This window comes from Callithrix jacchus, chromosome 4 (assembly GCF_049354715.1).
Source record: "Callithrix jacchus isolate 240 chromosome 4, calJac240_pri, whole genome shotgun sequence".
Lineage (NCBI taxonomy): Eukaryota > Metazoa > Chordata > Mammalia > Primates > Cebidae > Callithrix > Callithrix jacchus.
This window is the reverse complement of record NC_133505.1, coordinates 2,011,204-2,139,854: the sequence shown is the minus strand read 5'-3', so window position 1 is coordinate 2,139,854 and position 128,651 is coordinate 2,011,204. Positions and strand designations below refer to the sequence as shown.

Below are 128,651 nucleotides of genomic sequence, written 5' to 3'. Positions count from 1 at the left end.
AGGAGTTCAAGACCAGCCTAGGAAACATGGTAAAAACCCATCTCCACACACACAGAAATAAAAATTAGCCACACATAATCGTGCGTACCTGTAATCCCAGCTACTTGGGAGGCTGAGGCAGGGATCACTTGAACCCGGGAGGCGGAGGTTGCACTGAGCTGAGATCACACCGCTGCACTCCAGCATGCGCAACAGAGCCAGACCCCATCTTGAAAAAAGAGAAAAGGAAGGAAAGAAATTAACAAAAGCCATCCAAATTAGAAAAGAAAACTAAAATTATCTGTTTAGAGATGACATGATCTTACATATGGAAACCCTGAAGACCTTTCCACACACACAAAAAAACTGTTACAACTTATAAACAATTTTAGAAAAGTAGCAGGGTATAAAATGAACGCACAAAAGTCAGTTGCATTTCTACAAACTAACAATGATCAACCTGAATAGAAAATTAAGAAAACAATCCCATTTACTATAGCACCAAAAATAATAAAATATTTAGGCATAAACTGAACCAAGAAGGTAAAAGACTTGTACAGGAAAAACTACAAACATTGCTGACAGAAATCCGAGAAGATTCAAATAAATGGAAAGGCATCCTGCGGATGAGGAGTGGAAGACTTTAATACTGCGAATACCTGCAGTGCTCATTCATGGCAGGAATGGTGCACTTACCTCCCTAAGGGAAGTCTAGTAAGTAAACATAGACCAGAGGAGACGATTAGGGACATACTGAGATGGAGAAAGAAGTGTTTTCGGATTCATTACTGTTTGCAAGCTATAATGAGGCAAAAATCATACCAGAAAGAATATGTAAAAGTAGAAATTCTTTTTTTTTTTTTTTTTTTTTTTTGAGACGGAGTTTCGCTCTTGTTACCCAGGCTGGAGTGCAATGGCGCGATCTCGGCTCACCGCAACCTCCGCCTCCTGGGTTCAGGCAATTCTCCTGCCTCAGCCTCCCGAGTAGCTGGGATTACAGGCACGCGCCACCAAGCACAGCTAATTTTTTGTATTTTTAGTACAGACGGGGTTTCACCATGTTGACCAGGATGGTCTCGATCTCTTGACCTCGTGATCCACCCGCATCGGCCTCCCAAAGTGCTGGAATTACAGGCGTGAGCCACAGCCCCCTGGCCCAAAAGTAGAAATGGCTCCACCTGTAGTCCAGCTACTCAGGAGGCTACAGTGGAAGGGTCCCCTGAGCCCAGGACTTGGAGGCTGCCGTGAGCTAAGATCACACCGCGCTCCAACCTGAGCAATAGCGTGAGGCCACTTCTCTTCAAACAAACATACAGCAAAACAGTAACATAAAATGCAAAAGGGCGGAAAGGTCTGGTGAAGTCAAACAGGCGTATATTTAAGAGTAGGTGAAGAAGGCTGACATGATCGAATTATCTATTGATATTGGTGCACTGATGAGCCCTTCTTGATCCCTTTATCAGAGGAAAATACAAAATTATGCCATGTGTTGACTGATACTTCCCCCCAGGGAACTCTGATTTTTTGATTGTTCATATCTTTAAAATTTCATCAAGGTATCAGTGCTGTTTCTCAATTAAAAATAAAATAAAACAAGTTCACGGTATACTTTTGTACTGGAGACGCCATAACTTCTCAATTTTCTGTAGTGGGAACAATCCCTTTGCCAACATCTCCCCGGATGACTGGACTAACAGAGTTACGCCTAGATCGACCTCAGGGGTCTGATCTGCGGAATCAGTCATTAGGCCATTTCATCACTGTGTGAACATCTTAGAGAGTATTGAACACAAACCTAGATGGTGGAGCCTACTCCACACCGACTGCTCGTAGGCTGCAAACCACCACAGCATGTTGCTTTATGAATACTGTAGGGCAGTGAAACACGCAGATAAGTATTTGTGTATTTAAACACAGAAAAGGTACGGTAAAACTACAGTGTTACAGTCTTACAAAACCACATTGTACATGTGGTCAGCTGTTGATGGAAAGGCCTTTGTGTGAAGCACAACTGTAGTTCCAATTTGAGCATGCTGAATGTGGGTGAAGATTTAACAGTTAATCTGTATACAAGTGTACAATGTGACTTCAGGTTGTTCATATACACACACTATTATACGCTATTATAAGGTATTTTAAACTGCCATGAGCACTACAATAAAACACGCGAACAGATTGATTTATCAGAGGAAAATAACTCAGTTGTGAATATTAAAGCCCATTCCAAAGTTAGAACTTTTGAAGCTAGAGCAAACGCCCTAGACAACTACTATAGGTATCGTAAAAACCGTTTCTCTGTGTTTAAAAAACCCAGATGGGTATATTCAAAAACAAGAATCTACCATACAGAAAGATATTGACCATCTCAAAACTCTCAGAAGGCAAAGGACCTTGGTCTTCCCAAAACAGCCATTGGGTGGCGCCTCGGTCGTTCTCCAGAACTTGGATGTGCTGAGCACGTGAAAGCACCCATAAATGACGAACAAATTCACTCCAAATTTTCAAAATTATTGTTAGAAAATTTTCCTCAAGAAGCTCTATGGGTGCCTGAATCTTCTTTGTGTTGAGCAAAACCCTACAAAAAACGACAGCAATAGCAAGCCTTCCGTTTTCCTCCTCAAGTACCATTTGGGCATTTACAAATGGATTTTATTCCTTTGTCCGAAATTTTTAAAAATTGCACATGTTTCAACAATATCTTCAAAAGTAAAACTGTAATTTTTGGCCAGACTGCAGCTTTCTCTTGTAAAAGATTAATACTTTAAGTTAGTGCTGTCAAATAGGGCGTTTTACAATGATGAAAATGTTCTGTATCTGTGCCATCCAGTTGGTGGGTATGACATGCCACGTGTGGCTACTGAGCATTTGAAGGAGGAACAGTACAGCAGCTCTGTTATCAAAACATAATCACAAGTATCATTCGAAGCTTGCAGATTTTGTTTTCCTACCTGGGAAATACATAATGTTCAGCACTGTCAATGGACACAGAAATCCAATTCAGTAGTGAAATTCTTAAGATTCTCCCATTAAGACATACACTTTTTGTTCTTATTCTCAAAATCTGAGAAAGCAGCACAAATTTATGGTCTTCTTTAAAGCAATCTTTGAAAACACCATTACCAAAGAGATCTGACCTAACCAATTCCATCTCTCTTCTAACCTCCAAGCTGTCCTTGCTCATTCCTTCATTCCTTGCAGGCTGACCTAACTTTGGGAGGAACTTAGCTGATAGTTTAGCTTTGAAACAAAGACAATAGCAGCCCTTTCCAAAAGAAACCTCCTTCCTGCCTGCAGGACTAGACTGCTTCTGCAGGACTAACAAATCAGCCACAAGATTAGAAAACTCGGCTTAGGAGTCCTGCAGCTGGAGGCGGCAAGACTCTAAACCTCCCCAGATCGCTCCTGGGGATAGCATCACTATTGTAAAACCTAAGATCAGTACTTGAGATATTTGCAGACCCCTCACTCTGCGGACCGACTGGCACCACCCATCGCGATAAACCGGCTCATCTGGCCTTGTGGCCTCTTCCAGGAACTGAGTCAAGGCAGGAGTACAGCTTCCACTTCCTGTGATTTCATCTCTGACCCAAGCAATCAACATTCCCAACTCACTGGTCCCCTGCCTGCCAAATTATCCTTAAAAACGCCAGTCCACTTGCGGAGGCTGATTTCAGTAACAGTAAAACGGCTTTTCCCCGCACAGCCGGCCTGCCTGCCGCTGTCTTGATAAACGCTCCTGTCTCGGCAGCGGGCAAGCTAAACCCATTAGGTGGTTACACATTTTCACATTTTTAGATCTTTCCTTAAACTAAAACTTTACCGTCAGTCCTAAGGTAATATGATTATGCCATAAAACCTTCCTACATAACGCTGCTGTGGAGATGTGTAAGGTGTCTCCTGCGCAGGAGGCGGTGGGCAGCCGTGGGCCCAGCCGGAATGGCGTGATCCTGAAGCCCCACTTCTCCCAGGACTGGCAGCGGCGCGTGGCCACGTGGTCCACCCAGCCGGCGCGGAAGATCCGCAGACTCAAGGCCCCCGCGAGCCAAAGGCGCGGCTGCATCGCCCCGTGCCCGCGTCGAGACCCCTCCGGCCGCTCACGTGGTGCCCCCCTGTGAAGTATCAAACCAAGGTGTGTGCCCCCCGCGGCTGCAGCCTGGAGGAGCCCAGGGTGACGGACATTCACAAGAACTTGGCCGGGACCACTGGCATCTCTAGATTGTGGCCCCGAGAAGGCAGAACAAATCCACCGAGGCCCTGCAGGCCAGTGTGCCGCGGCTGAAGGAGTACTTCTCCAAACGCACCCTCTTCCCCAGGAAGCCCTCGGCCCCCAAGAAGGGAGACAGTTCTGCTGAAGAACTGAAACTGGTCACCCAGCTGACAGGACCGGCCGTGCCCATCCGGAATTTCTGTAAGAAGGAGAAAGCCCTGCCGGGCGCGGTGGCTTTGGGAAGCCGAGGCGAGTGGATCAATTCCAGTCAGGAGTTCAAGACCAGACTGGCCAACATGGTGAAATCCCATGTCTACTAAAAAAATACAAAAACTAGCTGGGCATGGTGGCTCGCGCCTGTAATCCCAGCTACTTGGGAGGCTGAGGTAGGAGAATTGCTTGAACCGGACCTGGGAGGCGGAGGTTGGAGTGAGCTGAGATCCCGCCACTACACTCCAGCCTGAGCTACAGAGCGAGATTCCATCTCAAAAAAAAAAAAAAAAAAAAAAAGTCTGGGCGTGCCGGCTCACGCCTGTAATCCCAGCACTTTGGGAGGCCGAGGTGGGTGGATCATGAGGTCAAGAGATCGAGACCATCCTGGTCAACATGGTGAAACCCCGTCTCTACTGAAAATACAAAAATTAGCTGGGCATGGTGGTGCGAGCCTGTAATCCCAGCTACTCGGGAGGCTGAGGCAGGAGAATTGCCTGAACCCAGGAGGTGGAGGTTGTGGTGAGCCGAGATCGCGCCATTGCACTCCAGCCTGGGTAACAAGAGCGAAACTCCGTCTCAAAAAAAAAAAAAAAAAGGAGGAGGAGAAAGCCCGAGTCAGCACTGAGAAGTAGAGGCCTTTCGAAGCTCTCCCGTCTCCGCAGGGCCAGTGCCAACACCTGGCTCTTTGGCATATGGGCAAAAAGAGCCAAGGAAGCTGCAAAACAGGATGTTGAAAGAAAAATGATAAAGCCCGCTTGGGGTCTTGTAACAGATAAATTTAAATAGAAATCTATAAAGTTTAGACTGATTCTTCCTCTGACACTCTACCTTGTTACACTCTAACAAGGTATTTTGGAAGAGACAGCATGAAAGATTAACCTTAGATCAGCACTGGAAAGGACCATTGTGGGTTTGTCGAGCACAAACATACCCTCGCACTGACCGCACACGCCCAGTATCACAGTGAACGCTGGGCAATGGCTGCTTATGCCCTGGGGCCTTTCCTGGCAGTAAATGTCCCTTTAGGCATGGAGTCCATACTCTGCTTACCTGGGCTCCCAGAATTCGCTATGGAAAGAACCCTGATCCTCCATTCTGCACAGGTCTCTTTGCTGATCCATCCTTTTGAGGGCAGGCCATACCATTAATACTTGTGCCTCCAGGCCTGAGAGGCGGCACAGGAGAGGCTCTTTGCCAGGAGTTTGTATGAAGCTTGTATGATTTTGTTACAGTCGGTAGCACAGGTGTGAGCAGGGCGGGAGGGGGCTCCGCACACACACACGCCAGAAGTAAAAGGTCAGGCGGTTGTTAACGATTTCGCTGAAGTACTAATTGGTCACAGCTGGTGCCAGAGAAAGGCCGTTTCTTAATAGATAGAAAACACCTGAAACTGGGAGCCAGTCACTGCCCACTAAGATCTCAGCAATGGGGAGAAGTAACAGAAGATCCAGGAAGTATGCCAGCGTTTACCACGCCAGCTCAAGACGTCACGCCATACCCTGGGTCCTTCAAGTTGCCTGCTTGGCCCTCTTCCAATGTACTTTCCTTCCTTTCATTACCGCTCTCAATCTTTTTAATAAACGTTCACTCCTGCTGTAAGGCTTGCCTCCCGCCCTCCTTCTGCCTTATGCCCCTCAATGGAATTCTTTCTTTCTCCTGAAGAGGCAAGAATTAAGATTGCTTCAGACTCCTTCCAGGTAACCGCCGGTGAAGAAGGAGACCCAGGCATCTGAGATCAACTTCCACTTTGTCCATCACACTGAATTTCAATAGAAGAAAAGGCTGACAGACTGGCGCCTCCCGTTTCACCTTCCTGTAGGTGGCAGGCTTGGTCTTGGGGAAACTCTCCCGAAGGTATTTTTTTACCTTCACTTTTCACTTGTGAGTCCTAAAACTGTAGACCGGAACCCTTTCATATGTGATTCCGAAACTGTGAACAGAGACCTTTTCACATGTGAGTCCTAAAACTGTAAACCGGAACCTTTTCATATGTGATTTCTGGAGCTGTAAGCCAAAACCTTTTCACATGTGAGTCCTAAAATCCGGGTCAGTTTTTCTGTCCTCTGGGTCTGTCCCTTGATCAAGGAAGAGCTCAGGAAAGCAGGGGTCTAAAGAAAATACCTGTGGTTTCGCGTTGGTTTTCGGTCTTTTTCTTTCTTGCTTGCTCTTAGATAATACTGGGAAATGTAACCAATGTGATTGGGCTTGTTAACTTGGTGACTTGCTTGTTTTTCCGCTTTTGGAATTCTGAGGCAGTCTGTGCTTCCCTGGCCTGTTTCATCTGGTCATTTGTCTCTTGACCCAGCCACCCAGGGTGGTGTCAAAGCCTTAGGGCATAAATGCATCAATATTAAAAGCAAAAGAGAGTTTGTTTTCCTAGGTTTCCATGTGAATTAGAAGAACTGATAGAGAATGGAAGTGCCACAAAAACAAAAAAACGAAACAAAACTGAGGCGCGTCCTAGATATGGTGAAAGGGTGGACGTAGTCTTGCAAACAACCCAGGAAGAGGGAGGGGAAAAAAAGAGTGGAGGTGCCGGGGATTGAACCCGGGGCCTCGTGCATGCTAAGCACGCGCTCTACCACTGAGCTACACCCCCTCGTACTGTGACTTGGCCAAAATATTTCTATGGCCTGTCAGGATTTCCGGTCGTACCAAGAAGCATATGCGGTGAAACTGCATTTTGAATTCCCTATCCTGGATATTGTCTCCTGGCAACGCTGAGACAAGGACAATGAATGTCGGAAGTTCCCGCTGGGCCCGGGCTCTCCCACCGCAGCTCAGCCCCGTGCCCGGCCATCCCCGGGAAAGGTCTGCGATGGGGCCGTCTCAGCTCTGAACGGTTGCCGGGAAACCGCGAGCATAACGCAGCAAGAGAAAAAGAAACCCCTGAACGCCGCCGCGGGAACGCAGGTCCACGCGGGGAGAAGACAGGCGGGGAATCGCAGAGGCTCGCGCCGGTCCGAGTCTCCGCTCCCGAAGGTTCCCACGCCCAGCCTCGGGGCGCAGAAGCTGCGCGCGCTGCGTTTCGCGGGCTCCGAGAGTCCCGAGCTGCGCTCTGGGAGGAGAAGGAGCGAGAAGGGCGCCCCAGCGCTCGCGGTGCCACTTCCCGGGGGCCCTCCACGGCGTGGAAGGTGTGAGGAGCGAGGCGACCTGTGGCTGCAGACACCTCCGCGCTCCTGGACGGGCCTCAGACCTCTCCACTCCCGGCACAACCGCCAGGCGCTTCCCGCCAAACCTTGCTGCGACAGACAATCCACAAATGAGCTTCTGGAGCAAATCCTCCACCTTTTCTGTTTCTTCTGATTCGCTCCCACCGTTAACGGACCTGATTCTCCTTGGAAACATGAAAAACCACATCTAGCCCACGTTAGGTACCTCCCCAGCTCCAGGCCTGGCCCTCGCGGCCAGTCGCAGCCAGCTGGACCGCGCGCCTAGGGATGGACACACAGGGAAATGGCTATGGGACACCTGCAATGCATGAGCCACGCGCGGCCCTGTCATCCAGAGGTTAAAAACACTTAGACGCCTTTTGACTGAGTTCAGGTCACACTACTCCCAAAATACGGCACTTCGCATTTGAGAAAACAGCGGAAGCAGAAACGTCTCTTTCTCCGGACCCTTGTTCCGTGAAGCGGGCCATGAAAGCTAGCTGATCTTTTCATTAAAGTGGATGATAGGACTGTCATTTCAGAGCCAGCTCTTCCCTATACCTGGAGGAAAGAAATGAAGACAGCGACATGCCAAGGAGAATCTGAAGAATCAGGCTTTGCTAAGTTCACCCCAGTTAGGGTTAGGGTTAGGGTTAGGGTTAGATCACAACCCCTTGTTCAATTATGCTTCTAAAGGACCATCTGCTTCATCCTCAAACCTAAGCATAAAAATATAGGAAGTCCTCACTTACTGTCGATTGGTTCTTGGAAACTATTACCTTAAGCAAAACAAAATCAATTTTACCATAGACTAGACTAATTGATACAAACAAGAGTTAAGTTTGCCAGGCGCGGTGGCTCACGCCTAAATCCCAGCACTTTGGGAGGCCGAGGCGAGTGGATCACGAGGTCAAGAGATCGAAACCATCCTGGTCAACAAGGTGAAACCCCGTCTCTACTAAAAATACAAAAATTAGTTGGGCATGGTAGTGCGTGCCTGTAGTCCCAGCTACTCAGGAGGCTGAGGCAGGAGAATTGCTTGAACCCAGGAGGCGGAGGTTTCGGTGAGCTGAGATTTGCACTCCAGCCTGGGTAACAAGAGCAAAACTCCGTCTCAAAAAAAAAAAAAAAAAAAAGACTCCAAACACTTCTAATATTAAATATTGAAAGAAATGAGCTATACATATAGTTAAGATTAATAACAAATAATATAATTATTTACCCTATTTTTTGGTGAATCAGTGACTCAGTTCTAGTGGTGATGGGTTATATCAAGCAATAATGTTTGCAAAACAACAAATGTAGGGAGCAATTCCTACCACCACACCGTTCAAAAACAAGAATACAGCAGCCGAGTGCTTTAGCACCATATCACTGACTGTCATGCATTTGTAGGATCATGGTGTACTTCCTGAATTTTGATTTTACAGCAAGTTGTATTCATTCATGCATTTTTCAACCTGCTTACTGCGGTTCAAGGTCCTGGGTGGCTGAAGCCTAATTCCACTGCTCAGAGTGTTAGGTGGGAACTCACCCTGGACAGGTGGCCATTCCATCATAGTGCTGATTCTCACTCACCCAACACACACACACACACACACACACACAGACTCTCACACACACATATGCGTTCCCTCCCCTCCCCACCTCAGACTGACTATGCAGATATGCCAAGGAACCTAATGTGAACATTTTTGATGTGTGGAAGGAAACCCACACAGACAGCAGCCTCCAGGAGAATTAGATATTTTTTCTCATCAACGTTATAACAAAATGATGTTAAATGAAACGTTATTCACGGATCTGGTGTACACAGATTTTCCTGTTTCTTTAGGTCTTCGTTTCCTGAGGCACCTGTGTCACATAAAATTTAGTTTAATAGATGTGTATGCTTTTCTCCTGTTAATCTGTCTTCTGTTATGAGGACTCAGCCAAGAACCTAGCACTGGGTGGGAAAACAGGTTTTTCTCCCCTAGACCTTCCTGTATGTGCTTTGGGGACAACACTGCAGGAGTCCCCAAAGGTGAACTTTTACCTGGGGGAATTGAATAAATACACACATTCCCAGGCCTTACCCAAGAGACTGAGATGCTGAGTGCTTTCAGAGTCTCCAGAAAAGGGTGCAGGAATCTTCATGGGGTAACAGATGTCACAGCCAGATCGTCCTCACATCCATGCAATCTTGTGTTATTTAATCTTTCCCAGTTGAATTTTATAATCAGGCAAGGGTGAGAACCACTGGGCCTGAAAATCGAGCCACAGCAACAGAAACTGAAACTAGGATTTAGGGAAAGTTAACAAGGGGAGGAGAAAGATTAGAAAGACTGAAAGAAAAACTTGGGACTATAACATTCCCTGCAAACTGGGATGGTCCTGGAAGAGCAAAGACAGTCCAGCTTTAATAAGCAGGTGAGCTTAGCAGCACTTAAATACAGTGTGCTCCTGGGCGCAGCAAGACAGCTCTAGAGAGCCATGCCACCTCCTCTCTTTAAACTGTTTTTAAGTTAATTTTCTGGATTTTTGCCTTCTGTGTTCAAGCAATGAGACTGTTTTTCTTGGTAGGTTCTCAGATGCTCTCTGAGATGTTTGCATTCTTAAGGACACCTGCTCCTCTGCTGGACATCCTGGCCTTGGTTGACCACTGGGCCTTCAGGATTTAGGTACTAGACGTACACTCTTTTTTTTTTTTTGAGGCGGAGTTCTGCTCTTGTTACCCAGGCTGGAGTGCAATGGCGCGATCTCGGCTCACCGCAACCTCTGCCTCCTGGGTTCAGGCAATTCTTCTGGCTCAGCCTCCTGAGTAGCTGGGACTACAGGCGCGCACCACCATGCCCAGCTAAGTTTTGTATCTTCAGTAGAGACGGGGTTTTACCTTATTGACCAGGATGGTCTCGATATCTTGACCTCATGATCCACCCGCCTCGGCCTCCCAAAGTGCTGGGATTACAGTCTTAAGTAACCTGGTGGAGGATGTGCCACACTGCAATCCACATGTTCCCCAGCTCTCACATTCTTTCTGCCAATCCTGTACGGGAGTCCCTGAGTAGGGTGCAAGGAAAGAACGATATGCGACTATAACGTACAGCCGTGGCTTGTGCATACACACCACATCTGCTGTGTACGTGGCAGCGCAGAAAGCAGAGGCTAACTGCAGTTATAATGTCTATAAGCAAAACGTACTTGCCATGCCTAGGGAAGCTGTGTAACCAATTTGAGAATGAGTAAAAGAAACCTAATTAGGTTGTATCATGGATCTGAGTTGACAAATGGTTTAACGTACCTGTGACATGACTCTCTTCATCAGGGAAATAGGCGCAACAGGTGGCACCTTGAAAGGCACATTTTGGGTCTTTGACACGTTGGTGATTGAGCCTCGAGGTGGAGGCTGTGCCTAGTGAGCCCGGGTTGCATCATCTGTGCTGTTGTAGGAGTCACTCCAGTTCTGTCAGGAGAAAGGCAGAGGATTTCAAGGTGTATCGTCATTATCTGACAGGGAGAGGCATCTGATGGTCGTTGACTGCTTCTGGAGTTGCGGCTCAGTCTAGAAAGACATTACCAGCTGCCGTGAGTGGCAGGAACAACCTTTGAGCACCAACACTGGTGTTTAGCAGAAAACCTATGGCCATATTCACGCCCTGTAACGTTATTATCAGCATCAACACTGGTGTTTAGCAGGAAACCTACGGGCATACTCACGCCCTGTAACATTACTATCATTGTGTTTTCTCCCACTGGCACTGTTAGGGATGCCACGGTGGGCTTCAGGCCAGAGTAACAAAGCCACACATGGCTTCAGTTCCCAGGAGCAGCCTAATAGCCAACTGATAAGTTCCCAGCCTTGCGCATGCTCTCCACACTATAATTACTCCAGCAGATATGGGTGCTGCCGTATGTTGATATAGTAAGTCTTTCGGAACTCCACCAAGGAGCACAGCTGACAGCACTGCCTCCACGGCAGTTATCATGGCACCCTCCAGTACGGAGGTGCATTCCAGCTCAGCTTCAGGTCCGTGTAGCCATCGCTGCTTGGCAGATCCACTGGTGTGCTCAGGAGCCTGTCTCACCGTCTGCCTCAGGAGCAAGGCTCAGTGTCTCAGAGGTAACTCTGAGACTTTGTGGAACGTGTCTTACAGGCCTTGCCAACCATTTATAAGGAGTGATGCCATGTGTGCTAGTGGGTAACTCCTTTAAAATCCATATGGCTTTAGGAAGATTCTTTGGGCACTTAAATAGCCATCCGGAAACTCTGCACACATCTGGGTCTTTAACGGCCTTTCTTTCTGTAGCAGTCTGATTTTTAAAACCTTCTTTTATCCCCATCCCCTTTTTTCTCTGTTTCAAGAGTTTCATTGTCTACATTTTAGTAAGAACTGGCTGTAGTGTGTAAGAAAAGTAAACTCTCCAAGTGGCTTTGAATTAGCGAGTTTTATTTCAACACCAGTAGCTTAATAATGGCATATTCAAAATAAGCAGAAACCAAAAAATAAGAGGGAAATAGAGAGCTTTAGGAGAGTCTACTACTTAACTCTGTCGTCGCGGTTTAACCATTAGAGATCTGAATTTCTTTGTTGTAATTTGCCCATCAGTTTAAAAATGTGCACAAGGAAGACCATAATCGGTAACCAGCTGGAGTCCTAGAAAAGATGGCATGCCTTCAAACTTCTGCAGCGTTTCTCCCCTTTCTCCCTTTCCTGCTCTAAGGATTTCTCAGGGGCCAGCCTTATTGCAACAAAGGCACATTTGCTATGCTGGTCCTACTTTCCTATCTTAGCTTCTTTTTTTTTTTTTTTGAGACGGAGTTCCGCTCTTGTTACCCAGGCTGGAGTGCAATGGCGCAATCTCAGCTCACCGCAACCTCCGCCTCCTGGGTTCAGGCAATTCTCCTGCCTCAGTCTCCTGAGTAGCTGGGACTGCAGGCACGTGCCACCATGCCCAGCTAATTTTTGTATCTTTAGTAGAGACTGGGTTTCACCATGTCGACCAGGATGGTCTCGATCTCTTGACCTCGTGATCCACTCTTAGCTTCTTGCAATATGCGCTTAGTCCTCACCACGTCTTCTGAGCATGCAGTCCGCAAAGGTTGAGGGGTCCGGCAATTCCCTCCCACCCGCGTGTTGCCCGCCGCCGGGATTCCCCCTGCAGATGCCCTTTCCTGACTCACCGTTTGCTCCCTCGGACTCTGTTCACGATGCCACCTGCTACGAGCCAAACTTGGGACTGTAGCATCCCTCTAAATTGGAAAGGAGCCAAGAGACCAAAGCGCAACTCGAAGTCTAGCTTGACAGTAGATGAGGTTATTAGGACTTGCACACAGGGTGCTCCTGGATAGCAGCAGGACAGCTCTAGAGGGTCATGCTGCCTCCTGTCTTTAAACTGCTTATTTATTTATTTTTTTGACCAAGTCTCACTCTGTCTCCGAGGCTGGAGTATAGTGCTGCCATCTTGGCTCACTGCAACCTCCACCTCCTAGTTCAGGTGATTCTCGTGCCTCAGCCCCCCAAATACCTGGGATTACAGGCACGTGCCACCCCGTCCTGCTAATTTTTGTATTTTTAGTAGAGATGGGATTTCGCCATGTTGGCCAGGCTGGTCAAACTCCTGGGCTCAAGTGATCCACCCACCTTGGCCTCTCAGAGTGCTGGGATTACAAGCGTGTGTCACCGCACCCAGGCTCTAAACTGCTGTTAAGTGTTAAATTTATTTTCTGGCTGTTTATCTACAGTGTTTGAGTGATGAGACTGTTTTTCTTAGTAGATTTGCAGATACTCTCCCAGATGTTTGGGTTCTCAGGTACACGTGCTCCTTATCTGGGCACCATGGCCGTGGCTCACCACCTGGCTTTCAGGATTCAGGCAGTGGCTATACATCCTTAAGTAATCTGGTGGGAGACCCATCACACTTCAGAAAGAAGAGGAAACCAGTGAGCAGCAGACAGAAGAAGTGAGAGGCAGTGTGCTGGGGAGTGGATGCTTAGAATTTGGATGGTCAGATATGGATGTGTCCCAGATCCCTGCTGCATCTGTGCTTCCTCCAGGTACTACAGAAGAACGAAGGCTCCTGGCCAGGAGCAGTGGCTCATGACTATAATCCCAGCACTTTGGGAGGCCAAGGTGGTGGATCATGAGGTCAGGAGATAGAGACCATCCTGGCCAACATGGTGAAACTGTCTCTACTAAAAGTACAAAAAAAGTAGCTGGGCCTGGTGGTGTGTGCTTGTAGTCCCAGCTACTCCACAGGCTGAGGCAGGAGAATCGCTTGAACCCAGGAGGCGGAGATTGCTGTGAGCTGAGATTGCACCACTGCACTCCAGCCTGGGCAGCAGAGCAAGACTCCATCTCAAAAAAATAAATAAATAAGATAAAAGGCCGGGTGCAGTGGCTCATGCCTGTAATCCCAGCACTTTGGGAGGCCGAGGTGGGTGGATCACGAGGTCAAGAGATCGAGACCATCCTGGTCAACAAGGTGAAACCCTGTCTCTACTAAAATACAAAAATTAGCTGGGCATGGTGGTGCGCGCCTGTAGTCCCAGCTACTTGGGAGGCTGAGGCAGAAGAATTGCTTGAACCCAGGAGGCGGAGGTTGCGGTGAGCCGAGATCGCACCATTGCACTCCAGTCTGGGTAACCACAGCGAAACTCCATCTCAAAAAAAAAAAAGGCCCCTTCCTCTAAAGAAGTGAGGAGACAGAAGGTGCCAATCATTCAAGTTCAGTTGCTCACAAAGCTTAGGTAACTCAGAACCATTTGGATGGCCTGTTGAAACATATTTTGGGAACATCCATTGGGAATTTCCGATTTAGTGGGCCTGGGGTAGGGCCCATGAATTTGCAGTTCTAACAGGTTTCCAGATTATACTGACGGTGATCCATGGACCAAATTTCAGAACCTCTCGTAAGAGACCTGGCTTGTCTTGCCTGAGACTTTTGTGACCCACTGAGTCTCTGGATGGGCTCAGCATGTGCTCAGGTGTATCTCCTAAATGGTGTGTTAGAAGTTGGTTAGTCACATGCAGCTGCTCTTGGAAACTGTCACAAGCCAGCCGTCTCATGTGGTCGTCAGGGTGCCGTGTTAGTGCTCACAGAAGAGGCAACGCTGCTCAGGCCTGGGCAGCTCCAGTTGTAATAGGAAACACCAGCTTAGCTTGCTGGCCTGTTTTGCCTGCTCATTTTTAGCATGCCTAGTTGAGAATTCAAAACAACAGCAAAAAGAATGGAAAGGTTATCTTCACAGACAGACACAGCCAAATGTGTATACTTCACAACATTCTCAACACCAGCGAAGTTTCTGAGTTTAGGCATCTGAGGAGACTTTTGCTCCCAAGATCTGAAGTTCATGTTCTGATCCTTGTGCCCCCAAACCTGCAGCGTTCGCGCCAAAGGCTTGAGACAGCTAGCGTGACTCGCCCCATTTTGGCTGCTGGACCTATCTGCTCTCCCCTGCCGCTCTCAAGGCCTGTTGAGTTGAGGCAAGGGTCGCGGGCTGAGCCACTGAGGTAAAAACAAGATACAGAGCAAAGGCCTGCGGTTTACGAGGGCATTGTGCTGACTGCTTTCATATCCCCCTTTAATCCCTGTGTAAGCAACGGACTTGCTGCAATTGAGATGCCTGAGAGGGGCAAGGACCCCTGCCCATATTTTCTCAGGAGCTGAGCCTTTGCTCTACCTCCTGATGGAAAACATAATTAACAAGCCACCATGAGGACACCATTGTTTGATTGCACTGTGTACTCTTAAAAAAACATATATTAACCTTTAAACTGCTTTGTGAGCTATTACCACAAGGCCCTTCAAACTGCTTTGTGAGCCCTTATCACAAGCCCCTGATAACTATTTTTACGTGGTTTCTGTTCCCTTTTCTGCTGAGCTAAAGTAAATGTAACAAGAAAAAAGGTATAAAAGCTGTAACCCACAAAAATAAAGCTGCTGCCTGACTTAGGGTCACGCAGACCTCCAGATTCCGCTTTCCTTTATTCTTTTTTCTTTTTTTTTGAGACGGAGTTTCTCTCTTGTTACCCAGGCTGGAGTGCAATGGCTCGATCTCGGCTCACCGCAACCTCCGCCTCCTGGGTTCAGGCAATTCTCCTGCCTCAGCCTCCTGAGTAGCTGGGATTATAGGCACGCGCCACCATGCCCAGATAATTTTTTTATTTTTAGTAGAGACGTGGCTTCACCTTGTTGACCAGGATGGTCTCGATCTCTTCACCTCATGATCCACCCGCCTCGGCCTCCCAAAGTGCGGCAATTATAGGCGTGAGATTTTATTTTAAGTCACAGAGATCTCAAACCGTAATGTCGTCACTATCCAGGATCTAAACCTTTGAGCTCTCTGCGGCCTCTCTGGAGGCAGGATTAGGACCATGAGTCATGGTATCGGCCACATCTGTCCTTGTGCAGTTTCAGAAGAGGTCCCAAGTCCCAGGTGACCTTATTCCCATTCATTAAAAAGGTGAGCCGCATATTTTCTTTCAACAACTGTCCCAAGTCTGAAGATGAAGATGAGAAAATATCTTCCAGTAGCTCAATTTTTTTCCATTTCAATACTTTCAATATATCCAGTTTCAATAATTGCATATAACTTCAGATACTGTGCTTTGATTGAAAGTGTTCACCAAACTCTTAAAGTGGGGAGGGGGAGTTCAATTTACAGGAGTTCCCTGTATGTTTATTGCATTAAACACATTTAGAATGTGTCTTGTACAGGTTCCAATTTCCAATTATTTGAAAGCATTGAGAACCTCACGACTGAAATCTGAGCAGAGAATCTGCCGTGTAAATACAGACTTACAGCTGGGATCATATTGCTCATCTTTTTGTTGTTTGCTTTATTCTCAACACTGTAATCTGAACATCTTCCCAGGTCATTAAAAATTATTTTAGCAAAGAGAATCCTCTTCAGTTTCGACATGTGCCCTTGTACATGTTCATCACGGTGATGTTATGTTTTGTTAATCGTTGCTGCATAGACAGGGCATGGTGGCTCAGTCCTGTAATCCCAGCACTTTGAAAGGCCGAGACAGATGGGTCGCTTGAGTCCAGGAGTTTGAGACCAGCCTGGGCAAAATGGCTAGACCTCTGGCTCTACAAATACAAAAAAAAAAAAATTAGCTGGGCGTGGTGGTGAGCGCCTGTAGTCCCAGCTACTCTGGAGGCTGAGGTGGGAGGATCCCTTAAGCCTGGGAGGTCGAGGCTGCACTGAGCTGTTACAGTGTCACTGCACTCCAGCCTGGTTGACAGAGTGAAACTCTGTCTCAAAAATAATAATAATAATAGGTTGGGCGTGGTGGCGCACACCAGTAATCCCAGCACTTTGGGAGGCCAAGGCAGGCGGATCACTTGAGGTCAGGAGTTTGAGACCAGCCTGGCCAACAGAGTGAAACCCCGTCTTTACTAAAAACACAAAAATTAGCTGGACGTGGTGCCGCACGCTTGTAATCCCAGCTACTCAGGCGGTTAAGGCAGAAGAATCTCTTGAACTCTGGAAGTGGAAGGGCTAGTGAGCCAAGAACGTGCCACTGCACTCCAGCCTGGGTAGCAGAGGGAGACTCTCAAAAACAAAACAACAACAACAAAATAATAATAATTGCTGCATCTTTAGGCAATCTTTGCAGCTTTTACAGTAAAGCTTGAGCTACTGTAAAATCCAGTGGGCTATTCTGTTGCTTTTTTATGCTCTACAACACTTTATGTAATCCTGTATTGGAATGACAAGAAGCACGCAATATGATTCCAAAACTTGTCCTCCTGCTGGCTCATTTCCCTGCCACTCTGTGGTCTCTTCCTCACCCCAAGTCCCTGGGCTCCTGAGCAAAGCCTAAAGTAGACACTCGAATATTCAGAGGTAACTCGAGCTTGGTCTTAACCCGAAAGAAAAGACTATAGAAGAAAACAATATGAAAAACAGAAGTCGATGGGAAAGACTCTCTTTGTTGAGGAGTGTAGGGTTCAGGAAGGGAGAAATTTTGCTTTGATTTCACTGTGTCAGAAAAGGTCATTTTCAAGGAACCAGAATCATGCCGTGTAATGGACAGGCGAGTCTCACTGCTCTACTTCAGGGCTGGACGTTTTACATCTTTCCTGCCCATCCACACTTTTGGTGACTGTGGGTTTCCCCAACACCCCATTTCTCTGGATTAGCCCACAGTCAGCTAGTGACGTGTTCTTTTCAAGACCAAATCAAACTGAGAAGTCTCCAAGTCAAGCATGGACGTCACCAAGCTCCATGAAAATAGTCTGGTCGGGCGCGGTGGCTCAAGCCTGTAATCCCAGCACTTTGGGAGGCCGAGGCGGGTGGATCACGAGGTCAACAGATCGAGACCATACTGGTCAACATGGTGAAACCCCGTATCTACTAAAAATACAAAAAATTAGCTGGGCACGATGGCACGTGCCTGTAATCCCAGCTACTCAGGAGGCTGAGGCAGGAGAATTGCCTGAACCCAGGAGGCGGAGGTTGCGGTGAGCCGAGATCGCGCCATTGCACTCCAGCCTGGGTAACAAGAGCGAAACTCCGTCTCAAAAAATAAAAGAAAATAAACAGTCTCTGTGAACTGCGTACCCGGCTTTGTTCTGGGCAACCCTGCACTTCCAGCAGAACCTTCTTCCTCGCTTCTAGGCGCTCGCTGCCCTCCTCCAGCGTCGCCATCACCCCTTTCACAGCCCCCGCTCCCCGAAAGCAGCTTCTGTGCGCTCTCAGCCTCCTCTTGTTTTCATTATGGGCTGCAGTATCAGTTCAGGGCTGAAAATCTCCGCGTCCCACTTCTCCAAGTCATTAATCGTCCATTTCTCACACTGATGACCCATCTAACTGCTCGTCCTCTCTGTTTCTGACAACTGTGTATTCCGTCTTTGCAAGTTTTCGAGGGTACTGTAAATAGTTTTTAGTTGTTAGTGATTTTTAACTTCAAACGAGGAACTTTTTTATTAAGCTGGACCTTTGAAGTCAGTGCTTAAAAAGCCCCCTTCCCCACCTTGTTACATTCCCTTTGGGTCTTATGTAAGAAACCCTCCATAGCAGTTGGCCGCGTGGCCTAATGGATAAGGCGTCTGATTCCGGATCAGAAGATTGAGGGTTCGAGTCCCTTCGTGGTCGTCGGTTTTCGTTCGCTGGTGTGAAAGATGTTTATTGACGCGAAGCGTTTTCCCTCTTCTTGCTGCAGTCTGGCTGCCAATTAACTACTAAAGGTAGAGGTCTTAGTTAACGAGTATAATTTACTCGTTAATATGGCGTGCCTGCCATGTGACAAGCACTTTATAAAATAACAAAGCAGAAATAGCACTTGGCCTCAAGGAGCTTACTTTCTACTGGACCTGACAGTTGAAATCAAGCAAACGCTGGGGGAACAAAACAAAATTAAAAAGACCCCAAAACTTGTTTCAACTCCTGTGAAAGAAGTAGGAGGCTAAAATAGAAAATAAGGATTGGGGATTCTTTGGGAAGCATTCATCTCCCTGGAGGTTCTGAAGAAATGCTATTTAGCAGAAGAATGGGTGTTTTTCAGGCAGAAGGAATAGCATTTGTTAATTCACTGAGAATCTGAAATCACTAAGTATTTGTCAAAGTTCAGCTTGCTGAACTCGTGTGTGTATGTGTTTGGAGCTGGGAATGGGCGGGGGGTGGGGGAATGAGTGGAAATCACTACAGAAAAAAAGCAACGAAAAGGGATAAAGTGAGTTAAATTTCTGGGAACAAGATCTCTCACAGATATTCTCTACGGCTGAGACTCTGCACATGGCTTAAAATCAGTGTTCTCCAGATTTCCACTAGCTACCATAAAAGGTAACTGTCATCACCTCACAAACAGTCATCACGTAAAGAAACCTAAAGGCAGAAACCACCAAAAGCTTTAATTCCAACTGAGCCACCCTCCAGTGCTGCCTCTCTTAGGCAGAGAAAGCACAGGGAGAGCAGGATAAAGCAAATTTCCTCATTTTTAATTGAGCTCCAGTCCCCTCTTGAGGAAAAAGAAGCTAAAACTGATTCTCAAGAACATTTGTTTCTGTGAGAATATGTGGTAACTGAATAAGAATTTTTTTTTTTTTTTTTTTTTTTTTTTTTTTTTTTTTTTGAGATGGAGTTTTGCTCTTGTTACCTAGGCTGGAGCACAATGACTCGATCTCGGCTCATGGCAACCTCTGCCTCCTGGGTTCAGGCAATTCTCCTGCCTCAGCCTCCTGAGTAGCTGGGATTACAGGCACGCACCACCATGCCCAGCTAATTTTTTGTATTTTTAGTAGAGACGGGGTTTCACCTTGTTGACTAGGATGGTCTCCATCTCTTGACCTCAAGATCCACCCGCTTCGGCCTCCCAAAGTGCTGGGATTACAGGCTTGAGCCACCGCGCCTGGCCCGAATAAGAATTCTTTAAACAATGCAATTCCCAGCTTTAACACCAATGCCAGTTAACACACTGAACGCATACACTGTGGGTGCACTATTCCAACTACCAGAAATATATTAATAGTCTTGTTTTAGATGAAACACCGACCCTCAAAGGGTGTAATGCATTGCACCACACAACCAATAAAGAGCAAAGCTGGAAACTTAACCGAAATATCTTATTTCTGGAGCACAAGTCTTAATGTTTAAAACAAATTTTTATCGTTTGTTGGCTTGATACCGTGTGGTAAAATATATGTAACAAGGCCGGGCGCGGTGACTCACGCCTGTAATCCCAGCATTTTGGGAGGCCAAGGTGGGTGGATCACGAGGTCAAGAGATCAAGACCATCCTGGTCAACATGATGAAACCCCGTCTCTACCAAAAATACAAAAAAATTAGCTGCGCATGGTGGCGCGTGCCTGTAATCCCAGTTACTCAGGAGGCTGAGGCAGGAGAATTGCCTGAAGCCAGGAGGCGGAGGTTGCGGTGAGCTGAGATTGCGCCATTGCACTCCGGCCTGGGTAACAAGAGCGAAACTCCGTCTCAAAAAATATATATATATATATATGTAACATAAAATGTCACTTTAACCATTTTTAAGTGTCAAGTTTCATGGCATTCATTACTTTCACAGGACTGTACAACTATCACCACAACCTACTTCCAAAGTTTTTCATCCTCTCAAACAGGAACTCTGTAACCATTAAGCAATGACTCCCAGTTTCCCCACTCCCCAGCCATTGATCACCTCTGTCTACCACCCATCTCTTCGAGGTTTTTGGTCGGTCTGTTTGTTTTTTTGTGTTTTATTTTACAGATGGAGTTTCCTTCTGTCGCCCAGCCCAGAGTGCAGGGGCACTATCTTGACCCATTGCAACCTCCACCTCCCAGATTCAAGCGATTCTCCTCCCTCAGCCTCGCAAGTAGCTGGGATTACAAGCACATGTCACCATTCACAGCTAATTTTTTTTGTACTTTTAGTAGAGATGGAGTTTCCCCATGTTAGCTAGGATGGTCTCGATCTCCTGACCTTGTGATCTGGGCCCCCTCAGCCTCCCAAAGTGCTGGCATTACAGGGGTGAGCCACCAGCCTCTGCTTTTGTATTTTAAAGAGACAGGATATCATTCTCACTGCAGTCTAGAACTCCTGGCGCAAAGGATCCTCCTACCCCAGCCTGCCAAGTATGTAACATTATAGTCATGTGTGATGACACATGGCTAATTTTTAATTTTTTGTCGAGATTTGGGGGTCAATGTGGTCTCATCATGTTACCCAAGCTGGTTTTGAACTCCTGGTCTCAGGCAATCCTCCTGCCTTGACCTCCCAAAGCGCTTGCATTATAGTCTTTTTGAAATCACCTATTCTAGATTCTTCACATAAGTGGAGTTAAACAGTACTTGTCCCTTTGTATCTGGCCTATTTCATCACCAAGCAAAATGTTTTCAAGATTCATCCACCTCACAGCATATATCAGCATAAATCCTATATTGTATGTATAGCCTTCATTTTGTTTATTTTTGTATTTTGTATTTTTTCTGTTTTGATACCTATTCTGCTTATGCATTTTTGTTTGTTTTTATTTGTTATTTTGCTTATCTGCTCATCTGTTGATGGCTGGATTCCCCTTTTAGCTATTATCGATAATGCTGCAGTGAACATTGGATTACAAGTATCTGTTTGAGCCTCTGCTTTTGGTTCTTTTTTTTTTTTTTTTTTCTTGAGACGGAGTTTTGCTCTCGTTACCCAGGCTGGAGTGCAATGGCGCAATCTCGGCTCCCTGCAACCTCCGCCTCCTGGGTTCAGGCAATTCTCCTGTCTCAGCCACCTGAGTAGCTGGGATTACAGGCACGCGCCACCATGCCCAGCAAACTTTTTGTATTTTTAGTAGAGACGGGGTTTCACCATGTTGACCAGGATGGTCTCGATCTCTTGACCTTGTGATCCACCCACCTCGGCCTCCCAAAGTGCTGGGACTACAGGCTTGAGCCACCGCGCCCAGCCCATGTTTAGCTTTTTACGGAACCACCAAACTGGTTTCCACAACGGCTTTATCATTTACTTTCTCACCAACAATGCAGGAAAAGTTCCAATTTATCCACCAGCGCTTTGCATTTGCCATTTTCCTAATTTTACCATCCAAGAAAGTACGAAATGATACCCCATGTTGGTTTTGATTTGCATTTCCCTAGTGATTAAAGACACTGAGTGCTTTCTGTGTGCTTCTTGGCTATTTATATATTTTCTTTGGAGAGGTGTCCATTGGAGTTCTTTGTGCTTTTTTTAAATTGGGTTGTCTTTTTGTTTGTGAGTTGTATTAAGGTTTGGGGTGTGTGTGTGTGTGTGTGTGTGTGTGTTTTGGCATATTCTGGATGTTAGACCCTCATCAAATATGTGATTTGTAAATCTTTTCACCAATTCTATACGCTCTCTTTTCACTGTCTGGGTAATATCCTTTGATGAAATACCATTTATCATCTATATCTTTGTGTGTGTGTGTGTGTGTTTTTATTTTGAGATGAAACTCACTCTCACCCAAGCTGGAGTGCAGTGGCAGGATCTTGGCTCACTGCAACCTCTGCCTCCAGGTTCAAGCAATTCTCCTGCCTCAGCCTTCTGAGTAGCTGGGATTACAGCTATGCACCACCAAGAAGTATTGAAATGCGAGATTATAAAATTAACACCAAGACAAAAGTATGCCAAATTGCAGGGTCTTTATTGCCAGCGACCAAGGAGAGACTCACGTCTCTCCAACCCACGGCCCCGAAAGGAGGGTGACGAGACCCTTTTATGCCCGTAAACCACCTCCGGGGTGAGGGTGTGGGGCAGGGGTGGGGGTGAAGGGATTCAGACATTCTGAGGGCCAGGGGATTCCATAAATCACCTCCCGGGCAGAGAGGAGGGTGCAGGTCTCTGGACATTCCAAGGGCTAGGGGACTTGTCACTTCCATTGTTACCTAAGTGGTTTACAGAAGTCAAGATAAGCGTTAGTTTACACATCGTCTGGGCAGTGGTGGAATCCACAGATCTTAGTTACTTATTACAAGTCACAGGGGCCAGGATGGAATTAACTTGGGCTGCTTATTCTGGATGTTACCGGTAAGCAAAGGCCAGCAATGCTGGCAGTCACTGATAAGAAAAGGTAAGCAGCTTTACATAGTGAGCACTTTGTAGAGCAAACTAGCAGTTTATTTACAGAAGCCAAGGTTAGCAGTCATTGTGAGGAGAAGGGGGCAGCCGTTACAACTTATTTTTGGAAAACAGCTTTGTCTTTTTTAAAATGGCATTGCTCAGGTTCCAGCTACAGCACAACCGCACTGCCTAAAGTGATGGGATCACAAGCGGGAGCCACTGCGCCTGGCCTAATGCTTTGTTCTGTTGCCTGGGCTTTTGGTGTCATATAAAATAACCCATTGCCAAAGCCAAGGATATGAGGATTCATCTCTATGTTTCTTCTAAGAGTTTTCTTCTAACAGTGGTAGCTCTTATATTTATACTGTATACTATATTATCTACTACAATGTTTATACTGTCTGAACCCCACCCATAATAATAAAAGTGCCATACACTGCTCATCGTGAGAACCATAAATTTCCCCAAATTAGATACCAGTAGGTAGCAATGCACTGGCTAAAGACCACTGCATATTAGTACAGATAAAGAATTAGCACAGAAAATTTTATTCAGTGCCCAAATAAAGTCTTTTAAGGCTCAAGTGTTTTACTCCATAGTTTCCTTTTAATTAAAAGCTGATTCCTGGCTGGGCACGGTGGCTCATGCCTATAATCCCAGCACTTTGGGAGGCCGAGGCGGGTGGATCATGAGGTCAAGAGATCAAGACCCTCCTGGCCAACATGGTGAAACCCCGTCTCTACTAAAAATACAAAAAAAATTAGCTGGGCGTGGTGGCGCATGCCTGTAATCCCAGCTACTCAGGAGGCTGAGGCAGGAGAATTGCCTGAACCCAGGAGGCGGAGGTTGCAGTGAGCCGAGATCGTGCCATTGCACTCCAGTCTGGGTAACAACAGCGAAACTCCATCTCAAAAAAAAAAGCTGATTCCTTTTGTGAAGACAACTTTATATTTTATATCTGAGAGTTTCCTTTTAAAAGAAGAAGCATGTGTTAGTTTCCACAGTAAGTGAAGATAGGCCACGTCACAAATAAACTGGGAACAACACTTGACTGTACCTCGTAGACAAAGGAAACCTTGAGAAGTTTCACACTGCATCATAGTTTTCGACAGAACACGATAATTACACTGTCAGTACACTGTACTTAAATAACTGATGGTACTTTTCTTCTTCATTTAAGAGCATAACTTAGCTCCCTTGGTCCCCCTTAACATAACTTAGTCCCCCTTGGTCAGGCCTATGTTCCCCGCAGTCTATTACTGTATGACTCTAAAACTGTCGGGGGAAGCGATGCCTCCTACATATCAACTCATGAACTACATATACACCTTCAAAGGATCAGAGATTGCTATTTTAACCATCTCATCATTATTTCTACGTAAGTTTAAAATAGTTCTATTTTCACTTTATGCCATTTCTTACAACTGAATTTCAGTAAATACACTGTATAAGTCCAGGATTTCTAATCCTATTTATTTTAACTCATTTCAACAGACACTATGGAATGCAAGTGCTGACCACATGCCAGCTGCATCCTACAGAGATGAGGAAGAACCATCTGGTTGCCTTTCAATTCACGCTAACTTCACTAGATCTTCGTGACTGTCTGGGAACACAACTACACATAGTGGTCCTGGCTTTAAACAAGGACAAGAAAACAATTTATTTCTTTATTCATTTTTATTTTAGTTTTAGTTTTTTTTTGAGGCGGGGTCTCACTGTCTTGCCCAGGCTGGAGTGCAACAGTATGAACATGGCTCACTGCAACTTCTACCTCCCACCTCAGCCTTCCAATCAGCCAGAACTACAGGCCTGCACCACCACACCTGGGTAATTTATTTTTTGTAGAGAAAATGTTGCCCAGGCTGGTCTCAAACTCTTGCACTCAAGTGATCCTCTTACCTCAACCTCCCTGTGAGCCACTGCACCCAGCCGACAATTGATTTCATAATACCTTTCAACTGATACCCAGTAGTTTATAAGTCTTTTTGGATATAGTGAGCATCTTTTCTTGAACAGAGAACAGGGAATCACAAATATTAAAAGCTCTATTTTCACAAAGTCTCAGGAGTGAGTGACTATTTTGCCTGCCTTCTGAATATCCAAGTTTTCAAATATCTACAGGCTCAGACAAAATACCCACCTAAGAGTCGGGAACTTAGAACTGGTCACTGGGTGAGACTGACTCCTTCCTTAGGGAGTATGATGACTGCAAACATATTTATTTCTGCTAAATCAATGCTACTTTTTCAGTACCTTTTGGAACTCTGAAGTCATGCTTACATTTCTAAACCCATACTCAGGCCAGGAATGGTGGCTCATACCTGTAATCCCAGCATTTTGGGAGGATGACGTGAGCCCAGGAGTTTGAGACCAAGCTAGACAACATCAGGAAACCCCATTTCTTAAAAAAAAATACAAAAAATTAGCCGGGCATGGTGGTGTGTGACTGTAATTAATCATAACCCCTCGGGAGGCTGAGATGGGAGGATTGCTTGAGCCCGAGATGTTAACTCTGCAGTGACGGTGCCATTGCACTCCAGCCTGGGTAACAGAGCAAGACTCTGCTCAGCAATAATAAATAAACCTACACTCAGCTTCTGAAACAAAACAACAAAAAATCATTCAAATTTCACTGCTGAAGGAGAAACATAATTATCTAAATAAGAGCAGTAAGTTCTATTTCCCTTTCCTTCAACAGATTTGTAAATTTAGGACCTGAACACATACAAATTTCACACTAAACTCTAGTTTCAGTTCTTCCTATCTTATTGGCTGTGTGACCTTAGGCAAGTCACATAACTTTGTGCTTTTCTAGCTTTGCTTACAAAACATGGACAACAGTTGCAACCTCAAAGGGTTATGAAAGCACACAAAACTGTGCCTGACACACTGTGAGTATTATTTAGTGTTAGCTGCTATTGTTACCATTCTCACATGTCAGTTTCCCAACTTGTTGCTTATCTTAAATTGAAAAAGATTAAGAAATATGACTTGCTATTTCTACAAATTCTCTCTTGGTTATCAGAATGTCATGTAAGTGCCTTTGGAGCAAGTCTTGCATATGGTAGTTCCTTGCTATATACCTAGTATAAAAATGACTAAGCTGCCTCTTGAAAGTTACAACCTAGAGATATCCTTCAGTTACAAGGCAGTGCGGTAATACTATAAGCACGAAGTATAGGAGCTGTGGGAGTGCAAAGAAGGAAATTACTTAACTGCCTGAGAGAATCAAACAGAAAGCTTTGTGGAGGACAGGTATAGAATATAGAATACATGACTTCTGTAGATAAAACTTTCCAATACTGGAATATAAAAAAAATGTGGTTAAGAAAACTTATTTAGAATACATTCAGTAAGTGGGTAGTGGTATGTCCCCTATGCTCCTTAAAACCCAGGATCACCACTTTGGGAGGCTCAGTTGGGCCAATTACTCGAGGTCAGGAGTTCGAGACCAGCCTTGTCAACATGGTGAAAGCCTGTCTCTACCAAAAAATACAAAAATTAGCTGGGTATGGTGGTGCACACCTATTGTCCCAGGTACTTGTGTGATATAGCTAACTTAAGTTGGAACCTGTACACTGCCATCTTATAAAAGACAAAAATGTTTCCATTCTCCTCACAAGGACTGCTAACCTTGGCTTCTGTAAACTGCTAGATTATTTGCAGGATGGAAAGAGAGGTAAAGCTGCATACCTTCTCTTATCTGTAAATGCCAGAATTGCTGGCCTTTGTTTCCCAGAGTAAGCACCCCAGATAATTCCATCCTGGCGCCAAGCAACTGAAAATCTATGGATCCCACCCCTACCCAGATGATGTGTAAATGAATGCTAATCTTAGCATCTGTGAACCCCTTAAATAACAATCAGAATGTCAAATAGTCCCCTGGCCCTCAAAATGTCCGGAACCCCCTCACCCTCCTCTCCGCCCAGAAGGTGATTTGAATCCACTGGCCCCCAGCATGTCTGAAGCCCCTCACCCTCGTCTTAGCCTGAGAGGTGATTGACAGCTTTCATTCCCATCTCCACCCCCACTCCCAAGGTGGTTTTTGTGGGTATAAAAAGGTCTTGTCTCTCTTCTTTTGGGGCCACGGGTTGGAGAGACGTGAGTCCTCCGTGGTCGCCGGCAATCAACCCTGTAATTTGGCATACTTTTGTTCTGGTGTTGACTTTCTGTGCTGAGTTCGATATAGCACTTGGAAGGCTGAGGCAGGAGAATCTCTTGAATCTTTGAGGCAGTGGTTGCAGTGACCCAAGATCGCACCACTGCACTCCAGCCTGGGCTATAGAGTGAGATTCTGTCAAAAAAAAAGAAAGAAGGAAGGAAGGAAGAAAAGAGAGAGAAGAAAGAAAGAAGGAAAGAAAGGGAGAGAGAGAGAGGAAGGAAGGAAGGAAGGAAGGAAGGAAGGAAGGAAGGAAGGAGAAAAGAGAAGAGGAAGAAAGAAGAAACGCAAGTGAATTCATTCAACTTCAGTTGAGCATTGCTGGTGAGGGGCTGGAAACCAGCCCGAGCTGGTCTTGAACTCCTGGCCTCATGTAATCCTCCCTCCTCAGCCTCACCCACGTGCTCAGATTATAGTTGTAAACCACCATGCCTAGCAGGACAGTCAAGAAAATTTAAGCTGGAAAGTACCGTGGTCTTTTACCCCAAATCTACCCAATTTTACACAGTAGCTGTGCTGTTTCCTCTAGCCCTATAATAGAAATCTGCAGGAGAATGATTTCAGGGAGTTTGCCTTTTGTTTTATTAGAGAGCTGAGTAATACTGGGAGGTTGGGGTGGCTTTGGAAGCTTCTGGACATAACGGCGGTTTAACACATCAACTCCATCTCACCTCACAGATAAATGCCATTTCACTTTGAAAAGCAGCAAGTGGTGGCGGCGGGGGTGGCGGGTCAAAAAATAAAAAAATTCCATCAGTTTTGTGAAAGCTTTTAGAGAATAATGAACTCTGTTGCATGAAAGAATCAGAAATGTGAGAAATGCAGGGAGAAGGGTAAATCCAGACAGGCAGGATGGATTCCAGATGAGAAACTATCTTCCATAGTGGATTTTGAAAGGAATTTATAATCTCCTATTACATCATTTGCAGTTTACTTTGTTTCTTGTTGAGAAAGTGGTTTTGTGCAGAGAGCACATAAGATTCCAGAGTTCTGCTGACACCCCTCCAAAGCCACATACTCCAGGGCAGCTTTGGTGGGAGGAAAAGCGGCCATTAATCCAAAAGCCAGCCAACTGAAAAGACGGCAAACTAGCGTTGTCAAGTACCACCTTACATTTTAAAATGTACCATAGGATTTCAAACTTGACTTTTGGTATGGGAGGCACATGGGAGTGGTGCTGGGTGCCTCATCTGTGTTTCTTGTTCCCGTGGCTGTCTTGGATGGCTGCCTGTCCAGAGGCCTGGTTAGCTGAATCTTGACTTTGGCCAGAGACTATTGGAGACTCCGGCTAAGTGGCAGTATTCCACAATGTGGGCTTGAGGAAGGAGACCTAGGTATCTGGGATTCCCTCCCCGTCTGTCATCCACAGCGCATCTCAATGGAAGAAAGAGCAGGCCAGCTGGCGCCTCCTGAATCTCCTTCCTGTAGGTGGCAGGCTTGGTCTTGGGGAAACTCTCCGGAAGACACTGTTTTTACTTAAAACAAGGTCAAACCCAAAACCTTTTCATATGTGAGTCCTAAAACTGTAAACCGGACCCTTTCACATGTGATTCCTGAAACTGTAAACCTAAACCCTTTTCATATGTGATTTCTGAAGCTATAAACCTAAAGTTCTTCCACGTGTAACATCTAAAGTATAAGCCTATATAAACTTCCTTTGTTACATCATTTCCTCAGCTCTGGGCTGCAACAGACTATTTCCTTCTGTATTCGATGTTCCGGAGATCCATTTCCCAGGGCCTTTCCTGCTACAGCCTAAAGTGCCTGCTTTGTTTCAAGATTAGCTTCTGGGGTTTCTTAAATGAAACGTAATTAGATAAGCAAGCATTGTTGAAGGGCAGTGTCTAGAAAGGGAAAGAATGGAGAGGTGAGAGGGGAGAAAAGGAAGGAAAAAAAGTGGGTGATTTTTAAAACTGAGGAATCTGGTTGTAAGAGGAGAGAGAATAAAGAGAATGAGGAAGCAAAGTGAGCAACGAATGGGAAGCTCTAACAGAAAACATTACAAGGGTCATTAATTTTGAGGCTACCATAAATGATTAACTCAAACCATAAATGATTACATGAAATAAAAATTCTATTCATTTCCCCTCTTTTCTCTCCTTTTCTTTCTTGTCATCATTACCTTGAAGTTAATGAAAATAAGAATACCTAGGCCTGGCGCGGTGGCTCACACCTGTAATGCCAGCACTTTGGGAGGCCGAGGCGGGTGGATCACGACAAGGTCAAGTGATCGAGACCCTCCTGGCCAACATGGTGAAACCCCGTCTCTACTAAAAATACAAAAAAAATTAGCTGGGCATGGTGGTGCGTACCTGTAATCCCAGCTACTCAGGAGGCTGAGGCAGGAGAATTGCTTGAACCTGGGAGGCGGAGGTTGCGGTGAGCCAAGGTCGCATCACTGCACTCCAGCCTGACGCCTGGTGCCGGAGTGAGACTGTCTCAAAAAAAAAAAAAAAAAAAAAACAACCTGGAAAACTTACATGAAAGCACTTGTATATAACAACGTAAATGTCATAGAATTTCTCAATAAATGACCATTACTATTTCAAACCAAAAAAGGACACTGATTGGCTAAATAATTAGTTCATACTGGAGGGTACTTGCTGAGATGCAGTGAGATTGATGTCTACAGTCTCCACTTTTTGACAGACTTGTCAAAAGATATAATGACAACAAATTCAGTTACAGTTCGAACTGGCTTTTATTTGAGATTCATGAATGGGGCATGAATCCATTATACAGAAGAGAATGAAGGCTGCCACTGGCAGTAGCAGAACAGGAGGTTTTGTAAGGTGGGAAAGGAAGCAGAACAACAGTGGGGGAAAGCTGATTCGCGAACATCAGTTGGCTTTTCTAGTGAGAGTTATATGCTACGCCGGTACACCACACCAAACCAATACAATCACTCACGGTAAATGCCACATAATCAAAATCTGAGGAAGCAGATGGATCCACTAACAGACCAGCGTTCCCTGAAAACAAGAGATGCCTGTCAACCTGAGGGAGGTTAACAAGAAAGTCCCTTCTGCTTTAACCACTACAAGAAAAGGAACTTGAAGTGACTTGATGTTAACCAGCCAGCATTCCCCACCCCCGCCCGCCGTTGTTCTGTCTCCTTGTTCCCACCTGACAAAATCCATTGTTCTGCTGTTACCCAGTGGGAGTTTTCATTCCGTTTTGTAGAATGGAGGCTGACTTAATTCATGAATCACAAATAAAGGCCAGTTAGATCTGTAACTCAATTTGTTTTAATTGTGTGTGTTGACAGGCACTACACCAAACATAGCATGGGCAAGCAGAAATGTAGAGCCAGGGGTCAGTGTGGGAGTCGGTGCATGGAAAATCACTAAGAGGAAACACCTGGAGTAACGGGGATTCTGCCTAAACCAGCCTAACAGGTTTCTTGTGGAAGACCCGCCAGGGTGATCAGACATCACCTGGGCAATGGTGGCGGATGAGGAACCTCATCAGAGGTGAGAATGATCAGATCTCAAGGATGTGGGTTCTTGCTAAACTGACTTAGCAAGGTTCTTTGCTAAATGGATTCTACGAGGCAGTGCACAGCTGGGTCTAGGAGAAGGTTCAGAAGCCTGACTAAAGTTTCGCGAAGCAAATAATGTTTAACACTTAAAACAGACGGGACTTCGTTAATCTGACTCAGGTGGACTGGAATCTCCTCTTTTTAGAAAAAAACTGGTCTGTTTGGGGGATCTGTTTCCATAAAGTATCAGTTTGATTTTATGGCATTTGGCATGAGTGACTATTTTGGTTTGGTTTGCTGCGTTAGGGCCTAGTGCAAGAGATCAATCTGAAACGATAGCTTCTCATATTTTTTGTTTAACAAATTCAACTCTAAAACCGAATTCTGGCCAGGTGCACTGACTCATGCCTGTAATCCCAGGCTGAGGGGGGCAGATCACCTGAGGTCAGGAGATCGAGACCAGCGAGACCAACATGGAGAAACCCTGTCTCTACTAATACAGAATTAGCTGGGCGTGGTGGTACATGCCTGTCATCCCAGCTACTCAGGAGGCTGAGGCAGGAGAATTGCTTGAACCCGGGAGGCAGAGGATGTGGTGAGCCAAGATCGCACCATTGCACTCCAGCCGGAATAACAAGAGCAAAAGTCCGTCTCAAAAAAAAAAAAAATTCTATGAAATTGTATTGGTGAATAGTGGGAGGATGGGTTCAGTTTTGAAGGTAATAATCACATCAATCTCTCATGTGAATTCTGTCAGGAAAAAGTATAAACAAGTTTCGAATGGGGGAAAAAGATTCCTGGGTACTTTGTCAAGGGCATTTTTCATTGATTTTGTGTTATCTTACAACTCTTCAAATTACAGAAAATTGAGAATAGTCGAAATGATTTTCATCCATAGAAATACAAATGAACTATGTTCAGTGGAATGCAATTGATCATTGCTCTGAATATTGACAGGTTTTTAAAAAATCTATTGGGTTGGGCGTGGTGGCTCACATAATCGCAGCACTTTGGGAGGTTGAGGCGGATGGATCACTTGAAGCCAGGAGTTCGAGACCAGCCAGGCCAACAAACCCTGTCTCTACTAAAAATACAAATAAATAAATAAAATCTGGGCATGGTGTCGCACCCCTGTAATTGCAGCTACTCAGGAGGCTGAGGCAGGAAAATTGCTTGAAACTGGGAGGTGGAGGCTGCAGTGAGCTGGGACCGTGCCCTGAATTCCAGCTTGGGCAAAAGAGCATGACTCTGTCTCAAAAATAATAATAAAAAGAATAGACTCTTTAAGTCTAATAAGAAAAATTTACAATCTATTTTCTCTGAAGCCTGCTACCTGGAGGTTTTATCGGTGTGACAAAAGCTTGGTCTTCACAACCCTTTGTCACACTACTTTCTGTTGATAATAACTCTTTCAACCAATTGCCAATCAGAAAGTCTTGTAATCTAGCAATGCTTGGAAGCACCCCCACTTTCAGTTGTTTTGCATTTCCAGAGCAACCCGATGTATTGACTGATGTCTCACATCTCCTTGAAATGTATAAAGCCAAGTTGTAGCCAAAACACCGTGGGCACATATTCTCAGGATTTCCTGAGGGCTGTGTCACAGGCCATTGTTCATTCACATTTGGCTCAGAATAAGTCCTTTCAAATATTTTACAGAGTTTGACTCTTTTCATTGACAACATTAACACCACCCAAAAGAGAAACGTGAGCCAAAGAAGGTAAAAACTCTTAACACTTACTTAATCATTCCTCTTCCTATGGGAAAAGCAAAGGATAGGTGGAAAACGTGCTGAAGTATCTTCTTGATTATTCCAAGAGGCATCTGTAAAATGGGAAGGATAAAGTTCCTCTTAAAGAGTAGTTTTGTAAAATTCTGCAACTTTATTTTTTTCTAATAATAGAGATGGGGTTTCACCATCTTGGCCAGGCTGGTCTTGAACTCCTGACCTCATGATCTACCCACCTCAGCCTCCCAAAGTGCTGGGATTACAGGCATGAGCCAGCATGCCCAGCCTCTGTAACTATTTTTTAACAAAAATTAACTTTTTTTTTTTTTTTCCCGAGACAGGTTATTGCTCTGTCATCTAGGCTGGAATACAATGATGTGATCACAGCTCACTGCACCCTCCACCTCCGGGGCTCACATGATTGATTCTCCTACCTCAGCTTCCCAAGTAACTGGGACTACAGACATGCACCACCACTCCTGGCTAATTTTTTATTTTTCTTTCTTTCTTTCTTCTTTTTTTTTTTTTTGTTGTAGAGATGGAGTCTTACTATGTTGCCCAGGCTGGCCAATGATCCTCCCACGTCGGCCTACCAAAGTGGTGGGATTATAGGCATAAACCACTATTCCCAGCCTAAAATTAACCTTTTAAAATCTAATATAACAGTCTTAGAAAAGTCATTTATGGCAGCATCCTTGCTTTTTCTCCTCTATAAATTAACAGGAGAAGCAGCTCCTATCTATTCGTCCTCCTCCTCATACTATCTTACTTTTTCTAACTCACCTGGGTCTCCAAAAGGAACTGTAATTTTTTATAGGGTCATCAAAGGTACACTTAGCTGCTCATTTGAACAAATCCTCATTAGGGCAGTGGCTGTACATGAACATGTTATATTATGCCCTGTACTTTTATGTATTTAATAATCATAATAGAAATGTCATGACAATTAGTTTCATTTCTCTGACACAAGCTTTTAACTTTCATTTCATACCTCACCCTCCCACAGTTAAGTATGGCAGGAATCTGGGACAGTTTGGAAGTACTGTACTTAAAACTATTTGGTTCAGGGGCCGGGCGCAGTGGCTCACCCCTGTAATCCCAGCACTTTGCAAGGCTGAAGCGGTGGATCACTTCAGGTCAGGAACTCGAGACCAGCCTGGGCAACATACGCCAGGTTCCTGCCAATGAATTTTTGATTACGTTTGGGAGAAGGTACAGTTTTCCTATTTCATTCAGTGGTTTAATGGTACTCAATGTTGACTGAAGAGACAACACGGTAATGATGAGATGTCAAAACGAGTGTGAATGTGCGTAATTTATGAAAGGCATTTTTGAGGACTAGTTACATGAATTTTGAGAAAATAGGAGAGCAGAGAACCTGTGTAAGATTTTTAAGCAGACTGCACTGTCATGAGCCATAGGGTTGTGAGGCTGGGAGGAAAGCGCTTCCGGAAGTATCCAAGGGGAGGGCGTGGATCTGGCACACTGCGTGTCAGCCTGGTCGAGGATAGCCCCTCCTCTCCATTCCCTCGGCCAGGCCGGAAGCTACCTGGGTCCCGAATCTCGCTACTTCCGGATTATCTCGCCTTGCAGCACAGAGACCAACCGCTACTCATCTCTGCCTTTTATTGACTGTGTTTTGCCTCAAATCTCGCGGCTTCGTAAAAATATCGCGATACTTCCGCTTTTAATGTTTTCAGTTTGGACAATCACTTTGAGAAAAATTTTAAAGCCGATTCCTAAAAATACACGTTAGTGGTTGTTGATGCCTACTGCTGAGATCAAGATATCTTAAAGAGGGAGGAAAAGAACAAAACGAATGTGTCAGAAGTGGGATTCGAACCCACGCCTCCATTGGAGACCAGAATCCCCAGCACCGGGAAGCTCAGCTTGAGTCTGGCGCCTTAGACCACTCGGCCATCCTGACACGCTGTAAAACAAGCGCGATTTTTTTGATAATATAGAGATCAACGAGCACTGTGTCTGTGACGCGCACGCAGAAACGCGATGACGTCATGTTGCTTGGTAACGGAAGAAAAAGCCACCTGTGGATTGAAACCGGAAGAGACTATGGAGCTGCAGAAAATGTTTATGCGTAAAACTGGGTCAAGTCTCTGACGGGCCTTACGACTGTCATCCCCATCTCGAAAAACGCGTGCAAATGTGTTTTATTGCGCGCAGCCTGCCAGGTTTCGGGAAGGAAAGGCCCTCTTGTGTCTGGTCGCTGTGTCGGCTCTCCAGCGCCTGCTGTTGTCTCAAATCCTGACGGTACTCAGCGACCCCCAGGACTTAATTCTTGGGAAGACGGTGAGGAGCAAAACAAAACCCTGACCACAGACCCCTCGCTATGCAGGGTCCACTTTTATCTAGCTCCTGCATTCTGGCCCCGTGTCACCGCCTTGCCGTTGGTCTGTGTCTTGGGCTCTGAAAATGGCGGCCGGGAAGGTCCGTGCAGGGGCCGTCGGTGCAAGGCCGGTGTCAGGGCCGAGGATCTGCGTCCCAGGTTCGGGAAGCTCCGGGAGCCACGCGCTCTCCCGCGGCCTTCCTGCTCGCTCTCGGAAGTTCCCGATTCACGGGCTCCAACGTGTCCACTGCCCGGCACATTTTAATAGGTAAAAAATAACAAGGTCTTTTTTTTTGTAGAGACGGGGTTTCACCATGTTGACCAGGATGGTCTCGATCTGTTGACCTCGTGATCCACCCGCCTCGGCCTCCCAAAGTGCTGGGATTATAGGCGTGAGCCACCGCGCCCGGCCAAGGCCTTTTTTTTTTTTTGAGACGGAGTTTCGTTCTTGTTACCAAGGCTGGAGTGCAATGGCGCGATCTCGGCTCACCGCAACTTCCGCCTCCTGGGTTCAGGCAATTCTCCTGCCTCAGCCTCCTGAGTAGCTGGGATTACAGGCACGCGCCACCATGCCCAGCTAATTTTTTGTATTTTTAGTGGAGACGGGGTTTCACCATGTTGACCAGGATGGTCTCGATCTCTTGACCCCGTGATCCACCTGCCTTGGCCTCCCAAAGTGCTGGGATTATAGGCGTGAACCACCACACCCGGCCCAATAAGGCCTTTTTAAAAAATTAAATTAAAATTATCCACTATCTCACTAGTCAGAGGTAACGATTAACATTTTTATAGTCTTTGATATGGCATACATTTTTTTCAAAAAAAAGGGTCATGTGTGGTACGTAATTTGCAAACTTGTTTTTAAAACGAATATATTATGAACATATATATTTGCTAAATACTATAGATATTTTGTATAAATCTTAATAACTGCTCCCGGCACATTTTAATAGGTGAAAAAAAAGGACTTTTTTTTTTTTTTTTTTGAGACGGAGTTTGCTCTTGTTACCCAGGCTGGAGTGCAATGGCGCGATCTCGGCTCACCGCAACCTCCGCCTCCTGGGTTCAAGCAATTCTCCTGCCTCAGCCTCCTGAGTAGCTGGGATTAGAGGCACACGCCACCATGCCCAGCTAATTTTTTGTATTTTTAGTAGAGACGGGTTTCACCATGTTGACCAGGATGGTCTCGATCTCTTGACCTCGTGATCCACCCGCCTCGGCCTCCCAAAGAATTTTTGTATTTTTAGCAGAGACGGGGTTTCACCTCGTTGACCAGGATGGTCTCCATCTCTTGACCTCGTGATCCACCCGCCTAGTCCTCCCAAAGTGCTGGGATTACAGGCGTGAGCCACCGCGCCTGGCCTAGGACCTTTTTTTTTTTAATTTAAATTACCCACTATCGCACTAGTCAGTTCCCGATTCAAGGGCTCCATCATGTCCACTGCCAGGTCGGGGACACGGCGGTAGTTTCTAAGCGCCTACCCACTTTTTCCAGCTGTTCCTTAGCCTTTGCCAAGCAATCCAAGCTCCAAGCCAGGAAGTCCCGAGGTCGCAAACTTCAGTGGAGGCCTGAAACTAAACAGAAATGACTCCTTCAGGTAGAACAGAGTCCGAGAGGCCCGGGACACTGCTAAAATAACGTGTGCAGACCAACACCGCCCAGGTGGCAGTGCCTGGCAAACACGGTACAGGTGCAATACATGTATTTTAACTCAACCGTCATAACTCTTGTATTTGGGGCTGTGAAATTCAGATAGAGGAAATATAAAGTTGGATGTTTTAATTAGATTTTGTCCCAATAGGTTACTTTCTGTGTTTATTAATAACATAAAACATTTTCCTTTTCCTTTTTGTAAGGCAAAGCTTAGGTCTTTCTGCATGGAAAATAGCCTGAGTTTCAGTAGGCTCTATCTTAATTTCCACAGACTTTCTTTGTTTCATATCTTATTTTTGATAAAGACAAAGTTAGTCGTGAGAATAACAGTGAAGACTGGTTCCCCAGCCTCCCTCCAACACATGAAATTTCTATATTTTCTTTCGATTGGAAGGAAGTTGTCCAGGAAGTGATTCCCAACTTGACAACTGTAATCCCCTAACTATTCATACTACTTTTTTCTAATTGCATAGTACACACAAATTGTAGAACAAACAGACATGCCAAGATTAAAATTATCCACTGTCTCACTAGTCAGAGGTAACTATTACATTTTTATATAGTCTTTCATATGGCATACATTTTTTCCAGAAAAATGGTCATGCGTAGTACATAATTTGCTAACTTGCTTTTTAAACGAATATATGATGAACGTATATATTTGCTAAGTACTATAGATATCTTGTATAAACTTAACAGCAGATATTCCATATCAAACTGGTGTTCTTGAATACTGGATTCTAATTTTTTATTTTCATGAGCAATGCTGTAAAAACTATCCTTGCATAAGTATTTCCAAACATCCGTAATTATTTCCTTAACTTTCTAGAAGTGAAAACAGTATATCAATGTTTATCCAGTTTTTTGCTGTCGTTGTTTTGAGATGGAGTTTCTCTCCTGTTGCCCAGACTGGCCCAGCTAATTTCGTGTTTTTAGTAAAGACAGGGTTTCTCCGTGTTGGCCAGGCTGGTCTTGAATTCCCGACCTCAGGTGATCTGGCCCCTCTTGGCCTCCCAAAGTGCTGGGATTGCAGATGTGAGCCACCGCGCCCAGCCTGTTTATCAAGTTTTTAAAACTTTATTTAATATATACTGTCCAACTGCCTGCCAAAAAACAAACAATGAAGCAATTTACATACCCCAAACCTAACACCCAACATTAGTGATTATATGTTTGTTTGTTTTGAGACTGAGTCTTGCTCTGTTGGCTAGGCTGGAGTGCAGTAGCGTAATCTTGACTCGCTGCAACCTCCGTCTTCTGGGTTCAAGTGATTGTCCCAACTCAGCCTCCCGAGTAGTTTAGGATTACAGGCGCGCGTCAGCACGCCTGGCTAATTTTTGTATTTTTAGTAGAGATGGGGGTTTCACCATGTTGGCTAGGCGTTTCGAACTCCAGACATCAGGTGATCCGCCTTGGCCTCCCAAAGTACTGGGATTACAACTGTGAGCCACCAAGCCCGGACATAATTTTATGTTTGAAATGGTTTCAAGTTCTCTTGAAATAAGGTAAAGTATAATTAAATATGTAAATATTTTAAACTATTTATTACACAATAAGACTCCCCATAGGAGTCTTTTTTTTTTTTTTTGAGACTGAGTCTTGCTCTGTTGCCAGGCTGGAGTGCAGTGGTGGGATCTTGGCTCACTGCAACCTCTGCTTCACGTGTTCATGCGATTCTCCTGCCTCAGCTTCCCGAGTAGCTGGGATTATAGGTGCAAGACACCACACCCCAGCTAATTTTATATTTTGTAGAGATGGGATTTCACCATGTTGGTCAGGCCGGTCTTGAACTGCTGACCTCAGGTAATCTGCCACCTCTGCCTCCCAAAGTGCTGGATTACAGGTGTGAGCCACCAAGCTCAGACACGATTTTATGTTTTAAATGGTTTTAAGTCCTTTTTGGAATAAGGTAAAATATAATTAAATATGTAAATATTTTAACTATTTACTAATAATATTTATTACACAATAAAACTCCCCATGGGCCTTTTTTTTTTTTTTTTGACAGTCTCTCTCTGTCACCAGGCTGGAATGCAGTGGCAGGATCTCAGCTGACTGCAACCTCCTCATGTGTTCACGGGATTCTCCTGCCTCAGATGGCTGAGTAGCTGGGGTTACAAGCGCAAGACACCATGCCCAGCTAATTTTATATTTTTAGTAGGCATGGGGTTTCACCACGTTGGCCTGGATTGTCTCCATCTCTTGACCTTGTGATCCGCCCGCCTTGGCCTTCCAAAGTGCTGGGATTTTCTACATTTTAATGGAAACATCAGCAAGAGGAATTTTAAAAGGCCTGACAAATTATTTAAAGAGGGAATCGGGGTAATAAAAAGGAAAGAAGCTGACCGTGGTGGTCTATGACAATGAAGAAAAAAAAACAGGATTCACTTTCCAACCTTGAAATGAGTCCCTTGACTGTTTTGTGTGAGGCTTATATAACTAGATTTCCTGGCCAGGCGCAGTGGCTCACACCTGTAATCCTAGCACTTTGGGAGGCTGAGGTGGGTGGATCACCTGAGGTCAGGAGTTCAAGACCAACCTGGCCATCATGGTGAAACCCCACCTTTAATAAAAAAAAAATAATAACTAGATTTCCTGTTATGTCCAGGATTACTTGAGATTAACAGGGACAGGTGGAAATTGAGATGAGGCTATATTTAATTGAGATTGACTGTAAATTGGTAGTTGTTGAAGTTGGGAGATGATATAGGAGGGTTTGCTGTATATTTTCTTCCTTTTTGTGTATGCTTATTATTATTATTATTATTATTTTTTGAGATCGAGTTTCGCTCTTGTTGCCCAAGATGGAGTGCAATGGCGCGATCTCAGCTCACTGCAACCTCCGCCTCCTGGGTTCAAGCAATTCTGCCTCAGCCTCCTGAGTAGCTGGGATTACAGCCACGCGCCACCATGCCCGGCTAATTTTTGCATTTTTAGTAGAGACAGGGTTTCACCATGTTGACCAGGATGGTCTCGATCTCTTGACCTTGTGATCCACCTGCCTCAGCCTCCCAAAGTGCTGGGATTACAGGCGTGAGCCACCACGCCCGGCTCGTGTATGCTTAAAGATTTACATAGTGAAGAGTTCATTCAACACAGAAAAAAAGAAAATCACCAAGTCTCATTGAAAGCGCCTATGTTAATATTTTGGCATATTTCTTCCCAGTTTTTAAGGAAATATGTAAGTTGAAATCTTTCTAAATTAGTATTTCTCACTTTTTTCTCTTACATTCCTTTTGTGCCTCAGAACCCTGACTTGGGTTTGGCAATCACGTCCCATACAAATCCAAGTCCTGCACATCCTCTGAACAAAGAATCTGGCAGAGATGCATTTATCTGAAAAGGATACCTTCAAATGTCCTGCTTACATTTCAAACATCAAAATGCAAAATTAATTCAGCAGATAAGCCAGTCCTAAAAACAGATCTTTCCCTGTTTTTCTCCAACAGGGAAAGAGGAAACATAATGGGCAATACTGCCAAGTCCAAGTCCTGTTTGGCCTGGCATGGTGGCCCATGCCTGCAATCCCAAAACGTGGGGAGGCTGAGGAGGGAGAATCCCTTGAGCCCAGGAGTCTTAGGCTGCAGTGAGTGATGATCTCACCACTGCACTCCAGCCTGGGTGACAAAGTGAGACCGTTTTGCTAATGCTGATTTGGATGGGATTTATTATCCCTATAGGCTTCATATAGGAGGAACTTCTGCAACATAGTGCAGGATCTAGTAAGTTACTTACATAATTAAGTCAAAATTTATTGCAGGACCGAGCTGGTGGGCAAGTCTCTTAGTGTCAAGAAAAAGGGCACTAAGAAACAGCCCCAGCATTCTGGCTTCCTCTTAAATTACTGTGGTCTGCATTGAGGGCCCCTGGACCCCAAGTTTCGCTTCTCCCCAAATCATCTTTAGTTGTCCTCTACCTTTTTTCACGTTAGCCTCCCCCTCTCCTAATTGGCTAACTTTTCAAAGGACAGAAGCCATGTTCTCTTGTATTCTCTTCAGGAGCAAGTTCAGCTGGGGCACCCAACACTGGCTAATTGTCTATTTGAATAAAAGAAAGTCTTTCATTTGTGGAAAAAGCAGTTCACTCACCACTGGTATACTAAGAACATTTTGAGTTTTGGGTTTGTATTTTGCTGGGAGGAGACAGGCGATTTCCATCTATACTCTTTGGTCTGGATCTCCGATAACTAAAGGCATTAGCACATGGCTCTCATTTACCATCTGATAGCTATTTGCTCTTAATTTCACAGTGCCTTAAGTGTGAGGCACTTACATGCATTCTCTCATCTTCTCACTTAATTATACATGGTGGAGGGTAGAGGCCATGCTCAGTTTCCCTTTGTTCTTTGGACCTATCTCTTCTAGGCCTTGTCTGCTCTTCGGGAAGATGGTCTTCTTTGCATGTTGGCCTGTATCGGAAAAAACAAGAGCACCTAAAGGCACACAGGCATGTGCACATGCATGCACGCAGATACACACTTCCTGGAACAGCAAAACAATTAAGGAGGAGTCATTGAAACCCTAATGTATAATTTTTTTTTTTTTTGAGATGGAGTTTTGCTGTTGTTACCCAGACTGGAGTGCAATGGCACGATCTCGGCTCACTGCAACCTCCGCCTCCTGGGTTCAGGCAATTCTCCTGCCTCAGCCTCCCGAGTAGCTGGGACTACAGGTGCGCACCACCATGCCCAGCTAATTTTTGTATTTTTAGTAGGGACGGGGTTTCACCATGTTGACCAGGGTGGTCTCGATCTCTTGACCTCATGATCCACCCGCCTCGGCCTCCCAAAGTGCTGGGATTATAGGTGTGAGCCACCTGGCCCGAAACCCTAATGTATAATTAACAATTGCAGATGTTTTGAGGAAAGAGAGGAACTAGAAGAATCAGGGTGCGCCCCGTATCTTCCTTTAGTGATTCAATTCATGGACTTATGAACTCAAAAGTGGCTTACCTTTCTGCAGACGAGTAGACTTAAAATCACAAGTTCATTTAACCCGATTCAAAATGGCAGGCTTTTAAAACTAAAAATAAATACCGATTAACACACCAGGCACATGAACTAGAAGATAACCAGTAACACCTGTCAACCTATGCCGTCTCCTCTGTCCCATCTCCCCTCACTCCATAGGTAACCGTGCTATTCTTCCTGTTATAAAGGGCATTATAAAGTATAGGTCTTCTGAGACTTTTTTCACTAGGCACTGTTAGTGAAATTCTTCGTCCTCATAGGTATATCCCCATTCAAATTGCAAGAAACTTTCTTGAATCCAACAAGATTGTTTATCACTGGTCCAGCTGATGCTGCTCCTAAAGCACTAGGTCTCCTGGGAATAAAATAGACCCAGTGTGGGATTCTCTAAGTAGCTTGGAGCGAGCTCTGTCACTGGGCAGCAACAACCGAAGGGCCATCCCAAGAGCATGTTTCTTTGGACTGATGCCAGGTGTCCTCTTTGTAAGCCTTTATTCTTGCTCCCTGTCCCAACTGACTAAATGAAGTGGTAGGTGATTTTGAATAGGACTCTTCACCCCATTTTCCAGTGGCAGATCCTCAAGTTTAGAGTAGACGCTGTTACAAGCTAGACTTCCTGGGTCAGTGGACTGGTACTCCAAGGCTTCCAGTCTCTGCTCTGCCTCTTCTCTGCAGAGAGCATCAGCTATACAGTGCGGTCACGTCTCAGTTTGAATCCTGGCTCTGCTGCTTCCTAGCTGTGTATCTTGCATAAGCCATTTACCCTCTGCTGCATTTTCTTCATCTGTAAAGGCAACAGTACACACCTGATAGTTATCATGAGCATTAAATCAGTGCTGTGCATAAAGCTCTTCATATGCTGTGCCAAGCACTGCTCTGTTAATAGTATTTATGTACCTGTATTTATATTACCATATACATGTAGATCTCAGAGTATTCAACAAAAGCTAACCTAGCCTCATGGAGGCTGCTTTCCATAGCCCTGGTTCTATTATTTCCCTTAAAACCTGATGAATAAATGAAGAATTAGGATACGCTATCATCAATTCATGAACCTCAGCCATGGAAATCCAATGTCTGGCACAGTATTTACAAAAAGGACTTGAGAAAATACTTTCCTAGTAAAACTACAGGATTAACCAGTGTAAGAACCGTGGCCTATGGATGTCCAACACCACTAGAACATAGTGCCGTGGTACCGAGAAGGTAGTTTTATTTTCCAGTTTGAAGTAAACTGTTGGCCAGAATGGAATTTTTGGACCCATCTGGGAAAGTGACAGCATTAACCGTTTCCTCCCATACCCATTCCAACATCTGAACGCCATCCTACCAACATCCAGAAAGCAACAACATAAACATCCATATTCACTTTATTTTTAAACAGAAGAGCATGTACCCAAAGAGAAGCAGGACTGAGAACCAACACGGGGGCTTGCTGGAAGGGATCCGCCCCAGCCTTCTGACTTCAGAGTGTCTCAAGCTCCAGTGGCCATGGGGATGGAGCTGCCCCTTGATATGCACTTTAGAAAGGTCAATTTCCCCATCCCCCAAAAGAAACGGAGAAAAAGAGGTAAGAGGTCAATGAATCCCTGGAAGACTGTCCCAGCATCCTTTCAGGGATGGTGTATGACCGACCGCCAGTCCACAAATCTGACTGGTAAGGGATTTAGTAACACCAAATGGAGCTGGGCAGAGTATCAGCCTGGATGACATACACCCAGCACTAGAATACACCTTTCATTAGAACGAAGGGAGCAAAGCCCTCAGAAAAGATACAAAGGCAGAGACATTGATTAGAACATTATCTCATAACACAGGTGGGGGCCATTACCCACTGTTATTGTAAAAGAACTGTAACTAACCAAAACACATATAGGCTTCTTTAATGGAGTTAGTAAAACTATGGCAGGTTGGGAATCGGGGCAAAGGTACTGTTCCCAGGTGGAAAAACTGGGAGAAAGGGAGCCGTGCGGATAGGGCCTTGTTCCAGTCTAGGCTGTCAGAGAGGAGCCCTAGCCCAGAATGACAGCAAATAGCCATGATCATTATGTGGGGCTGAACCAGAGGAAACCAGGCTGAGCCAAGAAGGTGTGAGTATCTTGAATGGCTCTCCAAATGCAAAGATTATCCATACTCTTTATCCCCTCCATCAAGTGTAAAACCGGAAAGTGTGACACACTGGAGGTGGACATCTGGATACGTCTCACGGCATCTCACAATCTGCATGGAGGGAAGAGGGTGGGAGAACATGGACATCCTCTCTCCCACTGCAAGGGTGTTGATGGGTAAGGAGACCCATCTGTAATAGGACGTGGCAAGGCAACAGGATGCCTCGTGCCTGGCGTAGGATTTCAGCCAACAGCCCTTTTGGCCTGAATTCACCTCAAGGGGAGGTCTCCATGGAATGACCGTGATTCCCAACATGGCCAGAAAACCCATCTATCCCACTCATGGGGCAGATGATGAGAGGAGCTGCGCTTTTCCCTCCCGAGTAACTGAGGCTGAAGTAGGGCCGCACAGGCCCACAGAAGGTAGCGTGAGAGAAAGTGAAGGTGTGACACCTTTCTGTCACGTTGTAGAAGGAGACCTCACCAGCATCATAGTCCAAGAAGACCCCCACCCGCTGGAGAGGGGTCCGCAGGGGGAGGGCAGTCATTGGGGAGGTAAGAGCCCAGTATTCCTTCCCATACCACAAGGACACTGCCCAGAATCCGTTCTGGGGGGCCGAGGTTACGCCGCCTTTTCTGCACACTGAGTCTTCACAGACACCTATGGTCCACTTGGCTTTATCTCCCACCTCTACCTCCCAATAATGTCTCCCAGCGATGAAGCATGGCGAGCCCAAGACACAGGGAAACAGATTGAACCGCTCGGGGTTGTCAGGCAGGTCCTGCTGGAGGTAGCTGTACCGGACTTGCCGCAGATTGTCAGAGAGGATCAGGCTGGGGTAGGCCGTGTCTGGGTCCAGAGTCACGTCCACTGTGGAGACACAAAGAGGGGTCAGCTGCAGGCCAGGAGAGCCTACGCTAGAACATCCAGCCTTCTTCTACCTCCACAAGAACAAGAGCTTCCCACGAGAGGCTGCGCTCATTTTATTTAAAACATATTCTAAACTTCACATTTTAAAAACGACTGCTTGGATCAGCTGGTTCCCAGGATACGCTGAAAGTACTGAGTTTTAGCCCCACAGCTGAAGCCACAACATCCATTATGAACTGCGTTTAAGAGATCGGGTCTTGCTCTGATGCCCAGGCTGGAGTGCAGTGGTGTGGTCATAGTTCATTGTAACCCCAAATTCCTGGGCTCAGAGGATCCTCCCGCCTAAGACTCCCAAGTACCTGGGACCATAGGCGTGTACTACCACCCTGGCTAATTTTTAAAAACTTTTTGTAGAGATGGGAGGTCTCACTGTGTTGTCCAGGATGGTCTTGAGCTCTGGGTTCCAAGCAATCCTCCTATCTCAACCTCCCAAAGCAATGGGATTACAGACATGAGCCACGGTGCCTGGCAGATACACTGAATTGAGGTTTTCTTACATGTTCACCAACACTTATTCTGAAAACTTCAGGGGCCCTAAGTTTCACAGAATGCAGAATATTACAGGTTTTAGACAGGCAGGGTCTGGCACAGTATTCTATAATGAAATATTAATAGATCTGCTGTGAGGTCCATGCATGTTTACCTCATGAAGGAGGACTCTGAATAGCGCCACACAATTTCAGGTTTTGATACTGTAATTTCCTATAAAATAATGAAAACGCTTTCGACTGTTAGAGATTTGGGATTTTCGAACTGTGGGCAAGGGACTGGGAACCTGTATCAGTATGCTCACCTTTCAAATCACTCTTTTTTTATATTTCTTTTACTTTCTGTTTTTTGAGATGAAGTCTCACTCTGTCACCCAGACCGTAGTGCGGTGCCATAATCATGGCTCACTGCAGACTTGATCTCCTGGGCTCCAGCAATCCTCTCATTCCGGCCGCCCAAAGTGTTAGGAGTACAGGTGTGAGCCACTCCACCCAGCCCAAATCACTCTTATCCATTCTGGAAGATTTTTACTCTGCACATCCAAGCCCTATTCATCTTCTTCTAATGTCCAGTGCAAGACACACATCCTCCAAGTTTTTCTCCATCTCCCCAGGCCATTACATCCTTCCCGTTCCAAAATCTAAAACTGTGTGTATGACCCATGTCGTCTCCTCGGGCATTTAGTATCACAACATCTTGCTATCATCAAGTTTTTTCTCAATTCAGAAGCACTGATTGGGGCTGGGTGTGCAGCTCATGCCTGTAATCTCAGCACTTTGGGAATCTGAGGCAAGAGGATCACTTGCGTACAGGAGTTTGAGACCAGCCTGGGCAGCATAGTGAGACCCAGTCTCTACAAAAAATAAAAGTAAATTAGGCAAACATGGTGGTGGCATGCTTATAATCCCAGCTACTCAGAAGGCTGAGGCAGGAGGATCGCTTGAACCCTGGAGTCTGGGGCTGCAGTGAGCTATGACCTCGGCATACCAGCCTGGGCAACAGAGAACCCACCTCTAAACTGAATAATAAAAATGTTAAAAATTAAAATAATAAATAAAGACAATGACATGTATTCTCTCATTTGCACTCCGCATCTTGTTCAGGAGGAAGATTACCAAATATTACCTCTCAGAAATTTAAGCCCACCAATTTTGACTCCCACAGAAGACAGGCAACTTGGTTACCTCTGTAACCAAGAACCCCAGAACCCTTAGTTCCTGGTTCAATAATCTGTCTACCACAGCTGCCTACCTCGTTCTTGTGCCATGTGTACACCTCCAGACAGACAATGTAAACCCCAAGAGTAGGATGTTGTAGGCTCTTCTGCTCCTCTAAGATACCCTGCACAATGTTAGGCAGTGCAGGACACAAGCGAGGTACTCGGGAAATACTCGCTGAACGAATTAAATAAGGATCAGAGCCAGTGCCCACCAAGGACTGAAGATCCACTGTATGTAGAGTTCTTCTCTTCATGAAGAGGACGCTTCGGAACAGAAGGCGGCTCTGTGACTGTGGGAGGAATACGCCTTTGATCTGAGGACTTCCGCAATGTTAAATTTTCCCAGGCTCTGCCGTAGGGTGAAAATGGTCGAGGGGGAAGGGCAGGTTCAAACTTTCCCTGAGGCACAGTGATGGGATGACACAAGACTCCTAGACTCTCTCTAGCACTCAGAGTATCAGTGGAGCGGAGCTTAGTCAGTCCTGCTTGTCACACACTGTGGTTCCTGAAGCTGGGCAGGCAGAGCGGTGCAGTCTTGCACCAGCTCTGTTCTGCTTTTGGAGAACTGCAGTTTCCACCCTGTAATCCTTCTTTAACACCTGAGGTTGATTTTACCCTATGGCTTCAGCTCTGACAAAGTTACTATAAACACATAGAAACAACTGTGGATTTCTGTAGATCTTTATACATGTAACCTAAAAAATCCACTTTAAGCCATTTCCAAATCATTCATAATGGCAGTTCGGTTCCCAAGGATTTTTACTCTTTGCCCTAATATGGTTTTGTCTCTCATCACCTACCTGAGTATAATTGAGCCTCTCTTAATTCTGAAAGAACAAACGAGAAAAGTTACAGAAGTCATGAGTGTTTCCAGGAAATACACAACTGAAGGAGCTCTGGTTAGTCATCATAAAGCAGCGGTCTCCACTAGAAACCCCAGAACTCTGCTGTCAGTCAGGCACTGATTTCTTCATATGGTCTGTGGCTCTACCATCCAACCAAAAGCTTGAAGGGGAGAGAGACTGAACCTCGGGTAGAGGGATAACCACATGCCTGAGACTGATAGAACATGAGACCAAACTGAGCCAAAATCAAGAATTCCACCCTCCAGTGAGTCAGCTGGCTTTGCAGAGGGAAACACAGCTGCAACCTCATATCACACATTAACGTTTGTTTCATAACTCAGCTGCGTTTGAGAGCTGAACGGCTCAAGTGACACTGACACTCCAGGGCAAACATGACCGTTCCTTTGTAGGGCACGTTTTAGGTGAAGCAGAACTTTTCAGACGTTATCCCACTAAGCCTTTTAAGTGGCTAGAAAAGAAGGAAGATCAAGGAAAGTCACACCTGAACTAACCACGTCTGGTATTATCCACTGTATCAAGCGCAGTTTCTCCCCATTTGTCTTGCTTGTAGAGGACGTGTATCTGCTACATCTGTTACCAGATGCCTCAAAAGTATCTGAGCAGGTGCAATGCAAGTAAGAGCTCAGCATATACATTACAGAAAATTATTAAACATTATGGAAGTTTGTTATTTGTAATAATTAAGAAAAGCGTTTACCTACATATAAGGATTTCAGGGCCGGGCGTGGTGGCTCACGCCTATAATCACAGCACTTTGGGAGGCCGAGGCGGGTGGCTCACGAGGTCAAGAGATCAAGACCGTCCTGGACAACATGGTGAAACCCCCGTCTCTACTAAAAATACAAAAATTAGCTGGGCATGGTGGTGCGCACCTGTAGTCCCAGGTACTCGGGAGGCTGACGCAGGAGAATTGCTTGAACCCAGGAGGCGGAGGTTGCAGTGAGCCGAGATGGCGCCATTGCACTCCAGCCTGGGTAACAACCGCGAAGCTCCGTCTCAAAAAAAAAGGATTTCAGAATCCACCAGACTGCCCAGGAATTTTAGAATTCAATATATGGCCAACCCTTTACTGAATGTGGATCGTGAGCAGAAGAATTTAAATTTGGAGAAACTTCTCCAAATGCCTAGAACACCTTATTTAATAAACTCACATATGGGACTTATGTGTCTAGTTGTATTCTACAAGTGTTAGAAATGTAACCCTATTCTTGTATCTTAGGAGGTAAGAACTATTATTGTCCTCATGTTACGATGAGAAAACTGCCTGTAGAATCCTTACTAAGTGGTACAGCTGGGCCCAGAGCCCAGGCGGCTGGACTCCTGACTGCCCGCTCCTAAGCATGTGCCCGTCAGCACGGCTCAGTTCCTCCTACAGGAGCTGGCGCTTGTGCCCACAAGCAGTAGGAACTCAGTAAATTACAAAGATAAATACTGGCTCAAGTAACCAGGACAGATTTTGTTCATACTCTTTCCTGAAAAATCAAATTAATTGTGGATTAATTTTTGGGTGGCTGATTTTTTTGCCTCCATCAATGCAGACTGAGAACTGACTAAATACAGTTAACAGGCTGTTAACTGAGAAAATTAAGGCCACAGGGAAGAAGTGAAACATCAGGGAAGGCTGGCCAATGGGTAGCAGCCTTATCCCATTTTCCGCACTTTCAGTGCAGATGTTCTTTCCAAGCAACTTTACATCAAAAGCCCAGGAGGTAGATAAATTTACCTTGGATTTTCTCCATATCGGACTGCATTTTTTCTAGGAAAAGAAAACAAGAAAATATTCAGTTTGCATCCCACTATCTGGCTGGAAAATATATCTTTTCATCAGGGAATATGCAGACATTGAGTATAAATCCGTCTCCCTCATGACATCTCCCCGCACGTTACCTGTGAACTGCTTTAGCCCTTCCGTCAAGAAGAGACATTTTTGGGCAAAAATGTGGATTTTCTCTTGCAAATCTGGAGGCGTGATCCAAGGTTCAGGAATCCTGATTCTTTCAGCCCTAAATTGAAAAAATGTGAGTAAATAAATTATTTTCCTCAATTCCATGACCTTCTAAGAACCAGGACTGCCTAAGCTAAACTGTCCAGCACAGATGGACAGTCTTTTTTTTTTTTTTTTGAGACGGAGTTTCGCTGTTGTTTCCCAGGCTGGAGTGCAATGGTGCGATCTCGGCTCACCGCAACCTCCACCTCCTGGGTTCAGGCAATTCTCCTGCCTCAGCCTCCAGAGTAGCTGGGACTACAGGCGCACACCACCATGCCCAGTTAATTTTTGTATTTTTAGTAGAGACGGGGTTTCACCTTGTTGCCCAGGATGGTCTTGATCTCTTGACCTCATGATCCACCCGCCTCAGCCTCCCAAAGTGCTGGGATTATAGGTGTGAGCCACCACGCCTGGCCTGCACTCATTCTTATAACCCCCAAAGCAGGTAGCTCACAGCTTTCCAAATATTCAGTACCCAGAACAATTTACTGAATTACATACGAGGCTGACTTTGCCGGAAAGCACTAATCTTTGATATTTATGGTGGGCAATTACCCCGAATTCTCAGGTTCCCAAATACGGAGAGAATGGCATGTTCAGACAGAAAGGCACTGTGGGGGACAATACCCAATTCCCTTGCCCTGCAAGGCTGTCTATGGCAAAGACTGCCAGTTGGCCACCCAATACCCCTTCTACCACCTTTCACCTTTAATGGCTCACAGCTGCCCAGTCCCTCATCGCTGCATGTGACCTAGTGACTGAGTTCCGGCCTATGAGAGGTAAGATGCATCTCATGGTGTTTTGAGAAGTCTGCTTAAAAAAGTAACATGACTAGGAACAGTGGCTCATGCCTGCCATTCCAATACTTTGGGAGGCTGAGGTGGGAGAACTGCTTTGAGGCTAGGAGTTCAAGACCAGCCTGGGCAACATGATGAGACCTTGCCTCTACAAAAAAGAAAAATGAAGAAAAAAAAGTAATGTCATGTGACTTATCTCATTCCTCTTGTGTGGCTTTCTACCAGCTACTGTGGACTCCACAAGAACCACACCTTAGGGATGGTAGAACAGTGAATGGGAAGAAACCTGAGTCTCTGAGGATCGCTGCAGTTACCATACTAGTCACAGGCTACCTACCTGCACATTTCTCTTTTTCTGAGATGGAGTCTGGCTCTGTCGCCCAGGCTGGAGTGCAGTAGCGCAATTTCACCTCATTGCAAACTCCGCCACCAAGTTCAAGCAATTCTCCTGCCTCAGCCTCCCCAGTAGCTGGGATTACAGGCATGTGCCACCATGCCTGGCTAACTTTTGTATTTTTAGTAGAGAAGGTGTTTCATCATAATGGCCAGGCTGGTCTCGAACTCCTGACCTCAGGTGATCCACCTGCCCTGCCTCCTAAAATGCTGGGATTACAGGTGTGAGCCACCGCGCCCAGCCTGCACATTTCTTTTATGGTAAGAAAAATTTTATCATGTTTAAGCCTTAAGCCAATAACATTTTGGGTTTTCTATCTTATACAGCCAAATTCAATCTTTAATGTCACAAACTGCTATGGTCCGAGGGAGCTAACTGCGTATGTTAGGCTGGAGCTAGACTGGCATCATGAAGTAGCAGGTAACAGGAGATTTGCTTGGGTCATGTGGCTGGGACTAGTATAAACTCCACCACTCCATCTTAGGGTCCCTCAGGAACCTCAATTCCATCAACGTGATTCTATCAACACAGGCCTCCCAGCCCCATCTATAAGGCCCTCCCCCATATCTTTAAATGCTCCCACATAGTCAAGCTGTATTTTGCTTTAGGGGGTTTCACTATTCAGGGTCTTAATCACCTTCAAAGTACAGCTCCCTCAAAGTCAGGTTCCACCTGGAAGGCACTTCCTGCACCAGACATAAGCTTCCCAAGGACCATCCTACTCGCCTAGTCATCCTTCCTGCAAATACAACTCTGCCCTGGCTTGCTGCCCCCTTCAAGCTCTCCCTTTCTGGTCATGTCCAGCTGCCAGGGAGCTCTTCCTCACTTTCTTTTTGATGGAACAGAGAATAGCAAAAATAAGAGCCAGAATCCAGGTGGCTCATCCGTAATTATGTAAATCTAGGTCAGTCACACCTTTCTTAGGCCTTATTTCCCCCGTTATAGAAAAAAAGAGAGAAAGACAATGAAGGGGGAAAAGACTGTGAAACGTGTAGGAAGCAACAATCATAAACTACCCTTATACTCAGCCCAGGTCCCGGTAAGGCTACACTCTCTCCATGGAAGTGTCCTCATATCCCTAATCCACCAGCAGCCGCCCACTCCCTGAATTTTACTGAGAAGAGCTGTGGTTCATATAATTCTTTGCATACTAGTGACTCTTTTCAGGGATACATCAATTTGATAAGATGCCCATTCTCAGGCTCAGGGCTCTTTTCAGGATTCACAAATGTGAAGGAGACAGTCTTCTCATATTTGATTTTTTTTTTTTTTGAGATGGAGTTTCGCTCGTTACCCAGGCTGGAGTGCAATGGTGTGATCTCGACTCACCGCAACCTCTGCCTCTTGGGTTCAGGCAATTCTCCTGCCTCAGCTTCCTGAGTAGCTGGAATTACAGGCTGTGCCACCATGCCCAGCTAATTTTTTTGTATTTTTAGTAGAGGCAGTGTTTCACCATGTTGACCAGGATGGTCTTCATCTCCTGACCTTGTGATCCACCCGCCTCGGCCTCCCAAAGTGTTGGGATTACAGGCTTGAGCCACTGCGCCCGGCCCCTCATATTTGATTTTTAACACTAGGGAAACAGAAAGCCATACCTGCTCAATGTATCCCCGATGTCCTGTAAGAGAAAGGAAAAACAGAACCATGAGAAGTCATTTCACAGATGTTTGTTGAAAACCCAGCTTCAGGCTGGCTCTCCTGGGAGAGATCGAGGAGGCAAGGATCGCTGGAGCATAACTCAGTCCTGAGGAGCTGAAAAGCAGGCCGAGCAAAACAAGCTGTGTGCTCTTTGCTATGTCAGCATTTCCCACACCCTCCTTCTGTACCCACCAGCCACTGGTCAAGGACCTCAGGATTTAAATTTACTAACTCAGGCATCCTTCCCTTGGACCTCAACTTGCCTACCTGTCCAGCTTGCTTTCTTTTCATTATGAAATAAGGTCAAATACACAGAAAAGCTGTTAGTACAGAGAACTCCTGCATACTCTTATTTTTTTGAGGCAAAGTTTGCTCTGTGTCACCCAGGCTGGAGTGCAATGGCGTGATCTCAGCTCACTGTAACCTCTGCCTTCCCGGGTTCAAGTGATTCTCCCGCCTTAGCCCCGAGTAGCTGGGAATACATGTGCACGCCAACACATCCGACTAATTTTTGTATTTTTAGTAGAGATGGGGTTTCACCATGTTAGCCAGGCTGATCTTGTACTCCTGACCTCAAGATCCACCCACCTTAGCCTCCCAAAGTGCTGGCATTACAGGAGTGAGCCGCCACACCCCACCTCAATAATGTTGATTACAGCTGTCCCACCCCACCCCCTTGGGTAAACCAGGATCATTCATTTCATTTAGTTATAATGTGTATTTTTATTTTTAATTATTGTTTAATTTTACTAACTCAATCATAAAAACAATATTATTTTATTATATATATTAATTTATAATATTTATATTTTATATATTTCTATAGAGATGAGCTCTGCTCTGTTGCCCAGGCTGGAGTACAGTGGCATGACCACAGTTCACTGCAGCCTCAACCTCCTGGGCTCAAGTGATCCTCCACCTCGGCCTCTGGATTAGCCAGGACTACAGAAGCTCATCTCAACACCTAGCTATTTTTAAGTTTTTTTGTAAAGGTGAGGTCTCACTATGTTGTCCAGGCTGGTCTCAAACTCCTGGGCTCACGCAATCCTGCCACCAAGCATCTAGAACCAGAGGCACACGCCATCACGCTTGACATGACACGTGTCTTCAACTGACTGGACCAGTTCCTCAGCACTGCTTCGTCTTCATGACACTGCGCTGTTTAATACAAGCCCATTACTGTATAGAATGTCCCTCCCTTTAAGTTTGCCAGATACCTGCCTCATGATTAAATCCGGCTTGTACCATCTTTGACTAGTATTATGTTGTGTCTTTCTAAAAATACAGTATTTGCGGCCGGGCGCAGTGGCTCAGGCCTGTAATCCCAGCACTTTGGGAGGCCGAGGCGGGTGGATCACGAGGTCAAAAGATCAAGACCATCCTGGTCAACATGGTGAAACACTGTCTCTACTAAAAATACAAAAAATCAGCTGGACATGGTGGTGCATGCCTGTAATCCCAGCTACTCAGGAAGCTGAGGCAGGAGAATTGCCTGAACCCAGGAGGCGGAGGTTGCGGTGAGCTGAGATCACTCCAACCAGGGTAACAAGAACGAAACTCGGTCTCAAAATAAATAAAGGTACAGTATTTGCTCGGCCCTTACTGGTAATGCTAATTTTAATCACTGTACAGTCACTATTTTATCTTTTGTAATCAGTAAGTAATCTGTGGTACTTCCAGTCCTCATCAAACATCCCCCCTTAGATGTAGCATGCATTCATCATTTTTGCGTGAGTTAATTGTTACCAAGATAACTGCCAAGTGGTCATTTTTCTAACTTCAAAATTCTTATTTAGTTGACATTCTCACAGAAGAATTTGGCTTTTTTATTATTAGCATGAATTCAGATTATTTTATTCAATGAGTTATAATCCATTGCTGTTCTCATTTCAGTGCCCCCAAATGTCTTAGACTTGGCTAGTGTCCTTGTCACTGCCTCCTCTATCCCATCCCATCTCATTCTCTCCACCCTCATTTTTTCCCAGTTTATACTTTGTCTCCACTATAAAAATAAGCAGATACCTGTATTTTCTAATTCTCCCTTCTTTTTTTTTAAATTTGAGATGGAGTCTCACTGTGTTGTCCAGGCTGGAGTACAGTGACACAATCTCATCTCACCGCAACCTCTGCCTCTGTGGTTCAAGCGATTCTCCTGCCTCAGCCTCCCAAGTAGCTGGGATTACAGGCGCACGCCACCATGCCCAGCTAATTTTTGTATTTTTAGTAGAGACGGGGTTTCACCATCTTGGCCAGGCTGGTCTTGAACTCCTGACCTCAGGTGATCCATCCACCTTGGCCTCCCAAAGTGCTGGGATTATAGGCGTGAGCCACCGTGCCTGGCTTCTCCCTTCTTTAATATACAAAAAGTAGCATACTCTCTATTTTACATTTTTATTTTCCAGATAGCAATACATATTGGAAAACACTCCGTATCAGTTTGGTAGGTATCATTCTTTTCCTTTTTAAAACTTGCATAATAGTCCATCATGTATATATGCATAATTTACTAAAACAATCTCATAGGTTTCAAAGTTAGATTATTTCCAATATTTTGCAATTACAACGCGTTGCGGCAAGTAATCCTGTGCATATGTATTCTCTAACATTTTCATGCTTAGTTATATCTTCAAAGTAAATTCTTAGATTTTTAAAATTTTTATTGATACGCAGCAGACATACATATTTTGGGAGTACATGTGATAATTTAACACACTCATAATTTGTAAAGGAATCAGTATAACTGGGGTTTCCATCACATTGTAAGTATTTGACTTTTCTTTATGCAAGAAGCACTGCAATTATTCTCCTCTAGTCATTTTGAAATATAAAATAGATCTGTAAAGTTACAGCCACCCTGCTGACCTATCAAACACTAGGTCTTATTTCTTCTATCAAGCTGCGTATTTGCGCCCATTCATCAATCTCCCCTCATCTCTCCTCCCCACACCCTTCCTAGAAGTTCTTTAATTCCTTGTGTGTACGTGTGTGTATGTACGTGCGCGCGCGCACACACACCACACACACACACACACACACACTTTTTTGTTAAACACTGCAAAATTCTCCTCCAAAAGGGGCCTAGGATTTTGCATTCCCCACCAGCCCGCTGGGGTATGAGTGTCCCTCCCTCACTTCGTCAACAGTGTATCCAGTTTAACATTTTTGCTATTCTAACGGGTAAGAAATGGTATCTTAGTGTGGTTTTAGTTTGCATTTCTCTTATTGTAAGAACAGCTGAGCATTTTTTCACCTGTTCACAGACCAACTTACGTCTTTTGCAACGTGGCTCTTTCTTTTATCCATTTTTCTCTAGAATGTGGGTCTTTTCTTTCTCAATTTTTAAAAGGTCTCTGTATGTTAGAAGTATCATTTGTATTTATGATATTTGTGGCAAATAGTTTCTTTCTATTTAACACCATCTTTTGACTGGTTGCAATGTGTGTGTGCTTTTTTCTTGTACTAATACCAACTGCTTTAATTATACGGGCTTTAAAATATGGCATAATAATCTAGTAGGCCCAGTTCTCTCTCAGAGCTCCTTTTTCTCAGTGTAGCCAAGCTATTTTATTTTATTTTTTTAAAAAAAAACAGAGTTAGGCTGGGCACAGTGGCTCACATCTGTAATCCCAGCACTGTGGGAAGCCAAGACTGGCGGGTAGATCGCCTGAGGTCAGGAGTTTGAGACCAGCCTGATCAACATGCAGAAAACCCCGTCTCTACTAAAAATACAAAATTAGCCAGGCCTGATGGCGCATGCCTGTAATCCCAGCTACTCAGGAGGCTAAGGCACGAGAATTGCTTGAACCTGGGAGGCGGAGGTTGCAGTGAGCTGAGATACAGCCATTCCACTCCAGCCTGGGCAACAAGAGTGAAACGCCGTCTCAAGGAAAAAACAAAGCAACAAAAATAAAAACAAAACAATCTTGCTCTGTTGCCCAGGCTGGAGTGCAGTGCTGCAATCATAGCTCATTGCAGGCTCAACCTCTTGGGCTCATCTATCCCAGCATTTTTTTTTTTTGAGACTGAGTCTTGTTCTGTCACCCAGGCTGGAGTGCAATGGTGTGATCTCGGCTCACTGCAACCTCTGCCTCCTGGTTTCAAGTGATTCTCCTGCCTCAGCCTCCCAAGTAGCTTGGACTACAGGCACGTGCCACCACATCTGGCTAATTTTTGTATTTTTATTTATTTATTTTAATTTTAATTTTTTTATTTTTAATAGAGATGAGGTTTCGCCACATTGGCCAGGCTGATCTCAAACTCCTGACCTCAGGAGATCCACCTGCCTTGGCCTCCCAAAATGCTGGGACTACAGGCGTGAGCCACCGTGCCCAGCCTATCCCAGCTATTATTATGCGCTTATTTTGTTCTAAGTGAAGTGGACTATCAATTTGTCTAGATCCAGAAAAACAGCTTGTTGGTATTTTTATTGAAATTTTAAGGGTGGGAAGGGGGATAAGGGATGAGAAACTACTTAAAACACTACATGGGTGATGGTTACACTGAAAGCCCAGACTTCACCATACAACATCTCCATGTAACAGGAAAAAAAGAAAGAAACTGCATTTGTGAATTTGAAGGACAACTTGCTTTCATGGTGTCTTATCAAAGAATAAGTGATCGCTATTTGTTCAAGTTTACTTTGTGTCTTTCAGGAATGTTTGAATGTTTTGCAATTTTCTCCACATAGATTTTTGTACATTTCTCATAGATTTATTCCCAGGTAGTTTATCACTTTTGGTTTTTTTGCAAGTGGAAACTGCATATTCTCTTCTGTCTTCTAATGGCTGTTATCTGGCATATGAAGGCTGCTGATTTCTCTATGTTAATTTCTTTCCAATTTTTTTTTTTTTTTTTGCTTCAAATAGCTTTATTTTCATTTCGTTCCTTTCCCAATTTTTAAGCCTATAATTCTTTTACCTAACTGAACTGGTTACAACCTGTGATGCAGTGTTAAATAGAGATAAATGATACTGGGCATCTTGGCTGTTTCTGACCTCAATGGGAGTGCCTCCAGTATTGCCCCAATTATTAGTATTTACCTTGCTTTTCCAGTGACTTCCAACATAAGCACTTTTTGTAGTGCTCATGGAGACCCCTTCCCTTACCTAGTACGTGACTTGTCTTTCTTTTTCCACCTTCCTCATCATTCACCTTCAGTTTCATGCTATTTGTTTAAAAAATATTAAAAAAAAAAAAGCTTTAGCCTGGCATGGTGGCTCACCCTACAATATCAGCATTTTCAGAGGTCGAGGCAGGTGGATCACCTGAGGTCAGAAGTTTGAGACCAGCCTGGCCAACATGGTGAAACTGAATCTCTGCTAACATAAAAATTAGCCATGGTGGCCCGTGCCTGTGATCCCAGCTACTCAGGAGACCGAGGCAGGAGAATCACTTGAACATGGGAGGCGGAAGATGCAGTGAGCCAAGATCATGCCACTGCACAACTCTGCCTGGCAACAGGATGAGGCCTTGTCTCAAAAAAAACAAAACAAAAGAAACAAACAAACAAAAAAAACGAAAGTTTTAAAGCCTTAATTACGATGCTTGCTTCAGCAGCAGACATCCTCAAATAGGAACCATGCAGAAAAGACTAATGGCTCCTGCACGAGGGTAACACACACATCTGTGAACTGTTTTCTACTTTTAATGCTCACAGCAGCAGATTCACAATAGCCAAAAGGTGCAAACAACCAAAATGCCCATCGACTGACGAATAAACAAAACATAGCATACATCCGTACAGGGACTATTACTCAGCCACAACAAGAAACAAAGTACTGAAACATAGCAGGGTATGAATGAACCTTTGAAGAAGTCTGTGAAGTGAAAGGAAAAGGCCACGTATTCCATGATTTCAATCATCTCTGATATGTACAACAGACGAACCCACAGAGCCAGGAGTTAGGGGTGAAGGAAATGAGGAGCGATTAGCAGCGTGGGGTTTCCTTTTGGGCGGTGAAAGCATTTTGGATCCAGACGGCTGATAATTGTACAACTTTACTAAATGCTACTTTTGTGCCACATTTTACACTGAAAAACGGTGAGATTTAGGTTACGTATATTTTACAATAAAAAAAACAAAAACAAAAAAACAAAGAAGCCTAGATGTGGTGGCTGACGCCTGTAATCCCAGCACTTTGGGAGGGTGAGGCGGGTGTACTGCTTGAGCCCAGGAGTTTAAGACCAGCCGAGGCAACATGGCAAAACTACATCTCTACAAAAATTAGCCAGGCATGGTGGTGGATACCTGTAGTTCCAGCTACTTGGGAGGCTGAGGTGGGAGGATCACAAGCCTGGGAGCTTGAGTCTGCAGTGAGCCATGATCATGTCACTGCACTCCAACCTGGGTTTCAGAGTGAGACCCTGTCTCAAACAGCAACAATAAAAACTAAGAAAAAAACCCTTGGCCGGACGCAGTGCTTCACACCTATAATCCCAGCACTTTGGGAGGCCAAGGCAGGTGGATCATGAGGTCAAAAGATCGAGACCATCCTGGCCGACATGGTGAAACCCTGTCTCTATTAAAAATACAAAAATTAGCTGGGCATGGTGGCGCACGCCTGTAGTCCCGGCTACTTGGGAGGCTGAGGCAGGAGAATTGCCTGAACCCAGGAGGCGGAGGTTGCCGTGAGCCAGGATCGCGCCATTGCACTCCAGCCTGGGTAACAAGAGCGAAACTTCGTCTCAAAAAAGAAGAAAAAAACCCTCAAATCCATCTTGCAAAACCCAATCCTGGATGAGACTATCCACTTTCTCACTGCCTGTGCCACAGCCGTCAAGATTTAAGAAAGCAAAGCTGCTAAGAAAGTTACACAACAGGGCAGAATGGTTACACTATAAATAGATGTTCACTGACCAAACACTCCTCCTGGTTCTCGCAGGCCAAGTGACTTTCCCATACTCTGAAACAATAACTTGTTTCCATGGAACAGAAGACCCTTGAAACTAATTCCTGGCACACAGACTTTAGTTCTCATTTCCACCTGCCTTCTCAGGAACCACGCACTGTTCATCAGTGTATCGTTTCTGGCGACGTCAGTGTTCCCTCTCTCTCACCTGGAAACCTTACAACATAGACTCCTTTCCTGCTCCAGATAAAACTCCATCATCCTGCCTCATCTCTAGGTATTTTATTACACCCTCTCCTCAGTCATCTACTTGTGCAGTCTCCTCCAGTCCCTGCTCACTCAGCTCCCTCTAATATGGCTCCCGCCCCAGTTATTCCATTGTGACAGTTCTACAGAAGGTCTACATAATAACGGTCATGCTATTAAATCAAATTTGCACCAGCTTTGCAATTCACAGTAATGTAATTTCACCTCAATTGCATTAGTATGGTGTCCACTCCCTCCTTCCTCAAACAGGCCTGGTCACATTTTACCTCCCTGGCCAACTGTCCTCTTTGCAAATTCTTCCGTTTCTCCCTGTCACATACTGATGTTCATTACAGTTCCGGCGGTCTTTTATTATTCTAAACCAAGGGTTGGCAATCTTTCTTTCTTTTTTTTTTTTTTGAGACGGAGTTTCGCTCTTGTTACCCAGGCTGGAGTGCAATGGCACAATCTCGGCTCACCACAGCCTCCACCTCCTGGGTTCAGGCAATTCTCCTGCCTCAGCCTCCTGAGTAGCTGGGATTACAGGCACGCGCCACCATGCCCAGCTAATTTTTGTATTTTTAGTAGAGATGGGGTTTTACCATGTTGACCAGGATGGTCTCGATCTCTTGACCTCGTGATCCACCTGCCTCGGCCTCCCAAAGTGCTGGGATTATAGGCGTGAGCCACTGCGCCCGGCTGGCAATCTTTTTTAAAGGCCAAGCAGTAAATATTTTAGACTTTGTGGGCCATATAATCTCTGCTACAACTCAACGCTGCTGGTGTAGCAGAAAAGCAATGACAGATAATATGTAACAAAACAAATGAGCACGGCTGAGTTCCAATAAAAATTTATGAGTACTAAATTTAAATTGAATATAATTTCACATATAATAAAATACATTTGGCTGGGCTCACGCCTGTAATCCCAGCACATTGGGAGGCCGAGGCAGGTGGATCACCTGAGGTCAAGAGTTCAAGACCAGCCTGGGTAACATGGTAAAACCCCGTCTATAATAAAAATATAAAAATTAGCCGGGTGTGGTGAATGGCACCTGTAATCCCAGCTACCCGGAGGCTGAGGCAGGAGAATTGCTTGAGCCTGGGAGGTGGAGGTTGCAGTGAGCTGAGATCGTGTCACTGTGCTCCCTCCTCCTGGGAGACAGAGTGAGACTTCATCTCAAAAAAAGGGGAAGGAAAAGAAAAGAAAAACAATAAAAAAAAAAATACATTTCTCTGATTTTTCCCATGTAAAGATGTAAAAACCACACTTGTCGCCCAGGACATACAAACACAGGTGACAGACCATAATCTGCTGGCTCCTGCCTTATGCCATCATCAATTTTTATTTTATTTATTTATTTATTTTTTGAGACGGAGTTTCACTCTTGTTACCCAGGCTGGAGTGCAATGGCGCGATCTCGGCTCACCGCAACCTCCGCCTCCTGGGTTCAGGCAATTCTCCTGCCTCAGCCTCCTGAGTAGCTGGGACTACAGGCGCCCACCACCGTGGCCAGCTAATTTTTTGTATTTTTAGTAGAGGTGGGGTTTCACCATGTTGACCAGGATGGTCTCGATCTCTTGACCTCATGATCCACTCGCCTCGGCCTGACAAAGTGCTGGGATTATAGACATGAGCCGCCGCGCCTGGCCTAATTTTTTTTTTTTTTAATATTTTTCACATGTAGAGCATTTGTTTTTAGGGAGGCCACAAGCTTCATGCCTCTCATCACAATGACTCCAGATTCCTGTTGGGTGTGTTATAAACGGAAGAGCCATTCTTCAGGCCCCCTGCTCTGAGCACACCTTGCCATCATAAATTTTTAATAGCTTTTATCAATATTTATAAAAACTGTCTGATCGCCACACTAAAATATAATTCAGGAAAGTTTATTCAGCTCTTAATCCCAGGGCCTAGAATGGTGCCTGATACAGAGCAAATAATATGCACAGAATGAGCAAACGACAGACAAGCCTTAGCTTGTTCCCTGTGGCTTTGCTGGGGTAGGTCTGTGCAGCTTCATCACCAGCTCTCCAGGGTTAGACCACAAGACCCCTCAGCGAACCTAACCACTCCTGCTCAGGTGCTCACTCCTGCTCAGGTGGCCACAGTCATATGTTAAAACTACAAGATACTGGAGTGAAGAGAGTGTTTGAATGACATGTGATCTAAGCCCCTCATTGTTAACACATGAGGTCACTGAGGCCCAAGTGGAGAGCCTTGCCTGTGATCAGACCACTTGTCAGTGCTAAGCAGGCCCAAGCACCAGGTCTTTTTGCCATTCTCAGGAGACAACGCAATTGACTAATCCACGTTGTGCCAACCAGAACTTCTAGTTTACATAGTTTCCTTCCGGGGTGCACAATGCAGAGTGTGGCAAACTCTTGCTATTCCCGAGAGCTAATAGGAAGACAGGGGATCCTGGATACTACTTGGCAAAGGAAGAAGGGAGGCTACTTTCAGTGGATGCTGCTCTGGCAGAGCTCCGTAAGCCTTACCTGCAGGAGCTCCCTGGTGGGCTGCTGCTGCTTCTCTTCCAGCTGAGCGATCAGGCCACTGAGGTGGGAGATGTTGCAGGAGAACTGGGTGATGGCACCATTAATGCTATTGTAGATGGCCAAGTCCAGCTCCTCAAGGCGGGCCAGGAGGCGATACTCGTGCTCCTTTAAGGAGTGATACAGTTGCTCAAACTCCCAAACAATCTTCTCCCTTTCCATCTGGGTTAGGCTCTGTGCAGACCACAGGAAAAGGCAGTAAAGAGAAACATGGCTCATTTCTGGGGCCTTCACATTTCTCCCCTGGTCGCCCACCCCAAGACCTCATCATGGATGAAACAAGCACAGTGTACCTGAATTGAACCTTAGAAAGACTGAAACAAACAAACAAACAAACAAAAGAAACAAGCACAGTGCTAACTCATTCTTGCCACTCTTTACTGACTGGATGTGTAATGGCCAGGAACTGAGTTACCCCAGTGACTATTAAGACAAAATCTGCCGGGCGCGGTGGCTCAAGCCTGTAGTCCCAGCACTTTGGGAGGCTGAGGCGGGTGGATCACGAGGTCAAGAGATCGAGACCATCCTGGTCAACATGGTGAAACCCCGTCTCTACTAAAAATACAAAAAATTAGCTGGGCATGGTGGCGCGTGCCTGTAATCCTGGCTACTCAGGAGGCTGAGTCAGGAGAATTGCCTGAACCCAGGAGGCGGAGGTTGCGGTGAGCCGAGATCGCGCCACTGCACTCCAGCCTGGGTAACAAGAGCGAAACTCCGTCTCAAAAAATAAAGGACAAAATCCCTATTCTCAAATAACTCAGAGAAGTGAGTCAGGTTCATGTGATACATGTAGTCATGGTAAGGTAATTAAAGATAGGGTGACAGCCTGCAATGAAAGAAACTGGTACCGTCTTCATGGAAGCAATTTCAGTGTTTACGGGATGAACGAGAGCCCACCATACAGGCAACACGCAGGAAGCCTTTCCAGGCAGAAGAAATGGCACAGGCAAAATCACAGGGCAACAAAGCAAATGGTGCTCTCTGGCTGAAGCACACGAGTGTTGAGGGAAAAGGTCAGAAAAACTGAGACCTTGTCACACCTTGCCTGGCAGCCTCTATTGCAATTGGGAGGCATGAAATATTGTCACATGGGAAAGGGACAGGGTCACATATGTGCCCTACGGAGGACGGAACAACCAAGCGCAGCTTCCTTGCCCGATTGCCCTTCACATATACTCCATATCCTCTACCTGTCGTTCACGGGTGTTCACCAAACGCTGTCTCTAGCTTCGGGTGGGAGAGAGGTGGCTTCCCTATGGTTTCCTCTTGGTGCTCATTTGTTTGCCATAACTTACTGTCTGTCTTTCTTCAGCCGCCCCCACCACCATCAAGTCTCTATTAAAAAGTTTTGTTCTAAACAAGGAGCCAAGAACAAGCTCCAAAGAAATCACGTGAAGTTGTACTGGACATAGCCACGCCCTGCATTTATGCACTGACAATGGCTGCTTTTGAGCTGAGCTACAACAGAGCTAATCAGCTGCGGGGGAGGCCACATAGCCTACAAAGCTAGAAACATTCACTACCTGACCCTTTTTAGAAAAGTTGGCAACGTCTGTTCTAAACCCAGCTTCTCCCAAGAGCCTTCCCCCACTGACCGTCCCTCTAGTCACCCGGATTAGACACGCACTATGCACAAGTCTGTTTATAAATCCTTTTCAAACGTTATACTTCATGCGAGTTGGGTAATTCTTTCAAACGCATAAACTATACAAAATACGACGCACAGTCGGACCGGCTGCTGAGATGAACGCTACATTGGGGCAGTCTCTGCTTAACATGGGGAGATAGACGCTGCTGCCTTTAATAGGCCTGGGTCCTCGCAGCTCCAAAAAGAAACAGGATCTCAATAAGCTCTATGAGCTGAAGTCCAAAGCTTGGCAGATTATGAACCAGTTTGGCCCCTCAGCCCTAATCAACCTCTCTAATTTCTCATCCATAAAACTGGAACCAGCCAGCACCCCTACACAAGGCTCCATGGCCAATAGTACTACAGAGGTAAAGATACCAGGCACTCCTGGGACAGGAAGTTAGCCCTGAAAACAATCAGGTATTGACCAAGAAGAAACTGCAGGCCTTAGTAAGAGAAGTGGATCCTAATGAGCAGTTGGATGAAGATGAGGAGGAGACGCTGCTGCAGATTGCTGATGATTTTATCGAGAGTGCGGTGACGGCCGCCTGTCAGCTAGCACGGCGTTGCAAGTCCAGCACTCTGGAGGTGAAAGACGCCCAGCTACATTCAGAGCGCCAGCGGAACACGTGCATCCCAGGATTTGGCTCTGAAGAAATCCGACCCTACAAAAAAGCTTGCACCACGGAAGCTCACAAACGGAGAATGGCATTGATCCGGAAAACAACACACAGAAAGGTCAGGGAATGGACAACAATGTATTTGGAGATACTTGAGCTGAGAACTCAGCCATCTCATCCATGGATTTTTTTTTTTTAATGCTTTACAGAGAAGCATATGTTTTTTATTAACAGTGCAGCAATATCTATAATGACTTATCTATATCTATAATGCCAAAATCTATAGTATCTATAATGCCAAAAGAATAAGGCCTTCTACCCCAACTTCCGGTCCCTTTTCCCTGCCATCTCAAAGCGGAGCAGTGTATCTTCCAGAGAAGACTTTATTTGTGTTTCATTATATAAGTGACTGAATATGGGACAAAGCATTACGGTCTTTTTGGGTGAGACAGTATTAGTAGGATTTGTCAAGGGTTCCGTTTCCTTCTCCTTTCCCCTTTTCCCTGTACTTCGTAATGTCAGTGTTTATGTGAACACGACTTTCATTTGCTTTTCCAGAACAAAGAAGTTATTCATCAAAAAAAAAAAAACAAACACCTATACAAAATAATCTTAGAAACAAAAAAGGCTGAAACAATCCTTAAATAGCAACTATTTCAGTGTTTCTCAAAGTGGGTGCTACTGGTACCTTGGCAGGACAATCCTGCCTGGCATGGGACTGTTTCTTGCACTGTAAGACACTTAGGGTTCCTGCCCCGACCTCTCCAATCGCTCAAGTCTTCTGAAAACAGCCAAAGAAATACCCACACACCATTGCAGAGGACAGAAAGGCAGGACTAGCCTTACGAATCTAGTCTAAACTACTCATTTCACAGATGAGTAACTGAGGTCCAGAGAGGCTGTATGACTCCATCTTTGCAACCGAGCCTAGAAGCATGTCCAGGTGCCCAGATGCTCTGAGAAGGGCTTTTCTCCCCTTTGATAATCCTCCCTCAGAGGATACCATCACGTGGACAATGACCTGGGTCCACTCAGGCTCACTGAGAAGATTCTCCGTCCATCAGACTTATTTTCAAGGAGAGCTGAAGTCTCAGTGCACTGTGTGGGCAGAGCAAGTGGTGGGATCTCAGGACTCCATGGGAATGAGTTCCTCGTCTAAGAGTTCTTTACTGCGCCCTGCCTGGAATGACAGAAGGATGCTGGACTCTACTAGTCTGGGACTTTACTTTTCAGACAGAAATATCTCTACTCAATGGAGATTCGTCACGTTTTATGTGTTGTTCAAAAACATTTTTTTTTTTGAGACAAAGTTTCACTCTTGTTACCCAGGCTGGAGTGCAATGGCGCGATCTCGGCTCACCACAACCTCCGCCTCCTGGGTTCAGGCAATTCTCCTGACTCAGCCTCCTGAGTAGCTGGGACTACAGGCACGTGCCACCATGCCCAGCTAATTTTTTGTATTTTTAGTAGAGACGGGGTTTCACCTTGTTGACCAGGATGGTCTCGATCTCTCAACCTTGTGATCCACCCGCCTCGGCCTCCCAAAGTGCTGGGATTACAGGCGTGAGCCACCGCGCCCGGCTCAAAAAACATTTTTAAACACCTAGGTGGTATTTTTAAATGTTACAAAAATGCATTTTACAAATGTCTCTGTACTTTTTGTTTGTTTTTTCTTTTCAAAACAAAATTCCTGGCTGGGTCCAGTGGCTCACACCTGTAAACCCACTTTGGGAGGCTGAGTCAGGTGGATCACTTCAGGTTAGGAGTTCAAGACCAGCCTGGTCAACATGGTGGAACCCCATCTCTATTAGAAATACAAAAATTAGCTGGGTGTGTTGGTGCACACCTGTAGCCCCTGCTCCCTGGGAGGCTGAGGTGGGAGAATTGCTTGAACTGGGAGGCAGAGGTTGCAGTGAGCCGAAACCTTGCCATTGCACTGGTGACAGTGTGAGGCCCTGTCTCAAAAAAAAAAAAAAAAAAAAAAAAAAAAAAAAATCCTAAATACCTCTATCATGAATTAACACATCAGCCACTTGTCAAGGCCTTGAGGCTGGAAGAAGAGAACAGAGTAAAAACTCCACAATCAAGGCACTGTCAAGGAGAATAACCCAGAGAGAAGCAACAGTGGGCCTTATACAGGACGTCTGCAGAATGGTAACAAAGGGAGCTGACTGTACCCAATAAAGTTATCTATGTCAGTTTTGCCAAGAATCAACCGTGGTCTATGCAGTTAGCAGGTTAAGCTTTATTGACAGGTCTGGTTTCCAGGGGTTCCAAACTAGGCTCCTCCATCCTTTCCCCAAAAGTAAGGGAATCTCTCAGTTCTCAGGGTGAGATCCCCCGCCATGTGCGGTTGATCCACCTCTACCTACAAGTTCTGGATGACTTGCTGGAGAAGTTTAAGGGAAGTAACAGCTCTACAGAAGAGGGGAGCACCAGCAGAAGCGACTGTGAATTCGGACAACCCTTACCAAGAGTTCGGCTCGTGCCTGTTCCCCCTGGGCCCGACGTCTCTTCTTTAAATCTTTCACTCTTTTAAGGTGGTCCAGCTGGTTCTGAATCTGCTCCTGAGAAAAGCAAAACAGATGGCAGTTCAAAATTAAGTAGACCTTAGCATCAGCATGGTCATCGAGACGGAATCTCACTCTGTCATCCAGGCTGGAGTGCAGTGGCGCAATCTCAGCTCACTGCAACCTCCACCTCAAAGGTTCAAGCGATTCTCCTGCCTCAGCCTCCCGAGTAGCTGGGACTACAGGCACGTGCCACCATACCCAGCTAATATCTGTACTTTGAGTACAGATGGTTTCCCCAAGTCTGTCAGGCAAGTCTCAAATTCCCGATCTTGTGATCTGTCTGCCTCAGCCTCCCAAAGTGCTGGGATTACAGGTGTGAGCCACCTCACCCAATAGCATGGTCATTCTTATCACAGATGGAGTCCACACACCTGATGCCAAGTCCTGTCTGGTCCTGTCCTCAGGCCACAGTGCCACCCACAAGATTAAGACCCAGGGCACAGGGGCCATCAAGCCTCGCCTCTGGCATTTTGTGTCTATCTAAGCAGCCTGTGGCTTCAACCACTCAGCTACTGCGTCAGGACTATTTGTGTCTATCTTAAACAATGAGTCATCTACCTGTCCCTGGTCGGATATTGCATGACTTAGCGGAAATGTGACTGGAGCAGGAGGCTGAGAGTTGTGTGGTACTGGAGCTTTTCCTCACAGGCATACTGCGAAGGTGACTTATTTTCCTCAGGTGTGACATGGGCAAACACCATCTTCCCAACCTGCTCAAGATGTATCACCAGTGAGTGAAATAATATAGCTGAAAGGTCCATTAATGTTAAGGGATTACACATGAATGTACTCCCATTAAACAGGGACATAATTGTGTATGCATTACTGAAGCCCTCAAGATACAAATAATTGTGTCATGGACTCCTTGAAGGGCGCCTTACAAGTGTTTTATTTGGAACACTTTGTCTGCACGTTACTGTTTGTTTAGCTGTGCCGGTTAGCAGAGGGCTCTGAGCGTCCTGTGATTCCACGTTCTTCCTCATGACTGTGTTATCTCCTGGGTCCTAGAGTAGTTAAACGACTTACTCAAGCACCAAAGAGCTGTTATTTTCCGTGAGCTTCTAGAGCCGGGCAGACTGAACGAAAGTGCTAGAGAAAATGCTTCTACACTAAGGAATGGCCGTGAGTCAGTGAACGTCTGAGCGCGTTTTGTTGCGAGCCGGTGGGAGCGGAGCGTGTCCCCAGCTTGCGGATGTGCGCGGGTTGTATGCGCTTCTTTCATTCTGTCAAAAGGTCTCCGTGTACAACGCGCCCGCGAGGCAGGAAACTCGGGGGCACACGGAGCGAGGAGAGTGGGGGTGGGGGGACTTGTGGCTTCTTCGCCAGCCACAGGTTTTCCTCCAGATCCGAGCGCGGAGGCTCCGGGGCGCACGGGGAGGAAATGACGGCTGCGAACCAGCCCCACGTCCGGCTCAGCCATTTTCTGGGCGGAAAAGGGACGCCCCGGGCTCTCCCCCTCCCTTTGTCCGCCGCCCGCCCCGCCAGCTCACCTTGAAGCCCTCCACGGCCTCCTCGAGCGGCAGCACGCTGTGTCCGCGGTGCTCGCGGGAGCGGTCGCACACCACGCAGATGGGCGTCTGGTCCTGCTCGCAGTACAGCTTCAGCGGCTCGCGGTGCTTCTCGCACGCGCCCATCTCCCCGCCCGGGCCCACCGGCCGCTCGGAGCGCAGCTGCTTCACCAGCTGGGTGACGTTGGCCAGGTGGCGGTTGGGCCGCAGGTGCCGCTGCGGGAAGGTCTCCCGGCACTGCGGGCACGACACGTTGGTCTCCGCCGCGCCCCAGCAGCGCGCCAGGCACGCGCCGCAGATGTTGTGTCCGCAGTCGAGCATCATGGGCTCGGAGAAGTACTGCAGGCACACGGGGCAGGTGGTCTCCTGCTGCAGGCACTCGGCCACGCTCGCGGACGCCATGGCGGGGCCTGCGGGGCGCACGGGCATGGGCCCCGACCGAGCTCCGCGCCGCGCCCAACTCTCCCGCGCTCTCCGGTCGCCGTTCCCGGGAGGCGCGGGGCGGGCGGAGGGCGGCGCCTCCCGGGCCCGGATCCAGACGCGCCCGCGCCGCGAAGACTCGAGGTGGCCGCGCCGCTCCCCGCGCCGGGGCCCCCGATGAAGGCGCGAACACGCTCCGGGGCAGGGCCGGGTCGCCGAGGGGCAGAAGCCCAGGGGCAGGCGCGCAAGACAACGTGGCCGCGTCCGAAGCGGGTCCCGGCGGCCGCGCAGACCCCACCCCGGCGCGAGCGGAAGAGGCGGCTCGGCGGGCGGGGCTTGGCCCGCGCTCCCAGTGAGAGGCTAGATTTCGTGGCCTCGGGGCCTGGGATTTTCTTCTCGGAAAGGCCGAGGAGGCTCTGCCGCGGTCCCTGGCCCGGTCGCGCCGAAGCTCCAGCCTAGGGGTCGGGGCCCGAGAGCCGGCGCTGTCTCCGGGCGCGGCGCCGACCGGGTCTCCTGGCCACGCGCTCCGGGCCTATAGGCTTCCGCGGCTGCCGGGCCGGGCCCCGAGTCTTTGTTCGGTTTCCTTTTGGTGCCTGGGTCCCAGCCCTGCAGAAGAAAGCAGGCTTTGTGTGGATGCCGAGGAACGAACGGAGACATCTGGCCTCCCCCGGAGTCTGGAGGATGAGGGTTGCGGACTAGCCCACCTGAGACGTGGGGCCTTTTATTAAGCAGCCCCATTTGTAGGCACCTGCAGTTTCGTTTAGATATCAGACGGTAACGTTTCTGTGTTGCAATAACAAGCCCAGTTCTGCTACTTCTCTCCTGTGCTCAGGCAAGTTGGTTTACCATTCATTTACCTCAGTTTCTCCCGTGTGAAATGGGGATAATTGTACCGCAGTAAGAAGTACATTTCCTTACATCTTTTACTTTTTGTACCATAGGGTTGTTTATCCATTAAAATAGTAATAAAATGCCCACTACATAGGGTTGTTGTGCTGAGTAGCAACTACAAATTGCTTGCTCCTTTCTGAGGCATCGACCCAGGGTCTTGGAGGCCGCAGACCGCCAGCATTTTTTTTTTTTTTGAGACGGAGTTTCGCTCTTGTTACCCAGGCTGGAGTGCAATGGCGCGATCTCGGCTCACCGCAACCTCCGCCTCCTGGGTTCAGGCAATTCTCCTGCCTCAGCCTCCTGAGTAGCTGGGATTACAGGCACGCGCCACCATGCCCAGCTAATTTTTGTGTTTTTAGTAGAGACGGGGTTTCACCATGTTGACCAGGATGGTCTCGATTTCTTGACCTCGTGATCCACCCGCCTCGGCCTCCCAAAGTGCTGGGATTATGGGCGTGAGCCACCGCGCCCGGCCCCCGCCAGCATTTTTATGTTACGTTCTTATCCCTTACTGGCGTTTCCTAGTTTTCTTTGAAATTTTTCTCAAAATTATCCTGCTGTCTGAGCAAGACAGGCTTCTGCTTCCAGATGATCACTTTATTTTTATTTTTTCAAAGTGAAAGTAAGTTTATTATTATTATTATTATTATTTTTGAGACAGAGTTTCACTTGTTACCCAGACTGGAGTGCAATGGCACGATCTCGGCTCACTGCAACCTCCGCCTTCTGGGTTCAAGCAATTCTTCTGCCTTAGCTTCCCGAGTAGCTGGGACTACAGGCGCGCACCACCATGCCCAGCTAATTTTTATATTTTTAGTAGAAAGGGGGTTTCACCATGTTGACCAGGATGGTCTCGATCTCTTGACCTCGTGATCCACCCGCTTCGGCCTCCCAAAGTGCTGGGATTATAGGCGTGAGCCATCGCGCCCGGCCTATTATTATTCTTTTAAAGTAAGTTTATTTTTTAAGAAAGTAAGGTAACAAAGAATGGCTACCCCGTAGGCGGAGCGGCCCACATCATCGCTTTAGAGAGGTCTACACTCTGCTTCTCTTCCGCAGGGGACAGAAAGTCTGAGGGCCTCAGTGGACTTGCCAACCACAAACCCACATCCACCTTCTCAACCATACTCTGGGTATCTGGTCGTTCAGATTTCAGTCCCAAATAGCCCTAACCCATTTCCAGAATGATGCAGTGTACCTGGCCCAGGCCACACCACAGCCTGGTCTTGGTGTGAGATTGGGTCAACATTGAAATTTGTAAGAATTAGAGAATAAGTACGTCAGTTCTGATTTACTCCAAAAAGGACTAGTAAGCATTGCAACACACGCCGAAATATGAGAGATACAGATAGGCAGATAAAGCTGCCCTTTAGCTGCCTCCTGATTTGGGGGATACAAGTCTAGAGTTTGGCTTTGTTGTTAAGAATTGTTTTTATCCTACCAACCCTTTATGACCTCTGGAGACAGGTGACCTGGGGTAAAGAAACGTAGAACAGGTAGGGTGTGGTGGTTTATGCCTGTAATCCCAGCGCTTTGGGAGGCTGAGGTGGGCGGGAGTTTGAGACCAGCCTGACCAACATGGTGAAACCCTGTCTTTACCAAAAATATACAAACCAGCCGAGCGCAATGGTGCACACCTGTAATCTCAACTATGGAGGCTAACCTGGAGAATCAGTTGAGCCCAGGAGGCAGAGGTTGCAGTGAGCTGAGATTGAGCCACTGCACTCCAGCCTGGGTGACAAATCAAGACTCCACCTCAAGAAAAGAGAAAAAGAGGGGGGGGTGCGGTGGCTCACGCCTATAATCCCAGCACTTTGGGAGGCCGAGGGGGGTGGATCACAAGGTCAAGAGGCAGGAGAATTGCTAGAACGTGGGAGGCGGAGATTGCAGTGAGCTGAGATGGAGCCACTGCACTACAGCCTGGGTGACAGAGCAAGACTCTGTCTCAAAAAAAAAAAAAGAAAAAGAGGTAGTGTGAGGATCCTTGTGATGGAATAGTTCTGTGTCTTGACTGTAGTGTTGTTCCTGTGTATTTACATATGCAATAAAATTGTGTAGAACTAAACACACACAAACACGTGAATTTATGTAAAAATGGTGAAATCTGAATAAGATTGGTAAATTTTAACGATGATAATTTGCTGGTGTGACACTGTACTGTATTTATGCAAGATGTTGTCATTGGGAGGAACTGGTTGAAGGGTATGCTGGATCTTTATTTTTATTTTAGTTTTTTGGAAACAGAGTCTTGCTCTGTCACCCAGGCTGGAGCGGTGACGCCATCTTGGCTCACTGCAACCTCCGCCTTCTGAGTGCAAGCAATTATCATGCCTCAACCTCCCAAGTAGCTGGGATTACAGGCATGTGCCACCATGCCCGGCTAATTTTTGTATTTTTAGTAGAGATGGGGTTTTGCCATGTTAGTCAGGCTGATCTCGAACTCCTGACCTCAAGAAATCTTCTGGCCTCAGCCTCCCAAAGTGCAAGGAATACAGGAGTGAGCCACTGCACCTGGCCACTAGATCTTTAGTAACTGTACCTGAATCTACAATTATGTCAAAATAAGTTTTAAAAATATGCATTCACAACATCAATTACTTCTTTTTCCAGGTAGCAAAGCTCTGTATTTTGCTCTTGATTGGACTAATGCCTGTGGACAGAGAAAGTCATGTGCCGACTGGCTTAGGTTTAGTTTTACTACCTATTCCTGAACCGATTACTGTGGCAAGGTAACTGAGATCATGCCCATGGTGTATGCATCAAGACCTATTCTTGAAGTCAAAACTCTGAAACCTCATGGGTACTGTGGAGTGAAGTGAAGAGTGGAATGGAGTGGAGTGTGGAGTGGAGTGGAGTGTGGAGAGGAGTGGAGTGTGGAGTGGAGTGCGGAGTGGAGTGTGGAGTGGAAAGGAGAATGGAGTGTGGAGTGGAGGGTGGAGTAGAATCGAGTGTGTGGAGGGTGGAGTGGAATGGAGTGTGGAGTGTAATGGAGAGTGGAGTGTGGAGTGGAGTATGGAGTGGAATGGAGAGGAGTGTGGAGTGGAGTGTGGAATGGAGTGTGGAGTGGAGTGGAATGGAGTGTGGAGTGGAGTGTGGAGTGGAATGGAGAGTGGAGTGGAGTGCGGAGTGGAGTGTGGAATGGAGTGTGGAGTGGAGGGTGGAGTGGAGTGTGGAGTGGAGTGGAGGGTGGAGTGGAGGGTGGAGTGGAGTGTGGAATGGAGTGTGGAGTGGAGGGTGGAGTGGAGTGTGGAGTGGAATAGAGAGTAGAGTGGAGTGTGAAGTGGAGTGTGGAGTAGAGTGGAATGTGGAGGGGAGGGTGGAGTGGAGTGTGGAGTGGAATAGAGAGTAGAGTGGAGTGTGGAGTAGAGTGGAATGTGGAGTGGAGGGTGGAGGAGACTGGAGAGTGGAGTGGAGTAGAGTGGAGTGTGGAATGGAATGAAGTATAGAGTGGAGTGTGGAGTGGAGGGTAGACTGGAATGGAGTACTGGTTCTCTCTATCCCCTTCCCTGTCACTATGTAGTCACCTGGGCCTTATGTCTATGGAAATTAGGTTCTTCTGGGTAAATCAAAATAAGGGGCTTAGGCATGACAGAGGTTTTATCTACCTCAGTAGGAAGACCAGAAGGAGGTGGGTGGGAGTCACATGGCGGTTTCATTATCCTCAGGGCTCACTGTCCTATTTTCTGCTCCAACATTCTTGGGCATCACATCTACCCTCAATGTTATCTGATAGTCCAGGATGACTGCTGGAGTTTCATAATCCAGAATGGAAAGAGAAAGTGCAAAATGTCATTCATCCCAATTGGGTGAACCTTTTCACTTTTTTTTTTTTTGAGACGGAGTCTCTCTCTGTCACCCAGGCTGGAGTGCAATGGCACGATCTTGGGTCACTGCAACCTCTGCCTCCCAGGTTCAAGTGAGTGTCTTGCCTCAGCTTCCCGAGTAGCTGGAATTACAAGTGCGTGCCAGCACCCCCAGCTAATTTTTGTATTTTTATTAGAGACAGTGTTTCAACATGTTGACCAGGATGGTCTCAATCTCCTGACCTTGTGATCCACCCGCTTCAGCCTCTCAAACTGCTGTGATTTACAGGCATGAGCCACTGCTCCAGCCTTTTTAAATTTTTTAAAGGTTGCCATTGAAAAAGATGGTGTTTTAATTCATTGCACAAACAGGAGAACACCTTTGAGGGGGAAAAGGGGTGCCTGTAGTAACGATGTAAGAACCACAGGTAGAAGTAGGAAGCACTCCAGATAAACTGAGAAAAATTATCACCTTATCTTTGAAGACGCTTCTCAAAAATCTGTTCCCCACAGCAGCTTGGGCAGTACGCATTTTAGCTGAGTATGCTGCTATGCGGGGTGAAACTCTGCATTCTTTGTGGAAGGAAGGAGGAACCTCAGAATGGCTGTTGGGTAGGCAGTTGGCAGTTTCTGTAGCTTGTTCTGTAGCAGGCCCTGAATTAACATTATCTGTGACCTGAGTTTCACAGTGTCTTTTGAAACGACTCCTTGGACTTGGCCTTCGCCCTTCTTTGCAAAGGCACTCCAAATAGGTTGTGAATTGTGGCTGGGACCAAACCCTCTCTGGACCTCATCTCTTCCCTTTCATTTTGCAACATCTTCCCTCAGCCAAAAGTTAAAGGACCTCATGAAACAGACTAGAGAAGTGTGTGTACCCCACACAAAGCATTAGGATTCTCGGAGCCATTCTCCTCAGCTACTTCTGAGGAGAATCAAGCCGAAATAGTCAAGAAAGAGAAAGATCTTAGGAAAACAAAGAGGAAGGCTGGGCACAGTGGTTCAAGCCTGTAACCCCAGCCCTTTGGGAGGCCGAGGTGGACGGATCACCTGAAGTCGGGAGTTTGAGACCAGCCTGACCAACATGGAGAAACCCTGTCTCTACTAAAAATGCAAAATTAGCTGGGTGTGGTGGCGCATGCCTGTAATCTTAGCTACTCGGGAGGCTGAGGCAGGAGAATCACTTGAACCCGGAAAGCGGAGGTTGTCTTGAGCTGAGATTGTGCCATTGTACTTCAGCGTGGGCAACAAGAGCTAAACGCTGTCTCAAAACAAAGAAGAAACCAGGGTGCAATCTACTCTTGAATCTGGCCTGGCCTGTGAAGGCTGGAACGTTGTAGAATCACTATGACAGAAGCGATTCTGCACCAGTGCCAGGCCTGGGCTGTAAGAGGGCTGACAGCCGCTGTCTTGTATCTCACTCTTAGTCCTGAGACGACATAGATATGTCTTTATTAGTCTCCTCGGGCTGCCATACAAAATACTAGATGGCGGGCTGGACACGGTGGCTCACGCCTGTAATCCTAGCATTTTGTGAGGCCAAGGTGGGTGGCTTGCCTGAGCTCAGGTGTTCAAGATCAGCCTGGGCAACATGGTGAAACCCTGTCTCTACTAAATACAAAAGAAGTAGCCGGGTGTGGTGGTGTGCACCTGCAATCCCAGCTACTCGGGAGGCTGAGGCAGGAGAATTGCTTGAACCCAGGAGGTGGAGGTTGCAGTGAGCCGAGATCACGCCATTGCACTCGACAGAGTCACACTCCATCTCAAAAAACAAAACCAAACCCAGATATTTATTTTCTCACATTTTATTTTCTGGATACTAGAAGTCCAAGATCGAAGAGTCTGCAGCGTCATTTTCCCCTGAGGTCTTTCTCCTGAGGTCTGTCCCGCAGACAGACGCCTTCTGAGTATGTCCTCACATGACCTTTTGTCTGTGCACATGCACTTCTGGTGGCTCTTCCTCTTCTAAGGACACCAGTACTGTCAGCATAGGGCCTCAGTCTTATTATTGACCCTGTAAAGATCCTATCTCCAGGCAGGCTCGGTGTCTCATGCCTGTAATTCCAGCACTCTGGGAGCCCAAGGTAGGTAGATCACTTGAGGTTGGGAGTTCAAGACCAGCTGGCCAACACAGCGAAGCCCTGTCTCTACTAAAAATACAAAAATCAGCCAGGTGTGGTCGTGCACACCTGTAATCCCAGCTACTCAGAAGGCTGAGACAGAAGAAACGCTTGAACCTGGGAGGTGGAGGTTGCAATGAGCCAAGATTGCGCCACTGCACTGTAGCCTGAGTGACAAAGCAAAACTCTGACTCAAAAAAAAAAACTTCAAATATAGTCCACATGGGGTGTTGGGAGCTGTGTGTGTGTGGGGGTGAGGACGTGGACACAATTCGGCCCATAACGCTGTCTAACCCTCTGCTATGGGACTCCTTAGAGGGGGAGCGGGGTCACTGAGGCCATCCTTCCAGCCACTCGCTGGCAAAAGCATGAGGATGGTTAATGAAGAGTAGCCCAGTTGCCAAATGGATATGTTCTGAGTCGCCAGTCAGTGCCGGAAGTGACGGAAACATCACCCCAGTGAGCCCTACCTGTTGGGGCAGTTTGCTGGACATGATCAGAACAAGCAGTGGCGTTCAGTTACTACTGAAATCAGTGTGTGGCGCCTAATTGTGGCCACTGCTACCGAGGAAGAGAGAGGACGCTATGCGGAAGAGTAACACAAGGAGTGGGAGCGGCGTCCCGAACTGCAAGGGCGAAATGGTTGAAGGACCTGGAGATGCTGGGCCTGAAGAAGATGTCGATGCGTTGTGAGCTCTGGAGCCATTTCTCTTCCCTTTCTGGGCTAACCTCGAATGAGCAGATGCGGCCGCTTTCCTTTGAGGTGACCACTCCCTCCAGATCAGCCTCTCGTAAGAAGTCCATCTTCCCTGCCGGGTGCGGTGGCTCAAGCCTGTAATCCCAGCACTTTGGGAGGCCGAGGCGGGTGGATCACGAGGTCAAAAGATCGAGACCATCCTGGTCAACATGGTGAAACCCCGTCTCTACTAAAAATACAAAAATTAGCTGGGCATGGTGGCGCGTGCCTGTAATCCCAGCTACTCGGGAGGCTGAGGCAGGAGAATTGCCTGAACCCAGGAGGCGGAGGTTGCGGTGAGCCGAGATCGCGCCATTGCACTCCAGCCTGGGTAACAAGAGCAAAACTCCGTCTCAAAAAAAGAAGTCCATCTTCCCAGGTCACAACAACTTCTCCCTTTTTAAGGTCATATTAGGCTGTGCATGCACTGCCATGAAGACATACCTGAGGACTGGGCGCGGAGGCTCACACGTGCGATCCCAGCACTTTGGGAGGCCAAGGCAGGCAGATCACTTGAGGTCAGGTGTTTGAGACCAGGCCAACATGCTGAAACCCCGTCTCTACTAAAAATATTTCAAAAATCAGCCAGGTGTGGTGGTGCATGCCTGTAGTCCCAGCCACTTGGAAGGCTGAGGCAGGAGAATCGCTTGAACGCGGGAGGCGGAGGTTGCAGTGAGCCGAGACTGCGCCACTGCACTCCAGCCTGGGCGACAGAGAAAGACTCCATCTCAAAAAAAAAAAAAAAAAAAGGAAAGAGAAAGAAAGAAAAAAAACCCCGAGACTAGGTAATTTATAAGAAAAGAGATCTAATTGGCTAATGGGTCTGCAGGCTATACAGGAAGCATGGTGGCAGCTGTTTCTGCAGAGGCCTTGGGAAACTTATGTTTTGTTTGTTTGTTTGTTTTTGATTTTGTTTTTTGAGATGGAATTTTGCTCTTGTTGCCCAGGCTGGAGTGCGATGGTGACTTCTCGGCTCACTGCAACCTCTGCTTCCCGAGTTCAAGCAATTCTCCTGCCTCAGCTCCCGAGTTGCTGGGATTACAGGAATGCTACTTATGTAGTTTTTTTAGTAGAGACAGGGTTTCATGTTGATCAGACTGGTCTTGAACTCTTGACCTCAAGTGATCCACCCGCCTCCGCGCCTGGTCTGAGAAACTTATAATTATGGCGGAAGACAAAGGGGGAGGAGGCACATTGCACGGCGAGAGAGGAGCACAGGTGCCCCACCAGGCCCCACCTCCAACATTGGGGATCACATCTCAACGTGAGACAGGTATCCAAACGATATCAAACCTCTTTAAAGTTTATGCCGTAGAGTACTTAAATTAAAATTAAATGTCTCATATTAATTTATTGAAGTAAAATATGCATAAAGTGCACAAGCCTTCAGTATATAACCTAATGAATTGTCCCATGTGTGTAGCCACCATCCAGATCAAGAGGAAGAACATTTTCAGCATCTAGGAAGGCTCTCATGCCTCTTTCTCATCAGTACCCACTCCCAGAGGTTACCTAGAAGAAATCACTATTCCAGATTTCTAGAAGCATTGATTAATTCTGCCTCTGCCTGTTCTTTGTTTTTTTTTTTTTTTTTTTTTGAGACAGAATTTCGCTCTTGTTACCCAGGCTGGAGTGCAATGTTGTGATCTCAGCTCTCCGAAACCTCCGCCTCCTGGGTTCAGGCAATTCTCCCACCTCAGCCTCCTGAGTAGCTGGGATCTCAGCTCTCCGCAACCTCCGCCTCCTGGGTTCAGGCAATTCTCCCACCTCAGCCTCCTGAGTAGCTGGGATTACAGGCACGCGCCACCGTGCCCAGCTAATTTTTTGTGTTTTTAGTAGAGATGGGGTTTCACTATGTTGACCAGGATGGTCTCGATCTCTTGACCTCGTGATCCACCCGCCTCGGCCTCCCAAAGTGCTGGAATTACAGGCTTGAGCCACTGCGCCCGGCCGATTCTGCCTGTTCTTGAACATCAATAGAATGCTATCGTGAGCACTTACTGGGTTAAGTTGTTGTCTGCTGTGAATAAAGCTGCCCTCCATGTTCTGGTGATATGTGTCCATAGACAAATGCCCTCATTTCCGGGAATGGAATTACTACTGGTGTATGTTTAGTTTTTCAGATAATGCCGAGCAATTTTCCATAGTGAATGTGCTAATTAACGCTTCTAGCAGCAATGCGTGAGAATTCTAGTTCCTGCACATATGACGCCAATACTTGGTACAGCGTATGTGTTTTAAAATATTTTAGCTGTTCAGGTGGATTTGTGTTGGCATTTCATAGTGGTTTTAATTTAATTTACATTTCCCTGGTAAATTAATGATACTGAGCACATTTTCAAATTTTCTTTTGCTGCAGAGCAGCGATACAGTCAAGGTCCACTGCAGCCTCAATTTCCCAGACTCCTGTGATCCTCCCGCCTCAGCCCTTCAGGATAGGTCAAACTACGCCACCATGCCTGGCTAATTTTTTTTTTTCTTCATGCCTTATTGAAAATAGCCTGGCTAGTTTTTAAAAAAAAAATTTGTAGAGATGGTGGGGCAGGGGGCAGTCTCACTATGTTGCTTGCCCAAGCTGGTCTCAAACTCTTGGACTCAAATAATCCTCACACCTCCAAGTGCTGGTGGCATTACAGCAGGAGCCACCCAATCCTGGTCTCGTATGTTTACTGACTATTTGAATGTACGCTTAGTGAAGTTCCTGATCAGGTCTTTTGTCATTAAAAAAAAAACCCTGTCTTTTTCTTGTTGATTTGTAAGAGTGCTTTATATATTTAGGATGAGTCCTTTCTCAGATATGTATTTTGCAAATATTTTCCCCAATTTGTGGCTTAAATTTTTCATTTCCTTAATGATTTTTTTTTTTTTTTTTGACACAGAGTCTCTCACTGTTTCCCAGGTGGTAGTGCAATGGCTCAATCTCGTCTCACTGCAACCTCCATCTCCCAGGTTCATGCTACTTTCCTGCCTCAGCCTCCCGAGTAGCTGGGGTTACAGACACGTATCACCACACCTGGCTAATTTTTTGTATTTTTAGTGGACAGGGGATTTCACTGTGTTGACCAGGATGGTCTTGATCTCTTGACCTCGTGATCCACCCACCTCAGCCTCCCAAAGTGCTGGGATTACAGGCGTGAGCCACCACACCCAGCCTTATTGACCTGTATTTACTTCGTCTTAATGATGGCTTTGTAGGGAAGATTAGTCTTTACTTAGTCCAGCAAAGAGGGTGAGACTGATAGACATAAAAAGAATATACTCAAGGCCGGGCGCGGTGGCTCACGCCAATAATCCCAGAACTTGGGGAGGCCGAGGCGGGTGGATCATGAGGTCAAGAGATTGAGACCATCCTGGTCAACAAGGTGAAACCCAGTCTCTACTAAAAATACAAAATATTAGCTGGGCACGGTGGCGCATGCCTGTAATCCCAGCTACTCAGGAGGCTGAGGCAGGAGAATTGCATGAACCCAGGAGGCGGAGGTTGTGGTGAGCCGAGATCGTGCCATTGCGCTCCAGCCTGGGTAACAACAGTGAAACTCCATCTCAAAAAAAACCGTATATATATATATATATATATATATATATATAAACTCAAGAAAAGATACTAATAATGTATTTTACTGTAAGAATGCATCCATAAGAATCCTCTATATTTAGGTGTATGCTCTTCATGAATCTCTTCTTGTAGATAATATTTATTTTCTTGTACATATGTTAATTCAACGTATAGTTATTGAATAAATTTTTGAATATGATAATATACATCCATATGTATTATTATTATTTTCGGCGGAGTTTTACTCTGTTGCACAGGTTGGAGTGCAATGGCGCCACCTCTGCTCACTGCAACCTCCACCTCCTGGGTTCCAGCGATTCTCCTGCCTTGACCTCCCGAGTGGCTGGGACTACAGAAGCGTGCCAGCATGCCCATCTCATTTTTGTATTTTAGTAGAGATGGGGTTTCACCATGTTGGCCAGGCTGATCTTGAACTCCTTCGGCCTCCCAAAGTGCTGAGATTACAGGCATGAGCCAGTGCGCCCTGCCTCATATATGTAACTTTTAGTTAAATTAATATTTATAGTTTTCATCATTATGACTTTGTAATATTTTTCACAGCGGAGCTACAATAGTATACCGTAATTACCTTCTTTGACAACCGTTTGTTCTTCCTGGGATTAATTATTACCACCTGTCCTATGCTTACTTTTCTTTTTTTTTTTTTTGAGACAGAGTTTCGCTGTTGTTGCCCAGGCTGGAGTGCAATGGCGTGATCTCAGCTCACCGCAACCTCCGCCTCCTGGGTTCAGGCAATTCTCCTGCCTCAGCCTCCTGAGTAGCTGGGACTACAGGCACGCGCCACCATGCCCAGCTCATTTTTTAATTTTTAGTAGAGACTGGGTTTCACCATGTTGACCAGGATGGTCTCGATCTTTTGACCTCGTGATCCACCCGCCTCGGCCTCCCAAAGTGCTGGGATTACAGGCTTGAGCCACCGCGCCCGGCCTTCTTCGCTTACTTTTCTAAATATTTATTTCTAATTCAATACCAGCTTTCTGACACTATTTTCTGGTCAAATGCCTGAGGCAATGTCAGTTCCAGTTTCCCCTGGAAACAACCTTCATTCAGCCCTTCTTTCTACTGTTCCACCATAGACTGATTGTCTTCTAGGCTGGCAGCTCAGCAGGTGCTGGGGAAGTTTTTCCTTCACCTTTCTTCTGTGTTAAGTCCCCAATCACTGGATTTCATATTTCTTTTTTCTTAGTTGAATTCCCTGTGTAGTGGACAATTCTCCAGAAGCTTTCTGAGCAACGGTGCATGGGAGGCAATGTCCTGAAAATGTCCAGTCACATTTGACTGATAATTTGGCTGGGTTCAGAAATCCAGTCGTGGACATTATTTTGCTTTGTTGATAGCATTTAGAAAGTATTGCTTCCTTGTCTTTTAGCTTTTGGTGTTGCTGTTGCTGTGGAGAAAAAGAGATGCCATTCTAATTCATAATCCTTTCCATGCAATCTTTTCCTTTTGTCTTCTTTCTGGAAACATTTAGGATTTTCGTTTTATTCCTAGTGTTCTGAGACTTCACGGTGACAAGCTTTATTTTGGGCTTTGCCACACACTATGCAGGGTAGTTGGTGGGCCTTTTAAATCTGGAGATTTAAGGTCTTCGGTTCTGAAAAATAATCTTATATTACGTCTTTATCTCCTTTATTCCACTTTCCTCTTCTCTTTTCCTAGAATCCCTGTTCGTTTCCTGGCATATCTTCTATTATAAACCCTTTTATTTTCTTATCAATTACCTGCTATTTTCCACCACACTTTCCAGATTTCTACAATCTTATTTTGAAATTAAAAAAAATTCTGCCATTATACTATTAACATGAAGAGCTTCCTTCCTTTTTGTTTCACGAGTGCAGTATCTTCTCTTAGTTTCCTGATGATTGCATATAAACTATATAATAATATAATGTTATATAATAATAATGTTTTTTGAGATGGCATTTCGCTCTTGTTGCCCAGGCTGGAGTTCAGTGGGGTGATCTCAGCTCACTGGAACCTCTGCCTCACGGGTTCAAGCGAGTCTCCTGCCTCACCCGCCTGAGTAGTTGGGATTACAGGCGTGTGCCACCACGCCTCGCTAATTTTGTATTTTTAGTAGAGACTGGGTTTCTCCATGTTGGCCAGGCTGGTCTGAAATTCTCAACCTCAGGTGATCCACCCGCGTCGGCCTCCCAAAGTGCTGGGGCTACAGGCATGAGCCACCTCACCAGGCGTATTAATTACAATTTTTAAAAAAAATCCAGGTTCCTGCTTTGTGTGTTTCCTCTTAGGTCTTCCTGCCCCCACCTGTGTGTATTTGTTCTTGTCCTACTGTAGAAATATTTTCACAACCATCTGATCATCCTTGGTTGTCTTGCATATTTTGAGTAACTGAACCCTTGACCCTGGAAGCTCTGTGGGCCTGGGCCAGGCTGTGGACTGCAGAGTCTATGAAGATTCTCTGGAGACTCAGCCATTTCTTTGGAAGACCCTCAAATATCAGTGTATGTCGTTGTTTTAATTTTTATTTTTTCCTTGTAAATTCACATGAATATCTCATCTGTCTGTCTTTATCTCTAGGAAGCTTTATCCCAGTTTCCCTCGGGATACTGGGACATCCTCCCGGGAGAGGCGTGGGGAGGGGAGATGAGCCTGTTTAGTTCTGGGGAAGTGGGGAGGGAAGAGATGGGAGATTTCGGCTGTGTGCTGACGTTTCCTGCACGCTGCTCGGGTTTTGCCCCGCACTTCGCCTTCTTTCAACGCCTAAGTCAACTTCCGTGACTCACCCGCAGCCGTTCATCATGTTCAGGGTCCCTGAGCGCACCACCCGCTCTGGTCTCCACCAGCTCTCCTGCTTTCGCTTCTGGTCTACACTGGCTCGCGCGTTCCTTCCCCGTTTGCTAAGCAGCATCTCCGGGGCAGCCCCGTGCTCTGTGTTCTTTCTTTCTTGTTCAGGGCAGAGTCGCGGCTGGGTCGTTGGGTGTTCGCGCCCCTGTACCCGGGGCGTGCAGGGAAGTGTAGACGGGGGCGAGGGGCGACAAACGCTAAATTTCAGCCCGAACTGGAAAAAGCGCTTCCTGAGTTGAGTCACGGCTCCTGATTCCATGTAGACAGAACGTTGTGTTCAGTGGCTGGAATTTTCTTCTCCATTTCTTTCATTAAATTGCGAACACATTCACGGTTTACGCTGGTGACACATCCATCATAGTTGAAGATGAGGCTCAGTGACGAGTGAGGACCTCAGGTGTCAGGATGGCCGAGTGGTCTAAGGCGCCAGACTCAAGTCTTGCTTCCTCGTGCTGAGGATTCTGGTCTCCAGATGGAGGCGTGGGTTCGAATCCCACTTCTGACACAGCTCTTTTATTCTCCCTGAACTTTACTTTCTCAGCCAGTTCTGTTTTCATTGTCTCTACCTTTACTTTTTCGACCCTAACTAAAACGATACACCCTCAGTGAGGTAAGTCTCCTTCGTTTTCAGTCTTGTTCGCTGTTTAATAGTGAATCACGTTTTGGTTGGTTACGGGGCGTATTCATTTACTACAGGAGCGCTCAGCCAGAAGTGTCCTGGGAGGAAGCCACCCTAGGTGAGAACAGAAAGACGCCTATACCAACTCCATTGTTACACATTGGTCCTGAGCTTACAGGTTATTGGCACCGCAGATTACATGTTTTTCCTCACGGCCAGAAACCATAAAAAATTCAAAGCGAAGAAACTGAAATGGAAAGCGGCAAGGTTCATGCACAAGTTACCGGAAGGAAAGCAAAAGGGGAGGAACATGAAAGGTTCCACCGAGATTTGAACTCGGATCGCTGGATTCAGAGTCCAGAGTGCTAACCATTACACCATGGAACCCTCCTTGAGGACGGCGGATACTCGATCCATCTGGGGTCTCTCTTTTCTTCTACTTATTTATTTAAAGTTTATTTGCTTTGGTTTCCAGCCCACGAAAAGGCAAACTGAATTTTGGTCTCACGGTTTGAAAGGGAAAAAAGAAAAATATGCTATCTACTTTCTACAATCTCATTTATTCATTGAACAGTGCATACGTGCGCCTCTGGAACAGCCTCCGAGTATCATTTTTATTTTTTTTATTGTTATTGAAATTGGTATGATAGGACATGGGCAGAGAGCATTGCCCCTCAGTTGTAACCATGTGCTTGAATTTTTTAAATCTGTCTCTCGCACTCCTTCAAAATGACTTAAGGGCAGGGCTGAGTCTCACTCCTCTTTGACAGCCCACGGTCTGGTACTTAGTAGAAGCTCAATCAATGCGTGTTGCATAAATGAAAGAATGAATGAATGAATGAATGCATGAATGCTCATTGGGACAGTGCAGCTTAAATTTTTGGAAGACTTTAGACTTCTTTTTTGCCTTCTCTTGCTAGGCTAAATTTTACAGGTTCAAGAGAGGATAATTATTTCTCCTCCTCTTCCTATCTTGTTTTGCCTTTCCAGGTCCCAGCTCCCAGGTGGGCATCTTAGTGTCCAGATGGCCCCACAAATCAGTGTCCTTTAGAATGGATGACCAAATGAGGATATTACAGTGCCAGATGTAGTAATTTATTTTTTCAAATCTTAGCTTTATTAAGATAACGTGGTTATTTATTTAGTAACTGTAAGAACAACATATAACAGACCACATATATACGTAGTTTGTCTGGAAGAAATAGGTATAAATTACTACTTTAGTCAATCTTAGTATTAATTATTGGTCATTTATGCTTCACGTGTCTCTCTAGTCTCCCAAGTCTGAATTGCTAAGGAAGCCTTGAATATTTTGCTGGCATTCATCCTTTTGTTTTATCTCCAGTCAAGCAATGTGCCACTTACAAAGTATTGGCTCAATTAGTATGTATTGGATACATCTTTGGGAAGGTGAGGAAGGAAGAAGTGAAATTAAGTGCTCCTAAGTATCTACCCACCTCCCTATATACACAAACTCTCCATTCTAACTTAAAAAAAAAAAAAAAAAAAAAAAGACACAGGTGTCGTTCTTTTTATTCTACGAGCCTCCATCTGATTTTTTTAAAATAAAGAAACAATAAAAAAAGGCAAAAGAAAATAAAAAAATGTTTACGGTTTTAAGATGATATCAGAAACTCAAAAGCTAAGTCTTCAACTGTGTTCACCTAAGAGGCAAAGGTGGAAAGACTCTAGTGTCTGGCGACTGTTTTGATGGTTAGCTTGTCATTTTAGCGTTATCACATTTATCCCTTGGAGAAGACAATGGAAAATAGGGCAGATGAGCGTGGTTGGCTTATTTACTCTTGAGTCTGGAGTTAAGAAGGTTGTCCTTTTTCCTTAGAATTGCCCGTGGTTGGTTCACAAATCTTGCAAAGTGAATAAAAACACATGAAGGCCACTGAAGGGAATAACTAGGGGAGAAGATATCTGAGCCCTTAAATCGAGAAACAGTTGGGCACCGTTTGGGGGACTGTACCTATGAGTGTTATCTGTGGCCCCTGGGAAAACAGAAGATAAATCTGCCTCATTTAGTAGACTGTGAGAACTGCCCACACGGGGCTTGGAAAGGATCTCTAACAGAACGGGGAGGAGGAGGAGGAAAGAAAACACTGCTCTGGCAGCGGTGGGATTCGAACCCACGCCCCCGAAGAGACTGGAGCCTTAATCCAGCGCCTTAGACCGCTCGGCCACGCTACCACCCACGGAGCAAACAGCCACTCGCACCTTCACCCGAGTGACTGTCGCCCCTTTCCAGTCCGTTTATTCCCATTCTCACATCCCTATTAACCCTTCCGGCGGGCCCCTTCTTCAGCGTTCCTCGCGTCTCAGCTCAGCCGGAGAAGCCCCTGATCCCCGACGCCTTGTTTCCTCTCAGCTCCCAGGTGGATCCTGGACAGGATGCTGCAGGCGCTGCAGGAGGGGACTCCTGCCCCGTTTGTCACCCACACAAGAAAAAGGGTCGCAGAGACCGAGAGCGCCAGAGGCCGCCATGGGCTCCACATCCTCCTGGACTCCAGGGAGTAAGCCTCTAGGCTTCAGGAGTAAGCAAGTCCAACCGTTTGGTTTGAGCCTGTTGCTTGCAGGAAAAAGGAGGAAAGAGTCCTAAGACCCCCCTCACCTCGCCCTTCTTCATCCGTTTCAGGGGACGGGGTGTCTCCACGCAACTCCATGAGGGAGGCAAAGAGTGCACTCACGGTTTTCTGTACTGCGATCGTTTCAGAGGTGGTGCGTCTACGGAAGCCCTAATCATGCAGCCAGAGACCGCCGTTTCTGGCCCAGAAATGGGATGAGAAATCCAGGTCCCCGCGCAGGAAGGAATTTTGCAAAGTCCAGACTCAGTTTCCTTCGCCGCCCTCAAAGTCCCTTCGGGAAGGTCTGCGGGAGAACGAGTTTGGTTTAGGAGTTGGCCCTGCCTTGTACTGCGTAGTTTTGTCATCCAAAGTGTTTTAGACGTGAATGAAATAATAGTTCCGCCTTATTTTGGAAACACTGTCATTCAGAGAATTTAAAACCAAATTAATGGTCCTCATAGTCATGTTGGTAGAGCCCTTGGCTAAGTGGGAGGGACAGTTGCCTCCTTAGCGCAGTAGGCAGCGCGTCAGTCTCATAATCTGAAGGTCCTGAGTTCGAACCTCAGAGGGGGCAACGTGTCTGTTTTGCCATTTTTCTTCCCCTTGTTGCAAAATTAGTAAGACAACAAAGGAAGCTGACAAATCCTTGTTTTTTCTGTGCTTTTGCTGTAGAAAAGCATACAAGATACCTGGTAAGAAAAAAAAAAAACTAAGGAAATTGCTCTGATGAAACAGAAAGGGTAATTGCTGTTTAATAGAACTATGTTCAGTTACAAAACAGTGATTTTCACTAAGAATTAAATTCTCCAAAATTCTTCTCGTCTCCCCTCCCGCCCCGCCTACCAGTTGGAGATAGAGCTGATAGCATTTTCAACTTTTTTTCAGATATGTTTGGCAATTGTCTTTGTTTTAAAAACGCCAGGGTCAAGAAACTTACCCGTTTTAGGGTGCTGAGAGGAGGAGGAGTGGGTGGAGAGTTGCACTAGGGGTGTGGAAGGTATAGGATAGTGCTTATCTAATTATCGATGACTGACTTCATTATCTTTTACAATTCTTCCTGAATGGCTTGCCACCAGGTTGCCACCAATAACATTCCATATGAAAAAAGAAAGAAACCAAAAACACTCCCTCGTCGTTCTCATTGCATTGGAACTTTCTCTCGCTTCCAGTGCTCTTGACTGGATCCAAGTTATCCAAACTACCAGATGCAGGAAGAAGTAAAAGGCAAACAAAGAGTGAAGACAGGTTGATATTCACAGTTAAGATGAACCGCTGACTCAAGTAGTAGTGAGCAAGACTGATAATTCATGTCCTGCTCTTGAGTCCTACTATGTGCCAGGACAGAGTAGTAGTTCAAAGCTGTGTTCCTATTAGTCCATTCCCTCTCAGCTTCTTTTTTTTTTCCTTTTTGAGACAGAGTTTCACTCTTGTCATCCAAGTGGAGAGCAATGGCACGATCTCGGCTCACTGCAACCTCCGCCTCCCAGGTTCAAGTGATTCTCCTGCCTCAGCCTCCCAAGTAGCTGGGACTACAGGCATGTGCCACCACACCCGACTAATTTTGTAGTTTTAGTAGAGACGGGGTTTCTTCATGTTGGTCAGTCTGGTCTTGAATTCCCGACCACAGGTGATCTGTCTGCCTCGGCCTCCCAATGTGTCGGGATTACAGGCCTGAGCCACTGCACCTGGCCTCCCTCTCAGCTTTAAAATGACCCTCATACACTCTGTTTTGTGATATTGGGGCTGGGCATCTGCAGATGACATTTCCCAAACTCCTTTGCCCACTGGCTTTCTCTTGTGTTCTGTCAATAAGAAGAAACAGACTAGAAAGCAGGAGGAGAGACACAGGGACTGCTTTCTAAATGTTTTTCTTCCTCTCTTCCTGTCAGGTCACACCAACAATGGCAGTGGAGTCCCATCTCAATTCGTTCTCTTCATGCATTCCCAGAATGCCTCACTGTCCCTTATATAAATAACTGCTAGTCCAGCTGCAGCAGCAGGACGGTGCTTCCTCCCTAACACTCCAGGGGCCTTTCCTCAGTGGTCGCAATCTCTTTCCTTTCCTTCTTCCAGCCCCATAAGGTGGCAGTTACTTCCTGGTAATTATTACCTCTTGGTTACCATAATGTGCTCTGTTGAAATACCTAGTCTTTCTTTTTTTTTTTTTGACACAGGGTCTTGCTTTGTTGCCCAGGGTGGAGTACAGTGGCGCGATCTCGGCTCACTGCAACTTCCGCCTCCTGGGTTCCTGCCTCAGACTCCTGAGTAGCTGGGATTACAGGTGCCCACCACCATGTCCAGCTAATTTTTGTATTTTTATGAGAGACAGGGTTTCACCTTATTGGCCAGGCTGGTCTGGAACTCCTGACCGCAAGTGATTGGCCCACCTCTGCCTTCCAAAATGTTGGGATTACAGGCAGGAGCCACCAGTCTGGGCCTGTTTGGCTTTATTTCTGCCTTTCCCTGTAAAGAGCTTTTTTGGTAAATGAGCAGCTGAGACCTCTTGACACCTCCAGCCCTCCAGGTTCCCAGGGGCAGTTTGGGCCCAAGTCTTTCTTCTAGCTGTTCCCTAGCTTCTCTGCACCATTCCTTCCCACTGCCACGTTGTCACCGAGCTGTGTCTGCGTGGCCTCCTGCTGCACATGGGCCTGATTTATGCTTTCGAATATCTCTTGCTCCACTCTGACTCATTCTTTACATAAAGCCAGTGTACTCTTAAAAGTAATCATCATGTCTTTCTTTCCTCCTTAGAATTCCCACTGGCTTCACCTTGCTGCTCCGGTGCAGTCAGCTCTCTGCACTGCTAGCCATAACCTCGGAGCCCGTGAGTCTCTGCGCTGTCCCTGCCTTCCTGTCCGCCTCAGCTCCCATCTTCATCGACACTCTCTTGAGCTCTTTGCACACAAGCTGCTCAGGTCTCCTCTCCGGTCTCTGAAAGTGCTCTGCTCTTTGATCTTCCTGGAATACTGGAGCTACAGTTTTGTCCAGCTAAGCCTTTAGTTTTCGGCTTAAAGATCACTTCCTGGGAGCTCTTCTCTATCTGCTGGAAGAGGTCTATGACCCATGCTCTTCAAGGTAGCGGGGGGATGTGATTTACAGTGTGTGTTTTCTTGTCTCACTTTTCTTCTTCTATGATCCATTTATCCTGATTTAAATCTATTAACATTTTTCGCTTTATCTTACAGTATAGTTGTGTAGACAACCTCAAATCTGTTTTTGAATAGTAGCATAAATAAAGGCAAGATCAGGCGAGAGGATGAACAAGTTCGACTCTTTGAAAGATAATGACGGTGGGGACCGTGATCGGAATGTAGAATGCAAAAGATGGTGAGAATCAGAGCAGTAGCAAGAGAAAGGCTGTTGTCCTTGGACCGGCAGAGCCTCCCCTGCAGCACAACTACAGCGGCAGAGCCTCCCCTGCAGCACAACTACAGTTTCTGGTACTCCAGGAGAACCCCCAGCTGTCCCAGCAGCTCACAGAGCTATGGACAGAATATCATACCATAGCAAGGATTGGCACCTTTGCTTCGGTGGAGCAGTTCTGGAGGTTTTATTTTTATTTTTTTGAGACGGAGTTTCGCTCTTGTTACCCAGGCTGGAGTGCAATGGCACAATCTCAGCTCACCGCAACCTCCGCCTCCTGGGTTCAGGCAATTCTCCTGCCTCAGCCTCCTGAGTAGCTGGGATAACAGGCGCACGCCACCATGCCCAGATGATTTTTTGTATTTTTAGTAGAGACGGGGTTTCACCATGTTGGCCAGGATGGTCTGGATCTCTTGACCTCGTGATCCACCTGCCTCGGCCTCCCAAAGTGCTGGGATTACAGGCTTGAGCCACCGCGCCCAGCCAGTTCTGAAGGTTTTATAGCCACATGGTACGTCCCGGAGACCTGACAGGCCACAGTGACTTCCATCTCTTCAAAGAAGGAATCAAACCCACGTGGGAGGATGATGGAAATAAAAATGGCGGCAAGTGGGTTATTCGGCTGCGGAAGGGCTTGGCCTCCCGTTGCTGGGAGAATCTCATTTTGGCCATGTTGGGGGAACAGTTCATGGCTGGGGAGCAGATCTGTGGGGCTGTGGTGTCTGTCCGCTTTCAGGAGGACATTATTTCAAGGTGGAATAAGACTGCCAGCGACCAGGCAACCGCAGCCCGAATCCGGGTCACGCTTCGGCGAGTGCTTCACCTACCTCCCAACCCCATTATGGAGTACAAAACTCACGCCGACGGCATCAAAATGCCAGGCAGGCTGGGACCCCAACGGCTCCTTTTCCAAAACCTCTGGAGGCCGCGGCTGAATGTGCCATGGGCCTCTCCCTCTCTGGATGGCACCATCACTGACGCTGGCGTCATCGGGGTCTCTTGTTCTGTAGGCGTGCCACCTGGAAGATCCTTCTGTCCTGGACAAGAGGAATTGGAAGAGCATTTTATGTTGTAAGAACAGGCTGTCACGCAGCAGCTACAACAGCAGCTGGGATCACTTAATAAATGGTGCTAAACTAAATAAATAAATAAATGCAAGATCAGAAACACACCACATGACAACCATTGTGCTAGACCTGGCCTTTGAGGAAGGATTTCTGTCCTCAGATTTGAGGAGAAACGTGGTTGAGAGCTTAAGTAACTTGTCTAAAGTGGCACAATGAAAATGGCGAAATACAGTGTTTTAAATGATCTTCTGTTTTACAATAGTATGAGTAATGATTGTGATAAAACCTAATTTTCATTGAACCGTCAGCAAGAGTTTGCTTACATTATCTCATTTAATTTGCAAAGTCAGGTCGTGAGATTATGCTTGTTTTTCCCAACATTTTGTAAGCTGAACTTCTTCTTGAGAGCATTGATCAAAATGGCTATTTAAACAGTTATAGTATAATTTGTCCTTTCATGGCTGCTTCTCCCTTTTAAAGTGTGAACTCCCGGAGGGGCTGAGGTACTACCTGTCCCCGGCAGCAAGCCCAAGGCAAAGCTGAGCGCCTTGCTCAAAATAAGTTCTCAAGACCTGTTTTCGTGTGCGCTTTGTGCCAGATAGTCTCAAGGTCGCAGGGGAGACGGGAGCATGAGGTTTGAAGACTAAAGACAAGACAAACCAGGCAATTATGTCTGTGCTGACGTATTACTTTTACAAGTAACTGTTTGGATTACATTACACAAGGATGGAAGTTAATTTTTTCCATGAGTTGGGGGTGAAAATAACTGTGAGCCATATTCAAAGGGGGCAAAACTAGAAATGGAAATAAATAAAAGAAACATGGACAGAATCTAGGTAGAAATGTATGAAGTTTGTGCACCTTTTTACTCACTGGAATATACAGGAAAGATTCTTTTCAGGGAGCCCGGATAGCTCAGTCGGTAGAGCATCAGACTTTTAATCTGAGGGTCCAGGGTTCAAGTCCCTGTTCGGGCGTGTCTGGCATCTGCTTCTGACTCTAAGTTTGAGAAAGTCGAAAGGAAAGCCCTCCTTTTGAAGGGACAGTTACTAACACCGTAAAAATTCACAAAACCCTGTAGGGCCCAAAATTTCAACCCACGATTACACAAATAACTCTGATGCAAAATAAAAGTAGTGACGTGAATACATGGGGCCTCTACGGTGAGATAGCCGGAGATCTTCTGAAGAAAACTGACAAAGCCTTAGAATACAAAGTATTTAATATTTTATTATCTCTGTTACGTTGCTTACAGGTGCCAGAGTAATCTGTTATTTGCTTTCCAGTGTAGAGTTTATTTTACACAGGAGGGAGTATGCTGATCAATTACCAAGAAAGTTATAAGTGTATATATTCTGGCTTGGCATGCTTGTGGCATTTAGTTACTGTGAGTCAGCGCTGCAAGTCTGAAAAACTAGGTGAATTTAAAAACAGTTTCTGGCCGAGTGCAGTGGCTCACGCCTGTAATCCCAGCACTTCGGGAGGCCGAGGCAAGAGACTCCCTTCAACCCAGGAGGCAGAGGTTGCAGTGAGCTGAGATCGCGCTGCTCCACTCTGAACTGTGCTACAGAACGAGACTCCGTCTCAAAAATAAGTAAATAAATAAAATAGGTCGGGTGCGGTGGCTCACGCCTGTAGTCCCAGCACTTTCGAAAACTGAGGAGAGCGAATCATGAGGCAAGGAGTTCGAAACCAGCCTGGCCAGCATGGTGAAACCTCGGTCTCTACTAAAAATAAAAAAATTACCCGGGCGTGGTGGCAGATGCCTGTAATCCTAGCTACTCGGGAGGCTGAAGCAGGCGCATCACTTGAACCCGGGAGGCGGAGGTTGCAGTGAGCCGAGACCGCACCAGTGCCCTCTAGTCTGGGCGACAGAGAGAGACTCGGTATCAAAAATCATCATCATAATAAAAATAAAATAAAAAATAGTTTCTGATTCTGCACAGGAGAGGAACGGACTCGGAATGGTGCTGGCTCGAACAAGGCTAAAAGCAGTCTCTTTAAACCCAGCCGTTAGGCCTTTCCCGAACCTTTAACAGCGGTTCCTTAGCTGTGGTAGATGCAAGGTTCCTGGAACCTGAGGCCTAAGGTCCGGAAGAAACTTTAAGATGTTCCCTACAAAACACCTCCTTAAGTCGGCCTCAGAATGAGCTATTAAGGAAGCTGTCCTGAGATACAAACCCTAAGGTCCAGACGTGTTGGAGGAGATGCCGAAGGAGTGCGCTGTCTTTCTCAGCACAGACTGGGCGGAGAGGTATAGCCTGCGAGACGAGCTGCAGTACGTGTGACCGCGGGGGCATGATCGCAGATGCTCCTCAGGTGCGCTGTGGATTGCGTGGAGTGAGGTAGTGACAGGAAGCATCTACAGAAAACCGTAACCTTTAATATGCAAAATTATTAAGTGATTGATGTGAGAAGTACTTGTTTATCGGATACCGTGCTAGGCACTGAAAATATACAAGTGGATATGACAAATTCTACCTCTAATGGAATTTGCAATCTAGGAGGATGGGTGGGCAACAGACAGTAAAGACATTAAAAAATAAAAAGCGTTCCTGTCTTCCTTCACCGCCATCGTGGTGTGTGCTTTACTCCGGTAATAAAATCGGTACAACTCCAAAAGGAGACACTGGAGAAGAACCAAGCTGGGTCTGTAAGGAATTACACGTGAGGTAGCACACATATTTATGCTGTCTGAAGGTCGCAATCATGTTACCAAATCGAGCTGAAAAAATGTCACCGCTATCTGGAGAAGTTTGAACAGAGTTTTCTCTCTGGATCTGCTATGAAGGCATTAGTTGGTACAACCCACAGTGCTTCCATTATTCATGTAAAAAAAAAAAGAAAAAGAAAAAGAAGACTTTGCTTGCCTGGATTCAGTAATAAATATGTGAGACCTTTCAGTTCAAAAATAAAAAATAAATAAAATAAATAAAAGAACAAGGAAACTTCATATAGTAAGACATTCTTTTTTTTTTTTTGAGACGGAGTCTCGCTCTTGTTGCCCAGGCTGGAGTGCAATGGCGCGATCTCGGCTCACCGCAACCTCCGCCTCCTGGGTTCAGGCAATTCTCCTGCCTCAGCCTCCCGAGTAGCTGGGATTACAGGCGCGCGCCACCATGCCCAGCTAATTTTTTGTATTTTGAGGAGAGACGGGGTTTCACCATGTTGTCCAGGATGGTCTCGATCTGTTAGACCTAGTGATCCACCCGCCTCGGCCTCCCAAACTGCTGGGATTACAGGCTTGAGCCACCGCGCCCGGCCTATAGTAAGACATTCTATGAAGAAAATAAAGCCGCTTGAGGTGAGGCGACCGGAGGTTGGCGAATGAGAGAAGGGATGGTTATTAGTCTCCTAGGCCTGCCATAACAAATTGAATATGAGGTTTTAATCTGTCTTCATTTTTTCTATTAAGTTGCACCAGTAGGAGGATACCGTCCCAAGAAGGAACTAAAGTCAGAGGAACTCGGACAAAGCAGCATGTCCACTGGAAAGAGATGATACTCATTACACAGAAAGAACTAAAGCAGATGTGCTAAGGCCGGGCGCGGTGGCTCACGCCTGTAATCCCAGCACTGTGGGAGGCCGAGGCGGGTGGATCACGAGGTCAGGAGATCGAGACCATCCTGGTCAACAAGGTGAAACCCCGTCTCTACTAAAAATACAAAAAAATTAGCTGGGCATGGTGGCGCGTGCCTGTAATCCCAGCTACTCAGGAGGCTGAGGCAGGAGAATTGCCTGAACCCAGGAGGCGGAGTGTTAGGGTCCAGCACGTCTGCCTGGGGGCTACCGATCTGCGGGAGTCCCCGAGACCGCCAACATAGATGTCTCATTCAACCTGAGGGAGAGAGTGCGCGGAAGTGAAAGAAAATAGAAAAGCAGAGTCTGGAGGTCTGCGTAAATTATGGTCAAAACGCAGCAAATTTATTCTTGTGGGTTACAGCTTTTATACCTTTTTTCTTGTTACATTTACTTTATCTCAGCAAAAAAGGGGTAAACAGAAAGGAAATAGAAACTCCATAAAAACAGTGATCAGGGGCTTGTGATAACCGCTCACAAAGCAGTTTAAGGGGGCTTGTGATAGTAGTTTACAAAGCAGTTTGTGTTTTTCAAAGATACACAGTGCAAGCAAACAATGGCGCCCTTAAGGTGGCTTGTTAATCCTGTTTTCCATCAGGAGGTAGATCAAAGGCTTGGCTCCAGGGAAAATATGGGCAGGGGTCTCTTGTCCCTCTTAGGCATCTCAATTGTAGCAAGTTTATTGCTTGCACAGAGACTGATGGGGACATGAAAGCAGACAGCACAATGTCCTCATAAACCGGAGACCTTTGCTTTGCATTCTGTTTTTGCCTCAGTGACTCAGCCCGCGGCCTTTGTCTCAGCTCGACAGCCCTCGAGAGGGGGGAGTGCAGATAGGTCCAGCAGCCAAGATGGGGCGAGTCACGCTAACTGTCTCAAGCCCTTGGCGCCAACACCGCACAGCGGAGGTTGCGGTGAGCCGACATCGCGCCATTGCACTCCAGCCTGGGTAACAAGAGCGAAACTCTGTCTCAAAAACAAACAAACAAACAAAAAACAGATGTGCTGTCGGGACATGAAGAGCTGAGACTTCATATGTTTGACAACAGATACGTAGCCCAGGAATTAATTACAAGGTGGATGTATAATGAACGAGTACGGTTATTCATGGCAGTTGGGGATAAAATGCGAGCTGCCCCCTCTGAGGTTCGAACTCAGGACCTTCAGATTATGAGACTGACGCGCTGCCTACTGCGCTAAGGAGGCTCCCGGAAAACGCCCCTCATTAGGTTTTTTCAACACTGATTTTTACCTTGTTTAAACTTGTCTGCATTACCTTTATTTTAAATTTCGAAAATGAAACATTCTTACTAAACCTCTTGAAAGCTCAACAGTTTCCAAAACCTGAATCAGATGAAGAAAGTCTCTGCGGATCCCGCCGCTTTTGCCCCTCTCATTCTGAACTGATGACCCCGCTTCTCGCCTCTGGTAAAACGTTTCCTAAACCTCCTGTCTAGAAACCCGACACGTGGCCTGGGCGGGTGTCCATCCTTTTCTCGATGGAGCAGGAAGCCAGCCCGTTTCCTCTCTCCCTCCGCACCGGGTCTTTCCCACGGGAAGAGTGATTCGGCGTCTCCCGTCGGGAAGCACTGAGCGTTTACGATCTTCAGCAAAAAAACAACGTCCTTTGACAGCCATGCCCACTGTCGCCCTCCTGTGCTCCCTTACAGCAAACTTCTTGTAAGGCCTCTGCTTTAAGAAAACATCTCCCTCAAGCCTGTAATCCCAGCACTTTGGGAAGCCGAGGCGGGTGGATCGCGAGGTCAGGAGATCGAGACCATCCTGGTCAACATGGTGAAACCCCGTCTCTACTAAAGATACAAAAAATTAACTGGGCATGGTGGTGCGCGCCTGTAATCCCAGCTACTCGGGAGGCTGAGGCAGGAGATTTGCCTGAACCCAGGAGGCGGAGGTTGCGGTGAGCAGAGATCGCACCATTGCACTCCAGCCTGGGAAACAAGAGCGAAACTCTGTCTCAAAAAAAAAAAAAAAAGAAAAGAAAACACCTCCCCAGGTCCCACCGGCTTTTCCACCCACTGCAGTCTTCCCCGATCACGCCTCCGTCTCTGTCTTGAGCAAGTCCAAAGGGATTTGGACAAATGTAACTTCATGTTGTGAAGAATTCGGTGCTCTTGGTCCAAACTTTTGGCCGTCTGCTAGGACGTGAGAGCGGTAGAAAAAGCGGAAAGGGCTGAAAAGCTTGTCTTCTCCACTGTTTTTGTTCGCCAGGGGATTGTCTGGGTTTTAGACCCAGAGACCCAGGAAAAGCGTCCTGGGATGTGAAAAGTCTGGGCTTCCGGTTTTTGGCGATCTGTTGGAGAGAAGAAACACACACAAAAAGTGACACCCTCACCCTTGTTCCCACCCCGCCTCAGAGCCGAAAGCAACGCTGATTTTATTAGATTATCCCACTTTTGTAGTTGTCGCTGTTTTTCCTCTGGCCGCTGATGGTGACAACCTTAATTTTCGGTTAGCGATAAGGGGCCCTGGCCGTGCAGCGCTCTGAGTGAGGCGGCTTAAATGTGGGGTGGTAGCGTTTGTAGTCGTGAGCGTAACACTCGATCTTTTTCTGTAGACTGTTGTGTCTACATAGTGCTAATTTGTATTGAGATAGTGCTGGCAGGCCCCTGTAACCCCAGCTACCCAGGAGGCTGAGGCAGGAGAATCGCTGGAACCGGAGAGGCGGAGGCTAAAGTGAGCCGAAATCGCGCCACTGCACTCCGGCCTAGGCGACAGAGCAAAATTCCGTCTCAAAAAAAAAAAAAAAAAAAATTACCAACAAAAGAAAGTTCAGGACCAGCTGGATTCACAGCAGAACTCTACCAGACATTCAAAGAAGAATTGGTACCAATCCTATTGACACTATTCCACAAGATAGAGAAAGAGGTACCCCTCCCTAATTCATTCTATGAAGCCAGCATCACCTAACCAAAAAGGAAAACTACAGACCAATATCCCCGATGAACACAAATGCTAAAATCCTTAACAAAATACTGGCTAACCGAATCCAACAACATATAAAAAAAATAATCCATACGATCAAGTGGGTTTCATACCAGGATGCAGGGATGGTTTAACATACACGAGTGTGTGTGCAGTAAACGTGATACACCACATAAACATAATTAAAAACAAAAAACACAATGATCTCAACAGACGCAGAAAAAGCATTCCACAAAATCCAGCACTTCCACCCCACCCCCCGCCACTTTCTTTTTTGAGACAAAGTCTCGCTCTATCGCCCAGGCTGGAGGATAGTGGCGCAATCTCAGCTCACTGCAATCTCCGCCTCCCGGGTTCAAGTGATTCTCCTGCCTCAGCCTCGCGAGTAGCTGGGACTACAGTGTAGTATGTGCCACCACGCCCCTGCTATTTTTTTTTTCCTTTTTAATGGAGACGGTGTTTCACCGTGTTAGCCAGGTTGGTCTCAATCTTCTGATCTCGTGATCTGCCTCCCTCGACCTCCCAAAGTGCTGGGATTACAGGCGTGAGCCAGAGTGCCCGCCGGGTCCACTTGTCTCTACTCTTTAAACGGCTGCAAGCTCCTGAGAGGAGTGCATTTTGTACTCTCAGATTCCACTGGTAGACCTACTATACATGGCACAAAACAAGGGTCTCAGGCCGGGCGCGGTGGCTCAAGCCTGTAATCCCAGCACTTTGGGAGGCCGAGGCGGGTGGATCACGAGGTCAAGAGATCGAGACCATCCTGGTCAACATGGTGAAACCCCGTCTCTACTAAAAATACAAAAAAATTAGCTGGGCATGGTGGCGCGTGCCTGTAGTCCCAGCTACTCGGGAGGCTGAGGCAGGAGAATTGCCTGAACCCAGGAGGCGGAGGTTGCGGTGAGCTGAGATCGTGCCATTGCACTCCAAACTGGGCAACAAGAGCGAAACTCCGTCTCAAAAAAAAAAAAGTGTCTCAGTAAATGCTGGCTGACAGAGGAGTGACTGAACAATTCTCTGCATGTATTTACCACTTGCCAGAAGGTGCAAATGCACCCAACATGAAACCGTGCAAATGTCTTGGTTTCCAACATGGAAAAATTATGTATGCATGAGGACAAAAGCTAAAAAGGGATAAAGAAGATGTCCATAGTCACTTGTGAGGCTGGAACTGTGGCTTGCCTTTGTTTCTTTCTGTGTGGAAACATCGGGTCCCAAAGCGTCAGCAGCTTGTGACTTGCAGAGTGGGTTTCATTTCTTATGAATGCAGAAGACCCCATCCCAGACCTACAGCGTTAGAACGCTGCATTCCAGCCAGATCCAGGAGATTTCCTGTACACACTGAAGTCTGTGAAACCCACTCAGCACAGTCCTTCACTCTTTCCCTTGTTAAATTTACAAGTCTTTGTTTAATTGGCCTTTGCAAAGGTTCAGAGGACAGCATAGTAAGGGAGACTCATTCACCTCTGCCCGTGCTTTCTGCGGTCTCCTCGGCTCGGTTCTATTTGGCACTTCTCGCAATGCGGAGCTGCAGCCGGCTGGGAAGCCTGGAAACCGCTGCGCGCATCCCGCCTCCCAGCACAGGCAGCCGGCAGCTGCAGCCTCTAGTACCGCGGTGCCGCCAAACCCAGCGCCGGGCGCGGTGGCGCGCGCCTGTAATCCCAGCTCCTCGGGAGGCTGAGGTTGGCGGATCGTGGGTGCTCGGGAGTTCGGGGCTGCGGCGATGTGTGGAGCGGGCGTCCGCACCGGGCCTGGCACCAACATGGGGCTCCCGGGGGAGCCCGGGGGTGCCAGGTTGTCTAAGGAGGGGGGGACCAGGCCCAGGCCGGACGCGGAGCAGGTCAAACTCCCCGTGCTGGGCGGCGGTGGGACCGCGCCCGCGAGCAACGCCTGCAGTTCTGCCCGGGACATCTGACGAGACCCGGTCTCTTTTAACTTCCCTTTTCGGGATTTCTTTCAAAAAATCAACTGCATTATTTTTGCATACGGAAGACCACGTGAGTTCACTGGTGGGACTGGCACATGCTACGCTTTGCTCGCAGGGAAGGATGATTCAGTCAGTGGGAGCCGGAAGAAGCTCTTGTCAGTGACTTATTACCTTGGAAATTTCTCCACGCTACTCTCTTTCTTTCCTAAACAAGGAGGTAGTCTGTATTGCATTTCGCAAATAAATCGCATGAGTTTGACAAAGATTGGCCGGGCTTGGGGGCTCATGCCTGCAATCCTACCACTTTGGGAGGCTGAGGTGGGTGGATCACCTGAGGTTAGGAGTTCAAGACCAGCCTGGTCATCACGGTGAAACCTCATCTTAAAAAAAAAAACAAAACACACAATAATTTGACAAAGATTATTCGCTTGGCCAAACTTTACTCAGCCTTCTGAATCTTCTGCTAGGCCCATCTGTGCACTTCTTTGTAAAGTCTAGTTTTAGCAAAAGACACTGCCAAGTAGTTTAGCAAGAACCCCCACATCCTCTATGTCTAATTATCCTTCATTTCTGATCGGGACCCTCATTCTCCACTATCCCCCAGATTATTGATATCTGACCACCTTGACCTGTCTTCAGCAAGAATGCTGTTAGGTTTCTTTAGCCAGAATTCCCCTTACCTCTGATGTTTCTCTTAGTAATTTACTGTCCACTAACCACCACACACTTCTCCTTGGCTATAAATTCCCACTTGACCATGCCATATTCAGAGTTGAGCTCAATCTCTTTCTCTCACTCCAAGACCTCCTTGCGATGGGTCCTATGCCTATTCTGATGGTCCTGAATAGTCTTACATTGCTGTAAAAAGTATCACGAAGTCATATTTTTTCTTTAACAAATTGTACGGCATGACAGCTTCTCATATTCTAAGATAGAGATTTGCAAAAGGTTTGATATTCTAGCTTTTTCAGGAAATTTTCACATAAACACCTGTACACAACTATTCTTCTCAGATTGGATGAAACACCTAAAGAGACATTGCACCAAAGAAGAGATACAGATGGCAAATGAGCACACAAAAATGTTTTCAACATCCTCAGCACTAGGGAAATGCAAATTATAACCACACTGAGATATCACTGTACACCTATTGGAATGACTAAAGTGAAAATAACGGCAACAACCAAATGCTGAAGAGGCTGCATACACGTAGGTGGGATGTGAAATGATGTAGCTGTCCTGGAAAACAGTTGGCAGTTTCTTATTTATTTTTAACATTTATTTTGTTTACTTTTTTTTTTTTTGAGACAGAGTTTTGCTCTTGTCACCCAGACTGGAGTGCAATGGCTCGATCTCGGCTCACGGCAACCTCTGCCTCCTGGGTTCAAGCAATTCTCCTGCCTCAGCCGCCTGAGTAGCTGGGATTACAGGCACGCGCCACCATGCCCAGCTAATTTTTGTATTTTTAGTAGAGATGGGGTTTCACCATGTTGACCAGGATGGTCTCAATCTCTTGACCTCATGATCCACCCGCCTCGGCCTCCCAAAGTGCTGGGATTATAGGCGTGAGCCACCGCGCCTGGCCTTGTTTACTTTTTTTAAAAGACAGGGTTTTACCATGTTGGCCAGGCTGGCCTCAAACTCCTGACCTCAGGTGATCTGCCTGCCTCGGCCTCCCAAAGTGCTGGGATTACAGGTGTGAACCACCATGCCCGGTGGCAGTTTCTTAAAAAGTTGCACTCCTGGACGCTTATCTTGGATAAATGAAGATTTATAGCAACACTAAAACTGGTATGCAGATGTTTATGGTAGCCTTATTTGTAAAAGTCAAAAAGCTGAAAATGACCCAAATGTCCTTCAGCAGGTGAATGTCCAAACTGGCAAATTCATAGGATGGAATACTACTGAGCAAAAAGAAAGAATAAACTCTTGTTTCTGAACAACATAAATGGCTCTCTAGATAATTATAGAGAGTGCAAAAAGCCAATGTAATAGGTTACGTAATGTATGATTATGTTTTTTATGACATTCTGGAAATGACATTATAAAAGTGAAAAACAGATCAGTGGTTGCCAGAGGTTGAGGCAGGGACAGTGGGAGGTGGGTGTGGCTGTAAAAGGGCAATAAGAGGAGTCCTTGTGTAATGGAAATGTTTTGCATCTTGACTTTATCAATATCGGTATCAATATCCTGATTGAGATTTTGCACTATAGTTGTGTAAGATGTCACCACTGGCGGCAAGTAGGTAAAGGGGACTTGGAATCTCTCTGTATTATTTGTTATAACTGCATGTGAATCTATGATTACGTAAACATTAAACATTTCATTTAAAAAAGAATGAGAGGGATGGGGAGCTGAAAGGGAACAGTGAGAGAGTAGGGGGAAGATAATGGAGAGCGAAGTCGAAACAGGATGGAAAGAAATGGCTTAGGTAGAGAGGGCAGAAGAGTGTTCATCAGAAGGGGCGCGGTGGCTCACGCCTGTAATCCCAGCACTTTGGGAGGCGGAGGCGGGTGAATCACCAGGTCAAGAGATCGAGACCATCCTGGTCAACAAGGTGAAACCCCGTCTCTACTAAAAATACAGAAAGTTAGCTGGGCACGGTGGCGCGCGCCTGTAATCCCAGCTACTCGGGAGGCTGAGGCAGGAGAATTGCCTGAACCCAGGAGGCGGAGGTTGTGGTGAGCCGAGATCGCGCCATTGCACTCCAGCCTGGGTAACAAGAGCGAAACTCCGTCTGAAAAAAAAAAAAAAAGAAAAAGAAAAGAAAAGAGTCCTCATCAGAACTTCCCTTCTAACAAAAAGCAGCCCTAGAAATTATTCCTTTTTCAACAAAGAGCAGCCTGAAAGATTGAGCTGCAGACATAGGTAAGGAAGCTGGAAGCTTGCATGGTGGTAGGCTGGCAACTTCACCCACAGAGAAGGGCTACCCGGGGGCCAGGCGTGTCAGCCCTGAGGCTCCTCCTTCCCTGTTTTGTTAGCTTGCGCGTGGTAAGAAAGAAATGGGGGGCAACAGGGAGAGGCCCAGGCAGAGAACCCACCTGCATAATAACAGATTGGGTAAGGGCTGCCGGAGGTTCACACCCGATGCAGCTGGCACACCTGGTCCTAAGTGGGGGTTTCGTGCCCTATGTAGATCAGACGCCACCCTCCAGCTAGCTCATCCGTGAAATCCCCTGTATTTCACAGCGTTTCGGCACCCCTTTTTACCGGGACCCCTCTCTGCAGCAGAGCTATTTGCTTTCTTTCGCTTATTAAATGTCCTCTGTTCACCGCACTCTTGGTGTGTCCAGGTCCTTGGTCTCCGTGTCCGTGTGACAAGGAACCTTGGGTGTCACCCCAGACAGCCAGGCCGCTTCAAAGTCCCCAAATCCGCAGGAGGACCGCTTCATAAGGGAAGGATTGTCAGTAGGTTGGTATACTGTGCAAAATTAAGCATAGGACCGAAAAGAGCCAAGACATTTGGAAAGTTGGAAAATTGATGGTGACGGTTTTCTGGGATTGGAAGGCAGACCTCAGCTGAGCAATTAATGAGGCAAACATTATTCTTACAACAGGTTTGGTGCTGAGTGGAAGGAAAGAGTCTAAGGATAATGCACAAGGGCATGTATTCCATCTTTGTTGTACAAAGAGGGAGATTGAGCCATTCTGCAGTTTGAAGAGAGACAGGAAGGAGGAGAGAGGTGAAGGATACAAGCATAGAGCAAAATGGAATGAATCGGAGAGGGATCAAAAGTGGATAAGTAGACTTGGAAATGAAAGATCTTTCCTCCGAGTAGGAAGACAAGGGTTGAATGTGCCAAAAGCTAGCAAATTGGGAGTTTAGGAAAAAGGTGGCTGAGGGAATATGCTGGCTGTCTCCTTTCACAGCTCAGCGGCCACCCTGCCCCTCCCCCGCCTCTAGCAAGGAGCCACGTTTTCAATTAAACTCAGTCCAGGAGGCTCCTTCTCCCAGGAACGTTTCCTTTGGTTCCTTGAGTACCTCTCTCTATCCTTTGAGAATTGCATAACAATTCACTTACTCGATAAATATTTATTGAGGGAACGTAGCGGTGGAAAATAAAATGTGATGAGTATTGCTCAGTATTAAATTCTTTCAGCACGTTTGCCTCTTCCTCTTCTATCTAGGGTTCAGCTACTGAAATAAACGTTGTATCCCACAGGGTTCTTACGATTTCCTTTATAAATTTGAGAAAAACCTAACCGCATTTCAGGTTCTCAGGAGTGTTTCTGTATTGTAAAAAGCTAGTTCAGTATATTGCTGTGAACTGAAAAAAAGCGAGCGCCTTTTTGCCGAAACCCGGGATCGAACCAGGGACCTTTAGATCTTCAGTCTAACGCTCTCCCAACTGAGCTATTTCGGCTCCGCCCACGTCACTTAAAAATAAGGCCTAATGACTTTATTACTTATCTTATTTAAATATTAGGTTTTTTTTAAAACCCACAATGACGAGTACTCCGAATGAACCAAAGACAAATTAAAAAATTATCTTGTTCTTCAATGGTTCACCACTTTATGCAGAGAAAAGCAAGAAGACGATTACAAATTAATGGTACATACAATTTATTCCCGGTTGAATCCACACATCGAAATAGAGCAGGTTCCATCATCCGGTAACGAACCTCCCAAATTACTTTTATGGCGTTTCCACGTCCTTTGCCGTCCAGATTTTATGGGTTGGTGCAAGGCAAGAGGTAGGTTTCATTGACTCATTGGAAAAACTAGGAACAGTCAACTGTGTGTATGCGTATCGAGTTCTAGCTCGTAAAGTGGTTTTATGAAGCTTCTGATAGCTTCCCTGGTGGTCTAGTGGTTAGGATTCGGCGCTCTCACCGCCGCGGCCCGGGTTCGATTCCCGGTCAGGGAATAATTTTTTTTTTCTTCTGGTAACTTCTAAATTCTTTGATCCAGTAACGAAACCTCTGAGTAAACAGTGAATTGAGGATAAGTTAACTTTCAAATTTCATGTGAGGCGTTTTCTGCATAGAAACCCTGTTCCTGTTTTGGTATTCCAGGGTCAAAATGACAAGCGATGTGATTTTCAATTATTTGAAAGCATTTGTTAATGAATAGTTAATCTAGTATACACCGAGTAACTGGCATTGTACTAAGTAAGTGCTTTAAAATTTTTAACTCATTCAACTGGGTGATTCAGTAAGCAGGAAGTTTCGGAGACAATCGATTAGCAGTTGGTTAAGATTATTTTGAAAAGACAGTTATGAAGACGACAGACAAGAAATGGGGAAGTCATTTTTGAGAGATTTGATGAAGAGCTCCCTTTGCTCAAGCTTCTGAAGCTGCTAGAGCCTAGGGGGTTTAGACACCCACTCTGCCTTCCTCGGATTTTCTGTACGTTCCAAGCTGCTCTAGCTGGGCGCTGGGGGATAGCCCCAGAAATACCTCCACAGTAATTTAATATTCCGGGCCAAAGCAGTTTCGGGACTGCTTCATCTCTCCAGGCTTCAACCTTTCTTCCCCTATGAAGCTACAAGCTGTGTAAGAGAGAACAGGAGAAGGTCATAAACATGAAATTAAAACCTCCTGTCACAAAACTGAGAAACAGGCAAACAGCTCATTCAGCATCATCTCTGAAAGCGCATTTGATAAAATTACCTAAGCTACTGGAGAAAAAGCAGACTTTTTGTTACTCTCCTGACCAGGTTTGGTGCCTCTGCGCTATTTGGCTCCTGCCTGACAGTATGAGGCATGAAGCTTCGTTTCTTGGTCTGTCTAAAGAGCAGACCAGATGTATTGCTTATTATTTCTTTCTTATATCTGCTAAGAGTTTGGGGCATGTATGATTTGGAGCACTTCTCTACAAGTTTCAAAACAAAGATCATGGAACTACCCTGATCTTTTTTCACCAACAAATGGGGGTGTGATATTTTGTTTGTTTGTTTTTTGAGAAGAAGTCTCTCTCTGTTGCCCAGGCTGGAGTGCAGTGGCTTGATCTCAGCTCACTACAACCTCTGTTTCCCAGGTTCAAGCAATTCTCCTGACTCAGCCTCCTAAGTAGCTAGAATTATAGGCATGTGCCACCACCACACCTGGCTAATTTTTTGTATTTTTAGTTGAGACGGTGGGGGGGGGGGGGGATCATCACTTTGGCCAGGCTGGTCTTGAACTCCTGTCCTCGAGTGACCCACCTGCCTCAGCCTCCCAAAGTGCTGGGATTACAGGCGTGAGCCACTGCTCCTGGCCAGGATGTGATTTTTATTTATTTATTCATTTATTTATTTATTTGTAATGCTTTTTTTTTTTTTTTTTTTTTTTTTTTTTTAATGGAGTCTGGCCCAGGCTGGGGTGCAGTGGCATGATCTAGGCTCACTTCGACTTTCCTTTCCAGGGTTCAAGCAATTCTCCTGCCTCAGCCTCCCGAGAAGCTGGGATTACAGGCATGTGCAACCATGCCCGGCTAAGGTTTTTTTTTTTTTTTTTTGAGACGGAGTTTTGCCATTGTTACCCAAACTGGAGTGCAATGGGCCGATCTTGGCTCACCGGAACCTCCGCCTTCTGGGTTCAGGCAATTCTCCTGCCTCAGCCTCCTGAATAGCTGGGACTACAGGTGCGCACCACCATGCCCAGCTAATTTTTGTATTTTTAGTAGAGACGGGGCTTCACCATGTTGACCAGGATGGTCTCGATCTCTTGACCTCGTCATCCACCAGCCTCGGCCTCCCAAAGTGCTGGGATTATAGGCGTGAGCCACCGCGCCCGGCCTAAGTTTTGTATTTTTAGTAGAGACAGGGTTTCACCATATTGGTCAGGCTGGTATCTAACTCCTGACCTCAGGTGATCCACCCTCCTGGGCCTCCCAAAGTGCTGGGATTACAGGCATGAGCCACTGCTGGCCAGGGCGTGATGTTTTTATGATCAAGTTAAATGAAGCGGGAATTTTTCTAACTAACTGCACTTTCTCTTCCCTCCCTTTGCCCCATATAGTCACAGTTTCCAAAACTGCTTTGAGATGGGACACTCTTGTCATCTTGTCAGTACTCTCCTTGAAATAATAAACTTTGACACATTCATAAGATCGATTTGACTAAGAAATTTTGTTTTGATATAAACATAAAAGTAGTATGTCAAATTCAAAAGTAGGTCAAATTCTTGTATGCAGGGAAGACTTTCAAACTAATGCTTCACAGGAATTCAGCCCTCTAGGCCTCGTGGTGATCACTTCTCGAACTGCACCCTCTTCTCACGATATCACACGTTGCCACCTCTATGTGCAGCAGGAATCTCTTCCTTCCTTAGCTTTTTGCCTCTGCTTTCAGGGAACAGTCTGGTTGGGAACGCTGCGGAAGGAACTGTGTTGGTTTATTTATCTTGGTTAATGCCTTTTTCTTTTCCCCCTTTTCCGCGTAAAGCGAATTGGAAGCTGGGCGCCGTGGCTCATGCTTGTAATCCCAGCACCTTGAGAGCCTCCCAAGGTCAGGGTTCGAGATCAGCCTGGCCAACATAGCGAAACCCCGTCTCTACTAAAAATACAAAAATTAGCCAGGCATGGTGGCGCGTGCCTGCAGTCCCGGCTACTAGGGAGGCTGAGGCAGGAGAATCACTTGAACCCGGAAGGCAGAGCCAGTGGTGACGCGAGATCGTCCCATTACACTCCAGCCTGGGCGACAGAGCCAGACTGTCTTAAAAAAAAAATGGATTAGAGATGAGAAACTCTTCTTCGAATGCTACCATTTTCCCCCCTTCTCTTATGAGCTATTGTTCATTGTCCACGGAGAAAAAAAATTTCCCTAATTCTGCATTTTGGCACAATAAGTTCTGTTTATTCACCAGACTTGCTCCCTGATTACTGGTCAACTCAGAGAAAAAATAAAAAAATAACAAAACCAAAATAAACATCTCTTTTCCTCCAAGAGGAGGAAAGAGAATGTGAATGACTGCTTAAAAAAAAAAAAAAAAAAAAAAGGTGGGCTCGGTGGCTCACACCTGTAATCGCAGCACTTTGGGAGGCTGAGGTGGGTAGATCCTGAGATCAACAGTTCGAGACCAGCCTGAACAACATGGTGAAACCCCGTCTCTACTTAGAAGAAGAAGAAAAGAAGAAGAAGAAGAAGAACCACAAAAGTGAGGCGGCATGGTGGCGCTGCCTGTAATCCTAGCTGCTTGGGAGGCTGAGGCAGGAGAATCGCTTGAACCTGGGAGAAGGACGTTGTGGTGAGCTGAGATTGCTCCACTGCTCTCCAGCCTGAGCAACAGAGCAAGTCTCCGTGTCAAAGAAAAAAAATGTCAACAGCTAGGGTCAATGAAACAATCTGTAAATGTCGAGAGCCAGTAGGCTTGTACTACACTAGTCACATTGGAAAATGAAAAATGACCATGACACAATCTCACCTATTAACACCCCCTAAATCCCAATCTTGTCAACTGTAAAATGGGAATAAAAGTATTATAGTATTTACTATATAAAGTTGTGATGAGTCAATAAAATCACACACGAAAGCAGTCAGCCAGTTATCCCAATCCTTCTTATTGACGTCATCGTTATCACCATCATTCTTCTCACGGCACTTAGGGAATGAAGGACACAGATATTGTGAATAAGTTTTCTATTGGGCAGAGTCACCTGCTAAAATGAAGTGTGGAAAAGTACAATGGGATGTGTGTGTGTGAAAGAGAGGAAGATTTGGAGGTGGGGTGCAGAAGGCTCTATTTGAAGTGCGCTTTGAAGAATAAACAAGATTTTCATTAGGGAACAAAATGGAAAGCAGCATTGCAGGACAAGCAATCAGGAGAAGCAAAAGCACAGGCTGTGAAAGCTCTTGGATTGTTCAGGACTCTGGTTTCTGAACTATAAGCCTGGAAAATATAGGTTACCGATGGGATGCCATCAAGATCTCAATTTCAAGCTTTCTGGTCAGGTACAGTAAAGCTGGGATTAGAGTTCCCTATGTCTGGCAGTTGCTGACAAGTCCATACAGGTGCATAAGTGCTTCCCAGAAAATTTCTCAAGTTGGTAGGTCCTGAAGAATTAGCTTAGTTCTAAAGAGATGACCCACTGGAGATCTCTGTTCAACTTCCTGGAATCTGTGAGGATAGCTCCAAACCTCACCCTCATGTCCAGCCTATCAAACAAAGCAAACCAGTTGGACCGTGGGGTCCTCGGGAGTGAAGTCGCACCAGCATGAAAGGCAGTGCTCCTCGATTCCCAGAGAGAACACGTGGGGACGGCAGTTGGATGGAGGGTACCAGCAAGTGCGTGTCCAGGACCGGGAAAATGGGATACGTTCACATCCTGTTTACATCCTTCCTTCTTTCCAAAGCGGGAGGGTCGCTTGAAGCCTTGGATTTCGAGATCAGCCGGGGAAAAAAAGCGAGACTCCCGTTTCTAAAAACAAAAAAAAAAGACGAGAGAAGGAAAGAAAAAGAAAGAAAAGAAAGGAAGAAAAATCAGCCAGGCGCGGTCACGTGTGCGTGCAGTTCCAGCGACTCCGAGGCTGAAGCCGGAGGATCTCTCCAGCCCACAAGTTCGAGGCCGCAATGGGCTCGGATGGCGGCAGAGCGAGACCCTGGCTCAGTACATACACACTTTGCTCCGAGCCTGTGTTCCGTGCGCGCCTCGGCTCGCCCCTGCTGAGAATCTCGGAATTGCAGATCCAGCGCGGTCAGGCAGCTGCCGGTGTGGGGCCTCCACCGTCGCGCTACTGACCCGCGGGGACTTCGGAGAAGTCCTCCTGCTCCCTTCTTTCTCCTTCGTTCTTCTGGTCGCTGACCCCTTCAGGATTCTCAGTCTGGGTCGGGGAGATAGGGACCCTCTGTAAAGAGAAGCGTTGTGGGGGTGGTTCTGCTGCGGGTCCAACGCCGCCGGCGCCCCCGGAAACCCCAATTGTCTTTTCTCTTTTCAGGCTCCTCGCCAGTCTCGTCTCGCTCCAGCCTTCTGACCCCGCCCAGGTCCTCAGTGCATTCGTACATTTCTCCAAGCAGAGGCCTTCCCAGGTCCACACGAAGTTCCCATCCCGAGCTGTGAGACTGGCGACAATGCAGTCACCGTGACACCCGCACTTGCTTGATCGGGCCGTCTTTCCCCTTACTTCTGAGGGTGAGCACCACTCACTGGGTGGGCGTTTGTCCTGAGTACTCACGCCCAGGCACAGAGGAGGCATCGAGTCCACACCTGCTGAGCGAGGTAATGGATTCCTGATGTTCACTGGTTAATATCAACCAGTGAGGAAATCAAATTACCTCTTCCTTTTTTTTTTTTTTTTTTTTTTTTTTGAGAGTCTCTCTCTGTCCCCAGGCTGGAGAGCAGTGGCGCGATCTCGGCTCACTGCAACCTTCACTGCCCAGGTTCAAGTGATTCACCTGCCTCCCGAGTAGCTGGGACTACAGGCACCCGCCACCAAGCCCGGCTAACTTTCTGTTTTTAGCACAGAGGAGGTTTCTCCATGTTGGCCAGGCTGGTTTTGAACTCCGTACATCAGGTGATCCGCCCGCCTCGGCCCCCCAAGTGCTAGGATTACAGGCGTGGGCCACCGCGCCCGGCCTTCTTCCATTTTTGTTTGTTTTTACCCTCCTAGCTTACTGTGCAGGCATGCAAACACCAGAGAGAAAATCAGTCCCTACGTTGATGCCTTTGATGGACCAAGATGCAGCTGATGAAGCACTGAACTAATTAGCACCTAGCAGTACGGCACCCTTGCTCTGTGTCCTTGAAGGTTAAACCTGTCACAAAGCGGTTAGTCTCCCTCGAGTTCGGCCACTTCCTTCTCAGAGGTCTAGAACTAACTGGTAGGAGAACATAGTCTTGATAGTGGAGTGAGGGACTGAGAGAGAGAACCAGGCAGAGAGCCCAGGTTGACACAGCAGATGACTAAAGAGGTGCCTACCTTGGGCAATAGGGAGGAAGTGAGACCAGGAGGAAGAGTAGGGGGTGACTACGTTGCTTTTGTTTTCTTGGAAATATTTTTTCTTAGTAATTTTCCTAAAGTAATTTACTTAGGAAATGATGTATTGCTATGAATATTGCAACTTTTAGCATTGATGGGATATTTTTCTTTTTTTTTTTTTTTTTTTTTTTTTTTTTTTTTTTTTTTTTTTTTTGTGGTGAAGGCCATATGAAGAGAAAGCAGAGGGACATTGTAGGTGCTGACCTTGAAGGCTGGAGAGATGTGGCCACAAGCCAAGAAAGAAGCACCAGAAGCCGGAAAAGGCCAGGGGCGGGTTTTCCCCTAGTCTCCAGAGGGAGGGGGACCCTGCCCACGCCTTGATTTTGGCCCACTTACTGATTGGATTTCTGGCCTCCAGACTTGTAAGAGAAGACGTATCTGTTGTTTCAAGACCCACAGTTCCTAATGATTTGTTACAGTGGCCACAGGAAATTAGCAGGCACTATGCAAGAAATTCCAAATGAGCAATTCAAGTACAAGAATGTGTAAGACAGCCTGGTTGCTGTCGTATTGGATAAAAACATCTGTCAGCATTGATTTTAATGGAGACGAATGACAGAACAATCAGAAACTCCAGCGCTAACTTTCTTTATTACGATCTTATTTCTCTCATGATTTTTTTCATAATGCGTTTTTGTTTTAGAACTCAAAGTTTTGGGCCAAGGAGACGGACGCCTGTGGCCTGCACTGAGAAGAGAAACGTGAACAACTTTATCACGCGTTGTGTTTTACACAGAAGCAACTGCGCTTTTAAATGATCCGAATCTTGGAGTTTCCCACCGAACCGTCCTGTGCCTTTTGCCCGGCGGGCATTTCTGCGGAGACCGAGGGTCACCTTGCGGATTTTCACCTTCAGACACAGCGACGACTGCTCTGTTGCGCACCGCACCCCCGTTTCTCGTAGCGTCCCCTCGGCCAACACCGCTTGCAACTCGCTCAGCGGCGTCGGGGCCGCAGCCAAGAGTCACCTTCCACGGAGAACCTGCGACCCACAGCGTCCCCCGGGGTCCTCGGTCCTTGTGGCCGCTTCTTCTTACCTGGGACACAAGGGACGGGCGCCTAAGACCCGCCGTTTCATTCCTCACGCTCCTATCATTGCGGAAGCAACGCGTGGGGGGTCGGGCTGGTGCTGGCTGCACAGCGGCCTGGAGTTCTCTGGTGGCGCTGGGGGAGCTCCAGAGCCGAGGTCACGGAAGACACCTTAAACCCCGTGGGGTACGACATTTCCTTATAGTGAAATTACAGAAAGACGCCACCCCAAAACAACGGTAGCGTGGCCGAGCGGTCTAAGGCGCTGGATTAAGGCTCCAGTCTCTTCGGGGGCGTGGGTTCGAATCCCACCGCTGCCATGGGCTTTTCATTCTCAGTATAGACTCTTTTAGGAGAATCCCTTCTGAAATCCTCGGGATGGATGATGGTTGGTTATTACGTAACAATACCGTTCTTTCCCTCCTTTGACTTCTGTTTACCAAGGAGCCAGAGATAACCTCCCCCAGAACAGTGTTCCCCCTTTAATGAATGAGAGGCCAGTGTACTCCAGGCTCCTCGGATACAGTAATGAGTGACACAAGCAAAATAAACGTTTAATGGCACGTACTTCCTTATTACAAACAAACCAATGGATGTCTGACTCTTGCAACCTGCTCATAACTAAAGACAGATCCCACCAATTCCCCTAAAGGAATATTATTATTTATTATTATTATTTTGAGAAAGAATCTTGCTCTATTGCCCAGGCTGCAGTGCAGTGGTGCGATCTCGATTCACTGTAACCTCTGCCTCCCCGGTTCAATCGATTCTCCTGCCTCAGTCTCCCGAGTGGCTAGGATTACAGGCACGCGCCAACACACCCCGTCTAATTTTTGTATTTTTAGTAGAGACGGGATTTCGTCATGTTGGTCAGGCTGCTCTTGAATTCCTGGCCTCAAGTGATGCTCTCTCCTCAGCCTCCCGAAGTGCTGGGATTACAGGTGTGAGCCACCGCGCCCAGCCTAAAGGATTAATTTATGTTTGAAATCAGTTGCTGTTCTTCCTCCAGCCTCTCTGTGGTGTGCTCACTTCATGCTTGGAACCCTGGTTCTGTGGACTGGAGAAGAGACAACCCTAGGAAAAGTGCCAGTGCCTTGCCCTGCCAGGTTTTTTCTCTGCATGCTTCTCAGTACCCATGTCTCTGTGGTTTCTGGGACAGCCCTATCCCTCCTCTGAGCAGTTCTCTCTGCTACTTCCGGCCTGTGTCTCATTCGCTAGACCTCAGCTTGGAATTTGCTTCCCCCTGGAAGCCTTCTCTGATTTCTTTCTCTTCCTCTGTTCAGCTTCATAGTTAAAATTTGGGAGGTTACAGACATGATATGCAAGGGAACAGCACAGAACGTCCCTGCCCCATGGAACTTAAGGTTTAGCTTCGGTCTTATGGGGGTTCACAAGAATTAGACCAGTTATTGCCATACTAATATGGTGCAAACTTTACTAAAAAGGAGAGAGTTTTCTATGTGTAGATTTTGAATGATGTTCCAGATTTAAGATAATAAAAAAATAATATGAATTGTATGTTAGAAGGAAGGACAGCCACAGCATTGTTCCCAGGGGTTAATGTTGAGCCACAGCATTGTTCCGTGGGTCTGTTTCTGCATGGACCGTTATTACGGATCAACCCTTACAATGTATTGTAAGCAAGCCTCTGTACTTTGTTCCCCTCTCCAACAACCAGTTTTCTGATTTTCCATGGACACCAACTAGTGTTTAATAATTCGATGTGACTCTGACACTAACTACAGGTAATTAGTGCAGCCCCCACATGTTATGGACTCAGACCCACAACACTGTCCCCTACTTCACACATGTGGCAAGTCCCAGGCCTCCTGTACTTTTGAGTACTTTCGACTGACTGGCTAGAAATTGGGGGTTCCCACAAATCCCTCCTCATGGTCCATGATTTGCTAGAACAGCTCACAGGACTCAGGAATACACTTCACTTATATTTACCAGTTTATTATAAAGGATACAGCTCAGGAACACCCGCATGGAAGAGATGTATAGCATAAGGTATGTGGAAGGTACCTGAAGCTTCCATGCTCTCTCTGGGCGAGCTGCCCTCTCAGCACCTCAATTTGTTCACCAGCTTGGAAGCTTTCTGGACCCTGTCATTTAGAGTCTTTATGAGGGTTTCACCACCACTGATACAATCCATTAACTCAATTTTCAGTCCCTTTCCCTTCATCAGAAGGTGGAAGCCAGGGCTGAAAGTTCCAGGCTTCTAATCAAGGCTTGGCCTTTCCTGTGACTGGACACTGAAACCATCTAGGGGCCTTCCAAGGGTTATCTCATTAGAACAAAAGAGGCTCCTATCCCTCCATAAATTTTAAGGGATTTAGGAGCCGTGTGTTGGGACAAGGGAAAAGACCAAATATATATATTTCTTAATATGACACAGAGTCACCAACTAATTTTGTTTTGGACAAAAACAATTTATAGCTAGTCAGTTGGAAGCACAGGAGGCCTGGGACTTGCCACGGCAATTACTACAGCTTTAGACGTCTTGACATCGATAAAGTATGTCATGCTCTTTTGTTATTTTTCTTTAAAATTAACTTGGCTATTCTTGGAAGTATTATATTGCATTTCAATATAAATTTCAGAATCAATTTGTACTCAAGATTTTGTTTAGGTTAAACTGAATCTGTAGATCAATTTGGGGGAAACTGACATTTTTACAATGCTTAGTCTTCCAGTCTATGAACAAATGTAGTCATCCTTTCATTTAGATCTTTTGTAATTTTTCCAAATACTGTTATAGTTTTATGTGAAGCTTTTACATATTTCTTCTTAGATTCATTCCTAAGTATTTGATCATTTCTGATGCCATTATAAATGACACGTCAGAGAAAATTTCATTTTTGAAGTTTTTATTGCTGGTGCATAGACATATAATTGTTATTGAACTTGTATTCTGCTGCCTTGTTGAATTTATTAATTTTAATAGCTCATCTGTAGATTCATTTCAGTTTTCTTGATGGACAATCATGAATAGCAATTTTATTTTTTCCCTTCATATCCTTCTATTTTTTATTTCCTTTTCTTGCCTTATTGCAGTTAGTAAGGCGTGGAGTACATTTTTTTTTTTTTTTTTGAGACAGACTCTCATTCTGTTGCCCATGCTGGAGTGCAGTGGCATGATCTCGGCTTACTGCAACCTCTGCTTCCCACGTTCAAGCAATTCTTTTTGCTTCAGCCTCCTGAGTAGCAGCCACACACCTGGCTAATTTCTGTATTGCAATACCAGATACACGTAGTCAAACTACAGTCCTTACCAAGAAGTATCTTATCATCCGTATTAAATGAAGTTGGCATTCTTCATTTCTCTTGTCAGGTAAAAATAATTTCATTATCAATGTTCCTGGCAAAAATTTTGTTTGCATGTAGAATGCAATTAGATTAAAAAAGTGAGTTTTACCTGATTTTTGTATGTAAATTTTTTTTTTTTTGAGACAGGGTTTCACCATGTTGGTCAGGCTGGTCTCGAACTCCTGACCTTAGGTGATTCACCTGCCTTGGCCTCCCAAAGTGCTGGGATTACAGGCGTGAGCCAGCACACCCAGCTTCTGTATGTAAACTATAACTCAGACTAACTCTTGTTGGGTAACTCTTCAGAATGAGAACTACATCCTAGGGTTTTAAGCGACATGTTTTATCATTCAATTATGCACCTGACCTTTGAATTCCTTCAACATTATTCCTACCAAACTTAGTACTTATGGCAGAACCTGTTCCAGTTAAGTACGTCCTAAACGTACAGACGTCCTGTGGCTTCTTCTTGTGGACTCTGATTCTATCCTGGGATAGTTGCAGAACAAGATTAACCCACTGCTCATAAAGTAGTTCTTCAACATTTTCAAGACATATCTTTATCACCGGGTAAAAAAACTAAACTTTATTCAAGTACGCTCTCAAAATGTTCATGTTATGTGTTTAAGAATCAGTAAAGACTTCTGGAAGTCAGGCTAGTAATTTCTTACTGCAAGACTGAAAGTTAATCAGGAGTTCTAAAAGCAGATGTGAGGCTCACAGAGCTATTTTAAGACGACAATAGTTATGTTGAAGAGGGATTGGTGCAAGTGGGGTCTGAAAGCAATCTGTTTGGATCCAATAGGGAGGCGATCAGAGAAAGGGATGGACGTTAGACACTGAGTGCCCTGAAAAGTTTGCTAATAAATTTGGAAGATTTCATGTCATGTAAATATTTAAGAAATAAACACTGAAAAAAAAAAAAAGAAATAAACACTGAAAAATTCTGGCATATCTATAACCAAATGCTTAATTAGATGGAGCATGCTTCATGCTCTTCCACATATGAACTGTTACTTGAACAGTTTACAGTTGATTTCTCCTTATTTGTGATTTATTACAGGCACCCACCATCAGGCCTGGCTAATTTTTATATTTTTTAGTAGAGACAGGGTTTCGCCATGTTGCCAGGCTGGTCTTGAACTCCTGACCGCAAGTGATCCTACCTCAGCCTCCCAAAGTACTGGGATTAAGGCATGAGCCACCGTGCCTGGCCCTTATCTGTAGTTTCTAAACCTGTTTGCTCCCTTTTCACTTTGAATCTCAGTAATCCTGATAAAATATGGAAAAGTATCATTCTAGCTTTATGTTAAAAAAATTGCTAAAGATGATCAGTGTTTATAAGTTAAAAATTTTCTGTGCTGAACTGAGGTACAACTGCATGTCTGAAGGATGTGGTACAAACATATGGGAATTGCCTAGGAAAGCTCGAGCATTTGGGGGTCATTTGCACAGAATTTACTAGTTACGTGATCCTGGGCAAGTTTGCTAATCTGTCTGTGCCTCAAATTCCTGATCCCATAGGGACATTATATAGATTTTAAAAGTTTAAATGTGTAAATCCCTTAGAATAGTGACTGGAACACAGCAAGCACTAATAAGTGTTTATTATTACTATGAAGTGATTGACAAACTCTTGGAAGTAAATGTGCTCACCAAAAAAATAAATACTGAATGAGAAGGTAAAGGACAATGTCTTTGGAGAATCTCACAATCAAGGATCAGGAAATCAGGAATAACTAATATAGTAGACAGAAGGACCAGACTCTTAGCTAGGAGAAACAGAAAGTAACACCAGCAACGTTATGCTCAGGCAGTGGTCAAAATACTGACTACTGAGGTCTGAGAAACAGTTACTGGAGAGAGGGATTTCCTACTCTCAAGTTCATGGGCTCTCCACACTTGATGTTTTCTTTTCTTATGTCCAGTTAGATTTGAGCTCACTCTAAAAGCTTTTCCACACTCCTCACATTCATAAGGTTTCTCCCCAGTATGAACTCGCTTATGTCCAATCAGAGCTGAGCCCTGACGGAAGGACGTACCACACTCACTGCAGGCATATGGCTTCTCACCAGTGTGGATTCTTTTATGCTGCCTCAGGACTGAACTATGATGGAAGGCCACTCCACATACCTCACATTTGTGAGGCTTCTCTCCAGTGTGAATTCTTTGATGATTGGTCAAGTTTGACTTCCCACTGAAAGCTTTGCCACACACTACACATTTGTAAGGTTTCTCTCCAGTGTGGATTCTCTGATGGATAGTAAGGCAGTGCCGATCCTGGAAGGTTTTTCCACAATCCCCACATAGATAGGGTTTCTCCCCAGTGTGCGCTCGTTCGTGAGCCCTGCGCTTACAGTTATGACGAAAGGCTTTCCCACACTCCTCACACCTGTAACGCTTCTCTTCAGCGTGGACCCTCCTGTGTTTGGTGAGTTCTGCCTTGATGCTGAAGTCTTTTCCACACTGGGGGCACCCATAATGTTTCTTCCGCGTATGGGTTCGTTTATGTTTGCTTAGGTCTGAGCTCCGACTGAAGGCCCTTCCACACTTGCTGCATTCATAAGGTCGTTCCCCAGTGTGGATTCTTACGTGTTTGGTGAGGTCTGAACTCCCGCTGAAGGCCTTCCCACACTTATCACATTCATATGGCTTCTCCCCAGTATGGATTCTGCTGTGGATGGTCAGGGAATACTTAAACTGGAAGGCCTTCCCACAGCAGTTACATTCATAAGGCTTCTCCCCAGTGTGGATGAGCTGATGCATACAGAGACGGTTCCTGGTCTTGAAGGCCTTCCCACAGTCCCTGCACTCGTGAGGCTTCTCCCCACTGTGGGTTGTTTTATGTCGGCAAAGAGCTGATCTACTGTTGAAAGCCTTCCCACACTGGGTGCAGTGAAATGGTTTCTCCCCTGTGTGGATTATCTGGTGCATAGAAAGCTGACTTCTGGTCTTGAATGCTTTCCCACACTCATTACACACATGGGGTTTCTCACCAGAATGAATTTGCTCATGGAGAATGAGATCTGAGTGCCAACTGAAGTTTTTGCCACAACTGGCACATTTATGGAGTTTCTCTGCAGTAAGAACTCTACTACATGGACTATGCATTGAGTTTGGATTCATGCTTTTTCTAAATACCTTCTGGTTCTTTTGTTTTTTGGAGGTTCCTTCCTCCGAGCCTTCTTTCTCTTCCCTCAGTTTCTCCCATATAGGTGTTTCCCAAGGATTCCCTAATTTGACATTTTGAACACAAGCTTCTCTAACCTCAGGATCCTCGGAACCAACTTTTAGGAGACCGTTAAATTTCACCCAGTAGACTTCTCCATTTTCAAAAATCTCTTGTTGTGAACTTGCCTTCTCATTCTCAGGCCATGTCTTGTCAGTTGACACTTAAACAAGAAAATACAAATGTCAGAAGAAAGGAAATAAGTGAGATGGGAGAGGTAAAAAAAATTCAAGCTGTTTGAAGAGTAAATAACTTTTCCATGCTGGAAAAATTACCAACGTTGTGGCCAAAAGTCAGAAAAGGCTATAATGATGGTAACTACTGAGGTATTTTAAAATCAGTACACTTTATTAAAAAAAATCCTTAAAAACCTTCTCCTCCTCTATAGTCTCCTAGTTTAGTGAGTGTAAATGCTATACACCTAGTCATCTAAGCACAAGACGAAATCATCTTCAACTCCATCTCACTCATATTTACCCAGCTAACACTTTAGAAATTCTACCTGTGAAGAGTTACAGGGGAGGTGCTGAAATGCGGATGCAGTCCCTTTTCAAGGAACTGTCTGCTTTGCTCCCAAGAGAGAGTCCTGGAGAACCATATTTTTATGTGACCCAGCCGATCTCATTGGGGAAGATTAGATCTGTGCAATAACTGACCCAAACCAGGCTAGATTCTCTCATCCTGGACCTTAGAATTGTGATCTGAAGGTAGGTAACACCAGCTCTAAGAGTAGCTCAGTCTTTAGCACTTAAATTTGAGAACTAGTGGTGGTAGGATGGTATTTGGTAAAGAGGAGGGAACATGATACCATCTGGTCTGAGAAGCAGAGGTCAATTTGCCCAGAAAGAAGGAAGCTGACCCACAAAGAAGCAGGGAATACAGCTGGAGAGAGGGACCTGATGGTTTCCAGTCTCTTCTAGAGCCTGACACATATCTGCCCTTAGGTCCCATGACACATCTGAATAACAAATAAATTCATGTTTCCGCTTAAGCTAGCTTGGGTTAATTCCTATTGCTGGCAACCAAGGAGTCCAAACATCTTATTAATATTATCTCTGAACTCTATCTCTTCTTCATTTCCACTGCTGGTGCATTCTCACTCCCTAATTGCTATTCCCTCAAATATCCTTTAGTCTGACTACCTTCTAATCCATCCTCTACACTGCTTCCAGGTTATTCTTTCTGAAAATCAAGTCTAATCATGTCATTTTTTAGCTTAAAATACTTCAATGGCACCCCTTATTTAACTAGACAGGAAGAAAGTAAAGCATATGGTCAAGAGCCCTAGTTCCAGAGTGAGACTGCCTGGGTTCAAATCCTAGTTCTGACACTTCATAACTCTTAATAGCTGTGTGAACATGGGAGGATGACTTCACTTCTTCTTTGCCTCAGTTGGATTATCTATAAAATGAACTCTAGACTATCTATGATGATTATATCAGTTGATGTATGTAAAGCACATGCCACACTGAAGTATTTTAATTAAAATTAGCTGTTACTATAAGTTCAAGTTTTATAGTTTAAATTCCTTAAGAACACTCCCCAAAAACAGAAGTCGTATCATGCCCTTGCCCCTTTCTCCTGCTTATGAACCTCCCCAGAGCTTTTCTACGTCCTTTGCGCTACTCATACTGAACAATTCAGTCCATATTCTTTTATTCCTCAATACTTTCTCACATGTTATTCCTTCTGCCTAGAATGCCTCTCACCTGTTTCAATTTATAAGCCCTGGAGTAACTGATACACAGAAGGGTGATAAATATTCTGAGCATTTTTTCTGAGGTGGAATCTCGCTCTGTCCCCCAGGTTGGAGTGCAGTGATTCTGGCTCACTGCAACCTCTGTCTCCAGGATACAAATGATTCTCCTGTCTCAAACTGCCCAAGGAACTGGGATTAAAGGCATGAGCCTAGCTATTTTTGTATTTTTAGTAGAGACGGGCTTTCACCATGTTGGTCAGGCTGGTCTCAAACTCCTGACCTCAGATAATCTGTCCATCTCAGCCTCCCAGAGTGCTGGGATTACAGGCGTGAGCCACTGTGCCTGGCTTCTAAGATTTTTTTGAGGGCCAAATTGCAAAATCTATTAAATAGGTTGCAAAGAACCAATTAAACAGTGACAGAATAATTGCCCAGTTTGTCATTGTTTCAGTTTTCTTTTAAGTTTCCTAAATGGGTTTCCTTTCTGGGCCCTTTGGGCCGAACAGTCCACCACTGAGAATGCTCCATAACCACTGTCACATGGAAGATCAGAGGGGACTGAAAGCTTCTCTATTACTCACCTGGGTAGGAGCAGCTGAGGGACAGCCCTGTGTCCTGTGGATCCTGCACACAGGGCTCTACTCCTCGCTCCAGATGAGAGATTAAAGGAGGTTTAGGAAATGGAAATCCTGGTTGAAGAGAAGAAATAAGTGTGTTGAGTAACATATAACTTAATGCTTAGCCCTGATCCTTCTGTCTGCATATGGAAACAGGAAAGAAATGTTAATTTAGGTAGAGAAAAGGGTTTTTCAGGGGTCTTGTGACATGTAAAAGAACATGTTTAGGGACTTTTTCAGAAAAGTCACACTCAAAGGGAAAGAGAAGGTTCTGGGAAACAGTCATTTGGGTGTACTTCCCTGTTTTTTTTTTTTTTTTTTTTTAAGGAGAATAGGAGTCTATACAGGAAGACTACCAGTCTTAGGTACCTAGAAGGCAGTTCATGACTAGGAGCAGAATACAGAACATGTGATAAGACAATGAGAGGTGTGAGGAAGCAAAGACCCAGGGCAAACAGAAGCTAAGCATCTCCTTTTCACCCAGGCAGAGTCTTATTCTGAATCAGAAAACAGCAACTATGTTAGCCAAAAAATTATCTTACTATGTAACAGAGGTGACTCAAAATTCTAATTTTTGGGTAAGATCCTGAGGATAAAATACAAGGACTCTGACTTTCAATATGAGACCTCATGCACATCAATAAATAAAGCAATTAAATTAAAAAAAAAAAAAAAAGAAGATAGAAAGCATTACGTCAAGTGCAGGGAAGGTCCTTACCAAGTGATACCACGTGCCCATAATTTTCCAACATCACATCCTTATAGAGATGCCTCTGAGCGTCGGTCAGACACTGCCACTCCCTGTCAGTGAAGTTCACAGCTACATCCTCGAATGTCACTGACTCCTGAAATAATATACTCCTGCTATCCTGAAGGAAACGCCAGTTTCCTCAGGAAACAGAGGCAAAAGAAAGGAATTTGCAAGGAGGAGGTTTATAGAAGTAAAAAGTCTGTTACCGTTTGCTGGATATGTACAAATTGGATGACAGGAAGCGTGGGTTTTGATAGCAAAAAAAACATGAAAGAGAAAACCCACAAGTGGTTTATCATGCAACAAAATGTTCCTTATGAGACAGAGAGAACCTTGATTTAGGAGTTGCGCAGATAGAGAATGCAGTGAAAATAAGGCCATATTTTGGGGGTAGTGATGTATTTTCAGGGAGAAGGAAAGGGGCCTCAGCTCACTTGGGCCTGGTTCATCCGTGTGATATCGGCTTGTGGCAGGTTTCCTTGGCTTCCATATTTAGTGAAGGCAGGATATTGAGCGGGTGATAGAGCTGAGGGAAGATAAGCAAGCCAAGACTCAATTTAGCACAGTGTTAATGAAATCTCCTGCATTCATCTTCTCTTCCTCAAAGGTAGATGCTTATGCAGTTCTAACCTAGGGCTTCAGGTTACTGCCTTACAGTATCCTTCCTCATTATTTTTCTAGTCTCAGCTTCCAGTGTTGGGCATCAGGCCCTGGCACAGTAGCCAAGACAACTCTTGGAAGTGTACTCTCCTCCTCTCTCACCTCCTGTTTTCCTGGAATAACCTTTCTCCATCCCCAGACAGGTCTGGTAAAAAGGCCCAAATCACTGACTCCCAGGTTTTGGATAACCTTTCTTCCTCTATTTGAATACTGAAGTCATTTCCTCCAAAATACTGGGAGTAGAAGGAGGGTGAAAAAGTGTTGTGTGTGTGTGTGTGTGTGTGTGTGTGTCGGGATGTGCTGAATACAAGCATCCAGAGTCAGGACCAAAGCTTATTTCCTCAGGTAACTTAATATTATTTCCTCAGGTAACTTAATAGCTGGTATACGTCCAGCTAGTTTGTAATATTTTTTTTCCCTTATTCTTATGAGAAGAATCATTCTTTCCCTGATTTTGCACGTTTTTCCTAATTCCTTGTTACTAAGCTGTCCTCCCTACACCAATATAGTATAGCACACACAGCATTTTAAAATGCAAAGGAGGCCGGGCGCGGTGGCTCAAGCCTGTAATCTCAGCACTTTGGGAGGCCGAGGCGGGTGGATCACGAGAGATCGAGACCATCCTGGTCAACATGGTGAAACCCCGTCTCTACTAAATATACAAAAAATTAGCTGGGCATGGTGGCGCGTGCCTGTAATCCCAGCTACTCAGGAGGCTGAGGCAGGAGAATTGCCTGAACCCAGGAGGTGGAGGTTGCGGTGAGCCGAGATCGCGCCATCGCACTCCAGCCTGGGTAACAAGAGCGAAACTCCGTCTCAAAAAAAAAAAAAAAAAAAACCAAAGGAAACTTTATGAAGAACGTCCAAGTGTTCAGGTATAATCCATGTGATTGGGTGAGAAGTGGTTTTATATTACTAATTAATAGGGCCTTAGTTTATTCTTTGCAGGCTAGCACAATCTTTCCGTAGCTTCAGTGTTCAAGGTGCCTATTTTTCTTGATAGTTTATCAACACATCCCCAAGTCCAAAGCTGAATAACCTCTTTCTGCTATTAATCACCAGCAGGTCAAAGTAATCTATTGGTAAGATTTTAAGATCACCTTTTGGCTTTACAACTCCAAGACTATCATTCCATTTTTACCAAAACCTGATTTTGGAACCAAGCTGATTTTTTTTCACTGCAATTGCCCAAGAAGACTCTTGTTTCATTTCAGCTACTTGCAGCTTCTCACCAAGACTAAGGCTACATCTCAATTGTGGTGGCTCCATACAGGTTTTCCACTGTCTTGCCTAAAAGCTCCAAGTTCCTTTATAACTGTTTGTCTCAAAAAGTCTAAACTCACCTGGATAGCACACAACTCACAGAAGATGTTTGTGCCGTATTAATGTTACATATCAGTTCTTTTCTTTATAACATTAACACAATTAAAGCTCTCTATCGGATGTTTTCAACCATTATTTATTTTATCAGGAATATTTTCAAGTATATAGAAAAGTAGAAAAATTATATAGTAAATATCCATATACCAACAACTTACATTCTACAATTTACGTTCTGCAGTATTTGCTTTATCACATACTTATCCATTTATCTATTCCTCTATCTGTTCATTAACGTATTTTATTTTTCAAATCATTTCAAATAAATTGAAAGCATCAGTACACTTTGCCCCTAAACACTTTTACATGTATATCACTAACTGGAAGTTTATATTTGTTTACCTTCTTTGTTCGGGTAAAATTTACATATAATGAAATGCACGTCTTAAATGTACCCTTATAGACACTGTGACAGAAGCATACTGCTATATGACTCCAATTCCCCTCCATCTACGTTGCTCCTGGTTTTTGCCATATCTCCTTCACAACTGGGAAAGTCTGTCACTCATCGTGATTCGTAAGCTTTATTTTTAGCTTTAGAAATTGAAAGGTCAGTTATTCCTCTTAAGTTAAAAATGAATTTAGGAAAGAGGTTACATGAAAAAACAACATACAACTTTGTGTTAAAGCAATATACAGATATGTTGTGGGATGAGATTAATACATTTGTACTGTATTACATGATATGTGGTTGTAGATTTTCTGATTCTGAAAATCTACCACAGGAGATTTCAACACCATTTGAGAAAAAGAGGACTGGGAGACTTGTCCATGTGAGTTTAGCAATAGCTAGTATTTTCTGTTTCTAAATTTATAAAGAAGTTATGTTCTATATGAATTCTCATTTATGATCCCTTGTACAGTAGACATTTCAGGATTCCTCCTATGGAGGTCTCAACATTGTATCTAGAAATATATTTTATTTTTCTTGTTGCAGGTAACATATACTAAAAAGCTTACTTTGGAATGTGCCTACTCATCTGTCCCAAAGTCTATGCCTTTCTGGGACTGATTTTATGACTCCTGAATTGCTATATGCCATTTCCTAGGTTGCACCTCCAGCAGCAGCATTTTTTGTCTGTTTGTTTTTAGACAGAGTCTCACTCCGTTGCCCAGGCTGGAGTGCAGTGCAACCTTCGCCTCTGTGTTCAAGTGGTTCTTCTGCCTCAGCCTCCTGAGTAGCTGAGGTTACAGGTGCGTGCCACCATGCCTGGCTAATTTTTGCATTTTTAGTAGAGATGGGGTTTCACTATACTGGCCAGGCTGACCTTGAACTGCTGACCTCAAGTGATCCACCCACCTTGGCCTTCCAAAGTGTTAGGATTACAGGCGTCAGCCATCACACCTGGACAACTAGCAGCTTTTATACAAATCTTAACCACTTTTCTTCCTCACATATGCCACCAAAGAGTACAAAGCTTCAATGAGGAAATGATTGCTCCTTCTTTTGTCACTGCTTTATTTTATGTTTCAGAGGTATCTATACATCATTTAAAAGTATCAAAGCTCCAAAGAGGTCTGCAGAAATAAAATTGTATATATTCAAAATTTACATGTTGGCAAAATTATGCTTGGGTATGAATTACTGAATTATACCACAAGTTTTATAAGTGTAAAATATTATGTATAAATATGTAGGCTATTTACCATGTATCTCAAGTTATACACATAGTAAATGTCTGCGTTGAATTTCTTTGATAAATTGCTTTGTAGATTATCTTTTATAAATTTTTGATTTTTTTCAAAATTTAAGATACCAGGAAAAACGGAATATTTAGTTCTGCTAGATATTGATCCAAGTCCAGTATAGAAACAAAAGACTTTTTACAAATGCTCAATAATGATCAGATTTTTGGGCTCCAGTGTGGCATTTTCCATTCTGTGTCCTTACTCCATTGTCAGCTGCCGTGACTCCTGCCACAATCTCCTGTGTACCTCACCTCTTTTCTGAGGGAGCTGGGTATCCTGGGGGGTCCAGGGCAGCCGGCTTGGTGGTTCTGAACTCTCATCCAACAGCACAGCCTATTGCAAGGCACAGAATGAATTCAGGGAAGTTATGAAGGCGAGAAAAATACATAGGAAGATGCAAGTAATTATATAGTTCTAGCCATGGAAACTGTTTCCCAGAAATACCGAGAGGGGAAAAAATCATGGGCCCAGTTCCTAACACCTTATGAAAACTAGAAATGGCATCCAATTACTCTCTACAACTACAAAGCTTTAATAATCACCAGGTCAAGCAGGAAAAAGAGTATGTGGGAGACCTTCAACAGTATCTAGAGTTGGACCCACCACCACTTGCACTGCTTTCTTTCTGGGACTCACATCTCCTTCTTCCTCCTTGTGATTTATCACAGACCCTCCTCTTCTTACCTCCTGCATCTTTTTGCCCAGGTTTCCTTAACAGTCTTCCACCGCTGCCCTAGAATCTTCCTACAGGTCAGACTGAGTTCTCAAACAAGTTGTGAAGTGGCTCCAGATGTCAGACTCCTTTGGAGAACACACGTTTTGGTGGTGCCGGCCAAAGGGCTCTTCTCGACCCACAGGGCAGCTTCTGTTTGGCTTAATGTGTCAAACACTGCCCTGGATTTGGGGTTCATTAGCAACTCTAGACCACCTGTGATCTCACATCTTGTTTTCCTGCATATTTGGTGAAGGGAAAAGAGGACTGTTACCACATTAAAAAAAAAAGGTAGTCACTGAGAACCTGAGGCAGGAACACAAACTGAAAATGTGAACATATCCAGAATACAATCTCTACTGCTACCACCCTTGTCTCAGCCACCAGCATCTGCGACCTCCCCTTCTTCCCATTACTGCAGTAGCTTTCTAACTGGTCTCCTTTCTTCAATCTTGGCCTTCCTCCTGTTGTCCTTCTCAATAGAGCAATCTGAGTGATCCGTTTACAACTTGAGTTGGATCATTGAATCTTTGCTCAAAACTCTCCAGTGGCTCAACCTTACTCATAATAAAAGCTGAAGTCCTGTAATTCCAGCACTTTGGGAGGCCGAGGCAGGTGGATCACGAGGTCAAGAGATCGAGATCATCCTGGTCAACATGGTGAAACCCCGTCTCTACTAAAAATTACAAAAAATCAGCTGGGCACGGTGGTGCGTGCCTGTAATCCCAGCTACTCAGGAGGCTGAGGCAGGAGAATTGCCTGAACCCAGGAGGCGGAGGTTGCGGTGAGCCGAGATCGTGCCATTGCACTCCAGCCTGGGTAACAAGAGCGAAACTCCGTCTCAAAAAAAAAAAAAAAAAAAAGCTGAAGTCCTTACAGAGGTATACAAGGACCTATTCAAAGTGCACGTTACTTTTAACTTCTGTCCTGCTCACTCTAAAGAAAAGCTGAAGTCTTAAGCGTGACATACAAGTCTACAGCATGTGTGATTCTCAACAGCCCCGGCGCTCCCTCAATCTTCTCCAGCCACAGCGACCTTCCTCCGTTTCCATCTTAGGGCCTTTCCATTGGCTGCTCCCTTCACCTCAAGCGCTCTCCATTGCTAATAATCCTGCCTCCTTCAAGTGTTTTCTTATATGACATCTTGCCAAGGAGGTCCACTCTAAGTACCTTATTTAAAATTGCAAGCTATCCCCTCCTTACAATTCTGATGTGCCTTACCTTGCTTTACATGACTGCTTCTTTTCCTGTTGCGCTTTATCACTTTCCAATACGGTGCGTAAATTACTCATTAATATATACAGTGTCGGTTGGGGCGCGGTGGCTCACGCCTGTAATCCCATTACTTTGGGTGGCCAAGGCGGGTGGATCACGACGTCAGGAGATAGAGGCGAGCGGGGCTAACACGGTGAAACCCAGGCCCTACTAAAAATCCGAAAATTAGCTGGTCGTGGTGGCGCTCGCCTGTAGTCTCAGCTACTCGGGAGGCCGAGGCAGGAGAATCGCGCCAACCCGGGAGGCGGAGATTGCGGGGAGCAGAGATGGCCCAGCGCACTCCAGCTCGGGGGGCACAGCGAGACTCCCTGTCAGAAACAAACAAACAAATAAAAACGTTTATGGCCGTTCTGCCCTCGCCAAAACGTAGGCTCTTAGGCTCCGTGAGGGCAGGAATTTTTGTCGTTTTGTTCACTGTTGTATTCTCAGCGCCTAAAACAGCACTTGCAACAGTATGTGCTGGATTAATAATCAGCTGACTGACTGACTATACGAATGGACGCTGCGGAGAAGAATAAAAAGAATGGGTCAGGGGCCGCTGGGAACAAGAGGAGGGCAGGAGGTGAGGCAAATGCGCGGGAAAACCTCATTTTGGGGATTGGCTTCGAGGCCGGAAACTGCAGCGGACGCCCCTCCAATCTGGCCCAAAGCCCCGCCCCTGCCTGCAACCCCTGGGCCTGGTATTTAGTGACGGGGCGGGGGCGCCGGACTCCTCTCCGCTCAGCTGCAGATCCCGACTCACGACCGCCCAAGCCACAGACGTTCCGGCCGATGAGACAAAAAAAGTACAGCAGATCCACTTCCTAGTCCGCCAAACACCATTTCCGGTGACGTTCTAGGAAAGGCGCCAACTCGCTGGTCTACGCGTTCCCTCAGACTCTCCGCCTTCCCTCAGACTCTCTCTCCGCCTTCCTCCTCGCGGCTCAGCCTTCTAGGAGTTTGCGCGCGTTGAAAATCTAGGTAGAAACGGACAGAAGTTTTGTGACAAATATATGAAAAAGTTACTTTTAAATATTAGCTAAGAACACAACGGAATGGCTTTTTCAAAAGTAAATGCTATTTTAAGCCTATGCAGAAGTCGAAAGAAGAGTATAATTAACCCTCATATTCGTATCGTTGACGTTAAACAATACATGAAATACTTGTTTCATCTATCTCCATTTTTCCTGCCGAAACGTTTTAAAACAAACCCCAAATATGTTATTTTCAACTTCATTATGCATTTCTTTGCAAAAGGATATTTTTTTACAGAATCACAATACCATTATCACATTTAACAAAATAATTCCTGGTTATCATCTAATATCAAGTCCATATTATTTCCCTAAATATATATGTATGCTTCTTACATTTGTTTTCTTTTTCATTGAGGATCTGAACTCCGTATTTTAATTTGGGCATGTGTCTTAATTTTTTAAAAATTCACGTCGGGGCCAGGCAGAGCACTTTATGCCACACATCCGGAAGCATGTAATGTTGTTGATGCTAAGATTGACCAATGGGTTTAATACTTGATAGTTGAATCCCTCCATGTAAACTTAACCGTGGGCTTTTAATCTGATACATTTGGTCACTCATGATTTTTGTCAAAATTACCCATTTCTTCAGAGGTTGTAAAATTGTAATTTTTCTAATTCAATTTTTTTTTACATTTATTAGTTAGAATTCCTCTATAAAGAAAACGTTTTCTTCATAATTTTAGCAATTCAGGGCTATTTGGTTATCCTGAAATGTAGTTTGTATAGGAAAGACAGACTTTAATTTTCATCATAATTGCCAATTTTCAGAAAAAGCAGTTGTGCCCTAGGTGCCATCAGTGGTGACCATCTTACAAAATGTGATGTGATAGCCATCCTACAAAATGCCTGGCTGGGCCCTATTGTCCAGCATTCACAGCCTTCTGTAGCCCCCTTCCATAGTGTATCAGGGTTGGTTTGTGTGACCAGTGATCTGGTAGGAGTGATGCTAAGTGTTTTATTTTTTTATTTTTTGAGACAGAGTCTCTCTCTGTTGTGCAATCTTAGCTCAGTGAAATCTCCACCTCCCGGGTTCAAGTGAGTCTCCTGCCAAGTAGCTGGGACTACAGGTGCACACCAGCATGCCCAGCTAATTTTTGTGTTTTTAGTAGAGATGGATTTCACCATTTCGGCCAGGCTGGTCTTGAGCTTTTGGCCTCAAGTGATCTGCCCGCCTCAGCCTCCCAAAGTGCTGGGATTACAGGCATGAGCCATTGCACCTGGCCGATGCTACATTATCTTTAATATTAGGTCATAAAATAATCTTTGGCTTCTGTCTTGGTCTCTTTCTCTTCCTTTCTTAGATCACTCACCCTTGGGAAAGCCAAATGCCATATTGTAAAGAGAGACCCATGTAATGAGGAACTGAAGCCTCCTGCCAACGGCCACATGATTGATTTTGGAAGTGGATCTTTCTACGTTAGTGAAGCTTTCAGATCACTGCAGCCCCAGGTGATGTCTTGGGTGCAACCTTATTGTAGGCCTAGAACCACCAGCCAAGCTGCTCCCAGATTTCTGGTCTGCAGAAACTGGGAATGGCTTTGAGGGAGGAAACTGCGACAGATGTTTGGTTCTACGTTTTAGGGTAATCTGTTGTGCATCAGTTGATAACTAGTGCAAAGGTTTTGTTTTCTTTTTTTGCATATCAGTATGAACACAGGGATTTAAAAAATACATTCAGTGAGTCTTGATCAATTGCAGTTATTATTCTTTTTAAGGTTCAACTTATTTCAGGTTTGGTCAGTGGGAGTCCATTCATTTTATCTCCTGTGTCCTTTTCATCCAACTCTAAGTGTCTTGGATAGCTTTTTTCCTTTATGGCAAGATAAATATTTCAGACACATTTCATACATTTCTTGCCTCAGACCTGGAATCAGCCATTTTTCCAAGGTGTTCTGGTGCTTTCAGTGGGGTCAAAGATTGCATACCTTCGTGAATAGTCATGGTTAACTGCTTTGAAAATGTACCAAAATAAAATAAAATTTGCTTAACTATTTGCCTGCCTCGGCCTTCCAAAGTGCTGGAATTACAGGCGTGAGCCATGGCGCCTGGCCACAATCCCCAAATTTTATAAAATTTTATTCTGGTCTAATGGAAATTGGCATTTAACCAGAATGATCCCTAAAGTAATAAGTCTATAATTTTGTAAATGAGTTCAG

The 128,651-nt window shown here is 45.7% G+C and overlaps 2 protein-coding genes, 13 non-coding genes and 3 pseudogenes across 16 annotated transcripts; 9 read left to right on the top strand and 9 right to left on the bottom strand.

The window, feature by feature from the left end:
- Positions 1-6,926: 6,926 nt before the first annotated feature.
- On the bottom strand, positions 6,927-6,998 carry TRNAA-AGC (transfer RNA alanine (anticodon AGC)). Its single transcript has one exon. It is a non-coding gene; the product is annotated as a tRNA-Ala (tRNA).
- Positions 6,999-18,564: 11,566 nt separating this feature from the next.
- On the top strand, positions 18,565-18,637 carry TRNAR-CCG (transfer RNA arginine (anticodon CCG)). Its single transcript has one exon. It is a non-coding gene; the product is annotated as a tRNA-Arg (tRNA).
- Positions 18,638-34,252: 15,615 nt separating this feature from the next.
- On the bottom strand, positions 34,253-34,357 carry TRNAL-CAA (transfer RNA leucine (anticodon CAA)). The gene is made up of 2 exons: positions 34,320-34,357; positions 34,253-34,297 (listed from the first exon to the last, which is right to left on the bottom strand). It is a non-coding gene; the product is annotated as a tRNA-Leu (tRNA).
- Positions 34,358-42,749: 8,392 nt separating this feature from the next.
- On the bottom strand, positions 42,750-68,518 carry TRIM27 (tripartite motif containing 27). 2 transcript variants are annotated; one of them, XM_017970808.4, is made up of 9 exons: positions 67,787-68,518; positions 66,195-66,290; positions 61,420-61,650; positions 51,784-51,806; positions 48,898-49,013; positions 48,734-48,766; positions 47,492-47,605; positions 46,945-46,971; positions 42,750-44,376 (listed from the first exon to the last, which is right to left on the bottom strand). In XM_017970808.4, exons 1-9 carry the CDS (start codon positions 68,231-68,233, stop codon positions 43,781-43,783), a joined length of 1,683 nt encoding a protein of 560 aa, XP_017826297.3. In that variant the 5' UTR covers positions 68,234-68,518; the 3' UTR covers positions 42,750-43,780. The 2 variants fall into 2 exon arrangements, with proteins under 2 accessions (XP_017826297.3, XP_002746121.4); XM_002746075.6 differs by lacking the exon at positions 47,492-47,605.
- Positions 57,371-57,471, top strand: LOC118153328 (U6 spliceosomal RNA; annotated as a pseudogene).
- On the bottom strand, positions 60,601-60,729 carry LOC118153377 (small nucleolar RNA SNORA11). The gene has a single exon (XR_004742616.2). It is a non-coding gene; the product is annotated as a small nucleolar RNA SNORA11 (small nucleolar RNA).
- On the top strand, positions 61,646-66,196 carry LOC144582298 (transcription initiation factor TFIID subunit 12 pseudogene; annotated as a pseudogene).
- Positions 68,519-82,555: 14,037 nt separating the features above from the next.
- TRNAL-CAA (transfer RNA leucine (anticodon CAA)) lies at positions 82,556-82,661 on the top strand. The gene is made up of 2 exons: positions 82,556-82,593; positions 82,616-82,661. It is a non-coding gene; the product is annotated as a tRNA-Leu (tRNA).
- A 429-nt stretch (positions 82,662-83,090) lies between these two features.
- Positions 83,091-83,162, bottom strand: TRNAQ-CUG (transfer RNA glutamine (anticodon CUG)). The gene has a single exon. It is a non-coding gene; the product is annotated as a tRNA-Gln (tRNA).
- A 1,727-nt stretch (positions 83,163-84,889) lies between these two features.
- On the bottom strand, positions 84,890-84,971 carry TRNAL-AAG (transfer RNA leucine (anticodon AAG)). The gene has a single exon. It is a non-coding gene; the product is annotated as a tRNA-Leu (tRNA).
- Positions 84,972-85,846: 875 nt separating this feature from the next.
- Positions 85,847-85,919, top strand: TRNAM-CAU (transfer RNA methionine (anticodon CAU)). Its single transcript has one exon. It is a non-coding gene; the product is annotated as a tRNA-Met (tRNA).
- LOC100395784 (eukaryotic translation initiation factor 4E type 2-like) lies at positions 85,872-92,546 on the top strand (annotated as a pseudogene).
- Positions 90,680-90,752, top strand: TRNAK-UUU (transfer RNA lysine (anticodon UUU)). The gene has a single exon. It is a non-coding gene; the product is annotated as a tRNA-Lys (tRNA).
- Positions 92,547-94,487: 1,941 nt separating the features above from the next.
- TRNAM-CAU (transfer RNA methionine (anticodon CAU)) lies at positions 94,488-94,560 on the bottom strand. The gene has a single exon. It is a non-coding gene; the product is annotated as a tRNA-Met (tRNA).
- Positions 94,561-102,515: 7,955 nt separating this feature from the next.
- TRNAF-GAA (transfer RNA phenylalanine (anticodon GAA)) lies at positions 102,516-102,588 on the bottom strand. The gene has a single exon. It is a non-coding gene; the product is annotated as a tRNA-Phe (tRNA).
- A 432-nt stretch (positions 102,589-103,020) lies between these two features.
- On the top strand, positions 103,021-103,092 carry TRNAE-CUC (transfer RNA glutamic acid (anticodon CUC)). The gene has a single exon. It is a non-coding gene; the product is annotated as a tRNA-Glu (tRNA).
- Positions 103,093-110,390: 7,298 nt separating this feature from the next.
- On the top strand, positions 110,391-110,472 carry TRNAL-AAG (transfer RNA leucine (anticodon AAG)). Its single transcript has one exon. It is a non-coding gene; the product is annotated as a tRNA-Leu (tRNA).
- Positions 110,473-115,056: 4,584 nt separating this feature from the next.
- On the bottom strand, positions 115,057-126,265 carry ZNF311 (zinc finger protein 311). The gene is made up of 7 exons (XM_008993753.5): positions 125,423-126,265; positions 124,174-124,440; positions 123,741-123,822; positions 120,195-120,286; positions 119,728-119,854; positions 118,974-119,081; positions 115,057-116,856 (listed from the first exon to the last, which is right to left on the bottom strand). Exons 2-7 carry the CDS (start codon positions 124,180-124,182, stop codon positions 115,274-115,276), a joined length of 2,001 nt encoding a protein of 666 aa, XP_008992001.4. The 5' UTR covers positions 124,183-124,440; positions 125,423-126,265; the 3' UTR covers positions 115,057-115,273.
- Positions 126,266-128,651: the final 2,386 nt, after the last annotated feature.

What these genes read in the sequence shown, in the direction of transcription:
- ZNF311 (XM_008993753.5), bottom strand. An exon ending in TGGGCACGTGGTATCACTTG is followed by an intron (nt 119,082 to 119,727) that starts GTAAGGACCTTC and finishes CTCTTCAACCAG; the next exon opens with GATTTCCATTTCCTAAACCT. An exon ending in CCTCAGCTGCTCCTACCCAG is followed by an intron (nt 116,857 to 118,973) that starts GTGAGTAATAGA and finishes TTCTTGTTTAAG; the next exon opens with TGTCAACTGACAAGACATGG.
- TRIM27 (XM_017970808.4), bottom strand. Translation starts at nt 68,233, where the DNA reads ATGCCCGTGCGCCCCGCAGGCCCCGCCATGGCGTCCGCGAGCGTGGCC. An exon ending in AGGGCTAAAGCAGTTCACAG is followed by an intron (nt 48,767 to 48,897) that starts GTAACGTGCGGG and finishes TTCTTTTCCTAG; the next exon opens with AAAAAATGCAGTCCGATATG. An exon ending in ACCAGACGTGGTTAGTTCAG is followed by an intron (nt 46,972 to 47,491) that starts GTGTGACTTTCC and finishes TTGTTCTTTCAG; the next exon opens with AATTAAGAGAGGCTCAATTA.